General features: G+C 32.1%; 5 protein-coding genes across 39 annotated transcripts in view; 2 read left to right on the top strand and 3 right to left on the bottom strand.

Annotated features, from left to right (window-relative positions):
- Window positions 1-19,476, bottom strand: part of LOC127730002 (outer dynein arm-docking complex subunit 4-like) — a 22,596-nt gene extending 3,120 nt beyond the window's left edge. Inside the window, exons 1-9 of the mRNA XM_052238008.1 lie at window positions 18,718-19,476; window positions 12,978-13,109; window positions 10,225-10,378; window positions 9,925-9,983; window positions 9,029-9,398; window positions 7,257-8,003; window positions 6,563-6,770; window positions 5,051-5,137; window positions 4,104-4,300 (exon numbers count right to left, since the gene is read on the bottom strand). Coding sequence (XP_052093968.1) covers window positions 4,104-4,300; window positions 5,051-5,137; window positions 6,563-6,770; window positions 7,257-8,003; window positions 9,029-9,398; window positions 9,925-9,983; window positions 10,225-10,378; window positions 12,978-13,109; window positions 18,718-19,143 — 2,380 coding nt within the window. The 5' untranslated portion in view covers window positions 19,144-19,476. The remainder of the gene's footprint in view (window positions 1-4,103; window positions 4,301-5,050; window positions 5,138-6,562; window positions 6,771-7,256; window positions 8,004-9,028; window positions 9,399-9,924; window positions 9,984-10,224; window positions 10,379-12,977; window positions 13,110-18,717) is intronic.
- A 4,452-nt stretch (window positions 19,477-23,928) lies between these two features.
- LOC127730008 (uncharacterized) lies at window positions 23,929-73,295 on the bottom strand. 16 transcript variants are annotated; one of them, XM_052238049.1, is made up of 7 exons: window positions 73,241-73,295; window positions 70,407-70,569; window positions 68,078-69,205; window positions 66,370-66,524; window positions 64,115-64,340; window positions 33,638-33,808; window positions 28,128-28,218 (listed from the first exon to the last, which is right to left on the bottom strand). In XM_052238049.1, the coding sequence occupies exons 2-6, from the start codon at window positions 70,540-70,542 to the stop codon at window positions 33,681-33,683; spliced, it is 1,773 nt and encodes a 590-aa protein (XP_052094009.1). In that variant the 5' UTR covers window positions 70,543-70,569; window positions 73,241-73,295; the 3' UTR covers window positions 28,128-28,218; window positions 33,638-33,680. The 16 variants fall into 16 exon arrangements, with proteins under 16 accessions (XP_052093995.1, XP_052094004.1, XP_052094009.1 ...); XM_052238048.1 differs by lacking the exon at window positions 28,128-28,218 and adding an exon at window positions 33,364-33,418; XM_052238041.1 differs by lacking the exons at window positions 28,128-28,218; window positions 33,638-33,808 and adding exons at window positions 38,212-39,868; window positions 42,144-42,312.
- A 4,555-nt stretch (window positions 73,296-77,850) lies between these two features.
- On the top strand, window positions 77,851-116,412 carry LOC127730005 (uncharacterized). 19 transcript variants are annotated; one of them, XM_052238023.1, is made up of 6 exons: window positions 77,851-77,946; window positions 81,549-81,711; window positions 82,938-84,056; window positions 106,742-107,064; window positions 110,588-110,687; window positions 113,965-116,412. In XM_052238023.1, exons 2-5 carry the CDS (start codon window positions 81,576-81,578, stop codon window positions 110,681-110,683), a joined length of 1,674 nt encoding a protein of 557 aa, XP_052093983.1. In that variant the 5' UTR covers window positions 77,851-77,946; window positions 81,549-81,575; the 3' UTR covers window positions 110,684-110,687; window positions 113,965-116,412. The 19 variants fall into 19 exon arrangements, with proteins under 19 accessions (XP_052093983.1, XP_052093984.1, XP_052093986.1 ...); XM_052238024.1 differs by having other exon boundaries at window positions 114,166-116,412; XM_052238026.1 differs by having other exon boundaries at window positions 114,383-116,412.
- Window positions 116,413-122,846: 6,434 nt separating this feature from the next.
- On the bottom strand, window positions 122,847-134,483 carry LOC127730014 (putative malate dehydrogenase 1B). 2 transcript variants are annotated; one of them, XM_052238060.1, is made up of 7 exons: window positions 134,424-134,483; window positions 131,589-131,701; window positions 128,825-129,920; window positions 127,795-127,925; window positions 127,082-127,229; window positions 123,832-123,856; window positions 122,847-123,133 (listed from the first exon to the last, which is right to left on the bottom strand). In XM_052238060.1, exons 1-7 carry the CDS (start codon window positions 134,443-134,445, stop codon window positions 123,121-123,123), a joined length of 1,548 nt encoding a protein of 515 aa, XP_052094020.1. In that variant the 5' UTR covers window positions 134,446-134,483; the 3' UTR covers window positions 122,847-123,120. The 2 variants fall into 2 exon arrangements, with proteins under 2 accessions (XP_052094020.1, XP_052094019.1); XM_052238059.1 differs by lacking the exon at window positions 123,832-123,856.
- Window positions 134,484-134,557: 74 nt separating this feature from the next.
- On the top strand, window positions 134,558-140,389 carry LOC127730020 (MKI67 FHA domain-interacting nucleolar phosphoprotein-like). Its single transcript, XM_052238069.1, has 5 exons — window positions 134,558-134,723; window positions 136,028-136,159; window positions 137,333-137,441; window positions 138,103-138,320; window positions 140,061-140,389. The coding sequence occupies exons 1-5, from the start codon at window positions 134,598-134,600 to the stop codon at window positions 140,364-140,366; spliced, it is 891 nt and encodes a 296-aa protein (XP_052094029.1). The 5' UTR covers window positions 134,558-134,597; the 3' UTR covers window positions 140,367-140,389.
- Window positions 140,390-144,179: the final 3,790 nt, after the last annotated feature.

A 144,179-nucleotide genomic window follows, 5' to 3' on the forward strand; every position in this document is an offset into this window, starting at 1 on the left:
AGAGAATTATGAATTTGACGTTTCAATTATCTTTCAAACTAGATCGGATGCTTTCTCTATAATTTTCACAGTTTGCCGTCAGAATTTTGAAATCCCTGATCATTGCAACATGCTATATAAAATCAGTAAAACTAAAACGAGATTCTAAATACGATTGACAAAATAAAACTATGTGTATAACGCATTAACGCATAACTACACACTAACATTTTACCACACGCGACAGAATAATAATCCACAGACAATATAATACAATACTATAGCGTCTATATCTTAATACAAAATACTAGACTATATGTGCCATTGCTAACACCATTCAAAACTATAACACATGACCCCTTTCTTATAATATCTTTTTATCAGCAGCAAATCTATCACTTAAACGACCTTTAAAAAAACACACAAACAAACAAAAAAACAAAAAGTGGTTTGACGCAAGTTTACAACAAGCTCGAACTAACTTGCTTAATTATGGAAAAATTTATTCAAGATTTCCATATGATCCAATTATCAAAAATCACTTTTATAAACTGAATCGTGAATACTCCAAACTAAGGAAATATAAATACAAACAATACAAACAATCATTGATTAGTCAGCTGGACTCCTTGCACGAAGAGAATCCAAAACTGTATTGGAACTTAATTAATGAACTACAGGAAAAAAATGAAACACAAAAAAAATGTGGAGTACAACCATCAACTTTGATATCACATTTCCAAAAGTTGTCACAACTGAAAGGTGAATTTCAAAGTAGATATACAGAGCTATGTGAAAAACTGAAACAGTTAGAAAACTCAAAATGTTTCAACGAGTTGGACTCCGTTATCACTGAGTCTGAAATATCCAAAGCCATTTCACACTTAAAATGCAATAAATCATCAGGCTTGGACAACATTAGTAATAATATGATAAAGAATGGACAGACTTTCCTTTTAAAAAGTTTTCAACAGATGTTTAATACTTGTCTGTCTTCAGGTATATACCCAACATCTTGGGCTGAAGGTTATATTACACCAATTTTTAAAAGCAACGATACAAGTGACCCTAACAATTATAGAGGAATAACAATAACAAGTGCAATTGGAAAGCTTTTTAATAGAATATTAAGTCTAAGACTGGACAAATTTCTTCAAGAACATAATATTATACATGATAGTCAAATTGGATTCACAAGGAAAGCCAGAACTGCAGATCATATGTTTATTTTAAACTGTCTTATTAACAAATACTGTAATTCAAAAGAAGGTAGACTGTTTGCCTGTTTTGTTGATTTTCAGAAGGCTTTTGATACTGTTATACATACAGGGATCAAGATTAAACTACTAGATATTGGGGCTGGGTCTTATTTTTATACAATTATTAAAAGTATGTATGAAATTAGCAAATCATGTGTCAAAATTCAAAATCAAGTAAGTGATTTTTTCCCATTAGATATTGGAGTCAAACAAGGTGACAACCTCAGTCCGGATTTATTCAAGATATTCATAAATGATTTGCCCAGATATTTGTCAGATACTAGAGACCCAGTTAATGTCAATGACAAAGATCTACATTGTTTAATGTATGCTGATGATATTGTTTTATTATCTACATCAGCTGAAGGACTACGAGAAAAGCTGGGAATGCTTGATAAATTTTGCAAAGATTGGTGTCTCAATGTGAATACTAATAAGACAAAGGTGCTGATTTTCAAAAAGGCAGGCAGACATGTAAAACAGATATTCACATTTCAGAATATAAATCTGGAATGTGTTTCAAAATACAAATACCTAGGTTTATATTTAAGCTCATCTGGTTCATTCAGTTATGCTCAAAATGAACTATACAAAAAATCCCTGAAAGCTCATTTCAAATTAAGGAAAGATCTTTTATCACTTAATCCTGATGTAAAAACAAGTATTCATGTTTTTGACCACACTGTAAAACCTATTTTATTATATGGTAGCGAAATATGGGGGATGTTTAATTCTCTTTCCTCTAAATGTAAGAAGGAAGATATATCTTTTGAAAAATTATATTCAGGTTTACCCTGTGAGAAACTTCATATAAAATTTTGTAAATTTATACTTAGGGTACACAAGAAAACAACAAATGCTGCAGTGTTATCTGAACTTGGAAGATTTCCAATATATTTTAATATTATAAAAGGAATGTTATTGTACTGGTATAGATTAGAGAATTTAGGTAATAATTTTCCTCTATTAAAAGAGGCATATACACAATCAAAGACACTACATCACATGAATATAACATCATGGTATGGTTCAATAAATGTTGTTTTTAAAATACTTGGTATTGACTATACAAATGCCATAAATGCTCCATTTTGTGAATCCTTATACAAATTTAAGAAATATATACAAACCAAGCTATCAATATTGTTTATTAGCTGTTGGAAAAAACAAATAGATAAATTTTCAGACAGTAAACTGAAAACCTACCTTTTATATAAAACAAATTTTGGTTTTGAAAAATATCTACCATTGATCAAGAATTTTGAACTTAGAAGAAGTTTTACTAAATTACGTGTATCTTCTCATAGATTACAAATAGAATTAGGTAGATATCAGGGTATTCCCCGAATTAACAGAATATGTAATAAATGTTCTTCCAATACTGTCGAAGATGAGGCTCATTTTCTATTTGATTGTAACAAATTTGAGGATGATAGAAATTGTATGTTAGCTAGTATTGCAAAATATAATTCTTATTTTAATCATATGAGCAGTCAAAGCAAAATTATCTGGTTATTTAATGTAGAAAATGTTGAGTTACTTAAAATAATATGTAATTTTATATACAAACATCTTCCTTAGTGAAGATTAGTTAAAGGAAATCTATGTGTGTATATACATTTGATTGGACATAGAAAATTATATTCATCTGAATATCACAAACATACTAGCCGATTAAAAAAAAAAATAATAATTGTTAAGATATATTATTTATTCAAATGTTCTCTTATATCCTTGAGGCATCGTCCCCTGGTATCAACTGCATTCAAGTTACCTATGATGCTTCCTTGTTTGTTTTTGATACAGGTAGGAAAGAGACATTTACACACATTTTACATGCCTATGGCCCATAAGGTATCGCCCCCTGGTGTCAGCTGCCTTTAGGAAACCATAATGCTTTCCTATTTGCTGCTGACACAGGATGAGTCATGGACATGCTTAATTTCTACTTTCTTTTTGGCTAATTATTATATATTTAATTGATCCAACTTTTTGTGTACTATACATATGTGGATATCTATTTTTCTTTTTTTCTTTTTGGGCTGCTTGTTTGTTATCTATATCAACCACACTTGCAATAAAATGCATTAGTATTAAAAAAAAAAAACATACTATAGATTCTTTATCTACGTATTCTTTAAGAACTTAAATAGTTCTCGTTTAACTTCTTTTTTTTTTTATCTCATTGTTTGTACTGTATTATGAAAAATTATTGATGTTGTAATGTTTATGCCCTTTGGGGCCCATAATTGGAAATAAAAATATCTTATCTTATCTTATCTTATAATATTCTATAAAACTCATAAGAAAACCCGGGGGCCTCGGTGGCCGAGTGGTCTAAGTAGTCGAACTACTGTATCATTAGCCTGTCAACACTGAGGTTGTGTGTTCGACTCCCTAACGTGGAAGTTACGCTCGACTACCATCTTAATAGACTAGGATTGTCAGTTTTCCGACCGAAGATCTATGGTTCTCTCCGGGCACTCCGACTTCCTCCACCAATAAAAACTGACCACCACGAAATAGCATAGTAGTGCTGTCAACATTGGCGTAGCTTACGTTGAGGCAGCAGTTGCCTCGGTTGCCTCGTTAAAAAAATAATTTAGAAAAATAAAAAAAACTGTTTTTGTCACAAAATGCAGCAGACTCGCTACTAAACCAACTTGTATGTCGTCTTGTTGCCGTTATTGATTCATACCCTTTGGGAATTGTGCAAGAATTATGGAAACATTTCCCTCCGGAAATCCTGACCCCTTTGCAGTAGTTTTCTAAATATGTCGGAGTCAACAGAAATCGACACAACTGAAGCTGAAAAATTTTAATTTAACACCCCACTTGAACTCTGGAACTGACAGTTTTTCTTACCTTCTGCAACTCCCAACAGAACACTAGACTGTAACTGGTAACTCCATTCTACAGCTTCCTCTGCTGCCTCTAAGGAACGCCGTGCCGCTTCACGTGCAAATTCAAACTGTTGAAGGATCAAGAAACAGTTGCCAATCTCATGATATAACCAGGCTGTTTCCAATCGTGTAGCACAATATGGAACTTTTCGGGAAAATCTAAAAATGTATTATTTTTCAAAATAGAATATTGTTCTTGATTATGTTCTATAAATATACATGTATTTCTAATTATTAAAACACAGCCAATAAGGTATTGTTCATTTGGTTCAGTAAACGAAATCTTAAAAAAATAATAATAATATATTTCTAGTATATCTTTAAAAGGACATATATGTATACTAAGCATGTATCGTTGTATTCTTTTTTTTAATGTCCCTTATCAAGAATTGACAACATTGACAAAGAACAAAATTTAAACGAAAAGGATTATGCACAAACTTAAATAGAACTTAGAACATAAACAAAAATATAAAAAATTGATCCAGAAAATAAAGAAAGACATTATGCACTTCAGTTTGAAACTTTACTAAGAGGTTTTCATCAAATATATGTACTTTTAGAATTTTATATGTGGTGATGTTACATCTTACAAAGTCTATCCGAATTATTTTGCAGAGAATTCCTCTCAAACCGGTTCTAGCGGCCGTCCTAAACTTGCAGTGAGGTGATAGATTTGTTGCTCCGTGTTGAAGGCATCACTGTGACTTTGAGATGAAGAACAGCAATACAAACGCTGTTCCTTTGCTTTTTGTGTGTGTTTTTGCTGTGTATGTACTGATGTTGTGTCATGGATGAAAACCCCATATCCTTTGTGTTTCTATTATATGACATTTTATCTGAAATAATCTTTTAAATATTGAGATCAACAGTGGATTGTTATAATTTTATATCGGCGCTAAAGCTTACAGCTCTAAAGCATTTTGATGTTTTCCTTGCGAAACATAAACTCTTCCTAGGTTTCCAAGGGCTCTTGAAACCATTTCTGTGTCGTCACTGGAACAGAAAGACATTACATTATTATTTCAAACTCATTTCTGAATTAGTTTTACTACATATGATGAGATTGGTTTAATTGCCATTGCTGGACTCTTAGTCAATGAAAGTATCACACACACACACACACACACACAGTTCTGAGTACTTCAGTACTTGAATGATCCTTAACGTATATGACATTTTTATATTTTCAACTTTTGATACGTTTGAGCATGAAACATGTTTATGGGATAGACTTCATCATGTAACTTCGAAGATAATAGTATAGGGTTTCAAAATCGTAATTCTGAGTTGAAAAAAAGTTGTGTTATTTTTGCACAATAAAGGTTCTTACTCCTTCTGTTTATGCTGTCTTTACGAATTTGGCTAATTTCTCATGTTACTTTTTGTTGTGAGGCTGCTATTTGTAAGGGTATTACTTAACACATACATACATTTTGTTAAATATGTAGTTGTTATTTAATGCAGATTGAAACTCCTAGGAAAGCTTGACATTGGAGGTAGTGACTTCAGTTTATACGTCATTGAAATTTTCAATCTTATATCTGGGAGTTGTGGATGAAATGGGTTTAAAAAAATATTACTTCTAGTTTTAAATGGGAGAGGAATTTCATATCGTCCGTCTCAAAGTTGTTCGCTTTTTAATCTTGTAACTCTGTTTCGATACGGCTTTAATTTGTCTCGTCCATATCTATCAGGTAGGAAATGTAATCAAAAGCAAAGCTATTTAATTCAAATGAGAATTTCTGATGCAGAAAACTGATATGTACGATTTTCGTGTACGTAAAATAGTATAGAATACAATCAGTTTTGACTAGTGATACTTTCCATTTTGATGAAGAAAGCGAAAGATTATAAAGGGATATTCAAACTCATAAGTCGAAAACAAAAACTGATAATGCCATGGCAAAAAATGAAAAACGACAAACAGACAAACAACAGTACACAAAACACAACATGGAAAACTAAAGACTGAGCAACACAAACACCACCAAAACCCCGCAGTGATATCATGTGCTCCGGAAGGGTAAGCAGACACTGCTGACATGCACATGGTGTAAAATTCGCGATTTGTTGAAAACGATTGCTCATGATTAGCCGGTAAAATGTCTAGCTCCTCTGTCATTAAATGTTTTCGAGAGTCATATAATTTTAAAATGTAAATTCAATCTGATTCATGTGGCCAATTGAAAGAATAGTGAAACCTTTGCTTATTCAATACACGAAGGCAGACACTTTAATGCACTAAGGTATGCGACATGTTGCAAATACATATCAAATACACTGGGTGCTTAACATGTCTGGATATTACACTATTTGTAAGTAAATATTGCTCTATTTATAAGTAAATAGTGTAAGATTTATAAGTAAATATTGTACAAACATATATCAGATGAGACTTAATCTGCAGAAAATACACACCTTTCTTCACCTAGTTGTAGATCTCGTTCGTGATGACGTAAGGCCATTTCAAACTCTTTGTTTTCGATAGCAGAGTTTCCGATGTAGCTATGGAGTTTACCAACCATTGACATAACGTTCGGAAGAGGTTCACCATCAAAGGTTGTAATGGTCTGTAAACATGCTTCAGCTCTCTGGGAACAGTCTATGTATCTGGCATCTACATATGCTACAAAACATATTTTTTTGTAGTTTTCAGTTTTAAATAATATTTGATTTATAACACATTTTTTTTATTTTTACTTACTACAGACTGATACAATTTTCAAATCCGTAAATAAACATTGATATGTCTTCATATCCATCTTTCTTCTAATAGGCTTTCTCTTACTATTTTAATGTTCTGTTCATACAAAAACTAATTATAAGGATGTTCTACCCCAGGTGTAAATGGCTTTAGCCGTATTTGGCACATTTTTTACGTATTTTCTATGCTCTTCAACTTCGTAGTTGATTTGGCCTTCCAATTGTTTTGCTTCGAGTGCCACTGCTGAATGTTTTGTGGACAAAACGCGGGTCGGACTGCGTAACAAATTATATCTTAGTCTGATATTGTTTATGAGTTTTACTATTTTTAACTCCATTCTTTGTATTGAAAAGTAGTCATTATTATAACAATTAAAACAAATCATTTATATTTTATTTTTAAACTTACCAATTTCAATGTCTTCAATTTCCTTATTCACGAAATGTATCATCTGTTGTCGACGTTGTGCCTGCTTTTCTTTCTTGTCTTTTTTCATGTATTTCACGAGCCTTTTGGATGACATTTTCCTTGGAGATGGCGATTCCTCTTTTATTGGTTCAATTTCTTCAAACGACATGTGATTTTCACCATAGTCACTGTTTCCTCTGTATGTTGTAAAACTTATATTTAATCCTGAATCCGTATCGGAATTCTCTTTATCACTTGACCGTGCACCTTTACGTTTTCTTGCTCGTCTCACAGACGGCTTTTCGGTTTTTGGTGGCGTAGGCCGTAATGGACTGAGAGATTTCTTGTTCTCATTGTTTTCTATTAATTCCATTTTCTGTCCTTCTAACACTGTTAGAAACCTACCCTGGTTATTTGTCTTTCTATTTGAGACTTTAGCAACTTTCTTTTGTTCCAAGTATCTGAACCACGAAGCAGGTTGTTTAACACCAATTTCAGACCTTTTTGTGTCCGACTTTGATGATTTTGCATCAACACTAGGTCTAGAACCACTGCTTGTATCTGATCGTGGTGATGTCCTTTTATCCAGTAGTTTGGAAGGTTTTGGTTGAGGTGGTGGTGGTAAAATTGGGGCTTCTGGTGGTAATATACGGCCTTGACGTACCCAATAAAGCACACGGTCATAGAGGAAATTTAAACCATTTTCTGCCATGTTTGACAAACTGATTGATCCAGAAGGGAGTTCTCCTAAAACAAAATACGAAGATTATGAATGAAAAGCATATAATTAAATTCTGTAATTATTACATATAAATAAGAAAATGTGGTATGAGTGCCAATGAGACAACTCTCCATCCAAGTCACAATGTATAAAAGTTAACAATAATAGGTCAACGTACGGTCTTCAACACGGAGCCTTGGCTCACACCGAACGGCAAGCTATACAGGGCCCCAAAATGATTAGTGTAAAACAATTCAAATAGGACAACCAACGGTCTAATCTATATGAAAAAACGAGAAACGAGAAACACTTATGAATCACACCAACAAACGTCTATATGTATTTAATATGTTAAACTTGATGTTATTTTGGTAAACAATAATCAGTCAACAACAAGATAGTGTCTTTCATGAGTTGTATCAAGATGCTACATGGAATAAGATGCTACATGGAATAAGACATTTGCTTAGAATTAAAGCCGTGAATATATTACCTTATTCTGATGTTGATGCAAATAACGCCATGTGTTAGTATGGAAAGTCACAAACGACTGTTGAAATGATTTACAACAAAAGTAAAAGCACTTCTATTTTGTTAGAACGAGACAGTAAGCATGACCATGCACAGTCCATCAAAATTAATCCAACGCTATAAAACACATGTACATGTATGTTTCATAAGAATTCAGACTTTTGACTGGCTGACAACAATAGGAAGGCATTCTAAAATCAGATTTCATTTTCAATAAAATGCAGCATTCATGACAACGTCACAACAATACATAGGAAAATAAATGAAAAAATTGATATAACTCATAATTTCACGGTTGTTGCATTAACATGTAATTATAAAAATTGAATGCTTCTTTTTGTAATTTCATAGGGTTGTAAAAGCGTTGATGATGCGCACATTTTTAGTATGAAGCTCTTCTTACAAAATGTGCTTCTGTCAACGTTTTTCCACACCAATAAATTTAAAAAAGAAGCATTCAATTCTTAAATATAAATATATTTACACATGGGCTACAATTCGTATTTTCATTATTACTTACCAGCCTGTTCAACAAGTCTTTCTAAATATTGTTTGTCATTATACATTCTACCCAACAGTTGTTTCATTCTTCTTTCTGTAATCTCTCCGTCATTCGTTTCCTTTTCGGAACCGGAAGCTACAGAAGGTTTCGACAGCGATTCCATAGATCCTTTGAGGTGTTCCATCCTTAGCAATGGGTTAGCCTGACGATGTCGAAAGCTAGGAGTTGGAACATTTCTAGGAGTTGATGTTTTGCTCTCTGGTGTATTACTTGTATAAGTATTGTTCCTGACGTTACGAGTAGTTGGTGTTCCCATATTCCTGGGAGGAGCTGTACTCTCTTTCGATGTATTTAACTTCTTCTTCAACTGAGGTTGGACGTCTCTTTTCTATAAGCAAAAAAAAAACCACACTGCCATCAAATTATCAACTTTGTTTAAACTATGTATGTCGATCGACGTAAGTATTTTTATATAAAAAAAGAGTTCAAAATGAGTAAGTTATGGTTCTCCATATAGATAATGAAGAGATCTTCAATAATTTATGTTACTAAATATTTGCAGCTTAGGTGTATAAACAATTGTATAGAACATACTGCTACGTATATCATTGGCAATAAGGACTTTATCTTATAGAAAAAAAAGAAATTTAAGTAGCCTCTCGGAAAAGTTCCACAACAGCTGAAAGATTCAAAGGCCTCTATAATGGGAAGTTGGTTGAATATCCCTCATTAAAATTTAACATATTTGCAATAATAAAAAAATGAACGTCTTCAGGATAGATTAAAGTTACCATGTATTAATGAAATATTTAAAATGAACAACCATTGGTTTATTACGCTTAAAATACCTGATGTATTTTCTGGTTAAAAAAAGTGTTTTTACTGTTTATGTTGTCTAATGCTAAAAGATTTACCCTTTTTGTTGGATTTCCATGACTTTCTGTTGGCACATTCGATTTCTTCTTTGTTTTTGCTGTAAATGAAGATATATATCATGATATAAACAATCACACTAAACTACGCTTTTGAGTGAAAGTTCCATTACTTACATGAACAAAATTGTGTAACAATGTGTTTTTGCCCTTCTGAATTTACGTTTTTTTTTAACTATTTAAATGATACCATGGAATTTCATATCTTATGAAAATTTATCATATAGCAATTCAATAAAAAACAACACGATGGTCAATATGAATATGGTCAATTAAACGTACCTGAACCATGCTTGTTTAATGCATCTTGACTTTTAAAGATACCATCTTGGAATGCTTGGATATCTGGTCTTTGTTTATTTCCTTTATTATAATAGACCAATGCCGTATCATACTCTCCGTCAATGAAAAGTAATTCAGCTTTCTGGAAAAGTGCCTGTAATTAAAAAAAATTTGGCATCTAGTTATTGTTATTAAATAGATTACCGCCTATCCACTATTTTCTCTTTTTCCAGTTGCAGTCTTTGGCAGTTTTTAGATACCATTGAACATTGTAAGAAACAGTCATCTTACTATTGTTTAAATCTATAATATTCACATCTTGTGAGGACACTAGATATCAGAGTCAGATCAAATATCTCGACAAGTTTTCTGGTCAAACAGCTGTAGCTACCTTCGCTATCTTCCTATAGTAGCAATCACATTTTGACCCTGCTTTCTAACCACAATCCCGTCCTCTTTTCCCAGAATGTGACCTACGGGACTTATTACCGGATTTGTTCTTTAGTTACATGAGCAACACGTAGGTGCCACATGTGGAGTAGGATCTGCTTACCCTTCCGGAGCACCTGAGATCATCCCCGGTTTTTGGTGAGGTTCGTGTTGCTCAGTCTTTAGTTTTCTATGTTGTGTTTTGTATACTGTTGTTTGTATTTTGGTCCTTTTCTCCTTTCGCCATGGAGTTGTCAGTTTATTTTCGACTTTTGAGTTTGAATATCACTTTGGTATCTTTCGCCTCTCTTTCAAATTAGGTGCCGTTTTTTTTATGTTCTTGTTTGAATTTGTCGTCATTCTGTTGTTAGCGGCATTGTGAGAGGTTCTTTTATTGCGTGTTTTATTTTAAGGACATATGGTATGTACGTAAAAAGGGTTTTAAAACCCCACCACATGTTGTGCCTATACCAAAGAGAGGCGAAAGATACCAAAGGGACAAGTCAGGTTATCTGAACCATGTGTTTTTCGTTGTTGTTTGTCTTTGTTCGTATGTCCAGGTTTTAAGGGGGGGAGGGGGGGGGGGGGGGTCGGGTGTTGGTTCTTGATGTAGTCTGTGTTCTGCTATTGCTAATTTTATGCTATTCCTGCTATCCACTTTTTATGTTTTATTCCAAATATCAATACTATTATCTGACATACTGATATTTGTTTATATTTTGGGAATGTTGATAGATTTGTAATACTTTTTAATTTTCGAATTTAAAAGGCCAACTTTATCATCAGTTTTACCCAGGTGACGCGTCGCGCATGGCCTTTAACGTATTAAGTATGAGTATTGGTGTCGCGCAGAATCCTTTTTCTATAATAAGAATGTCTTTTATCAAGCTTTGTTTGTAGTTTTACATGTGACTGTTTCCTTTATCCGTTTCTATTTATATCGATTTGATTCAGTTGCATTAAAGTGTAAATTTGGTTGTTATGAGCTTATGAATCACATGCACTGATTACCTAAAGTATGCATTTGTTTTGCAGAGACTATTTCCGCCAAAGGGTTCGTTATCAAGCAACAATTTTGATTTATTTTCACAACGAAACATGGCTTATATTTATTAATAATCCAAAGCCGTTATAATCCAACATATATAACATGCCAATGTTTATTTTATTTCTGGGGCATAAACAAAAAAGACACTAGGGTACTGAACTTGCTTAATTGTTACAGAGTAGTTCCGCAAAGCTATATGCAATGTTGTTTTTTTAATCTCATTAGGATTAGCATATATAACACTTTCGTGTAATTAAACAAACAATAAAATAACATTACAATGAAATATACAACAAAATAATCCAATCATTTAACAGTTTATCCCTTTAAAATCAACAAAAGACGTTACTGTTTACCGCATGACTAATGACTAAGTCATAATGGCAATACAACAAAACATTATATATATTAAGAGCCAAAAATATAGCTTATATGAATATGAAATATTAACAATAGAGATCACGGTAATGCGTGTATCAAGTTGCAACTGCAGCTTACATGTATGCCAATTTCAAAACATTTCAGATACATGTATATCATTACATATAAGCACATTATACTTTTATAAATAAATTGATGCATAATTGGAGACTTAAAAGGACTGTGATGTCGCTAGAAAAACACATATGTATAAAATCAATACGACAATACAGGACTAAATTAACCCCATAAAGAACAAAGATGAGCTCAGTCACAACTTATCGCAGATAAACAAAAATTACATGTAACTAAAACTTGCAAAGTGCAAACTAATAATATCCTCATCCGCATTTGGTATCTGTCAGATTGCACTATAGTCCAAGCCAAACCAGTAATTCTTAAGACCGGATACTACGAAGATTCAAATTAAGTGTCATAATGGGGTGCATCGTTTTTGTGTGCTATGCTATCATTGTGGATATAGCGTAATGACCAAGAAATCAAGTTTTAAGATTATAAACTTAAGAGACTCTGTCACTTTTGTTATTCAGATTCCAAGATGGTGTGTAGCTGTAACCCATAAATTCATCGCTATAATTATTATATAAAAAGGACTATCACTAACACAAACTGACAATGCCATGGCAAAAAATCAAAAACGACGAAAAGTCAAACAACAGTTCACAAAACACAACATAAAAAAACTAAAGACTGAGCAACACGAATCCCAACGAAACCCGAGGCCGATCTCAGGTGCTTCGGAAGGGTAAGCAGATCCTGCTCCACATATGGCCAAAATGTGCCAAAACCGCAGAAATTTCCTAAAACATAATCATTATGAGCAATGTATACATACCTCGTGAAACAGGGGCCCTAAGCTTAGTGCCGTTTCTACATCTTGCATCGCTTTCTTTCGTTTTCCCATTAGTTGATGACATCTGGATTTAGCTACTAGCGTTGACATTTCATCAGGAACTAACTTTAAAGCCTGGAATAAATATCAATTAATGAATGATCCTCGTTATTTACATAAAACATCTATGGAGTTTGTTTATACTGTCAATGCAACTCTACTCGTATCTCAAATGAAGGATTGAGGACATCATGGGTGAGTTGACATGAAATAAATGTGCGAGATTTATGAATCAATGTTTCCTCAAAGTAGCTGTATCGCGAATCTTTAATGCTGTGACCTATAGTTGTTAACTTAAATGTCATTTGGTTTCTGGTGGAGAGTTATCTCATTGTCAATCATACCACATTCTTATTTTCATGTTAACATATTTTCAGTCATTATAAGAATAAGGAGGTGTGATATGATTGCTTATGAGAAAACTATCCACCAGAGTTCAAATGAAGTGGATATATATCAATTATAAGTAACCATAATATACGGCCTTCAACAATGAGAAAACCCCATACCGTGTAGTCAGCTATAAAAAACTGTATGTTTTGCAATTTTTGTAATAAACATCTGTTCTTTGAAGCTGTAAACGGTTGTACAAAGGACTGATAATCTTGGTAGCAAGTTCCATTGCGCTATAGTTTGTAGTTAAATAGAAATTTACATTGTATATTAGTTCTTATTGGTTTTAAGTTGTTTTTAATGGTAGGTATATATATGTGTATTTCTCCTTCTTCTGTCTGAAGTTATAAGAAGATCTAATGGGTAATTTGGTAATTGTTGGTGTATAATATTTTATAGAAAACCACTAGTTTAGTGTGTACGCGTCACATTTGAAATAAAAACTATCGTAGATGTTGAATTATATCTGAGACAGTGCTGGTCACTGATTGTGGAATAAATTACATGTGTAGCGAGAAGTACTGCGTTGTACCATTTCAATTTGGTTAATTGTTTAATTAGTCCATTAAAGAAAATTTAGTTTGCCACAAGAGATCCTCAATTTGCTATATCAATATAGATGTTGCTCCTAAAAAGTTGTGTATTTGTTTCTACCATTTCCTGTTAAATTTCATTTTACGAATTCGCTGCGATATTCATAAACCCAATTAATATATTATAATTGTATGTGTAGTGCTAGAATTTCATTCTATTGTTTTAATAAAGCGGTGACGTTTTTTTTTATTGACGAATTCTAATGAATTTTTTGCATGTATGCACATCTATTGAAAAACGATTAAAGCTTTGTCAAATTTGCAAAGCTGTCATTTTTATCTGATTTGGGTTGTTTTCGTGAATGTATAAATTGCGTACCTCGGCGAAACGACAAAATTTGGAACAGGTCGTATTTTTATATTTTCACCTCTTATGATAAGTCGTTGTACCGTTAATGAAATTCTTAAAATGCATTATTGTGTGCAATAAGATCGCTCGCAGACTTGTATTATATATCATCTGTACACAACATACCGTCAATCATAAAATATTGATATCAAAATTAATTTATCTACCGAATGAGAATCATTGAGTAGAAATTTGTTTTTCAGCTCGACTCAACTCAAATACGAACTTATTATTATTATTATTATAACTCTTAACTGTTATTTTCGACCCCTGAACTTTCAGCACTAGGTCATTCAAAACGAAACTATGCTTAAACTGACGTAGCCCTTAACAGACAGTAATAAAAGCAGCTCAATTCATAGTCTTTGGCCATCGGCAAACCTCAAACTTTACGGCCATCGATGAACGCGTTCAATTTTCATGAAAATAGTGTCACGTCGGCGTGTTTTCCCCCAAAAAAGTCGGTCAACCAGACAATCTGAACATTGGATCTGTTACTCATCATAATGCATTAAAAAAAATCAAAATTTGCAAACACTATGTCTCGACGAAAATTGACTCAGCAACCGTTTTTTTTTATCCTTGTTATTATTAAAGGACTTCTAGGGCATCTACTTGGAACTTAACCGACTGTACTTATTACGAATATGCACGTCGGTGCGAACAATTGAGCGGCTGTCTGTGTACCGATTTTTGGTCGAGGAGAGCTACTAATTCAAAAAGTTAATTTGATGGTCTCATTTTTAATATTTTATCTATGACACCTTTGATTATATAATATATGATATTAGGTTTCAATTTATCTTGCATTAGGCATCCAGACTAAATACAAGACAGAAACGTTAAAATAGATGTATTATCGTGACCTGACTTAAAAATAATACTGTAAATGTATGGTATATAAAGACCAAAAGTTTACTTACAGTGACCAATATTTCAGGCCTATTTAAGACGATCAACTTAGCAAAAATATTCACTGTTAAATGTCCAAGCGACCCAATTCAGTTGGCATTACTAAAAAAACGGAACACAAAATCATGTCAACTCAAATTTCTGGACAGATGGTAGCAAAATAATGAACAAAAATGATTTGAGCAATCATATCCTTCGATGAATTGGAATTACCGGAGAAAAAAAAACCTTTTTAAAACGAATGGATTAGTTGAAATCAACAATGTGACTTCTGCTAAATTAATGTTTTCTGGTGAGCAGAGGGCGCTGCGATAAACAACTTTCAATGTCAAGGACGTGGTAAAATCTCTTTTATTCATTAACAGATTTGAATGAATGTTTTTTGGCAATATTCAAAATTTCATAAAACAAAGAATAATCCATCTCTACATGAACATGAATGAGAAGTATGTCCGACATACGTGTTATCAATAATTTAATTTTAGATTTAAAATATTCGTGTCCAGTAAATTAAACAAACAATTGGTTATTCTGATAAATAGCTAGATAAATAAGTACAAATAAACTCTTCGAGTAATGAAATTGCACTCGATACATTTTCACTATTAATCTGAAAACATCGAATATTTGAGTTTTCAATTTGTAGACAAACTCTAGTATAGTTTTGCCTTGTCAATGCTTATCATCTTTATATTGAAGATGATGATGATGGATGGATGTATAACGTCAAGCGGGGAATTAATTGCATATTTAGGACGAGAACATGTTAATGTAATATGAATATTAACCTTGTTTTGTACTAGACCGACACGCAGAGTCGAATTTTGAACGAAATAGTTCACAAGGTTGCAGTCCGCAGGAGATATGTCACCCTGCACGGACACATTAATCCGAGCCGACCAGTCTTTGCGCTTACTCCTTTAAGACGCATGCTTAGCGGAGAAGCAGCAAACACATATTTTAAAGCCTTTGGTTGGCACGGATCCACGCCCTCCAGCACTCGAGGCGAACACGCTACCAAAAGACCACCGAGGCCGTCATGTTGATGAATGTAGTGAGCAACATAGAAAACTAAAATGAATCAAATTCACCTTCGAATTGTCTAGAATTAACGTATTTTGTAAATATTGTCTTTCAATATATATCTTACAAAGTTATGTTTAGATAAGGAATATAATGTCTTTGAATTACTTACAGAAATACGAAGCCTTACGCAACAAAGTAATGCGTTGATAAACAATATACACGTAATCTATAAACTGTTAATTATTTTTCACAACTTTTAATTATTCTATACAATAATTATTTAAACAAGTGATAAAATTAAATCGATGAACAAGAACTATAATTGTTTTGACAAACAATATAATAATGTGTGTAGGCACTTCATCAAGTAGGAATTCCTATTAGTTTTAGAAATAGAGGTTTAAAAACGTATCAGAATGTTTGCATTAAAAGTGTCAATAGAATCAATTGTATTTACATTAAATTTTTGTCGATTTGAGATTAAATAAATCTCAGTTGAAAAACAAACAAGCGTCAGCGTTTTCATGAATTTTTCTATTGGCGTACATAGACGACTCAATGATTTTGAATACACATGCGGTTATAGTTATTTTGCTTGTTATCGACACTGATGAGTATTGTGGTTGCACAAAACGCCTTGTTCAATTTGGAAATTAGCAAGCTCTCCGGATAAGCATATGAAATAATAAAAAACAAACAAACTAATATGACGTCCATTTTCACGGAACTAGTACACATTTTTGTTTCGGGGCCAGCCGAAGTCCGCCTCCGGGTGCGGGATTTTCTCGCTGTGTTGAAGACCCATTGGTGGCCTTCGGCTGTGTTTTTTACTCTTTGGTCGGGTTGTTGTCTCTTTGACACATTCCCCATTTCCATTCTCTATTTTAATATAACTAATTGAGGCTAAGACAACAAAACTAATTTATCCTTTGGCCTATTAATAGTGAAATAAAAAGAAGACTTTTAATTTAATTCTCTGATTTAAAGTTGATTTCCTATCATTGAAAAATACAGTTTAGTGAATATATGTTGATGGCATCTATTCGTAAAATAGGATATTAGAATTACAGCTACGTCTGCTTTATACGTTGACTCACGCCTAGAAATCGAAAGTAAAGGTTGGCAGCGAACAAGCGCGGATCTAGGTTTTTGAAAGGGGACTGAAAGACAACGTTTGGAGTGGAACTTGTATAAAGTCTATGCAATAACCATATATGTAGCTCCTTAAGGGGGCCCGGCCCCCTGGCACTCCTAAATCCACATCTGGAGGTCTTAAAATAAACGAGTAATCAAAGAGAGGAATTTACTTTTCTTTGTTTTCAGTTTGTATATAACAATCATTACAGTCAGCAGAACATGTTTATACAATAGAAAATTTACAGTAATATTTTTGATTTACTCAACTGACGCGTTGATGACCCAAAATATTTCCTTTCGCTTTTATTTTCTTCCCATTTACCATTTAATTAACATGATAATTGTTTGTTTATTTTCACATACCCTCGTTGGTAATGAGAAATCAGAGTTTCAAAGTTATATAAGAAGTGAATAGGTGATAAACACTCTTAGTCAGTTTGTTTGTTAAATTAATGTCGTCAATAAAGATACAAGAATCGATTCAAACACAGTCATGATTCAACAGCTTGAACAAACAAAAACGTCATTATGACGTAATTTTATCTCACTTGTAATAAAAGTTTGTTATCTGCATAAATCTGACTTTGAAGAAAGATATCTCTTAGGTTCGATTTTATGGTTTTACTGTATATTATATCTACATTTATGGCATTTTGTGGTAAATACGGAAATGGACACTGACCCACTTTAATTTATAACATTGTGGACTAGCTATTATCTATCCTCTAAAGCAAATACAAGATCTAGGGGCTCTTTTCACAAAAACTCTTATGACAAAAATTGATCGTAAGTTATACTGAAATGTTCATGACTTACGAGTATTTTTTATGATTTTTTTGTGAAATCAGTCTCTAGTTAGTACTTGACTTTTGCATCGATATCTATTCGTACATTTGTAATCTTGATTCTGTAAAAATTGAGGATATAATTTCGTTTTTAAAATTTAATTGCTAAAAATTTATATTCATGATCATCTATCTTTGTTTATTTATTTATTGACAAAAGCTGCTCCAGTCATACTGCAGAAAAAAACCCAAATGAATTATATCTACTTTATTCGGTCTTTACACATACCAAAAAAAGTTTATATATGAAAACAAAAATGTATTTATGTAGTAAGCATACTTTTCCAAAAATAATTATACCAGATTTATTACCTTATTGTATAAAAGACGATGCGTTAAATTTAATGAAGAAAAAAAACATCTTCTTATATCTATCTATTTGAATATTCAGATATGCTGTTAAATTAAGAGTTGTAACTGATACTGACCGATGTGTAAGCATCTAAAGCCTTGTCATATTCCTTCTTCCGTAAATATTCGTCCGCATCACGTTTATATACTGCAAACATATGGCCTCTTCTGTCATGATCTGGTTTTTGGTTAGATTTTACAACAGGTATCTTCGGAAGCTGTCTCGGATGCTTAGGAACAATCGGAATGGCTGGATTTTTATCGAAGTTGTTTGTATCCTGCTGCCCAGTCAATGGAGCCTGTATTGGTCTTGGTACACGAGGTAGAGATCGGATTTTGTTTGTTACATTCGATCCATCTCTTGGAGGCGGAACTGGTGGCAGAATCCGTGATTGTTTTGACAGTGGAGGCTCCTTTACTGAAAATTTTGGCACTTGTGGTAGAAGTCTGGACGTTGGTCCTTTAGGAGTCGATGAACGGGGATTTAGAATCTTTCCCGTCATTGTTTATCGAGAGAGAGAAAAAAACACAAAATAAAAAAATACACTTATCACTAAATGGTAATTATTCACAACTTTATCGATATATCCTTGATAAAAACACAAAACTTGTAATATTACTATGATTAATCGTCATTTTGTTACATTTTATCACACCTGTCTCCGTAAGATTTCTGCGAAAATGTTCCTTTTATAAGAAAAAAACAATATTCCGTTTTATTATTTCACAAAAACTTTAAAAGGAAAATGGTGGTTTATTACTGTATGTCGCCAAGGCACTTTTCTTTGTTTCAAGTGTCTCATTTCCATAATTTTTGGCGTAAAACAAAAGAAAGCGAACAATTCTCCAATTTCAGTATTTAGATACTTCGGGTGGTTTAAACGAAATGTGTCTGGTCAATCGCAACATTAGTTTTATTATGATCAGTAAGAGATTAAACTGTTCTGAACTTTAAATCCGCGAGTTTAACCTGCCAATTAAAAAGACCAACGATCATATAGATTTATAGTTTAAACATTACTAAAACAAAAGTGAGAAATATATTTTTGTGTATTGCTTTTGTATTTGTCACGAGGTGAAGTTAAATGTCGAGACAAACACTATTAAGCCCGTATTACTAATCAATTTCAAAAAGCTTTTAAAATGAATATTTATAAAACATGACATAAAAATTTATATTAAATGATTTTTTTCCCAATTCAATGATGGGTTGGGACCTTTTTTCCTCTGTATACTATAACCAGCAACGTTTTTATATAAACTTTATAATAAAATCTAAGATCGATAACCCAGAGCTTATAAAAGCTCTAGTACACGGGAACTACGGACACTTTTCACGTATGAAGACCATCCTCAAATACTAACACAACACTCATTCGTAGAAAATACAGATATTTTTTTTAGGTACGGATTCGGTTCAGAATACATAAATGTATGCTTGTTTAGCCTAGCTTTCGGTCTTGAATTTCCAGTCCTTCAAAATTTATAAAAGATATTCTTTTGTGCCAGATTCAGTAAAAAATACCTAGCTTTGCGTCTGGAATAGCTGTGCTTGTCTGTAATTGGCAGTTTATACAAATTAACATTAAAATGAAACGATAAAAAGGTTTCACATTCTTAGATTTTAGATTCAGCCAATCTGATGAAAATTCAGATCTATTGTTAACTCATGTACTCGTCTTACGAGTATAACGAAATCAGAGATCTATATTTTAATTAGTTTGAGATTCAGCGTCACCGTTGTCATCATAGAGAGACATATCTGATATTATAAAAAGATTTTTAGATGGAAAATATTAACCAACAACTTCCCGTATTAGGATGATTATATATATAAAGCTGTTTATTTGTTTTAAAGGAAAATTGTGAGAAACCTTTTTCTCAAAGATTCCAAGATAATTTGGAATGGTGCATAAAATTAGGGTTTTTCTTTGGCCAATTTACACATTTGTCTCCAAAGTTAACGGTAACTAAAATATATTTATTCCAAGCATAATACTTTTATACCAAACAGTGAAGAAAGCTACGGTACTTCTAAAATAACAGCATTGAAACAATCAGGAGCTAAACTTAAGAATCAATGATTTAAAGAACATAGTTTAAGATTAAAGTTGTATTGATATATTTTTAAAGTTCAGAGGTTGGATGGTTCTTAGTTTACCTACAACTTATACAACAATACCGTAGAAAAGACCACAAACCCCCTAATATTTACTCTACGAACTCAGACTGCTATACATACAAGGCTTACATAAGGGCAATTAAAACGTAGAATTTTTAAAAATCCTATCTGACTTCTAAATATCCAAGATATGATTGAAAATTAATGTTTTTGACAACATAATATTTTTATTTGAGAATGCTGTGACATATCCTTTCAAATTTCAGAATGTTAGGAGAGGGTATAACATATGCATGTATTTTGCAAAGAACGAAAAGAAGTTAGCATTATCATTTAACTTAACGTTAACCGCTATATACATGTAAATTATGTTTTCTCACTAAATAATTCAAAGTTTTGTGAACATGTTGAACGCATCTATCATATCGAACTTGATAGAACCTACTGTTCTGCGCCATATCCTTATACTTACATCACTGTGGGTCGGTTTACAACTAAACTTTACGACAAAAGAAATGATTTCAGCTTTCCAATCGTAAACATTCCATTTCTGTGTAGTCCTCTTCACCTCGATTGTGACATCACAAAATGCGACTTTTCGATTTGTACTTGTCATGAGCTATACGACAGTGCCACATGTGGAGCAGGATCAGCTAACCCTTTCGGAGCACCTGAGATCACCCACCGGTTTTGTTGGAGTTCGTATTACACTGTCTTTAGATCTACAATTGTATGTAGACTGTTGTTTGTCGTTTCGTCGTTTTTATTTTTAGTCAAGGTGTTGTATGTTTTATTTCCGACTTATTTTTTTATATCATCATGATTTGTATCTTTGTCTCTTTTTTCATAAATCTTCTTCCGATTTTTCCGCTAAAATATTTCAGAAATGGTCCTTAAAGTATAAACGAAATAAACTCTTTTCTTACTTTGATATGTTACTGCAGAACAACTATGAACCCAATAGTCTCCTTATAATCGTCAGCCAAAGTATAGTCGCTACATGAAAATATATCAATTTGCGGTTGTTGCAAAAAGTCAGATTAATTATAGGTCATGATTTTGTATTAAGAAAACTTCAAAAATATAATTAATATATTAATATAGTCTTCCGGGCAATTTCAAAGATATCACTTCCATCGTTTGAATAATTTGAGAAGATTTTTTGTAAGTTGAAAAGTGCCTATCTCTTATTGCAATGCATAATATAATATGTTTTATCTATAATTATAACTTGAGTTTGCAGAGTACATATACAAAAAGGTAAGTATAGTTAACCTCTTTAATTAAATGTTTTCTTGTGGAGTTTTCAGACTATTGAAGAAGAGTCTACAATTACTACTTTTACTCAAGTATGAGTTGCTCAGGGTTAATTTAACATTACGGGTTGTTCCATGTTGTAACCTTTTTCCTAAAAAAAAAACAAACCCGAAGCAAACAAAGAAACAACAAGTGAACTATTTTTCAAGCAAAGCCAATTTTGATAATTTAGGAATTAATGAAGGAAGACACGAAATGTCCCTATTAACTTCTGTTAAAAGTAATCTTGGTTCTTATAATATTTTGCTTGCTAGTTGTCAATAAAATTAATCAACAGATGCTACATGTGACATTATTTTATATTCCTGTACTCTGAGTTTTACTGATACACACTTTTATCGTTGTTAATTAAGTTTCACGTATATTGTAAACGACTAGTGCAAATAAAGTGTCCTATCAAATCAAAAAAATGTAATCTTTCGTTTAATCTTCCACTAATAACATATCTATTGTAATCTTAAAAGCTTGATCCACATGTTCTACAGTAATCTTGAACTTCATCCATGTTTGTTATTAAATCTTAAACATTATCCTTATTCATCAAATAACATAATATTACTGATATAGTTAATATTCGTGTTTGTATATCCTGGTCATCTGACATGACAACTAATCCGCACTATAATGTCACATATGTATATAACTGATAAAACCTGTACTCATCTATTCAGGTTAGCCCTTTTTTGTAGGTATCTCGAATACATAACGTGGGTGTGAGTGAGGAGATTTTGTTGATTGGAAAATCCTGAATGATATGTATTTTTGTTTTTGGGTTACTGCCTCATTGGCGTATACCCCACATCACCTTTAATTCATACTTAAATAATCTATTGTTATGTTCGGTAACATGAAAGACATTTTTACTGTCTCAACGGTTAATGGTCAGTGTGTATTTCGAGTTTTGGTAGTCATTTGATTTTGACCTCGATTTTTGTTTTTGGAGACGTGTGATATATAATTCAAGCTTAAGATATTACTTAATGTATTACTTAAAATATGTATCCCTTTACTAAGTGCATATATCTAGACAAGAAAATAAAACTTAGTTATTATTATTCACTATAATCAATGAAAAAGACAAGTTTAGTGTGGCGTCCATTTCGCTTAACTAGTATACCTGTTGGGTTTATATTGTTAAATCTATAGTTTTTCTGTGATATATTTGTCTTATTATACATAAATAGGATAACATAAATCACATGAAATACTTCAATGAACAACAGACCACATCAACCACCACAACCTACTCCACCCCCCCCCCCCCCCCCTCCCCCCCCAAAAAAAAAAAATTAGCAATTTTTCCATTTGTAAAGGGCATAACTCTAGAACAGTTAAAGTGATGCAACCAAAATTCAAAATTGATCTGTGTTGTGTGGTAATAAGCATTGTGTATAAGTTTCATAACATTTGGTTGAGGCAAACTAAAGTTAGAGAACGGAAACCAATTTTGGGACGTACGTACGGACTTACAGACGGACAAGGGTAAAACTTAATGCCCCCTCCGCTACGGTGGGGGAATAAAAAAAAAACAACAAACACACAACAGCAGAATACTGCATGGTCTAGATAGCATGACTCGGAACAGGTAGAAACCAGTTTTATGCTGCTCCCTCTTTGCCTATCTGGACTATATGTCGTTAAACTAAAACACACAATATAAGAGCTGAACAGTGTAGCTAAAAACGAACAGGAACAGTTGTTCAACAAAAAATATACAGAGTTAAAAATTGTACAATGATCATTTTTCGTTGTACCAACACGTACTGCAAGCATTTATTTAGAAGGTAAACTAAATTATCAAGAAGGATTCAGCATTATAACGTTTAATACTAGTCTATTCAATAAAAAAAAATCGGTAAAAAAATGAATAATAACGTTTGATAAACCTTAAAATATTCATGACGCATGATTAACAATATGATATTTTATTTGAGTAATACACTACAATTGTTACAACTCATTGATTTGTTCAAGAATAATGAACCACAACGGACTAAATGTCTATAGTACAAATATATCAAGTGTCAATATAGGTTAGTTTGCTGTGAAATCAAAATGTTTAGTTCTAACTAAATAAATGGTTAGTTCGATGCGTAGTAACCATATATGCATCTAAATGAAAGGATAATTCGCTGCATAAAATGCATATATATATATATATAAATTATAAAAAAAACAACAACAAAAAAAGAATTCTAACATGATACTCTGCTAAGATACTTAAAGACCTCCCACTTAGACCACAACACACTAGGAGAGATACGAAAGGTCAATTGAAACAAAGTTAAAAGATTTGTAAAGCACATGCGCTGGAACAGTACTTGCAATTGCCAAATATATTTTTTTAAATAATGTCAGAGCTTCGGACATTTATTGAAATTAATAAAGAATTCAATTCATTAATTTAGATTAGTAAAAACTCATCAAAGATACCAGGCTTATTATTTTCGCCAGACTCGCGTCGCACATGTCCATGTGTCTGTCCAAACTAAAGAACCTCATTAGAAATACACGCACTATCAGACTCAACATCATATAGAAGTCACGTCACAGACGAAGAGGAGTTGTACTTTGACTTTCACAGAATCGTATACAAAGAAACAACACATTGATCAGGAAGAAGTGAATCAGGTACGTGGACAGTACAAGCGTCTCCTACTAAATTCCAACATGCATATACGGAACAAATATATAATACTCCTACACTTTACTAGGGGAACAAAAACATGAATATCCTAAACTAATAACGAAAAACTCACTAAGTTTACAAAAACATGATATCTAGCTTTTTACAGAGAACTATATTGATTATTCGGGACAATGTCACTTTTCGTCTTTTTGACACTGAATCTTGGGCATCATTTTATACAGCAAAGGTAATGGTGGGACAAATTTGGTCTTTCTACGAGATATTGCTTGCTTGGCATGACAGGTTGCTGATGAAACACTATTATGTAAAGCTTGTTTTACTCTTGATCTTGTCTGATTGCCATTCTCAGTGCAGAATTCTGAAATAAACATGAAAAATTGAAGCAAATAAAAATATTTACATGGCAGATCATTCAATAATGGAGGCTACCTCAGGGTGATCCCTGGTTATTCCCCCAAAACAACACTTTTTATTTTTTGAGCACCATAAAATCCGGTTTCATAAAATGTTGCAATTGTATTTTCTGGTGAAAAGTACTTTATTTCACCGACTCCTCAAACCAGTCATATTTCCTTTTTAAAATAAGATGGCAGATACATAATCTACTACTCGCTGTGTTACCGTGGCTTCTGTGGATGTTGGTGATTTGTGGTATGTAAAAACTAGAGAGCAAACGATTTCTTTCATAATACTTTTACTCCTTTACCTAGACTATTCAACAATCATTATTAAAAAAAAAATAACAGTTTTTTTTATTACGCGCCTCAGAAGCGCTTTTCTGGATTTACCTTCAACAGGAATGCTCATTTTTTGAAAGCCAGGGAAGTATAAATACGTAGCAACTTTAGAAGCTGAATGACCAAATATTACCTAGTAAAAAGAATATTCAAATTCATCTAAAGTCAACTTTGCCTGAGGAAGTTGGAACCTTAGTTTATTGACTATTAACTGTTATTGTTAAACACTTACATATTTTACAGTTACAATCACATAGTGGGTACTAGTAAATAGAAAACTATCAAAACGTTACATATTCTTTACAAAATTGAAATAAAGCAGGTTACTACGTTTGCCTATAACTGCTTACAGCTTACAGCCACTTCATTTGAACTTTGGTGGATAGTTGTCTCATTGAAAATCATACCATATCTCCTTATTTTTATATAGACCTTGAACTAGTTCCGAAAACACGCAGAATTCATTCAAAGTAAACGAAGAGATAATACCAATACTTAAGCAGGGTACAGACCATAAATATGAACAAAAAGACGTAATATATAAGTTACTGTGAAATGAATCTAACTGTTTCAGCGTTGTCTTTATTGAGTATTATAGCATAGTTGCTATTTGTAACCCATCAAACCAATCTCATAACCAAATATGGAAATGTATCTAACTACTGGACCAAGCCGGTAGCAACTCAGCAGTGATAGAAGTGCATGTGAATATATAAGAATTTTACATGGTGGATATTTAATAATTTCATAGACGAAACGAGCGTCTGCCGTACAAAATTATAAGCCTGGTATCTTTGATCAGTTTTATATAAAGTATATTAAAACAAATTAATATTGACAAAACAAATCATATTTAGTAGTAATAACTACAATGTATTGTGAAATTCATGAACTAGTTGGATACCAAGGGGACATTTAAACTCACATGTCGAAAGAGAAACTGGCGACACCATGGCCAAAAATGAAATACGACGAAAACACAAACATGTTCACAAAATACTACATAGAACACTAAAGAGTGGGTTACACAAAGTGGATTTAAGCATAAGAATTGCTTGTAATAGTAAAATGGACTAATGCTGCAAGAACCTAGATTTTATAGAAAAATCAAAAGATATTTTACAGGTGAGGTTTTCTTCGTGCAGCATCAATAAGTTCTTTGTAAAAACAATAAAATATCAAATATTTAGCTATTTCAGAATATTCTTACTAACGCACAAAACTTGCTTTAATGTGTGATTAACTGACTGCTGCAAGGAAAAAAAATCCCTCTTTAATTATCATTATCCCTTCGTATCAATGGGCAGAAATACCAGATGCAGACCTGAAGAATCCTCCAGTATTGACGTCAACTTATTATCCCGTATCTCTGTTATTTGGATCAAACAAACTGTGCATTCCATCAGGGCAATTTTTTTTAACAAGATACATTAGGTCAGGTTAGAATTTTTACAAAAAGTACAAACATGCAAAGACGAGAGTACGAACATGATTTTCGAAAATTTGAAAGATTATTTCTTTTTTTCAAATTCCATCATTTCTGTCTTCCACAGCTACTGAAATTGTACACATTTTTGTTCTCACCTTTGCCCTTTGATCTTTTTGGATAGCTGTCACAATGGCAATTATGTCACCCCTTTTTATCTTTATATAACTATGATTATATTAGCGTTGTGTTTAAGGTAGATCGGGTGTCTGCTATTATGAAGCTTGCAATGGAACATGAAGAACCTGTTATCTGTTTCTCCTGGAAATGCCTTTAACAAGTCAGAAATATATTTCAATCTAATTACAATATAGATCTCTGATTTCGTTTTGCTCAAATGAGCACGCGAGTACCGAAAGATCTGAATTTCAATCAGATTGGAAATAAATCAACGATGTGTTCAACATGTTCTCAGATAGGAAACACTGATATATTTTTCCTTTTAGCTGTTGCATGGTTGAACAAAGCTGGAAACATATTATTTACACAATTGATAAGTCAAAGCAATACTCTTGACAGCATTATGAAACTTGGTATGGAATATCAAGAAATGTGATTTGTAGGACAGAGAAAATCTCATCTGTGTAAGACGAAATTAAATGTATTGAACAAAAAGCGAGTCAGGTAGCTGCTATAGATTTGCGTTTTATAAAACCTTATCAAATATCCTTTCATCCCCAAAAGCTTATAGAATGAAAATTTAACACACGTCATATCTATCTCATCTTTATAAAGCCTGGTTCTAAAAATATATAATATAAGGATACCGTCTTTTGTTTCTGAGAAACATTTGACGGATGACGCATTTTAACATTTTCACATTTATGAGGCTGTTGACTTGAAGTCCAAGTGTTTGATGTAAAGTTTGAGGTGAGAATAGAACTTACATGACAGTGTTTAATAGTAACAGTGTAGTGAGGTCATCTAACAAATAAAAAAGTAATTGATGTCCTGTTTGTTTTATTTACAAACTATGAAACGTTTATAAAAGGTTAATATTAACGATATATAAATGCAATCCTTTCATTTCAAAAGACTTTGTACAGACAATATTTCCATTGAATTTGTATATTGTTCCAATTTTTTTTTTATTTATAACATTACAAATTCTACAAACAATAATTTCTCTTCATTGTACTTTCATCCAACCCTTTTTGACTCTATTCATCATTCTAGTTTTAGCATGACATGTTGCTGCTGTGACACTGTTTACCAATGCCCGTCTAACAATAGTCCTGCTTTGTGGGCTGACTGCCAGACAAAACTCTGAAACAAATTTACAACACCTATATAAACTGATAAAAAGTATTCATTCACAACATAAAATAGGTTGTCTCCATTCCATCTGGAACCAGTTATTACCATCAAATTATGAATATTATATAGAAGCAACCACACAATATTATATCCTTTAAGAGTTTGGTCGTAATTTTCTACCATGTAATTGTAAATGGTAAAAAGCTGATTGCTCTTTTTATTTCTTTTGCACTCATTTTTATATATTTATCACTTAAGAACAAAACATATCTGAAATGGAATGTTTCATAAATATGAGAATAGTCTAATTTCTGATTGAGAGACTTTCATCATAGCAGACAAACTTAAATAATCATTTTGAATATTAGTAATATATTTTTATTTTTATAAAATATGTCTTTTCTTTGTAACAAAAATGTTCTTTAGAAATTTTTTTAAATGACAAATAATTATATACAATGTAGTTCAAAGCTAAAACTTAACAGTTATGCACATTTGTCCTTTATTCAGAAAAGGAAAATAATACAGTTGAAGAAAACAGACTTGCAATCAATTCTTTAACAAAGTATGATCGGGTTGTGAAATCAGAAATGAAATATCTTCCTGATAGGGCAACCAAGATGTAACTTTGCTATTTGGACAACCAACATTGATATTTCAACAACCAAGAAGTTATGTAGGTTGCAATTCTGTAAATACAGACAATGCAATTTCCCATAGGAACTCCCTTTGCGGCTAAAACTGTGACACTTTTACTATGAAGTTTCGTGAAAAATAATATCCCAGAACGGAAAGTTTATATGCACTACTATTTTATTCAAAGGTCAAAATATAGGGCTGTGCGGCATATTTTCAACATTTATATGCCCTGAACTTCTAAGAGTTTAAACTTATACTAAAATTCTATACTACCCTTACCTCCATTTTTGGACCTCCTAAGAATTAAAATTTAGCCGCTACCATGTTTTTCTATACTGGTTACATTCCAAAGTGATGTCTCTATGAGATGAAACACAGAGATCATCAATGGGAACCAGTACGTTAACAAATTAACATACCTATGAATATTAAATATCTCCCCAAAAGAGGCGTGGTTTGAGAAACAGCTGTATTTACAAAGTGCAACCTATACAAACATTTATTCAAATAGAAAACTCTCTAAAAACACTTTTTCTCACAACAATACTTATTTATCAGAATTATAGCCTTAAAGAAATCACTGCATATACTCTAAGTCTCCTTTTAAAGTACATTTTATACCCCTACCCCTGTTTCAATTTTTTAAAGATTTTGAAAACAAGACTCTAATTATTGCCAGCTTACCCTATGTGCATGTTTTCTGACATGAACTGTCTAAAACCTGTTTGAAACTATTCTGATAACAAATTGAAAGCATTTTAGAATACTATAAATGTATTGTTTATTAGTTAAGCATTCCAACATTCAAGATTATACAAAGTATCCAATCCTGCCTGTGTCTCCAGTCCACATCTTACTGTATGCCTATTTGTCAATGAAAGTTCACAATTTCTGCCTCAAATGGTCAGTTTAGAATTCTTGTCACAACAGTATCATCCCTAACCATATATCTAACATAAGTAAGTTAATATATGTCCTAGAAGTGTTTAAACAAAGCCATATTTGCAAAAGTTGTATTTATGAAGATATCAGTCTGGTGCATAAATTCACTAAAAGTTTGATTGAAATGACTGCTTACATCTGATTTTTGCATAACTTCCTAGCACAGTTATTGTTTACTTTATAAAAGACCTTTAAAATAAAAAAATCATAGCATTTACAAGTTAAATTATCTGTTTTATGACTCAGGGGTAGGCATTTTTCTCTGTTTTTTGCCCCTGGGGCCTCACATTTCCTAATTTTTCCCCTGTTTCTAGCAATGTGGAATATTTACTACATATTTAGGATAGAACACACTATTGTAAGTTTTACTGAGGTCTTTTTGTTATTCTAGCTTGTACTTTTTTATGCCGCAGTCACAAAAAAGCACATTTAGGCGTTATGGCTTACTTTTGGGTTATCGACAGGACAAAAACACCCCACCAGAAATATTTAGGAAGGATCAATGAGTTGCAATTACTGCGAAGAGTAAATATAAGCACTTCTAAACAATTTAAATTACAAATAGGCATATATTATGAATTTATTTTGAATTCAGGGCTTTAAGTAAACCATGCATACTGTAAACTGTGAATTTATGCTGAGTCATCATAGTTAAGGCCCAGGATTTTCTCAATCTTCATGAAATATTTATAAAACTTCATATTTGAGTTAAATTCTTTAAAATCTCTGAGATAAACCAGATTTTGTGAAATTCTGTATGTTCTATTTTTTAACCCTATATAGGTTGTAGTCCGAGATTACTCTGACGTCCAACGGCTGTTTTGCCAGACAAGCTGGGGCCGTGGGACGTCAGAGCTCGTCCCATATCAAAAAGTGGATATTTGCCCGTCCAAAATAGATGCGCTGCTTCGTCGCTTCTGGTACCAACGGACGGCCTTGGAATTATATAAATCGGGTATCAATTTGTTCATTTTTCATTTATCTCTTCATTTATGTAAGTTTCACCTACCTGCCACCCTTTATTTTCTCATATTCAGACAGTTTTCACAGTGACCCATCGATTCAGACATTTTTACTTTTATTTTCAAATGTTACGAGACATTTTGCGACCTCGAGACTCAAATATGCAAATATCTATACTTTTTTCACCTCCTTTATAGGAGATCGATATTTAACATTTAGTAGCCAACCACGATTTTTCACCTCCTTTACAGGAGATCGGTATTAAGCATTTAGTGCCAACCACGATAACATTCGAAAGCTCTCGGATATTTACATTGCTTGCATCATAAATGAGCGAGGTGTTAGATTATATATTCATATTGACCTAGGGTCATATGCATACATCATTTTCCATAGTCCATTGTGCCTTACTTTTTTCTCGTGATCACATGACAATCTTTCAAAATGAAAGTCAAAATGCCAGAATCGGTGGGTCACTGTGAAAACTGTCTAAATATGAGAAAATAAAGGGTGGCAGGTAGGTGAAACTTACATAAATGAAGAGATAAATGAAAAATGAACAAATTGATACCCGATTTATATAATTCCAAGGCCGTCCGTTGGCACCAGAAGCGACGAAGCAGCGCATCTATTTTGGACGGGCAAATATCCACTTTTTGATATGGGACGAGCTCTGACGTCCCACGGCCCCAGCTTGTCTGGCAAAACAGCCGTTGGACGTCAGAGTAATCTCGGACTATATAGGTTGCAATTCTGTAAATACAGACAATGCAATTTCCCATAGGAACTCCCTTTGCGGCTAAAACTGTGACACTTTTACTATGAAGTTTCGTGAAAAATAATATCCCAGAACGGAAAGTTTATATGCACTACTATTTTATTCAAAGGTCAAAATATAGGGCTGTGCGGCATATTTTCAACATTTATATGCCCTGAACTTCTAAGAGTTTAAACTTATACTAAAATTCTATACTACCCTTACCTCCATTTTTGGACCTCCTAAGAATTAAAATTTAGCCGCTACCATGTTTTTCTATACTGGTTACATTCCAAAGTGATGTCTCTATGAGATGAAACACAGAGATCATCAATGGGAACCAGTACGTTAACAAATTAACATACCTATGAATATTAAATATCTCCCCAAAAGAGGCGTGGTTTGAGAAACAGCTGTATTTACAAAGTGCAACCTGTACATTGATATTAAGTGTCCGTTTCTGTCAAATACTATGCCAAAAATTAAAATACATCATTTACTCGTAGTGAGAAACATCTCTTCATATATAAAAGTAAATCTACTCCCCCTCTTTTCAATGCGAAAGAATTATAAAGAGATCCGATTTTAATTCAAATATTTGTCAGAATTTAGCTAACGATTTTACCCCTAAAAATGCTTGCAAATATAGTATTATAATGTAATCTATTTGGTATGGGATTTGCTCATTGTTGAAGGTTGTACGGTGAGTCTGCGACCATAAACCTCTACGTATTTGGTCTCTTTAGCAAACATAATAAATCAGTTTGTTGAAAAACAGTAAGATATTCAAATGTCTGCCCTCAGAAAAGATGACGACAAGGTTTCTCCTGTAATACTTGCCATCAAGTATGAGATGGACTATTCCAGGAATATGTGATTCGTCGATACTTTAGCATATGTTTTTCAATTATAAAAGATAATCCGTATCTTTGCAAAAAAAAAAAAAAAAATGCAAGAAAGACATTTTAATTTGTTTGAATACAATACATGACCAAATAAAAAAGAAACTAGGACTTCAACCTTTATAGAGCTGTGTTTTAAGTGACTGGACGTATAAGAATGATAAGTACATTGTTACTCCCTCTGTCCCCATTGTGATTAGCAACATTGAATATATATGGTTAATAAATCACCTCTTCCCTAAAATTGTTTTGTCTACCTTTATCATTGCTAATGCAACAGAAAATGAAACTGTAACTTGTTTGGGATTTTTTGGGTAAAAGAAAGACAACTCTCACGTCGAATTGCACAATATATGTCATTTATCAGATTATGATAACATAAGTATAGTATACTAATATTTGTGTGAAATGGTGAAATTAATAGTTCATAATATAACGTGATTATACAAGTTATAAAAATATTGAATAATTACATAATCAAACTTTCTAAAGAAGCAAAAATATTCAATAAAATTCTAACATAAAACAAAATATTTATTAAGTTTATGATAGGATTAACTTAACACTATGAACCTTTGCATTTGACAATTATATTTACATAATCTTTTTTTTTGTTATCATGCCATTTATAACCATTAAAACATAATATCTAATGACATTCAAGTTACAATTTTGATAATGCATAATTTCTCTGGTGAACGAAAATACCACAATGATGATTTCCAATCAGTAATACTTCAGATTACTGACTTATGTCCTGGTATTCTTAAAATCAAGATTCACATTCCGTCATGGTCATTAAACATGCAGCATCATTCAGACTGTTACTTTTCTAAACACCTCCAATTCTGTCTTATAAAAATATTGTTTTAGTCCACAGTTCTTCACTTTATATTCAAAAACTTTTTTAACTTTTGTTTTGCTCTCCATGTCGTAGCCACAACACTGTCTGTCAATGCTTTCCTACATTTTGATCGTTGATGTCGTCCTCGAGTCACACAAAATTCTGTAAGAAGATAAAGATTATATTGTCAAATGATTTCGCTGTAACTCTGCGAGTCATGTCACCTGTTTTGTTCCCCCAAGTCTTTTTAAGCAATTCGTACTTGGTCATAAGCAGAATTACTTATGTTTCTTTCATACTTATACTCTGTTACGACGACCATAAAGTGTACAAAGTTCTGTGAAGAGATGAAAAATACCCCGTCTTAAAGGTTTGACTTACACTTTGAAAATTGTATGGTTTTGGACAGACATTTCCTGAAACATCATCCGAAACCTGGCCGAAATTTCTTGGAAATCTTCTGCTTTGCTCGCCATGTAATATTATAGGCACTATTCCTGAACGCCTTTCTTACTTCAGATCTGTTATGTCGGCCATATGTTGTACAAAATTCTGTAATAAAATGAAAAATGTCGATTTAAAATCTCTTTAAATGACTTCCAAACTTCTTCATATTTCGCTGCCTTTCCCTCCAATTTGCAATAGCGACATAATCACTGAGAATTTTCCTCAATCTTGGTCTCGTTTGACGGCCTTTGGAAATACAAAATACTGCAAATACACAATTAAACTGTTTCAGCTGAAAAATTATAGTTTAAGCTAAATTGCGATATAAACATCAATTAAAGAATAAAGCTTGACATCTCTAACTGATATAGCCACCGACTTACAAGTTAGTTTGCCTCATAAGTTTAGTCTCGTCTACATATCAAATTTTCGTACATTAAATTTGTGTGTGTTAAGTTTGTTTCATTGCATATGGTTCCCAAGAGTTATCTTGTTGTTTTTCCCCAAAAAATTATTTAGACAACTATGAAGTTACTATGTTAATAATCGGTTTGGACTACGACAAAAGTCCACTTGTAATGAAACTGTGACTAAATTTAAGGGGAAAATCCGTAAGTAATATGAATATCAAGTTGAATATTTGCTGTCAGTTGAATCCCTTGTTCTGCTGTGGGGACGTTTATATATCTTCCATTATAAATACAAAGGTAATTAAGCACTCAAAGCATCGAATGATCTACACATTTTTGTATGGCTCTCGTACAGTTAAGCGAACGCACATTACTATATTATAATTTTTATAATATTGTAATATATCTCTCAACATATTTCACTCAAGATTCATTGTAAATACTCCTCAAAGATACAGGCTTGCAATTTAATACGCGGACGCGCGTTTCGTCTTCATACGACTCGCAATACGATAAATATACTGTAAACCAACTTATTTTCGCGGATACTTTATTTCGCGTTTTACCCTTTCTATATAGATATAAGAAGATGTGGTATGAGTGCCAATGAGACAACTCTCCATCCAAGTCAAAATTTATAAAAGTAAACCATTATAGGTCACAGTACGGTCTTCAACACGGAGCCTTGGCTCACACCGAACAGTAAGCTTTAAAGGGCCCCAAAAAATAACTAGTGTAAAACCATTCAAACGGGAAAACCAACGGTCTAATTTATATAAAAAACGAGAAACGAGAAACACTGATGAACCACATCAACAAACGACAACTACTGAACATCAGATTCCTGACTTAGGACTAATCCACTTCGCGGCTATTTAATTTCGCGATTTTCTAATTCACTTGATGTAGTTTAATAAGGAAAGATCCAAGTTTTACATATTCGCGGCGATTTATATTCGGGTTATTTTTCTACTCGCGAATGTCGCGAAAATAAGTTGGTTTACAGTATCTATTTGATAGCATATGCATCATTCATTAGAAAGGTTGAGAGTCATGTTGTTTTTAAGGCTATAAGGTGTCCTTTTTTAAGATAAGATTTTACATATTCAAATATGAAAGTAGTATACCAACAGGGCAGTCTAAGTACAAATTAGAAGGTGCATGAGACATCGGAATTGAATGAACTCTAAACGTGAGACACTTCCTCTGGTATTCAAAAGTCAAGAAATCATCAACCGTCTTACCATTCAAAAGTCAAAATAAACACCTGTCAAACCATTCCAAAGTAAATAAGTTTAGAAATCTTCACCCGTTATAGCATTCCGAAATCAAGACTCATCATCCGCCATACCATTCTTAAGTCCAGAAATCATCATCAGACATACCATTCCAAAGTAACAAATCATCCTCCGTCATATCATTCCAAAGTCAAGAAATCTACACCCATCATATCATTCCAAAGTCAAGAAGTCATCGCCCGTCAAACCATTCCAAAGTCAAGAAATCATCAATCGTCAATTCATTCATAAGTCAAGAAATCATCAATCGTCAATTCATTCCAAAGTCAAGAAATCTTCACCCGTCATATCATTCCAAAGTAAAGAAGTCATCACACGTCAAACCATTCCAATGTCGAGAAATCATCAATCGTCAATTCATTCATAAGTCAAGAAATCATCAATCGTCAATTCATTCCAAAGTTAAGAAATCTTCACCCGTCATATGACATATCATTCCAAAGTAAAGAAGTCATCACACGTCAAACCATTACAAAGTCGAGAAATCAGCAATCGTCCATTCATTCACAAGTCAAGAAATCCTCAATCGTCAATTCATTGCAAAGTCAAGAAATCTTCACCCGTCATATCATTCCAAAGAAAAGAAGTCATCACACGTCAAACCATTCCCAAGTCGAGAAATCCTCAATCGTAAATTCATTCATAAGTCAAGAAATCATCAATCGTCAATTCATTCCAAAGTCAAGAAATCTTCACCCGTCATATCATTCCAAAGTAAAGAAGTCATCACACGTCAAACCATTCCAAAGTCAAGAAATCCTCAATCGTCAATTCATTCATAAGTCAAGAAATCATCAATCGTCAAACCATTCCAAAGTCAAGAAATCTTCACCCGTCATTTCATTCCAAAGTAAAGAAGTCATCACACGTCAAACCATTCCCAAGTCGAGAAATCCTCAATCGTAAATTCATTCATAAGTCAAGAAATCATCAATCGTCAATTCATTCCAAATTCAAGAAATCTTCACCCGTCATATCATTCCAAAGTAAAGAAGTCAACACACGTCAAACCATTCCCAAGTCAAGAAATCATCAGTCGTCAATTCATTCCAAAGTCAAGAAATCTTCACCCGTCATATCATTCCAAAGTAAAGAAGTCATCACACGTCAAACCATTCCAAAGTCAAGAAATTATCACCCGTTGGACAATTCTAAAGTTAAGAAAGTATCACTCATAAGAAAGATAATTACTGAAAATGAAAATGTTCTTATGTTTCTGTTCACTACTTAGACAAGAGATATGCATGAAAAAGGAAGTAAGTGTGATCTGGTAACCAAATTAGATTATTATGATATATTATTGACGCTACCATAAGTGGCATCTCGACGTCGTTTTGCTGATGACAAGTAAAAACTACAGTGATAAGTTGCATTCAGTAATGATCACTATAAAAAAAGAGGGCGGGCCGATTGCGGGAACGATAAGTGGAACATATATCCTTGTTCATCTGTGACACAGATTTTCCATAACGATCTTCCAAATTATGAAGTCATCCGTTTAACTTTCGAAAAGATGACTTGAACCATAGATGGCTAAATACATCTTTGCCTCAACTATACCATAACGAGGCATTGACTCAATGGCTTCCTTGTAAACGAAACACTATATTAAAGAAATATAGTATAGGAAAAATTCAATCCCTTGAATATTGTATTTACTTGGAGAAATATAAATAGTAACAGGAATCTTGGACTAATACATATAATTCATCTATTGGTCCAGTCTGAGACTACTGATAACCATAACTATGTGATATATTAGGCTCAAGTCACCAGCAATGATGATTAAAACGTGTTTCCCCAGTGACAACATGGAGTTGAAACCTTAGTTTTTTAATAATTTATAGATTTATAAACAGACAATTTAAGAAAGGTTGGTTATAAATCATGTCAGTTCCATATACTTCTGATACTAAAGAAACAGAGACATATATCTAAAAAATATGATTTAGGGTTTTATTGGAACATGTGGCATCAAAGTCGCCACGTTTGCCAACCAATCATCATAAAAAGAGGGAACTTTGCAACATTTTCGTTTCTTTTTACTTTCATACAAACTAAATTTAAAGATTGACAAATCATAATAGTATAAAATATTATCTCACTTCCAAAACCCCAAAAAGAATGCTTATAAAGTAACTTTCATAAATTATTCCTGACATGTTTGCTTTAATTTTGTAGATGATGAAAATGTGAAACCCAAAACATAGAATGCAATTGCTCCCTAGGAGGCGTAAGTTGTGGTAAAATGTTAACAGACTGATTGTGTGGCAGTGGTGGTGTGATGTATGTATGGATTCATAGAAGGTTTTTATTCACTCCAATGTGTGATGCTGCTTGTGACATGTAGAACATTAAAAGAGGAAGCTCTATCTAAGTGATTCATCTGACAAAGGTGGAATGTATAAACTTGGTAACAGGAAACAGGAGGCAACAGCTCACACTAGTCCATAAGGCCAGCTAAGCTAAGCTAATTAATTTTTATTGTGGAGGAGCATGTTCTTCTACCAACACTAAAGGCAATTTAAACATTTTCATTTCAACATGAAATATAGGTCATTCCATATAAATATATATATACTGTGAACAGTTTACATCTTGTTGCTCTTTATATAGTAAGACATAAAGGCATACATATGAGCAAGGGGCAATCAAAATCATAAGTTAGCAAAGGACAAAAAAAAAGGATGAAAAAAACAACAACAAAAAACCAATTAAGAGTCCACAAAACAGCACATTGAAATAAAAAGTGTGCATGTAAAATCCTATATATTTATGAATCTTTGAGACATGTTAAATCAGTTCTATATGCCTTTTATTTACTGAATTGATAATCCACAATTTACAATATGTTAGAAATGTTGTCATATGTACATACAGCTTTGATTCATTATAATTGATACATAAATCTCTCATAAACTACAATTATGACAATATGAAAAAGTTTAAAAGTAATTATAGATATATTAAGTGTATAACATTAAAAAACACCAATCATATATCATATTCGATGAATCTGAAAATGAGCGAAAAATTGAAATGGCAAAACAAATCTGCTAAAACAAAATAAAAGAACAACATTCTAAAATTTTATAATTTACTTGTCCCAATTTCACAAGTAGAACTGTTAGCTATTGCTAACTAATGACGATTTAACCCTGGTATCTATGATGAGTTTATGATACCCCAACATTAAGTGTTAGATAAGCAAGAAAATTAAGAGCAATGGATTTGAAAATACATTACACGGTACAGCCTGTTCAAATTAAGCTGGATAACAAATTGTAGTAAGCACTTGTTTGTACTTTCTTAGAAAAATGCAACAGAAATTTCATACATGGCCATTTAGTGTTAGAAACTATAAAGTAGTGCAGTATTTTTAGGCTATTGATGGTCACCAATGCAGTTTTACTAAAAGAGTCGAGCAAATCAAGTACAGTCGATTCTGAAAACCCCATCATTAAGCATATGGTAATGTGCTCGCCTCCAGAGCAGCAGGTAGTGGGATCTATTCCTGGCTGTGTCAAACCAAAGACTTGAAAATTGGTATTTCGTATTTGTCCACTAAGCAAGCAACATTTATGAGTAAGAGAAATGACTTGAGTCAGAATCATGTGTCCAGGTAGTGTGGCAAGTCTTTCTGTGGACTGTTACATAATGAACGAACACATTAAAATCCAGTTCCAAATGTCTTTTACAAAGCAGAATTCTTATTCATCTCAAATCAACATACTCTCTTTCTGAACATACATTTGAATTACCATTGATGTTAAACGTTATCTGAAAGTTGATCAGACTGACAAAATAAAATTGAGATATTTTTGTCAGTCCAATCAAATTTCAGAAAAATTTGCATGAATTTGAGATATCAGGATTAAATCTAATGCAAATATATATTAACTGGGACAAATATATTACTTTCAGATAATAAGAATTTTGACATAAAAGAGTTAAACATTACGAGAGTCAATTGTACATTTAAAAGCAATATCTGTGCTCCTTTACAGACAACATAGCTTTTCAAATACAATCAAGTTCATTATAAATGAAATTTCAATTATAAAAATGTTTCATTGCATTTGCAGTTTCCTGTTCAATTTTTTTCTGTTTTTCTCTTGAATCAATTGCAGACATCTTGCGGTGTAGCACTGTTTTAATGGCTGATCTTGAATGACTACTGTTTCCATTACAAAAATCTAAAACGACACAAATTATCAAATCATCTTCTGTGTCTTTTAGTTTGTTTTTGTTTTTCTATCCAACCAAAAGCAGCAGCTAATATCATGTAAAACACTAGTCTTCATCTGAATCTGATACAGCTGATTGCTCCTGTATTTTTTTATTGTACATCTTAATAATATTTCTATGTTTTTCATAAGAATTTGAAGCAGAGATCTTGTGGTGTAAAACAGTTTTGATAGCTGGTAAGCGATGACGACTGTTGCTTTGACAAAAATCTGCAAGAATACAAAATTTACCTTTATCATTTTTTTAACCAAGGAAATGCTGTTAGTACCTGGTTTGCTTTTATGATGATGATGATGATGGATGGCGGCAAATTAAAATTTATATTCTCGACTAGAACAGGAATTTGAATATTAACTCTGCTTTGTATTAGACCACACGCTGAGCTGGATTTTTAACATGCTTGTTCAAAAAGGTAACAGTTTGCAGTAAGACATGTCATCCTACCCTGACACTGAGCCAACCAGTCTTTGCTGTTTCTCATTAATGCTACGTGCTTAGCAAGGAAGCAGCAAATATTAATTCTAATGTATTTATCTCGACCTGGCGGGTTTGAACCAGCAACCTCCCGAACTCAAGAACACTTTACCATGAGACCACCAAAGCTTTTATGAAACAAGTCTTTACTTTAAACAGGTCAAAAAAGGGAAAATTGGCATTGGACATTGGATGGTGATAGGGCTTCCATTGTTTCTCAAACTCAGCTTTAAAAAATCATTTTTTAGCTAAACTGTTTGGAAATTAAAGTTGATGTAAATGTGGAAATGACTTATATGCAAGTCAAAATGATAACATTACAAAAAAAAATTTCATAACAATTTTAATACTAAAACAAAAACATATCTTTATAACCATGATGCACTATAAAATCACTATATCTGTGAGAAACATTTAACAGAGGCTTATACAGAATCTTAAAATTCAATCTTTTAGATACATTCAGATAATATAAAATAATACAAAATCTGTCTGATATCAGTGTTCATACATATCAATTTTTTTTAATATTGTTAAAATATTGTCTTTATATTTTCATTAAAAGCTTCAAAACTGCAAAAACTGACAAAATAGCCTCAATTTGAGATCTTATCATTAGTATTAAGATATGAGCAATAGTCTTACCAAACAAATAATATACATAGTCATAAACAAATTGTTGAGTGTGCTTAATTAACTCTCAAAGAAAATTGGTACATCTAATGTATAATAAATAGTGATCATCTATACATGACGGTAATGTCTGCAATAACATACTGAAGTTTCCAAAAGCATACCATTGTTTGCAAAAACATAATTATGTCTGCAAAAACCTACTAATTAATGTTTGCAAAAACATACTATGTAATTTAGTCTCTGGTGGAGAGTTGTCTCATTGGCAATTATACCACATCTTCTTATTTTTATATTTGCTTTTAAACCTCACAAACATTTAAAATGTGGGAGGCTTCAATCCCTCCAAAAATAAACATGATGTCAACATACAGCATTTGACAATATACAAGCGTTTAAATCAAACTTTAAATAACATTACCTTTTTTTCTCTTCAAATTATGAATTAAAGCAGACGGAAACTTCTAACAAAATATAAAAAATAAACACCAAATTTTACAAAGGACAAAAAACATGGTCTATTTTTTGAATGATTAAAACTACTTTCAGACATCACATAACAAAGTCTATAAAAAAGTTATCCATACAAGGAAAAAATCATAGCAAAATTATAACTGAAGCAATCTAGTACAGAACAAATCATGATATTCATCTTTTAATTTGGGTGCAAAATACAAGCATGTATGTGAACAGCTCTGGTCTACCTGATCTCACTTTATTTTTGTAGGATTTAAAGTATTACCACCAAGGATTTGTATAGCGAGACTTTCACTATACAAATCCTTGTTACCACTTAATTTTTTTCCAAATTCTTGTATTTTCCTTATCATATTCCATAACTTATCATTGAAAAATCGATACACATTATCAAAATTTATGCATTCAAATTGTCATAGCTTTGTAGTTACTGAGGAGAGGATTGATGTAGAACAATAGAACTTACATCACTACATACAATAATCATGAGAAATTACTTCGACTCATCAGAGTTTTTGACACAACCGAGTTCGACATAACGAGTTTGACTGTATAACACAACCAAAAACAGGTAGTTTAGGATCAATGACATCACAACAAATATAGCCCAGTTGTCAAAGAAAAGTCAATTTAAAGATTTAAAGCATTTTCTTGACAATACATGGAATTTGGTCATTTAAAAAAAAAAAAAAACAACAAAAGCAGAATGCATGCAAGACCTGATTAAAATAGTTTGTCTATATACATGGAAAATTTCTAATACACAAATATGTGTCAAAACTATGTAATTTTTCCTTCTTTTTTTTTTCTTTAAATATAATTCATAATATTTTACAAGACCCTATAGTTAACACTATGCCTTCCTATAGTATCCATTATGATTATTTTGAAAAAACTCACATGAATTTTAGAAAAATTAGACTTCACAACTCCTCCTGTAGAGAACTTTTAATTTTTCTTAACAAAACAATATTTTTTTGTTTTTCACGAAAGTTTGTTGCAGAAATCTTGTGATGAAGAACAGCTTTGACAGCTGGTTTGGCATGACGACTGTTTCTTTGACAAAAATCTGCAAAAATATAAAAAATTTAGGTGTAATTTTGTAAACTGTATACAGTTTATACCCATCTATTACAGTTTTTGAAACAAAAAATGTCCTTTAATGGTAATAAATCCTATAACTTAGTGTGATAATTTTGCCAACTTTCTTGTATATCTTATATTTCTGATCGTTGTTCCTTTTTAAAGTTTCTCTATAACTCCCATAGATTTAGACCAAAAAAAATCTTCATTCAGGGGAAATAACTTCTATAAGGAGTCTGTTAACAATTTCAGACATGATGACTGATTTGTAGATCTTATTGTGCAGAACATTTCTGCTATATATTGTTGCTGTCTACCTTTCTGAATGTCTGCAACAAATCAACAAAAGGGGTAAAAATGGTCATTAAGGGGCAATAACTGCTTAAAGAAGTTATTTGACATTTTTGGCCATGTTGACTTATTTGTAGATCTGATTGTGCTTAACATCTTTCTATTTATAATTTCTCTTTATCTATAAAAGTTTCTACAAAAAAGGGGGAAAAAATGGATAAAAATCATCTGTCAATGGCAGTAACTCCTATAAGCAGTTAATTGACAATTTTGAACAAGTTAACTTATTTTGTTAAAATGAGTATATTTAGTCTTTCAAGGGCAATAACTCATAATAAGGAGTCCATTTAATTGATGATTCATCCATGTTTACTAATTTGTAGATCAAATTTATTAAACATATTAACCATCAAAAGATTCTCTCTCTCAACTACAGTCTCCTAAAATATTACAAAAAGGGTGAAAATCATCATTAAAGGCAATAACTATTATACAGGGTCATTTGATGATTAACTCCAAGTTGACTTTTGTAGATCTTATTGTTCTAGTCTATTTACTGTTAAAAATTTCTCTCTATTATAATTTAAAGATAATTACCAAAAACTGCATCATTTGCAAAAATTCTACATTTCCGGGACAATAATTCCAAAATGGGTTGTCAGATTTTTCTGAAAATTCTCCAGTAATTAAATAGACCTTGACCTACTGATCATTTTTACCCTGTCAAATTTGCTCTAGCTGCTTTAGTTTTGAGATATAAGCCAAAAACTGCATTTCACACCTATGTTCTTTTTTCAGCAACAACAGTCATGTTTGTTGATGGATCAAATTCCCGGATAAATTTTTTGAACAAGATACCCTAAGGAACATGCAGGTAAAATTTGGTAACATATGGCCCAGTAGTTTCAGAGGAGAATATTTAAAAAATAGTTTATGACAACTGATGGACAGACAATGACAACGGAGGCCAGGTGAGCTAAAATACATAGTCCAGATTCTGATGACATTTTTTTCTTCCATAAAAAGAAAGAGTAGACATAATGCAATAAATCATAAAAAAATAAACATACAAAGGTTGTACGCGTTTTAATATAAAGGCATAATCAGCATTTGTACAATGAAAATATATTTGCAATCTTAATATGAAAATGTTGATGACACTTTTTTTGTGATTTTTGTATTATTAATTCATTGTATACCGTTAAGACAGATTTTGGTATTATAAATTCATTGTATAAGACAGATTTTGGTATTATTAATTCATTGTATAAGACATATTAAAGCTAATCTTGACCATGCAAACATGGGGCTTGTATTTTCATATAAAGTTTTAAAAAGCAGAGTAATATGGCCAAAAAATGTAAAAACTGATGTCCAAGAATGTAGAACTACATTCTGTGGATTCACTATTATTTTTTGGATACCAATTTTGTAGAATTCATCAGTACAGGTGAACCAGAATTTAAATATTCAATGAATTACAAATTTTCTATAGTCTTGAATGCAGACTTTGTTAAAGAGAGGAGAAAGATACTAAAGAGATATTCAAAACCATGAAAACAAATACCCACAAAAATGCAATAAGTTCTGGTTTGAACGAGACAAAATATCACCAAAGTTAACAATATTTAAAAACCAATTTTTGAAGAATTCATCTTCACAGGTGAATCAGAATTTAAGTTTTCCAGGAATTACAAATTTTCTATAGGCTTGAATGCAGACTTTGTCAAAGAGAGGAGAAAGATATCAAATATACCAATATCAAATTAGGAAAGGAGAATTACAAATTGGGGTCAAACCTATCCCCAATTTGCAAAATCAAATTTTGAGTTTATGTATATTAATAAAAAATTGCAGTTTTTACTTAAAATATACCCTTTTCATGGGTTATAATATACAAACATAAAATGACCATGATGACAGGTTCAATAAAATAGTGAAATTCAACCAAAATTTCTACTACATGTATTTGACTCATCAATGTCACCAAATCTGTATAAGGGAGGAAAATTTAAAGAGGGTTACATAACAGTTATTTTGAAAAACTTGGCCTTGTAGTTTTAAAAAGTAAAATAACTAAAATACTGAACTCCAAAGAAAATTCAAAACGGAAAGTCCCTTATCAAATGGCAAAATCAAAAGCTCAAACACATCAAACAAATAGAAAACAACTGTCATATTCCTGACTTGGTATAGACATTTCCTTATGTAGAAAATAGTGGATTAAACCTGGTTTTATAGCTAGCTAAACCTCTCACTTGTGTGACTAAAGGAGATTTATTTCCTGACAAATCAGAATCACATACTGCCTCTAGCAGTCCATGCTGTATGAAATGGCAAATTTTTATAAAAGATCATCCCAAAGCAATATATCTGTTTTTTCATTAAAGGTTTTTCATCTATAAATGTAAGAGGAGATAATAAAATGAAAATATGGACAAGAAAGTACCAAATAAGGATGGAAGATGGACATTAAGTGATGGTATTAGCTAGCAATATCTCCTTTTGATCAATTGATCTAAATGGCAATAAATATATTACAAATTCACAAAGCTGTTCAAACAGAAAAACATTCATAAGGAAAAATAACTCTTACAAAATTCTTAAGGAAAGATAACTCTTGCAAAATTTTACAAAACTCAACAAATGCCCATCCATAGTTGTGTACTTTTCCATAATATTATCTTTTCAAGGAAAAATATATAGAAAAAAGAAAATGTAGTAAGCGACAAATATAATATAAAATAATATAATGAACATGATGAAAATGTGTCACAATTAAAGTATATAATTCTGGATCAAATATTTATTTAATACTACTCTTGTCTTATGTTGGTGACCATCTACAGCTTCAAGGTTTAAGTAACTGTACATGCACACAAAATACATGACATATACACAGAGTAATTCTTCATTTCTCTTAAATAATATTTTTTTAAAGTCATGTGAATTCCTTGCATTTTTTTACATAATTTTCGTTGACAACACAGAAACAATATCACTAATGTATTTCCTATAGAAGATTTCTTTTTTTCATTTTCCACCAAAATCCTCATGAATTGCATTTATTTTCTTCATTCGCTGTTTTGCACGACATGTAATGGATGTTATCTTCTGTGCAAGTGCAGCACGAACTAAAGGTCTTCCATGGCGACCTGTGACACAACAAAAATCTACAATGACACAGTAAACAAGGAATTGTACTTTCACTAAAAAATAGATGTCCAGTGGCAAATATTTCATGCATGTTCACTATTAATGGAAATAACTACATTATAGTTAGATTATGTTCCTGTTTTGTATTTTCTTATTATGTCCACCATTGCACTTTGGTGTTCAATCTTTCGCTTTTCATGTGTGGTTCTAGCTGATACACCACGATGGAGAGCACATTTCACTTGAGACTTGCTGTGTTTACTATTTGAAGTACAAAATTCTGCAAGAACATAATTACATGCATATGTATGAATTTATAAATAAAGCAAACACCTTGCTGTTATATAAAAAAAAGTAAGAAGCACATAATGTACAAACTGAAACTTACAATTTCATGTAAAAGAGGGTAACATTACAAATGGTGGCTTACTTATGAATTTTCTCTATAAAAACAAGAAGATGTGGTATGATTGCTAATTAATGAGACAACTCTCCACCAGAGACCAAATGACGTAGAAGTGATCAACTATAGGTCACTGTATGCCCTTCAACAATGAGCAAAACCAATACTGTACAGCAAGTCATAAAAGGCCCCAAAATGACAAATGTAAAACAATAACGAGATAACAAACGGCCTGTTTTATGTACAAAGCAATAAACAAAAAACAAATATGATATACAGCAACAAATGTCAACCACTGAATTACAGGCTCCTGAATTGGGACAGGCACATACAGGAAGATCTGACTTCATTCATCTGGTTAACTCTTCTGTATGAATATCTACTTTCATTTGTAAAGATATGATAAACTAAACTTAACTGATTCAATTTCACGAAAAACTACCTTTATTGTACATGGCCATTTATAAGTTCTAAAGAAGTATTTTCTATTTATTTCATTCTTTACATTTCAGATTGGATCAAACAATACACCCCAAAGGCTTAAAAATTGGAATTTGCTGCTTCTCAGCTAAGCATGCAGACCTTAGGAGTAAGAGCATAAACAAAACAAAAATACAAAAGAAGAGGTAGTGCATATCATTAACACATTCTCCTCATATAAATAAGAGGATCCAAGGAGCATGTATCACTCACCTGGCTTTTAAGCATAATACTTATTAATGTTCATATAGGATTTTTATAAAGAATGTGTTCCTTTACTGGCTGACTGGGCCTTAAAAATGCAGAAAATTCCTAATGAAACTCAAGACAAATAAGCTTAAGCAGGGGTTCCCCTATCCAGTTTAACTTAGTCTTTTTTGGGAATTTCATCAAAAATAAAACTTATATATATATATATATATATATGCATGTGTCATGTGCCCAAATATCAACATAATATCTTCTTTGCTTGTTAGAGTGTACAGACTCAAAGGGAAAGGTTGCACACAATGGTCTATGTTGAACAATTTTAAAATTATGCAGAAATATAAAACGTTAAAAATGGGGGGAAATCTTTAAAAAAAGACCATATTTTCCAAATCTGGAAAAAATGGACAGAAAATCCTCAAACAATTACATCTAATAGCAGGTGCATAATTTTAATATAATCTGTGCAATATTTCCATGAATTTTTCAAAATACGAGTTGAAAATTGTAGGATGAGATGATTACAAAATTAGTACCATCTTTGGTAACTTTGCTGAAAATATCAAAGTTCAAAGGTCTGGAGAAATGGGAAAATTATAAATCATGATAGCAGGTGTCCAACTTCAAAATGTGTGAATTCAGCAAGCAATCAATCAAATGTGTGCAATCAAGTCACTGCAATCTTGTGAAATTTCAGGGATCTAGATTGAAAAATTGCAGGAAGAATTGATTACATATTAATATGTATCCACTTGCCATCATAACCATACAACCCGACACTACATCACTTTGTGCATTACCCCCAAAAATGTACTACCATTTAATTGACATTGTGTTCATGTAAGCAGAAAGTAAATATAATTTTTCACATTTTAAAATGGAGTACAAAGTTTAAAGTCAATAATTATGCTGAACAAACTATGACAAAATACTTTCTCAATATCAGAATATCAGCTAACATGAAAAAAATTCTATTACAGCCACATCCAACTAATTTAATCAGATTCAGATTGACACATCCGACTTATTCATTGAATCAGATTCAGATTGACACATCCAATAATCTAATCAGATTCAGATTGACACATCCAACTAATTTAATCAGATTCAGATTGACACATCCAACTAATTTAATCAGATTCAGATTGACACATCCAACTAATTTAATCAGATTCCACCATTGACGACAAAATGATCTAACTTTCTAATTATTGTTCCATTGAATAAGTACTGAATACAATTTAGATAAATAATCCATGCAGTCCATCTTTAGTAGGTTTTTCCCCATAAAGGTTATTTCCCTTTACTACACGACACACAGAAAAAATGGAATTTCCCTCTTCAATAAAGCTGTAAGCGTGAATAAGTTCTTCCTATAATTTCTATGAATAGCAATTACTGCTTAATATCAATCTTCGCTAGCCAAGGGTTATGATCCAGTCCCCTCCTCTTTGCCAGCGAAGATGCTTAATATCCACTTTGATGCTGTAGTTTTTTCCAGCAGTTTTTTTTATTCTCCTGAGACGTCCTTGCTGTTATTCCATTATGAAGGGCTTGTCGAACCTCGGGCATGCGATGTCGACTATTTTTTGTACAAAAATCTGTAATGAAATACAGATAAATCTAACAAACATAAATAATCTGAAGAATGTAACTTCATTAAAATAAAGATTTGATCATTTTACACTACTGGCATATTCTTTTATATTTCAATAAAGAGCAAAGTTGAGTCACAAATCTAGGTAATCCACAACTGCCTACGTGTACTGTGTATACACATATATATGTGTACATTAATCAGAAGAGGTGACTATTGTGTAATGAAAAACAATTACAAACAAACGCATCACTAACTCTGCATGATATCCATCCATCAACCTGCTAGTTTAGTTCCAGTTTGTAACTTTCCTAATTTTACTTTGAATCTTTAATCTTTCCGCTGAAGTTCTTGCAGACACACCACGGGCTAAAGCTGTCCTAATTTTAGATTTATTGTGACGGCTATTTGTAGAACAGAATTCTGCAAAGACATAAAAATCCAACCTACTTTGTGAAAATTGCAAATGTTCACTTGAACTGTATTTAATATATACTTTGGCAATCATACCACATCTTCTTATTTTTGTATAAGTCATTGGAGACGTTTAAAGAAAAGAGCTTCAGTGATGAGTTTCATGCTATGAACATCATTCAACTGCATTATCTACAAATCTGTTACACCTATTATTTAACAACACTAAAAAAAATAACCACTATTCTGCTCACTGGAAAGTTGGTAATATTTAAAAAATAAATGAGGTATGTGTATTTGAAATAACTTTAAGAGAGAAACTGGATAATACATAAATGTGATTTAAACATTTCAGTTTTTTCTTCATACATTTACAGCCAACTGTGGACATATATGTTTTAGAGATGTTTTATTAATACTATATATCTATATATCAAAATGTGATACAAATAAAAGAAGATATTGGACATCATGTCAATGTGATATCAATCCAACAAACCATGACAATGACAGAATACACCATAAAAGAGGGGCAAAAGATACCAAGGGGAGATTTAAAACTCATTATTTGAAGAAAAAAACTGACGACTCCATAGCCAAAAAAAATTATGAATAGACGAACAAGTCCACATAAGTTAACATAAGACAACATGTGCTTTTGAATTAAGTTATAACCCAAAGCATCACATTTGCGTTTTCCTTCATACTGTGGATTCATTTATTTTTGTGGGTATCAATATTTCGTGGATTGAAATCCATCCATCAACCTGCTAGTTTAGTTCCAGTTTGTAACTTTCCTAATTTTACTTTGAATCTTTAATCTTTCATTTTTGTGGACATTTGATTTTATGGTTTTGTAAAAGTCTGCTACATTCCTATAGAAAATTTTTAATTCCTGGAACATTTAAATTTGTGGTTCCCCTGTACACTTTGAAATTCATTATACCCAGTATACCTTGGTATCCAACAAATTATAATGAATCTACAGTTATCAAGAGGCCTAGCTTAATTAGTGGGTTAAGTCCCCATACAAATCATAGAATGATAAAACATCCAGGTATGTGAGATGGTCTGGATTTGGGGTACTTCATTTCTGAATTCATTAATTTTTTAGGTACCGGTAGTTTTTCTCTATTCTTTATATTTTTGCTCATTATTCTCTATTCTTTATATTTTAGCACTCCATTATTCTCTATTCTTTATATTTTAGCACTCCATTATTCTCTATTCTTTATATTTTAGCACTCCATTATCTCTATCCTTCATTTTTTTACCCCATTTTTCTGAAGATTTGGCCCATTATTCTCTATTCTGTAAACCCCATCCAGACCCTCATGCAATAGAAGAGTTTACACTCTTCTGCCACTGTTGTAGTATTCTTATCAAAAAAGAATGAAAAAGTAAGGAATATATTTTTTCTCGATAAAATAATACACTAAATAGAAAATGATTGCACACAAACATCCGTAATTTTTCTAAACTTTTATTACTCATAATCTGAACATTTAAATCAGTTACAGAAATGCATATATACATGTATATAGTTTATCATATATTCAATAATTCTACAGACAATCAATTATGATACACATTATAAACATTCAAGATTAGCAGTATGTTATTTGCACATAACCAAATTTTGTTTTCCTTATTCAAATTTGTAAAAAAGTATACATAATGATAAATCTGTAGCTTGTCATTATATTCATGAGATATACTTTATAATTATAGAATAACTAACCAAACTATGGAAATATCAAAAAAGTATTTAAAGAGTGACCAAACAAAACAAAAATTTTTGCAGATTGCTAAAATCAACATGAAAATAGAGAAATTGAACATTTGAATGCATTTTTATAGATTGATTGGTGATTGCTTAAATTTACACCCCATCAGCACAAAAAAGGCTTGTATTTTTATACTTTTCATTGTTTTCAATTTCTTTTGAATTCAGTCATATGTAAATTTTATATTTTCTAAGCTTCTACATGCATGTTTGTTAAATATCAAAGGTTTTTAAATGTCCATGGTGTGAAAATGGCATTTTTCAAAGCATACTTAAAGGAATATATAATATTGCTTGCATTTTTATTACAAATGGAATAATCATAAGATTTTGTATCAAGCATTAAATAACATGTGGAATGGATTATTCAATCACAAACTTTACATAATATTACATATTTAACATGTAAGCAAGTCAAGAGTTTATACATTCCACATGCCTACACAAATTATATTTATTCTTGTGATACCTTTGTTTGAATTACTTTTAATTTAAAAGAAAAATGATTGCATTGTTATACAATTGATGGAACTACATATGAATAACTCTTTCTTTATTTGGTCTTTTTAACTTTTTTGATTCGAGCTTCACTGAAGAGTCTTTTGTGGAAGAAATGAGTGTCCAGTGTACAAAACTTAAATCTTGGTATCGATGATGAGTTTATTTACAACTACTGGGTCGATGCCATAGCTGGTGGAGGTTTACTCCCCTGGGGTATCACCAGCCCAGTAGTCGGCTAGCTTCTTAAAGCTAACCTGAAATGGGTTGGACAAACAGATGGATGGAGGCACACATATACATATAAAAAAACATAAATGCCCCTTTTATTGTAGGCGTGGTATGATAAAAATGCAATAAAAACCACTTTACTACCTATGTTTTAAAACTTGCTTATACAGAAAACCTTTAATAACATAAATATCACTTGTATTTTCATTGAGTCATATTTCCACTTAATTTTTTCCTTGCAGTTTCTTATTAAAAACTACATGACGCACCACTGTTGATGTATTTCATTTTTTAAATCCTCCTCTTAAAAGGTCACTTATGCCATATCCAAACTGAGTTTTAAGTTTCATTAATTTTTGTCTTTCTTGATGTGTTCTAGATGTTATACTGCACACGATAACCTTCCTGCACTGATAACGTGTATGCCGTCCATGACAAATACAAAAATCTGAAAAATAGGAAAATTGACAATTCAATTGTCCCTATTCCACTATAAATATCACTGTTTATGTGTCATTAGGATCTTTAAATTGTGAGATACTTTGTCCAATTAGAATTCTGTGTCTTAAAATCTTCTTTTTTTCTTTACATGTCGTGGAGGTGACAACATTACGTGACGCTTCCCGACACTGAGAACGTGAATGTCTTCCATATTTCTCACAAAAATCTGTAAAATAGCACAATAACTATATGCTCCAGCTTAATTATTTACTATCAGGTTATAAGACCGAAACTTATTATTACCTGGTAAATCTTATATACCTGACATGGTCTTATTTTTTTACTTTGTGAAGATCGTACTGCTGAATGAAAAAAAAAAGACTGCTTTACTTTATTCAAAACTTAATTTCACAAAATAATACTCAAAATTGACAACAACACTTCAAATGGTCTGCACTTTTATTTGCTATGGTCTACATGTTTCGCCTGCAAGGCAGGCATCATCAGGACAATTTTCATACAGAATTTAATTACTGAAGTACTCAAAGTGGTACATTGAATATGACGTTGTCAAGGTGAGAGAAACAATGAAAAGTGAAAGTAGCAATAAAGAGTTATAAATAGATAAGATAAATATAGAAAAATAAAGTTTGTTTACAATGTAACTTGAGTTCGATTTACTTTTATATGATACATGACATTGTTCTAAAGGCTTGGTATCTAAATGAACAACCCTGCATACCAAGGTATCCACTTCAGGGACTCTATCGAAATGATTCACACAGGCGTTGATTCATCAAACAGAGTTTAATTTCACAAAGTACAATACCAAATTTAAATGTTTAAAACAACAAATGTATTATTTACAAGTCCCCCTCCCAAAAAATTTTCCCATATTCTGATTTTTATAAATATCTATTCTAATTGATTTAAGGTTTTGATCAGTTGATGATTGATTGATTGATTTTTGATGTATCTACACCACTTTCAGCACTATTGGCTATTTCTTGACAGAAAGTTTTTATTGGTGGAGGGAGCTGGAGTGCCAGGAGAGAATCACCGACCTTTGGCAGGAAAACTCGCAATCCTTGTCAATTAAGATTGGAGTCGAACGCACCTGCCATGTGTGGGATTCAAACTCACAACCTCAAGTGTTGACAGGCTAGTGATATAGAAGTAGAATAACTTAGACCACTTGGCGATGGAGGTCCTTGATGAGTTGAAACCTTTATACAAATTAGAAGATCTGATAAGAAATGAAGACCCTATCCCTACGAGAAGAGTTAATATTGAATGTTATATAAAGTCCCCCTCCCAAAAAAGGCTCCCCATTTAAAAAATTTCTGATTATCAAGCTAACTTATTTGAGCAGAATCAAACAAAAAGTGAATGCACTTTCCCAGCAACATTAATTTATATAGGATATTTTTACAATTCCACCTGTTAACATCTATGAAAAAACCTCAAAAAAACATTGAAAGTTACAATTTTAATTTCAATATGCAAATAATATCATAGTACACAGAACCGACAATATATTTTTTGTGACATTTTTTCAACATCATGGTATACAGTTAGAAATACAATAAACTAACTCATCAATTCATAATCTTACATTAAAATCTTAGAAAGCATCATAGTAATTAATGTGCTTGAGGCTGGTGAAGAGTACAACAAGCTGTACAAATCATATCATTGATACAGTAAATATGTACATTTATTACAATACCATTTAAGATGTGTTCTACCATGTCAACCATCAAAGATTTAGAATATGCATCAAAAATGTCAATTGTAAGACAGGATAGTTATTGTTTTGTCACCTATCTTTTCACACTCTAATAATTGTTTGGTATTAATACTATCAGGGGTAAAAAATTTAGGAAAGTTAACAAAGTTGAAGAAAGAGTTAGGAAGATCCATTGAAACCTCAAGCATATGATGGCAAGAACTCAAAATGGGCCATTGGAAAATTTGGACCAGGTGATCTGAAAATTCAAAGGCCAAAACAGAATTTGCAGAAAGAAATCTATGAAATAATATTTTTCTTATTCTAATATGACTTTCAATTATGTTTCCTTCAAAATCAAAAAGTATCGTTCAAATTTGTGGAATTTAAAATGACCAAAACATTTTGGTCCATGAAACAAAGGTATTTCCAAAGTCTGGGTTCATGTTGCCTTTTCCGCAGTAAAGATTCCTTTGGTGTTCAAAAAACAAGATTGAGAATATTTCACAGATACAATACTACACAGAAAAATCACAACAATCTATTTGTATAAAGTGTCTAAACATCATTTCGTTGAGAAAACATTATGATCCAAAAATCTTTGCTTCAACAGAGTTCTTTCCCTTTTTAATTTTTCTCTCTCTTTAAATGTTTTAGATGTAACTGCATTGTACAAAACTTTTCTGCACTGTGGCCTTTTGTGTCTTCCATTGGTCACACAAAAATCTGTAAAAGAGTGGAAACTTTCTCAATAACATTAACGGTACCAATTTTTCTGCAACAGATGCGCATTTCAACAATAAATGTCTCTTCAGTGACGTTCAAGCCAAAACATAGGAAAATCCAAAACTTATTAAAATAAATGTGCTTTGCCGAGCGCAACTGGATACGACCGCAGAGGTCCAGTTAGGTTCAGTTATTGTCTGAAAACTAGAAAAATGCTTGTTTTGGCCCCTTTCTGACCCCTAATTCCTGAATGGTTTGGGCAATTACCCCCAAAATTAATCCCAACCTTCTACTTAATTTATTGTCTGGAAACCAAATGTCCTCGGACACGACATGATAGCAATATATGAACGCAAATTTTTTGCGGTCAAATAAAAAATGATGAGCTTATAAACCAAAAAGGACAAAAAGTAGAGCAAAGTTTTATAACACAATATCAGTATTTTCATGCCAGCACAGAAATACTGTTCCAACTATTCCAAAACCTAATGAAAGACGCAGAATAAATATATAGTGTGATGGAATTCAAATTTTAATTAGCACAATAGCCTAATTACAACAATATTTTACTACTACAACTACTGAAAATTCAGAAATTATTGTGAGGTTTTTTATTATTGCCAATAATGCGACTGGATGAGTATCACAATAATATGAACTAACATTCTAAGATCTGACACATATATTTGTATGCAGTTTTTCCTGTATTCCCAATAATTATTCTTACATTTTAGTCTGACATGCCGAAATTGCAATAATAAATGCACGTAAATTTCTGTATTTACAGCGTTTGATTTTTGTCAAATCAATTAAATTTATATCAAAGGTTCCTTATATACATGTATTTTACAATTTCTAAATAATTACCATAACAAAAAATTACAATTTAGTATTATGATTATGTGATCACCAAATCATATTTAAAGTACTCAACAACTAAACTGTTCAGCATTGAATTTTTCTTACATCTTTGTAAGTCTTGTTTTTTTATGATCTATTTCATCATTACATTGTACAAAGACAACTGATTATCAATTAGAAACATAGGAAAATTGTGAGCTTCTAATGATATTAATGATCATACTTCACGACAGAAAATTACCTTCTAATCTAAAAGGAAAATCCTGCAATATTTATTATTTATTTTCTAAAATTTCCAATTAAACTAAATAAACTGTTTACACAGAGATATGTCTCGCCTTTTTGTACTTTTGATAATGCAAATGTTGAAATTAAAAAAGCAATACTTTAACATGTAAGTTATGCAAATATTCAAAGTCAATGAACCATGACTGAAGGTACATGGCAAAACAATCTCCATGGATATGAGATGTGCCAATGCTAATACAACTGCATACCAAATACCATAGACTTATCATAAGTCGTTCCCTTTCAACAAATCTAAACACAAACATTGACTTGTAAACTATGTAAAAGCTTCAAAGTCAACAAACTATGATGAGGGGGTGGGGCTATATAATCTCCATGGAAACGAGACTTGCAAATGCCAATAAATTTGCATACCAAATATCATTGACTTAACATTAGCGGTTCATCTTAAACTGATCTAATCACAAACTAATACATGTAAACTAAGCAAAAGTTTCAAAGTCATTAGACCATGACTGAGGGGGCGGGACCAAATATTCTCCATGGAAATGAGATATGCCAATGCTTATACAACTGCATACCAAATATCATTGACTTACCACTAGTGGTTCCTCTTGAACTGACCTAATCACAAACTAATACATGTAAACTAAGCAAAAGTTTTAAAGTCAATAGACCATGACTGAGGGGGCGGAGTCAAATAATCTCCATGGAAATGAGATATGCCAATGCTTATACAACTGCATACCGAATATCATTGACTTATCACTAGTGGTTCCCCTTTAACTGACCTAATCACAAACTAATACATGTAAACTAAGCAAAAGTTTTAAAGTCAATAGACCATGACTGAGGGGGCGGAGTAAAAAAATCTCCATGGAAATGAGATATGCCAATGCTTATACAACTGCATACCAAACATCATTAACCAACCACTAGTGGTTCACCTTAAACTAGACCTAATCACAAACTAATACATTGTTGACGCCGCCACTGCCGCCCTTAAACTAGACTTAATCAACAAACTAATACATTGTTTACGATGCCGCAGGAAACAGCATACCTATGTCTCGCATTTTTACTCCGTCAAGGCGAGACAAAAAATGCCAATATGCTTTCTACACATGTGTTTGTCTAATCTGTTGTGATCTCAGCTGAACATACAATACATGTACAAAATCATTTGTGGTGTTACAATATACAAAATTAAATTCAAAAGATTTTTCTGAATATTTAAACACTGCAAATATGAAATTACAAACCTTGAAAATACAAGTACCTTAAGTTAAAACATTTCACTAAGATAAAAAAATCTATAAACACAAAATTTTATATATTAAGTCTACAGTTTATGTTGACAACCAGAATTATGAAATTTTAGAAGCTACTTTAATATCTAACTCCCATGATATTCTAACACTTTAACATTTAAGCACAAATAAAAGTTTAGAGCTAATTTCCTAAAGCTTGTAGATTAAGACTTTGGTTGGCTTGCTTGCTTTGTTTGTGTAAATGTTTGCTCCAGCATTGTAATTAAGATTGACATCTGCAAACAATATAAATAGGCGGAGACCTGCATACATTATAGTTAAATTTGATCATTTGATAAACAGGGATAACTCTGTCAATTTACATTGTTTGCAGATGTCAATCTTAATTACAATGCTTGAGCAAACATTTATACAAACAAAGCAAGCAAGCCAACCAAAGTTGTAATCTACAAGCATTAGGAAATTAGCTCTAACTAGTCATGCAATTTGAACATGAAGTCTGATTTACAGATCAGACTGATCTTATGATTCATTATGATGGATAAATGTACAATTTCAAAACAGACATACAGGTAAATGTATGATGTACACAATACTCATCTGTTATAATTTTATACATATACATACAGTATTTAACGAATCCGAAGTCTTATATTTCTGATATCTTATTTCCCACAAAACAATTATCATGACAATACTAGACTTAAAAGTTGTAATACGTTTAGTAAGTCAGAACATAATGTGACTTGTTTGAGTCAGTTTGCACAACAGTATTTACCTCAATGAAATATTAAAATAATAAATGTTTTGCTCTTAATACATTTAGCTTAAAGTGGATGAGAATATATCTTTTATTAACATAGTCTTATCATGAATAAGTGTCTTGTTTTTCCTTGGAAGATTTGAAGTATTGTCATGTAATGTATCCAATATTGTATTTTGTAAATCTTTTGATATTCAGAAAATTGTATGATCCATTTTTTCTCACCTGGTTTTTCTTTGTATTTTGAAATAATTGAAAGTGATGAGATAAATATATTATGTTTAGATTCTGGAAAGGAGAAGGTATGATGTCAGATGAGCCCCACTTTTTAAAACTCTTTAATTCGAAACTAGTAATCACCATATTTTTATGGAGATTGATAACAAAGTGGTAGTAATGACTGCTTCAAATCAGAACAAAAATGACCTCTCGAAGTCAAAATGCATTAAAAAGGGGCATAAATCTTATTAGAATATGAAGATATTAAGTCACAATATTTTGTGCAAAATCTGACCTGTGGAAGTCATTTTATGATAAATTAAAGTCTGACATAAACTGACCTGTACAAGTCATATTCTGTTGAGTGCAAGAAGGGAGACAACACTTACATCAAATTATATCTGACCTATGGAAGTCATTTTATTCTGACTTGTTTATGTCAGAGCTCTGACTGATTATATCTAATCTTGTATTTTTCAAAAACCTAATACAAAGTGTGAAAATGAAAGGAATTGTAAATTGCTAACGGACCTTTCTAGTGTAACAATTTCATGGAATAGACCCAACTTATTAACTCACATACTAAATAGATAGTAAAACGTTTATATCTGTCTCAAATAATACTATATGTCTCACAAAAACATTTCACAAATATACAGATGCATAAATGTTCTATACAGTGTACACCACAAAAGTATGTAATATGTATACTATGGATATTTTTATGAGTGTTTTAAGGTATTCCTCAGTTAAAGGGATGTCAAAAAGTTTCTGCCAAATAAAAAACCAACAATTTATCGATTTTTTTTACTTTTATTGATAATGGGTTATTGAAAATTATGATCAAGATTAACTTTTTTTTAAATTTCATAATTGATAATGGATAATCACTTATATAGGTAATGTATGACTATCTGATTTTCCAATTAAGGTCTTTAACTACAGTAAATAGACGCTGTCTATCAGATGCCATGAAATGTTACTTAGTTTTGTACGAGTTACATTCCTTTGATCACATTTTTAATGTTGCAACCAGAGATTTTTCGACAGGAAAATGATAAATTTGGTTAGAAGTATTTATTTTCTCAGAATTATAACCTCTCAGCTGAAACTATTGAAGAAATATTAGATGGTTTTAAAAAATGATTATGAAAATAATCATGTAACTGATCTTCAAAAAGAAAATCATGTCAGAGTCGGTGGGTGGTAGAGCTTGGCTTTTTAGCCAATCAGTTGAAAAACTGTAAGAATTGTATCTCCATATCATTTCTACACAATTGTGAACATGAAAAAAAGTGTGGTCTCTGCAGTATACTACAATATGAATCATACCAAAACTGTCCCTACAGAAACCCTGTTTTCAATGGGAAAAGACCTGCAGAAATTAAGAAGAAAGAGATGCAAGTTTGGCATATAATTACTATTTAATTTGTTTGATCAATAGCATACTGTATTACTATAAGGTAAACAAATTATTTTTATTTAAAGATAAATTATTGAATTTAAATGTTTAAAAGCTTATAACTTTGGTCCTGACCAAAAACCTCAAATCAATATAAACATGATAAATGTGGAGATGATTTACCTTATAAAGCAACAGGCTTCTTTTGACTGGCCTTTAGTCTAAGCAATCGTTTTCTTCCCCAACTATTGGTTGCCGTTACGTAACTTCCCATTGCTTGATATATTTTTGCACGAGAGTGATGACTATATTTCAAACAGAAAACTGCAAAAAATATCCGTATATTGGTGGTCTGTTATCTCCAGGTCACAGTCGTCTTCACATCACATATGCAGTGTACATGTTATAAAACATGTACATTATTTTACAACACCATTACACATTACGTGTTAGATATACAATGTATATGCCTTTCATGTCATAGGAGAATCCATATTTTAGATGTGAAGAAATGTATTCATATTAAAAAGCCTACCTCAGATCTTAACAAATAGAATTTATGTTTCTTTCAAACAGGCATATCATAATAATTCACACACCTACACTCCATATAAGCATTTCAAACATGTCAAAAAGAACACATATCATATTAGGGAATAGCTTTATGCCACCTTCATCACAAACATGTACATGTACTTGAAAACATGCATGTAGATCTTTATAAAATATACACATGATTTGCAGTTTAATCTAAACAATCATGCATGCATATATATTGTCATACGTACAAAGTCTAAACCTTAACTTTTAATTAAATTAGCATGATAATAAAAATGCTAAATGAAAATTTTCAGAGTTTGTAATTTTTTCTAAAAATTACTGTAAATTCAGAAATTATTGCAAGGTTTTTGTTAATGAGAATAATGCGACTGGACGTCTGCAATAATAAGAGCTCACATTCTGAATTCGATATATATATCTGTATGCAGATTTGCCTGAAATCGCAATAATTATAAATCTTACATTTTTGTCCATTCTTCAAAAATTGCAACAATAAAAATATACACAGTAATTTCTGAATGAACAGTATACAATTATACCATGTATACAAATCAGTTATAAACATGATATAAATGTAGAATAACAACATGAGTGCTTGGAAGATCATATAAATAATTGTGTGTTTAATCTGATTGGTAGATTTACAATACTTTAAAAATAATTAATGACATACATGTATGTATGTTACTTTCATGTTTTAGAAGTTTGTGAAATTCAAAGATGACACAGACGCAGAAACACACAATTTTTTATTTGACCTTACATATGCATGTGTTGGCTGTGGCTTGTTGCTTCAAAATCCCCAGATATACAGGACAGCTACTAAACTATTAAGGGTGTGATTACAATTTAACCTGTACAAGCAGTCCAAAGGACAAATTATAGAAGAGAATGTGTTATATAAAATTAAAAAAAAAAATCACCTACCTATTCAATTTACTCTTCAATTTTCAATCTTTTGTTCCCATCTTCATTTGAAAAAGTCACGCCCTTAAAACAGCGGAGGGTTTTCACATATCTTGTTTCTTCTTTTTATTTTATATTGAAGTATTGTTTCATATGCTATTGATTTATTGCAAACTTATAAATGAAACATCTATGACTGCAAGTGCTCTTCATACAACGTTAACACAATGCATAGAAAACTAGCATTAACCTTGATTTCACTTGTAATTGCATGGATATTATAGCATTAACATGTATTTTTATAGGGTTTAAAAGCGTTGATCATTTGCAAATTTGTGGTATGAAGCACCTTCCCTCTCTTCCATATGTCTTCATACAAAATGTGTTTTTGTCAATGTTTTGACTAGGCCAACAAAACAAGTGAAACTGCGAGCTACTGCTCACTGATGATACCCCCGCCCAAATATTTGGGTAAACAGGAAGTTGTTGAGTGATGAATCTGAAAACGCATCACACGCTATAGCTGACTTATATATAAACCCTGAAACCAATTTCAGAAATCCTTATGATGCAGTTCCTGAGAAAGCTGCAACGAAAAATATTTATGGGACGGATGGACGGACTGACGGATGGACTGGCGGATGGATGGACGGACAGACAGAGGTAAAACAGTATACCCCCACTTTTTTAAAGCGGGGGTATAATTACAAAAAGAAGCATTCTATTCGGTAATAAATTAAAAGGTAAACAGGTAAAATGTTAAACAGTTTAAACCTAAACACCCTTAGACTGACTGGGGTCAAAATAGGTTCAAATGAGTCCAGTGGTGTCAGAGAAGAAAATATAATTGATGACTGCCAAGTGATGTCTTAAGGTTATGTTAAATAATAAACAATCAGAGCTCTGACATAAACATGTCAGTATCTACAAAGACTCATGCAAGTCAGATTATGCATTTTTTACAAAGGAGTGATGGCATTTTAAGACTTGATAAAGTCAGAATGTGCCAGACTTATTTAGGTCAGACACTGTTCAGTGGATTGTGAAATTATCAGTATTTTAAGATTTATAGCAAACCTACTCAATAAATAACAATGAACATGTGTATGATGCTTACAATATCAAAATCTATCTTTACATGCTGGTTTTCAAGTAACTCTACTAATGGTACATAACATTTTCCCCCAATTTATCACAAATACATACTTAAATAAAATGGTTAATTACACATGATTTAGTTTTTTAAGGGTCTAATTCATATTTTTTGTTGATAAAAAGTGTTTTTAAAATGGTTATGTAGATGCTTAACTTTTAAAATGGGTTCATGGCCCAAAAAGATAGACATTTTAGGTTATATTTTGACTTGTAAAATTTTAAATATCTTTGTTGAGACGGAAAAAAATGGCATGATATCTCATCTGAATTGTAGAAATTGGTTTTTGTTTAAAAAATAATGGGAGGTAACTAATGACACCAAACATTCTGACTACTATTAGTCAGAAAATTCAGGCTTCAGTTTATGTCAGAGCTCTGACTGATTAAAAATAGTTTCAATCATTTGAACTCAATCCAGCTGCTAATTTAAGAATATGTTGTGCTTCTCCAAAAAAAACAAATACTTTGACCATCAATCCAAAATTTGAAAATGAAGTTCTTAAACCAGGTATGCAGTTTTCCCTGAAGGGCCCCTTTAATTTAAATTTATTATGGTCATATAGCTCAATAGTACTTGTCATTTCAAGTCTTGTCACAAAATACAACCCTAAATTTGTATTAAGTTTTATTTTCAGTGGTGGCCATCTTGGTTGGCAGACAGGGTCATGAGGCAAGTCAAAGTGAAGATAATTAAATGATTTTTTGCAATATTTTTCTATTTTTAGTAAAGGTTTCCAATCATCACCAAAATTACAAATTTGGTAGAGGACCATCTAAGTAACATTCCTATCAGTAGACATTCATATTGTCTTGTGGTTATGACAAGAAGATTTTTGAAATTTCAACCAATCAGAACACACTATCGGCACAACAGCCATGTAAAATTAGATCAGAACCAAAACAATAAATTCTGAACCAGATCTTCCCAGGAACATTGCTAGCAAGTTTGGTGCTATGTGTTATGTGGTTTCAGAGAAAATAAAATGCTCTGCTGGGCGCAGCTTGATATGACCGCAGAGGTCGAACCCTGAACAGTTGGGCAAGTATGGACACAACATTCAAGCTTGATGCAGCACTAAATTTGGATTGTAATTAAATATTTGAGACAGCATAGGTTTCTGTCACAGAATGAATGTGGTCTAAGAACTTAAAAAATTTTAATTTACCTATTCAAACCATATCATTATTATTTGCTTTTATATATATATCAGAAATAACCAATTTAAAAAGGAAAATTTTAAAGAAAAAAAAGGAAAAAAAAAAAATCCCCCCCCCCCAAATTTTTTGAACCCCCTTATGATTCATCACCCCCAAACTCAATCCCAGCCTTCCCTTGGTGGTATGGTACCTTGCAGTACAATTTCAGAGAGATCGATACACTTGAACACAAGTCATTGTCTGAAAAATGCTTGTTTTTTGGCCCCTTTTTGGCCCCTAATTCCTTAACGTTTAGGGCAATTACCCCCAAACTCAAACCCAGCTTTCCCTTTGTGATATGGAACCTTGTAGTACAATTTCATAAAGATCCATACACTTATACACAAGTTATTGTCCGGAAACTAGAAAAATGTTTGTTTTTTTGCCCCTAATTCCTAAAATTGTGAGGCAATTACCCCCAAAATCAATCCCAGCCTTCCCTTTCTGGTATGGTACCTTGCACTTCAATTTCAGAGAGATCCATACACTTGAACACAAGTTATAGTCTGGAAACTAGAAAAATGCTTATTTTTGGCCCCTTTTTGGCCCCTTATTCCTAAACGTTTTGGGCAATTACCCCCAAACTCAATTCCAGCTTTCCCTTTGAGATATGGAACCTTTTAGTACAATTTCATAAAGATTCATACACTTACACACAAGTTATTGTCATGAAACTAGAAAAATGCTTGTTTTTTGCCCCTTTTTTGGCCCCTAATTCCTAAAATTATGAGGCAATAACCCCCAAAATCAATCCCAGCATTCCCTTTGTGAAATGGAACCTTGTGGTACAATGTCAGAGAGATCCATACACTAACACACAAGTTATGTCTGGAAGTTACAAAAATGCTTATTTTTGGCCCCTTTTTGGCCCCTAATTCCTTAACTGTTGGTACCATAACCCCCAAAATCAATCCCAACCTTTCTTTTGTGGTATTGAACCTTATGGTAAAATTTCATAGAGATCCATTCACGTAAACTAAAGTTAGAGTGCGAAAACCAATGTGTCTTCGGACGATGACGACGATGACGCCAATTTTATACCAATATACGACCACCAAAATTTTTTTGCGGTCGTATGAAAATTAAAATGTAAAAAGTTAACAGACAGACAGACGACAGACACAAAGTGATGGCAAAAGCTAACCCTGGCTTATAGCCATGGTGAAAAGAGAGTTCCTTTCATGAAGTCAGGTCCCATGTATTTTCCAACAAACCAAGCCAACAATAAAGAAAATGGATAATTACCTAGAATGGCCTCTATTATTTGTTGGTTTAAAATTTTCTTCCCTCGTCCAGCTTTAGACAATGTAGCACCAACCAATTCTTTCCTTGACCAGAATACATTTAGAAGATATCGAGCCATTTTTTCTCCACTGTATGTTCCAGTTTGACTCTCTGCTCCTACTTTAAATGCTTGCTGAATGTTTTTATCAAATACATAAACACCACTGCCATTGACCAATTCAACCATCTGAAAATACATTTACATAAACATATTCTATAAAAATATATTTATTTTACTGTGGATTCATTATTATTCGTTGGATACCAATTTTCATGGATTTCGTGGGTACAGGTGAACCACGAAATTAAATGTTCAACGAATAACAAATGTTTTATAGGCTTGTATGCAGACTTCAGCATAACCACGAAATTAAATATCCACGTACATGTAAGTTTTCCTTAATCCACGAAAATTGGTACCCACGAAAATAAGTGAATCCACAGTAACAAAAACAAAAGATTTTCTGGAACATAAGAATATCAAGAATAGCAGGAGAAAATTTTTAAATGCAGAAGAAAAGGAAATAGACATAAGTATAAAGGACAAAAATGTAATAACGCGTTGTTTATGAAATAATTGTTATAAGATGTCATGTACTGGTAACAACCTTGGTGTCAGCAGGCTCATGGTTGCATGTTTACTTAGTGTTGAGGAGTTCATGGGTTTGCTCACCAGACAGGTCATACCAAAGATTTGAAAATGGGTATTTGCTGCTTCTTTGCTAATTCAATTTCAAGGCATTTAGGAGTAAGAGTAGTATATTGTGACATATGTTCCTGCAGACTGTTACCTTGTGAACAAGCATGTTAAAAATCTGTCTCAGGTTGTCTGTCTATTACAAACAGTCAGGGGTACTACTTGTACAAGTAATCTTTATTTACTTGAAGAAGTAAAAAAAAATATACTTATATAAGTTAATTATAATGTTTGAATAATCTCCCCTTAATTTTCTCAAAAACTAATTGTATAAGTAAATTTTTTTTACAATCCCACAAAAATTCTCAAGTTTTGAGATGTAAAAACCATGCCTTTAATGGTTTTTTCCGTTTGAATGGTTTTACAATAGTAATTTTTTGGGGCCCTTTATAGCTTGCTGTTCGGTGTGAGCCAACACTCCGTGTTGAAGGCCATACCTTGACCTATAATGGTTTACTTTTATAAATTGTAACTTGGATGGAGAGTTGTCTCATTGGCACTCATACCACATCTTCCTATATCTCTTTAATGATTTTCCCAGGTTAGCTCATAATTTTTTATTAGAGTTCAATGTTTCATCTCATTAATTCAACAAAGAAACTGATTGCGCAAAGATCTTAAGTATTTGCGCAAGGCCTTCAAAATTGCTCCTTGGGGGCTTGTAAATGAGCAGTGTTCTGAAGATATCAGACAAATGAGATTTTCATTGTCCATGAAATTACACTTAAATAATTAGTTAAGACATCTGCAAAGGACAGACAATTTAAAATTCTATTAGAGCAAAGAAGTCCTAAGAATTCAAGAAAAGAAGATAGGATGACTTTTTCACTTATATAAGTAAAAAAATCTGAATGTCTAAGGGACATAACTAAGCCAATTTTTCTTTTACCTATACAAGTAAATAAAATACACTTGTATAAGTATCCTACAAATTTACTTATATAAGTATATTAATATTACTTCTTCAAGTAAATAAAAATTACTTGTACAAGTAGTACCCCTGACTGACAAAGCAAGACTTATATTCATATCAAATTTACATGTTCTTGCTCACTTGCCGAAAAGGTTCATATTGCGGCTTGAGGCTGATATTTTACAATATCTATTCACAGAAAACCGGATAATCTGTTTATTGGGCTATTTCTGGTCATTTCTCCTTCCCTTAGACCGTTACAAAAATAAACTTGATAGCATCTATTTAAACATTGTGACGTCACTGATTACTTTTCTTCACACTCTTCATACATTGTGACGTCGTTGATAAGTTCTGTTCACTTCTCAGAGCCATGAAATGATGATACGAGAATAATGTAGCGACTGAGATAAAGTGAAGCATGATAAACAAGTAATATTTGCCACTGCATATTAAACATCAATTCAACCATCTAAGATTGATGATTGATTGTTGGTTGCTTTACGCCACTTCAGCAAAAAAAGGATATATCGCGGCAATATATCTTTAAGATGAATTGTTGTAAGATTAATTATCAGATATAAACAGAGCAAGGGTCAAAAGTACCTGATATGCTTTGGCCGTTTCTGGGTCCACTAAACCTTGTTTAGGGAGGCCTCCAGGCTCTTCAGCAAAGGACTGTGATTGACTTTGTAAAGGCTGCTGTGAGTCTGGTAGTGTGTCCATTAATGATGGTTGTGATATACTTGCAAGGCTTGCATCTGCAAAAAGAAAATTATTTTCTTATCCCATTTCAAAATGTTCAAAGAAAAATTTGAATGAGTTTTAAATGACCACTTCTTCATATTCAAACTTGTATACAATATCATTCAAACTATTTGACATTATTTTTATCAGCAATTTGTATTAACAGTATGTTGATCAAAATATTAAATAAAATGAAATAGTAAGAAAAACTATTTATGTGTACATAGCATTGTGAAGTTATTCGGTTGTATGAATGAAGCCGCATGCATTTCATTGATCAATTGACGCGGATGGACATGAGCGTGTGACGTTGCTGCATTGATACATGATGTCATTGCCTAATATTTTAGTGTATCAAGTCCTGTCCATGATCAAGAAAAATAATAGGCAGTAAGATCTAAGGGAAAATAACCCACATAGTACATGTATCGTGTTTGGTTTTTTTTTAGAAAGTGTATATATATGAATCCAGCTTTATTCATGTTATTCATAAACACATAGATAACTTTTCCTAAATTGATCTAAGGGAGGCTTGTTAAGGTGACATATATGTTCAACAGCCATCATTTGCCAGGGAAAATACAAATGAGAAAGAACAAGAATGTGTCCATAGTACACTATCATTTTCTATGTTCAGTGGACCGTGAAATTGGGGTCAAAACTCTAATTTGGCATTAAAATTAGAAAGATCATATCATAGGGAACATGTGTACTAATTCAAGTTGATTGGACTTCTACTTCATCAAAAACTACCTTGACCAAAAACTTAAACCTGAAAAACTTTAACCTGAAGAGGGACAGACAGACGAACGAACAAATGAACGGACGAACAGACCGAAAAACATAATGCCCCTAGGTGGGTCATAAAAATCCCTAAATAGCTACTTTACATCATTATTACAACAATTCATAAACCATAAATAACCTGAGGAGCACTGTAGAAAAGATCAGGAATAGTCTAATTAGTATGATGCATTTGAAACTATTTGACCAACTGCCATTGACCAGAGTCATTCTCTATATCATGTATATATACTGCCAAAAACTGTTTGGGATTGAAATAACTGTGGACACTGTAGCCAGTTGAACTTTGCCAACCCTGGCCCAGTTCATGTAACACAAAAGTAATCTCCTAATGGAAGCTATAGATAGAGTCAATTATGTAATTTCCAATTAAAAACATGGCTAGAAATGTATATTAACATGATTAAGGAGGTTAACCAAAGAGCATGTCCCCCTCCCCACACAAATCAACAGGACTCAACATCTTTATCTTCTTCCTCTTGCTCTTGAATTTGTCTTTGAATTTTAAGTATCTCAGGTGAAGTGGTGAACAGACCTGTCAACGTATATTTGTTCCGCCTAACAGAAGTTCCTATGGAAACTTTGTTATAAACAATGTCACAATATCTGTTCCTGTTGGTACATACATTCTATACCATTTATTCCGTTAGGAACATTTACTGTAACATGTGTAATATTTATTCCAGTGGAAATAATATTCCAGAATATTGTTTCCATTTGGAACTTATATTATGAAGGAACTTCTATTCTGTGACAGACCTACCTGTTAAAACTGAATCGTTCACATTGTCCTCTGAATCTGATTCAATTTTGATTTCAGTAATATCTGACGTAGATGGTACCGATCCAACAGAATTTTCTCTATTGATAACATGGAGAGCCACTGGAACGGCTTCACTTTGGGGATTATATAAGTTCTGTTCTTGGTTAGTAGTAATAGTAAACTGTGAATGGGACTGATCTGCGACAGTATCACTAAAGCTAGTTGGTTGTATGTTAATATCACTAAAAGTAGACTGTCCAAAACTGTTTTGAGGCTCCGCTACACTAACTTGTGATGGTTGTCGGTGCCCCAGAGAATTACCAAATCCTTTAGGTTGTTCTAAAACACCAGACGGCAGAATATTATGGGATGTAAGTGATTCATTGTATTGGCTAGTCTGTGCAATTAATTTTTCCAGATTCTGAAAGTCTGATAAGTTTGTTGACGTTGAGAAAGCATTAGATGTAACGGGTGGTGCTCCAAGAGCATAGTTCCTGTTAGACTGAGCACTTCTTTGTGTAGACATTGAATAACTAGTTGAGAAAGTAGGTGTGGTTGTTGATGATGTAGATGTATATATAGCTGTTCCCATTGATAATGATTGTCTATTTTTAGGTTTGTGTAAGACACGAGGACTTGTTACTGGTGTGCTGGTCTTTTGAAATGATTTAGATCCTGAAATGAAACGTTTCTCTTGTGGCGACGGAGCGTCTATTTCTATGACTTCTGGCCGTGGCCGTTTTTCACTTTTTTGAAAATTTGATTCTTTTTCTCCCATGTGATAATCATGTGAAGAAAGTTGTCTATAACTTTGAACTTGAATATTTTCAGTTCTTCCTGATGTTTGATTATTATTTTTTCTCTGTGCTATTCCATCTGATAAATCAATAATTCCAACTTCTCCTCGAATACTTGTGTCATCTTGTAACTGTTGCTGAGAATTGTCAGAAGCATTTTTTGTAACAGTCCTATACTGTAGCTCAGATGGAGATGCATGAATATCAGAATAAAATTGTCTTTCCTCACGTCTTGGTTTATTACAATTTTGACATGGTGCTGGACTTGGGGTTATATCACCAGAAATATTGTCTTCTATCAACCACTTTGGTTTAGTCTTGATATTATGATCTGTAAAAACAAAACTAATTTCAAATATATTATCACACAGATACTTTATATATATATATGTTAATTCAAATATAAATCTTTCCTAATTGCATTTTTGTATAATATTGTCTCAATCAGGAAAATAATGCTGGTATCATATGAATACTGAAAGATAAATATTCACTTCTTTACAATGTGTGATACTTTTAATAGCCTATAGATGTAAAGTTAAGCATTCAAATAAATTATCTATCAAATATAAAATTCATAAAATATCAATGTCAATTGCAACATTAAAACTTACAAATAATAAACTTTTATTTTGATGACTAAATTGGCATGGGGTGCACATTATTATAAAGAGGAGATGAATTCTTAAGATGAGAACAATTAATACACTTGTACAATGTACAAATCCATCATACTTTGGTTACACTTTTCTATGGCATCGTTTGTTATTGCAATTTTAGTTGCATTGTGCCATGTCAGCCTTTGTTAGCATACTTTTGGTAGCATTGTGCCATGTCAGCCTTTGTTAGTGTACTTTTGGTTGCATTATGCCATGTCAGCCTTTGTTAGCATACTTTTGGTTGCATTGTGCCATGGCCGTCTTTGTTTATGTAATTTTGTATTACTGTCGATAAGAGCCTTTACTACATGTATTGTTATTTGTGGTGCACTGTGCCACGGCATCCTTTGTTATTGTTATTTTGGTTGCATTGTGTTATTGCAGCCTTTATTACTGTAATTTCTCTACCACTTTGCCACACCAACCATTATGAGTGTAATTTTGGTTGTTAATGTAATTTTAAGTGCACTGTGCCATGGCAGCCTTTGTTAGTGTAATTTTGGTTGTACTGTGCAACAGCATTCTTTGCTAGTGTAATTTTGGTTGCACTGTGCCATGCATGTCAGCCTTTGTTAGTGTAATTTTGGTTGCACTGTGCCATGGCATCCTTTGCTAATGTAATTTTGGCTGCACTGTGCCACAGCATTCTTAGCTAGTGTAATTTTGGTTGCACTGTGTGCCACATAATAAAGGTTATTTTGAATGTAATTTTACTGATGCAATGTAAGAAAGACAACTAAGGTAAACTTTCTTTGAAGTTTTTAAATCATTAACAATAAAACGCTTCAAAAATTTAACACCAACTGTAAGAGAATTGCAAAAGTGGCTGCAAAAATTCGTGATAATTTCACCTTAGATAAATCTAAAATGTACCTAAGACCATGTATCCTTTAATCTTGAACTCTGACAATTTGAGGTCCAGCCACATGACAAACTGAGTAAGGGTCCATGGTTGAGCCTCCTTTACCAGTACAGAAAAATCTTCCTTTATTTTACTTAGATCAATCATGATGGATACTGTTTACATATCAAACTGCTGAAAATAAATGTTACAACGAAAAATGTTAATTTCATCAAAAGTAACAACTCAAGTTATCATGATGTCTACTGCGCAATACTCAAGTGTTTGTATTCGTTCAATTCTTTGTTTGATGTTGCCTACCCATGCCTTCTAGGGTTGGATAGATAGGTAGAAATTTTTTTTTTTTTTGGTCAACAACATAAGTTTCATGTTTTGGACAAAAAAAAACAACGTTAGAACAAGAAAAAAACTTTTTTAAAAATTTGAAACGATTTGTGTCATTAAACATGTAAAAAATTTCCGGTAGGATGCATTTTACCGGTAGGTGGGTAGGTAGGCAACATCAAACAATTTTCATTTTATTTTTGGCCCTGTGCAATACTCAAGTGTTTGTAGTGTAACATACAGTTAATACAGGTAAGTTCTATCAATATGATTAATATTTATATAAAAATTTCAACAAGAATTGTGTCTTGTAGAGGCCTTAATTATGTATTGACATAAAATCTGAATTTGGTGAAAATCAATCATTATGAATGGAACTTTCTATATTACTGGGTTTTTCATAATTATAATGCCCAAATATCTATCACATCCAAAGAAGCTAGCAAATTAGTTAGAATGGACATGACGGATATATATTGTCTCATTGGCAGTCATACCACATCTTTTTTCTTTCTATTACATGATGGATATTAGTACATTTCACCTGGGTAACAAATTAGGCTGTGAAAAACAAAATAATTTACAGTCAGGTTGACCTACTTGGAAGGCCTGCTACGAATGATTCTGAGAACAGAAATAAGCATATCATACATCACTTTGTAGATAATTTAATGTGGATCAATTACGACATAACAAATTTCAGCAGGATAGACAAGGGCAGAATCCAAATATAACAAAAAGTTCACGACCACTGTCATTTTTCAAAAATGTGAGTTGGTACCTTCTGATATTTCTTATACAGTGGGAAATCCAGTAACAAAATATTACCTCCCCTGTAAGCACTGAAAACTTGATCTTTTCAATGTTTGTACTGTTTTAGCAAGGTTGCTATTAATTATAAATTGATGAGAAAACTTTCTGGTAAATAGTAAAAATAGTTTTTATAAAAACAAAATCTCCATTTAATAGAAAAACAAAGGATATGGGGTATCCATCCATGACACAAAATCAGTATATATATGCACAGCAAAAAAAAAAACACACAAAAAGCAAAGGAACAGTGCTTTTATTGCAGTTCTTCATCTCAAATCACAGTGAGGCCCTCAACATGCAGCACAAAAACTCTCACCTCACTGCAAGTTTAAGACAGCCCCTAGCACTGGCTTGAGCGGAATTCTTTGCAAAAAAAAAGGAAAATTTTAAATAGACTTTGTTTAATATCATTTCCCTCTTCAAATAGCAAACAATGAGCACAGCAGGCTATAGGAGCTTGGTAACATCATGTATCACAGTGCATGTATATCTCAAATACATTTTGTAACACAGTTTAACAAACAATTTCTTTAAAATGTACTATTGTTTTTTAGAAATACTTTTGATTAGTATCATTACCGCCATTGCTTTATTATTGATTTTCTTGACTTTTTCATAAGAAGAGTGAATTTTATATAGTTCTCAGTCACTAGATTTCCCACTGTATATTGGTATATCCTCGATGATTGGAAGTTCGTTACCCTAACTCGAAACGGAAGAAAAAAATCACAACCTTGGAGCAACTATTATCCACTGTGAATGTAAATATTCTTTATTTATTTGCAAACAGTCTGATACACTTTATTTATGAATAGCTTCAGAAACATGGTCAATCTGTCTATGTTTCGTATTGTGACCCGATTCCGATTCAATTTGCACTCAATACCATATGATTAAATTTATTTTACGAGGCAATATTCCATAGGTTTTTTTTTATCAAAATAAATCAAATCATTTTCTGATCTTAAAAAATCCGCTCACATACAAACTTTGAAAAATAATACCCTTGGCCTTAAAAAAAGAAAAAGAGCGCCACATAACCTAAAAATAGATGATGACTCATTGTTGAGATGTCCAAAACATTGCTGAAAGGATTTTCCCAAGAATTTAACGAAATTCTAGGATAGGAGCAAAACAGTCATAGTGGAAATAGACGTTTAAACAAATAATATGCAAGAACATACACAACTTCTCTTTTTCAAGCCGATATTAGTAAAAATGCAATGCAAAATATACGGTTAATTTTTTTTGAAGTAGCACGTTGCCGATGATAAATACTTATGCATGACGTCACAAATAAAGTGGAAATCCCCAAATGTCACGAACTTGCAAGCATAGCGAACTTGCAATCATCGACAATATAGGTATTTTTTCAGAGGCAGGTTCCTGTGACTATGTGTGCACTGTGTGTAGATTTATAAAGGGGAGCTAATCAACCAAATTAAGTTACAAGTTACAATAAGAAAACATTGTGAAATGCAGTCCCGCAATAGCTTGGAGATCGCGAAGATTCCCGGTTAACAAAATAACCTTTGTTTTTTTCAACTTTACTTATCTCCCCTTGAGAAATCTGGCAGAATGAAATTATTTGCCATGTTGTCAGTGCCTTCAAATATTTTGCTTTATATATAATCATGGATAGCAATTTAACTGAAATGAGGTCATGGTGTTAATGTTGTCGTTATTGTCTTTATACGTGAATACATACTTCGTTCATAGATGAAGGGTTTAACGCCTTATTAGGTATGCATAACTGGTTCCCTATTAGTTTGGGGCGGTAACGGGTTGTTTCGCCCCCTATCGTTCGCTCTATGTAAAATTCGCCCCAAAAGTGAATCGTTTCGCCCAGCTTGTATCAAATAAAGGTGAATTAGATTTTTTACAATAGCTTCAAAATTGCTTAAATTTAAGGGTTTTTGTTTGGAGCCATGTCTGGGTTAACTTGCCAGGGGCAAGACGTTTCTGCAACATAACTGGCCATCATGCAGTATAGTGGTTTAATTCGTTCGGCGCAATCGTTTAGACCATACTACCAGACTGAGTTCGGCCTTCATTGGTAAAGTCGTTTCGGTTGTGTGTTTTTTTTTTTAAATTCTATAGATATATGTGTTACTATTTCGAAGGTTTATATAAGTATGTTCGTAAAAAGGGGGTTAATTATTTTCAAAAATTAATTACCACTGAAAAAGGATAATATTTTACAGTGTCTGACCAAGCAACCTGAGATGACTGCAACAGTGCTATACCACAGGAATAGATTACCTTACTTGGCCAAATCTTTTAGAATTTTGGGTCCTCAATCCTCTTCAACTTCGTACTTCATTTGGCTCATTTGAACTGTTTTGATTCGAGCGTCACTGATGATCGAATCTTTTGTAGACGAAACTCGCATCTGTTAAACTTAAAGTAAAATCAAAATTACGTCGAGATGCAGGAAAGGATGAGAAAATTTAAAGAACAGAAAGCGATGTCAGTTTTCCCTTGCACGGAACTTAATAAAGTTAAACTCATTGACTTTTTTCCGAGCTTAAACTATTATAAGGAATTCCTAGATAACTAGAGACTCAGGCATGACCGAGTGCATTCAGAAAGAGTTTAAAATCAAAAGCGTTTATTACGAAAAAAAGTTTAACGAACTGTCTCAAAATCATACCAGTGTAATTATAGAGCATGACGAGTTAAAGAAACAACGTCCAAAAGAGACAACAGATACCAAGGCACTTCCACAGCGCGTGTCTGACCTGGAAGTAGTACAGTTCTAAGATGTATGACCAGAGATGTGACGTAATTTACCAGCAATTCATCATGTTGTTCATATTGGAAGGCGAAAAGGCACATATGGAAAATAAAATCAATAAGCTACGAGACTTCGGGAAAAAATAAAAGAACATTATTATTCCAACATGCAGTAACTATCGTTACAGGGGACACAACAATTACCACAAAAACTTTCGGAACAATTTTAGATAAAAAAAGTAAGACACGGCAGGTGTCTTCGTGAGCCTCGGGAATATATGACAGAACTATGCACTGACTGTGCAATGTGAAATTTGTTTTTAAACAGCATTTTATCAATTCTATTGGTTTACTGTGTTTTAATATTTTACAGATATTTCATATCATATTTTATCATTCTGGACTTTGTCGTAAATCAGTTTAGACATAAGCGTTTTACACAAATTCATAATCTTTGACAAAGGATTGCATTTCATTTAGTCTATTCATTTAATTATATAGCGATCGTACGCGTATGATTGTTTTATTGGCGCAAATGAAACCTATAGTTTTTAAAATGAAGTGGCGCAGAATCAGCATTGGAGCAAATGAAACCTATAGTTTTTAGAATGAAGCGGCGCAGAATTAACATTAGCGCAAATGGATTCATTTTTGGCTAAAATAGATGTCGGCCAATTTATCTTCTAAATCCATTAATTGCTTGTGCTTATTTGTATTGTTATTGTTGATATGTTACATTACATCACTTTTTTGGTCTTTTGGAAAATGTTGTTTGTGCTGTATTTAGACCCCTCTAACAAGAAATTTGTTTTGCATGCACACGTATAAAAATTGCGGTTTTTATCCAACACAATCATAGGTTTGAATGTTGTTTTCAATTTAGACTTGTTTATATTTTTTCGTTTGGGCTTGTATTATATTTGCCTTCGGGTTTATATGATCCGTTCATCCTAGTTTGACTCCTCAAAATTCAAGAGTCTATCCTAAATTGAGATAAATTGTATGGCTTTCCAAATACCGTTTCGATTCCTAACATCACTGAAGAGGCATTAATTGTCGAAATCCGGATATGGTGTACAAAAACCTTTGCACCTTTTGTTTGCGGTATACCATCTTTTCCGCAAGTTTATTGTTTCTGTTTAGAATTAAATTTATAATTAAGATCCATTAATTACATCGGTGATCCGTTTATTTGGCAATTGCCAATGGCAGTCAGCAGGGTTTAAGAACATTTGTTGTTCGACCTGTTAGTCAAATGCGTTTTGTTAAACTATACTTTTTCACTTTTTTGGTCTTTTGGAAAATGTTGTTTTTAATTTTTTCTCAAGCGCTGGTTGAGAAATTCAAAGAAAATAAGATGCAGGTAAATCCTGATAAATTTCAGATTATTGCTTTTGGGAGAAAAAAAAACCATTGCAAAAAATTCAATATGTAAAAAAACCGTCAAGTTACATGGAATTGATATTGATTACCAACTTTAATTTTATGCAAATACAAGTATAACTTCTGTAGACAAGCATCACAACAGCTGAATCTTTTCAAGAGAATCGGATCCTATCTAACCAGATTAAACAAAACTACAATTTTACATACCTTCATAAGTTTTTATTAGAAGTGATTTTTATTTTTTGCCCTTTGGGTGGCTTTTTTTACACAAAAAAAAAAACAGTGAAGAATACAAGAAAGTGCATTTTCGTCCTCATCAGGACAATGGCACTTTTGACTTACAAAATATTGATTAATTTGGTTCCTTTATGTTTACAAAATTTCCTTCATATTAATCACACAAAATATTCTTTTAGATACAGTAACTAGGCATCTTGAAAGAAAATACATGTACCACCGATTAGAACTATCGCATATGGTAAGAATTCTCTTAGCTTTGCTGCTTCTTTAATGGAATAGTTTACAATAAAATTGAGAATGGAAAAGGGGAATGTCTCAGCCCAAGTCCACCAATGGGTCTTCAACACAGCAAGAAAATCCCGCACCCGGAGGCGGGCTTCAGCTGGCCCCTAAACAAAAATGTGTACTAGTCAGTCAGCGCAGCGAAAATGGACGTCACACTAAACTCCGAAACATACAAATGAACCAAAATTTAAAAAAACACACAAGACTACCCCCCCCCCCCCCCCCCCTTATACCTCTAGCCAATGTAGAATAAACAAACACAGCAATACGCACAGTAAAACTCAGTTTAAAAAGAAGTCCGAGTTCGATGTCAGAATAGGTAACAGAAGAAACTAAGCAAAATGACAATGATACATAAATCAACAAAGGACTACTAGCAGTTACTGACATGCCAGCTCCAGACCTCGATTAAACTGATTGAAAGATTATGTCTTCATCTTAACCACTTTACAAGACCACTTTATTTATTTTTATTTTAAAAGTCTGATTCAGTCCTGGGGTGGTTCTGACTGCTTTTGCTCTGCCTGCAGGTAATTTTGATACATGTTCATGCATTTCATGCATGCTTCATATAAAGTTTGCATGTAATTTTTTTTTCTTATTTTTTAGTAATTACAAAAAAATACTGTTCAAGTTACTTTATATCATCTACTGGCCAGATTTTAGTTGTAAATTTTTATAAATATCTATCTTAGTGCCTCATGTATGCTTTCAGTGTTAAAAGTTGCCGTGGTTCTGTTTTTATAACTATTCATTTACATGCTGCATGCTTTGTTTTATTTGTTATTGTATATGTTTTATATTCGATGAAAAGCTCATGAGAGCTTATGTTTCAATTATTTGTCAATATGTCGAATCAAGATAATGTTTTATTTACTTACTTACCTACTTCAAGTATAATGAAATTTATCGACCTGAAATTATTCTTACTAAATCATGAGACACCTATATATAATAGTAATCTCAGCAACATCGACGTAATTTTTTAGACCTTGATATATATTAGAATCACTGTTCCCCTGACAATCATCATACTAATGAATTTGATAAACAGGCGTGACGATTTTTCAACTTTGATAGTCCATTTTTTATATTCAATATATACTTTCCTGGAGTAGGGGCAATTATAATTTGACACATACTAAAGACACCTATCAATTGATGAAGCCGGACCGTGTGTTCACCTCTACGTGTCGTTTGCCCTTGGTGTGTGTGTTGTTGGGTTGCTGTCAAATTATTCATATCTATTCATAATTTAAATATCTTTATAAAACTGTTCTGTGTCACCAGTAGACTGAAAATTTACCACTGTTCCAGCCGAGGTTCGAAACCGCTTCTTCTGGTACATTAAGTTTCAACTGAGCTACAAGGGGTACTCCCCTAGCACAGCTATTTTGATCTATTTTAACCGTGAAATGAAGCTAGGGCGGTAATACATATATCGTCTAAGTCAAAGGAAGCACCGTTGCAGCTAAATAGCAGAGACTTTTTTTTCTAATGTAAATAACCATATAAATTTATTATCATTATTTACCTACTTTTTAAGATTTCAAATTTAAAGTTATTCTCATTGACTCATTGACTTGTGGCGCAGTATGTTAATGACTTGTCCAGAATTAGGTCGTCTTAGTGGGACGAGTTCACGTAATATCTGACAGGGAAACAGTTCACCCCTGATTGTAGCGACATCTAGAAAAAGGAAGCTGTACAAGTGTTTATCGCGTTCTTACAGACTGATAACAAGTCTGAATTACGTTATTATTTTAGGTAATGTCTTATTCTATCCATGCAATAATTGAATAGTCAAAGAATATGCTGGACAGGAAATTGCATACATTTATGCACAAGGAGACAAAGGCTTTTCACTCATGCGTTACGTTATCGTGTAGTTGTCTCCCTTCCCCTGACAAAACACAGCCGCTTTGTTTTGGATCTTTTATAAGGTTCATCATAAAGTTTTGACAAATATTGATGTGTTTACACCACAAATTCTCTCTGAGTTACATACAAACTTGTGCACCTGGAAAAATTACAAGGCATGACACGACCTAGATTATAGATACATAAATGTTTAAAAAAAAGAAGCTTATAGAGTCTGTAGAAGAGGGTATAATAAATAAACACCTCAACTTTATCATGGTACAGTCGATTCCAGTTATTTGCATAGCCTATTTGTCATACAAAATTATGCAATTAAGCGGAGTATGCTTTACATACATAGTATCCGAAATGCTAAATAACATAGTCAAATAACATCACAGTAAACATGTAAAGGAAAATCCCTGAAGAAAGACGAAGAGACGTGATCCACTTGCAAAGTATTGAATGATGATTTGTTCTAATAAAAGTTGTATGTCTGATGTTAGATATGTTATTGTCTTTTGATTCTTTCATTTTAGTTTATGAACACATTTCATTTTGCATTTTGTTTTAGTTTTTTTGCGTTCCGACGTTTCCTTTATCTGGGATACAAAATATAATAATCAGAAGAAAATGCTCTTTTCAACAATTATAGAAGATAAATGTTTGACATATATAAATCTTCAACCATATATTAATTCCCTGTAATGTTTAACCGGAAAACAATTCACCCCAAACTGAAATACGAGTGTGCACATACACATGATACATTTGTAGAATGGTCATTGATAGCTAATTGGCAGGAGTCATTGTTTTTATTTTAATTCATTCGGAATGTATTGTACGGATAATGTTTGAAGTCCAATCCATAATTAACACCTTTTGAGAGAGAATGGTCGTGTTTTTACAACAATTATCTGTTTGACATTTTTAAGACCTTGAGGCTTAAAATAGAACAAGGGAAACAAATTTACCTGTACACAGTGAGAGTTATTAATCAATAATCACAAAAGAAACTGTTTTAAAACTTTATTTAAACAACATAAAAGTGAATATGAAATAATAACGAAAAATAAAAATGCATTCAAGAAAAATATACTTATTAAATTGCCTTTTCCGGTTAAAAATCTTGTCAGTTTTAACTAAGCATATCTAGCTGTCGATTATTTTCTATGCAATTAACCGAAAGGCCACTTGTTAGGCTATACAGATAACCGAATAATTTAACATTAGATGAATGGAAAATGATTTTTTGCAGGAGAAAATTATGCAATGAACTGAATTATGCAATTAATTACTGTAATCACTGGCCAGTCAACACTGAGGTTGTGAGTTTGAAACCCACTCGTGTAGGTGCACTTGGCTCCAATCTTAATTAAATAGGATTGTTAGAGAAATCCACAACCTTCGGTAGGAAAACTAAGGCACCCCAGCTTCCTCCACCAATAAAAAACTGACCGCCACCAAATAGCACAATAGTGTTGAAAGTGGCATTAAACACCAATCAATCAATCAATATTTTACTTTCAATGTTTGAATAATCTCCCCTTAATCTTCTCCAAAAATTTACTTATACAAGTAATTTTTTTTTACAACCCCTTAAATTCTCTAGTTTTGGGAGGTCAAATCTTGCCTTAACAAAATTTTTATTGTTTGCTAATTATTTATTAACTAGAGTTAAACCTTTAATCTCAAAAACTAAACAAAGATATCTATTGCACAAAGATGTTTTAACGCAACTGCACAAGGCCTTCAAAAATTGCTCCCTGGCGAGCTTGTGAATGAGCAGTATTTTGAAGATAACAGACAAATGAGATTTTTGTTGTCCATGAAATTCTACTTTTATGAATAGTAATTATATATATAAGAACAGCTGTTAATGACAGAAAATTAAACACTCTATAAGATCACTGTCGTCAAGAGAAATTCAAGAAAAGAAGAAAATATAAGACTTTTTTACTTATATAAGCAAAAAAATCTTATAAGATCATTGTTTCAAGAAAAGAAGAAAATAAAACACTGTTTTACTTATATAAGTAAAAAGATTTGAATGTCTTAGGGATAAAACTCTACTGTTTTACCTCTGTCTGTCCGTCCGTCCATCTGTCCTTCCGTCTGTCCCATGAATATTTTTCATCGCATCTTTCTCAGGAACTACATAATAAGGATTTCTGAAATTTGGTTTCAGGGTTTATATAAGTCAGCTATACCGTGTGATGCCTTTTCAGATTCATCACTCAACAACTTCCTGTTTACTGAACACTTACATATTTTTACACTATTAAAATTATCCAGTTGCAGCGGGGGTATCATCAGTGAGCAGTAGCTCGCAGATTCACTTGTTTTGGCTGTAATACAAATATTTTCATTAAAATTTCTTGATCATCATGATCATATGATCTTGTGTTACCTGTTACATACCTACCCAATCTTACAATGGTCTCTGTTAGAAGTCGCTATCACATGAACTTGCTTCCTGACATCAAGGGGTTTTCTGTTGTTGAAAATTTGTACATCACCATATTTCAATTGTTTAAATTGAAAGACTCTATGTTTGGATGAAATAGATTAATTTCAAAAACAAGTCTAAACAGTAACTGAAACAAGTTTTAAGAAAAATTGCAGTTTTCAATTGCATCCATGTCTTATAATATATAACAATAGAATTAATGTAAATATAAAAATAAGGAGATGTGGTACAATTGCCAATGAGACAACTATCCACCAATGTTCAAATAAAGTGGATGTAAGCAATTGTAAGCAACCGTATGGCCTTCAACAATGAGAAAACCCATACCGTATAGTCGGCTATTAAAGGCCCTGACATGAAAAATATGAAACAATTTAATTAATAACAAAACAATTTATGAAAATCAAATATGACAAACATGAACCAACGACAATCACTGAACTACAGGCTCCTGACTTGGGACAGGCACATACAGAATGTGGCGGGGTTAAACATGTTTGTGAGCACTCAACCCTCGCCCTAACCTGGGACAGTGGTGTTACAACACAACATACATGACATAAGGACAAACTATAAAAATCAGTTGAAAATGACTTAACTCATCAGATCAATACAAAGCAGAAAGGTATTTATACATCTCTAACAACAAGAAAGACACAAAAGTACAGATCTGTGAGTACTCACAGTTACTGACAGCTAGTTCAAAGCAAATAACTAATAAAAAAAATCATGTATCTAAGATTAAAATACCAATCAGTACACATCCAACGTCCAATGGATTAAGTGTAAAGATGTCATTAACAGGCAGAGAAAAACATGACCTTGTGCAATGCCAAAATATATAGGTATCGACAGATTGTAGTACCGTGAAAGTGCATATGTGTATAACATTATTTTTTTTAGATACTACATTTACTACTTTTCAAAAACAAGTCTTAAACTTTAGTTGAAAAAAGTTGTTTAAAAATCCCTGTTTTCAGTTGCATCCTTGTCTTATAATATAACAATAGTATTAATATAAGATCATTTTTTTTTATAGATACAAGTACAGACATAAATAACAGAAATGATTGATTTATGTAAGATTAAGGAGGATTTTTCTGGACTAGTGAAGGAGGCTCAACCATGGACCCTTACTCAGTTTGTCATGTGGCTGGATCTCAAATTGTCAGAGTTTAAGATTAAAGGATACATGGTCTTAGGTATGTTGTTTGCTCTGAAGGAAGGACATGAAGGAGGAAGTTGGTAAATTCTTTTCTGTTAAATATTTTTCATGACCTTCACTGGTGTGCTAGTGAGACCCTAAGAATGGATTACAGGTATTTAGAAATATAATACCATAGCTTTTTAAAGGAATTTCAGGTTATTATATTTAAGTTCTGTTAGATGACTGAAAAACTTACATAAATGTCAACCATGTCAACCCTTTTAGTTAAATGTAAAGTCTAATGAGACATTTCCTCATGTTCATTAAGATAAATGGTTGATTAAGCAGGAGCAGAAGATCAGTTGAAAGCATCGTCACTTTTCACTGGGAAATGATTCAGATCTGGGTTCTGGGAAGGAAACTATCAGGAGCCCAGTAGCTCATGGCTCCAAAAATTTGAGCTTGGCTACTAATTTTTGGTACATTTTTACTTGATCATTTAACACTGGGCCACCGAAAATATTGCTTGGGCCACAATTTTGAGAGTTTTCATTCCTGTCATGCCTGTGCATTATGAAATAGCAAGTTAAAAAAGGTAAGATCTTCTCCTTTTACATGGTAGTTTTATGATTTTAAAATCACAGGTTACTGATATAGTGTTATCTCCAAAAAATCTCAATTGCATCCTGGTATTATATAAAACAGGGAATTTTGAAATACAAATACACCATCTTGATACTAGAAATTATAGCATCACATGTACATCTATTGCACAATTTACAAGCTTACTGGAGAATCTTTTCTGAGACTATGAGATATCTAAGCATCACATTTAAAAATATAACACCAAAAAGCCTTTATCCAGTAAGGTTATTTTATTTTTACAGAAAAATCTTGAAATGTAAAACTCAAAAGTACCATGAAGATATAGATGTGATCAAATTGGCTTTTGCATCACAACTACCTGACTACAAATGTGGTGGTAAAATCAACAATGAAAAATGTACGGGTAAAAATTATGCAATCAGAAAATGTTGTGCTAAATATTGACAAGATTATGCTTGAAATACACAAAAATATGCACTGCATTTAATAAGCCAAAATATGGAGTTAAAATTTAACTCCCAGTAAAACACAGAAAAGTTATGTTCCTAGTAAGGAAATTAAGAAACTAATGAACAAGTAAATATATCATATATATATACATGTATCACCATGTCAGGTATTGATTACAATTGAGTAAATTGTATTGTATTATTCTTGATTTAATTTTGTACATAGATCATCATACAAAGACTAAACCTAAGTGGATAGAAGAAGAAGACTCAACGAGTGATGTAGCACCTATCCCAGCACCTTGTAGAACGTGTAATAAGCATTCTAATGATGGACATTTTTATTCCGACATCCACGCTTCTCCAACAGGCCACAGAAATGTCACAAGGGAAATGAAAAATGTACAGCCAATGGAAGAATCAGAAAGCGTGAGAGGTGAAGTTGGCATCATTGATTTGTCACATGCGGAAATAAATAGAAAGCAAAACTCAGCAAGGATGTTACGACCACCGGATGTTGATATGTCACATAAAAAAAGTTATCAAAACACCTCTTATCACGAAAAATCGCCAAATATTCTGGTCGAGAGAGACAAAAATAGACAAGATGATGTTATAGAAATAGATGTGCCATCACCTACTGAAAAAATGTTTATTACATCAAATATCAATAAAACAAGTACTCCCGTTGTACATGCAAACATTCGTCCAGTTCAAAAACCTAAAAATAGACCATCATTATCGATGGGTACAGCAATATATACAACCACCTCATCTGTCACTACTCCAACATTCTCATCAAGTTATATGTCATCACCATCAAGAAATATTCCACCGACTTTCACCAACAGAAAATTTGCTTTAGGTGCACCACCGCCACCATTAGTTGCACCCTCAAACCTGGCAAATTTGGATGAAATGATTGCACAAGCAGTACAGTTCAATGAAATACGGACAGATATCTCTGGGTCTCAGTCTCAGACAAGGCAATCATCAGGTCAGTCGGATGTTCGTCCTCCTCCGATGCAGCAGCAGCAGCCTCCTAAAATCCAAGAAAGTGATCATTCTAGTAGTTTTAGTGAGCAACATTCACGTCAGACTATGAGTGAGCAACATTCACGTCAGACTATTAGTGAGCAACATTCACGTCAGTCAAACATAAGTGAACAAAAATTACCTTATTCACAACAAACTTCTACTTCAAGTTCAGCCGTACCGATAGCATTACATGCAAACATTGACAATATAAACATATCTCAGAACTCAGCACATTCATCATCAGATACTATGGAAATCAAAATAGAAACAGAAGTGGATGATAGTGTTGCAGACTCTTTCTTCGTAGGTAAGATCAAAGTCTATCTCAATCAAAAATTAATCTGTCCTAAACCAAGACAGTATTAAAGAGTATCTGTAAGATATAAAATGTATGTTGTATTTGAAGTTGGATAAGTCTAGCCAATGTACCGTAGTTCAAGGCAATTTTCATGATAGCTAAATGTCTGCCATTACCATGATTACTGGATATCACAATTATTTACATAAAATTTTGATGTTACACTAAAGAATTTCAAGTGCTTTAGATATGATTAAGCAAAAACGATTGTTGCTTTTTATTAAATAGAATAGTTCAATCTGCAAATTTGCATTGGAATATTTAAGATAAAACCCTTGAACTTCACTTTAGAGATTGTCAGTGAAAATTAAACACATCAGGAAATATGTATATTTTCTGAAAATTTTCTGTACATGCTGAAAGCTAATAAAAAATGAAGGCTGTATTTTAACACTGTCAGCAATGAATAGAATTTCACATGCTTTAGACTAGTATTGCACATGGATTCCATTAACTTTATTCTTGTTAAGGAAGTCAAAAATTTAATGCAAATGTGTACTTTAGGAAAAATCTATGTCTCAAAACTATAATAACAAGGACCTTATCAAACACATGGAAGGAGTACCCAAATTATCCACTGTACCCAAATCGTTCAGTCAACTATAAGAGCAAAATAACTTATAAAAGCTGATATATATAAGTTTGCATATCAATCATATATAATATCTTTTAGCGTTCTACTGAAATTTTAAGCAATGTACATTTTTGTTTTCAAAAAGAAAAGTATACACTTTATTCAGTAAAATTTAGTAAAATTTGTATGTTTAAGTACATGTCATATTCATATTTTATTTATGATTCATTACCATGTGCATGATGTACATAAAAAAAAGGATGATTTGGGTACTTCTTAAGTTTAAAGTAAATACTATCTATCATGTCTATCATGAAAAAAAAAAAGAAAATACAATTTTAAATCACCAATGTTATTTCGATATTAAAAGAAGGAATCGTGTCGTGGCTGATTTGGGTACTCGGCTGTCCAACATTCCCACTGGAGAATTTATCTTATAAAGAACGTTGAAGAACCTGGTGGTCAACCACACAGATAGTGAAAAGTTAGGTATATACTTATTTAAGTTTAGTAAGTTTTTAACTATGGAACAGTCAAGCTGATTCCCTGTGAACTTGAGAATGGGCTAACAATAAAGTTACTTACATTATTGACCGACTTGGCAATTGTACAACATGTATAATATAAGTTTACACATGTTACAGGGTAATCAGCTTGGCAGTTCCATATTTGGGGTGGGTTTTCAGCATGATGTGAAAGGAGCACTTAATTTTGGAAAACTTCCAGCTACTGTAGTTTCTCCATTAATGGTATTAAATGCATTTCATGTTGTTCCTTTTGTTTTATCTTGTTTATTGTTTAAAAAATCTGCAGTACGAAACATAAATATTTAAAAGATATGATAAACATTTCAAAGATGTTAATTTGACATTAATACAAGTTTATTAACTCGTTATACACATCTCAAGTCTCGCTACATTGACAACAACACTTAAGTAAACTACATCTTTTATTGTCGACATGTTTCGCCTGATGACGCCGATCTAATCGGCAAAACATGTCGACAATAAAAGATGTAGTTTACTTAAGTGTTGTTGTCAATGTAGCGGTATTTGAATTTTAAACTGACAACCCTGCATACCATCTGGTATCCACTTAAGGGAACTCTACCAGCACAAAACATAGGAGGCGTTGGTTCAGCAGCTCTTTATTTCTTTATTTACATCTCAAGTCTGTAATCCATGTACATAGCTATAGGTAACAGATCTAAATCAACAATTTTCCCTCTGTTCAAGCTTTCGGGTGTCAAATTTAAAATGCAATTTAACGTACAGAATAATTGTAGTGTAGTGGTTATTGAATTAAATTGAATTGTTAACATTTATCTTGTGTAGGGGATAATTCACGAGATACAAGACCTTTAGGGATGGACACAGTTTCTGACATATCGATACAATCTCATGATTCTAGTCTACAAAGATCACATGATACAGTGCAACAACAAAGATCACATGACTTGCCAGTAACATCAGGTGACCTTCCTAGGCAAGGACTGGTTGACCCAGAAACAGCAAAAGCATTCCAGGTAATTGTAAAATACAGCTGCATACGGCAGTTGGTAGAAAAATTTTATTCAGAGGTAAAGATGTAGAAAAAAAGTTTTCCATGTTGATAAAAAAAGGCAGCAAAACAGAAGGAAGGATTACCAAGTCAAAATTTGGGAGACTACTTTGGTTTAAATTGATATAAATAGTTCAGGAGAAAAAGATTTTGACACCAGACAAATTAAATGATGAACAATATAAGCCTAGCGATTACTTAAGCTTGCTTTGTCATGTTCATGATGTTGGTCAGCTAAATAAGACAACTGGATATGAAATTGACTTAAACAGAAAGACAATCTCACTGAAATATTAGTACTCAATATAGTGAACGTACTACAATTTGAATCATAGAACATTTTTGCATGAGTCTTTGTTATAAATTCTGAATTGTTTACCTTTAATGAACTACTTATCAGTGAAAATTGAAATAGTGCATTATCATGTTTTTTTCTCTGGCATACAATCTGGAGTAAAATTCAGATATTGATTATAAGCACAAATCTTAATATCAACCAAACTTCAAACAAGCCAGGTATTACCTGTACATTAAAATACAAAAAAGCTAGATATTACATTAAAACACAAAAATCTAGGTATTACATTAAAAGACAAAAGCAAGTTTTACATTAAAGATCGAAAAGCTAGTTTACATTAAAGCACAAAAACCTAGATGTTACATTAATACACAAAAAGCTAGGTTTTACATTAAAACACAAACAAGCTAGGTATTACATTACAACACAAAAAGCTAGGTATTACATTACAACACAAAAAGCTAGGTACAATGTATTAAATGTATTGCATAAAAACACAAAAAAACTAGGTTTTACATTAAAACACAAACACATGACAAAAGTGTGTGTACATTGCAGATGGTTGAACTTGTAAATGGGAGTGGTGTTTATGTTTATGAAAGAACAATACAACAAGCATTTAAAATTGGAACTGAGAGTCAGACAGGGACATACAATGGAGAAAAAATGGCTCGATATCTTTTAAATGTGTTCTGGTCAAGGAAAGAATTGGTTGGTGCTACATTGTCTAAAGCTGGACGAGGGAAGAAAATTTTAAACCAACAGATTATAGAGGCCATTTTAGGTAATAACATAGAGATTAGGATGTATGTATAATAGTGCATGTTGGGTAAACATTGTTGAGACAACAATCAAACAGCATAAATAAACAAGATATGTTATCAACAAGAATACAGCCTTAGGTCAAAAGTGTTTCACCACTCAGAAATTTGCCGATATATTTCATATAAAAGCACATTTTTTAAAACATTGTCAAAAATTATTTGAGATCCAATTTTGATGAAATTTTTACTGTTAAAATCCTTTTGCTCATGGACTATTCACTACTGACCAGAGCTAGAATTCAATTTTCAGTACAGATTGTTGGAAACAAGGCTTTTAAATTAAGCCTTATCAGATAGAAAATCTTAGCAATGAGTCCTTCCAATTCTAAGCATAAAAATTCTGTCCAAATTGATGGACCAGGAGGTATAGCCACACAATCACAGTAATTGGCTTTCACTCTAGAAACTACAAACATTATGCTAATATAAAAATATAAAGTTGAATATAACCCAAGGAGAAAAATCATGCTTGATATTAAAAAGACAAGTGGAAAACATGATTCTGCATTGGAGCACAGTTCATTGTTCGTTCGGATGGTCTGATATCTTGAAGATCAAGATTATGGACTGTCAGTGCATCATCTGTAAGAATTATCAAGTGCTGAAAAGGTTAAAATCTGAAGACCTTCAAAAAATATTAATGTCTGAATATAGTTGAAATTACATAAAATAACTGTCTTGTTTGTTTGTTTGTGTGTTTGTTTCAGGAAGCATATTTGAGACCAAGCAGTTGTCATTTAATATGTTCTTTAGAATAATACTTTTTTTCAGATGCCAACCAGATTAGTAAATCAAGAGCTATTTATAAATACAGAATATAATTTTTTACTTTATCTAATCAATTGCAGATTTTTGTGAATTAAAAAGCAGGCATAGGAGATCTGTCTGTAAAACTGCTATTGATCGAAGTTTGTCATCCAGACTTTGTAAAGAAAAGAAGAAAATAGAAATGTTATACATGAAATATACATCTGGTTCTACTCAAGACAACAAGAAATTTTAAGGTGCTCTATCAAAGCCAATTTTTCATATTTTATATTGAAGTCATATTTAAACAGGGGTTTATATAATTGGCAGAGGCATGTACCATAAACTTTTTCAAAAACTGCAGTCTTTAATATCTCTGGTGATAACAATTCTCTTATAAAATTGATTTTTATGACAATTTTTATTCAGGATAAAATTCCTTTTTTATACACAAATTATGAAATCTCTTTTACACCATTTTAAGCTCACTTTGTCCAAAGAGCCATTTGAACTATATCCAGCACTGGCGATCCAGGCTCACAAAGGAAAACTTGAATTGTTTCTGTGTCAAAAGTCAAGGTCACAGCAGTTATAATTTTTGGCAAAATATTGGTTTTCAGATGTTATCTTTTGAACCACATGTTTAACTTTTACCAAATTTAGTATGCTAATGCCCTATAGCTACGGGATGAGGAAAATTCCTAAAAAATTTGGGTTGAAGGTCAAAGTTACAATTGAGATTTTGGTTTTCAGATGATATCTTTTGAACCATATGTCCAACTTTTACCAAACTTGTTTCCATAATGCCCTGATTAGTGAGAAAGACTCTTAAGATAATGTTGGGCTTGACTTTAGACAAATTATCTTTTTACCATTGCTCCAAATTTATCCAACATAGTTAATCAATGCCTCTTGGGATAGAGAAGATCCCATTTGATTTTGGGATCAATAGTTCAAAGGTCAAGGTTACAACTGCTTGTTTTTGTTTCCACTTTTTGTCCTCTGATCTATCTGTCCACCTTTTTCCAAACTTGAATTGGTAATGCCTACTAACATGAAAAAAAAACTTTTTTGATTTCGATTTTAAAGTTCCTAGGTCAAAGGTCTAGTTTACAGCAAGTACAGCTGATGTTAGGATATTCTTTTTGAGCCATAAATCACATCTTTACTATCTTTGGTGGTTAACAAACCTTAATGAAAAAGACCCATCAGGATTTTAAAGTCAAATGTCAAGGTTACAGTAGCAATTAAAAGACTGAAATTTAGGTTTCTCCCAATTTGACTTAATTTTGCGGCAGACAGTTATTATAGGTTGCATTGATTGAGATAAAAAAGATTACAATCAGTTTAATTAAATGCAAATAATTGTTTTAGGAGTTAGTTTTAGAAACTGAAACTTCAATTAAGGTTTTCAATGTCTTTATTTAGAATATTGTTCATGTTGTTTAGAACATAAAACTTTTTTCTTCAGGAAATTTTTTTTACAGTGCCATGTTTTGTGTATTTTTGAAGCAGCCTAAATGTTATAATATATTCGGTTATTTCAGAATTTTCAGAGACATTTCTGGTATGGCAAACAAATATTTGATGGCAAATGTTACCTATTCTAAATATTTGTTTTAGTCTACAGTACACCTGCTTTTCTTTGTTTTAGATTTTTGTGTTATACATAGTCGTCACCCTAGAGCTAAAGTACGACAGGTGTTGGGAAGTTGTGTTTCTAAGGCAACATGGATTGAAAGACAAAGAATAATGTCCAGTGTGGTAAAATTTAGGAAAGCAGCTAATTCTGGTCGTCAGATAATACCAGAAACTTGTTAACTGATGAATAGAGATTTTTATGTCTGACTAGTTTTTGGATCTGAAAATTAAGAATAATCCAGAGCATTGCAGTTATTTCTTGAAATTAGATGGACTGAACATGCTGAACAAGCTGGTGGATCATTGTAACCCAATGCATTTCTTTACTGAACACTTTTTGTTCTACTTTTAGATTTTTGTACAACGCATAGTCAACATTCAAGAGCTAAAGTGCGACAAGTAATGGGAAGTACAGTGTCCAAAGCTACATCTTTGGAGAGACAGCGAATTTTGGCTAAAATGAGGAGACTAAAATCATGAAACATTTTTTTATTTTAGAGTTTTGTGTTAGAAATGGTCGTCATGTAAGATCACAAGTTCGCCAAACATTGGGAAGTAGCATAACAAATAGAACAACACGAGAAAGAAGAAAATTTATGTGTAAATTCCAAATCATTTAGGATGTATACTGACGAGACAGATTTTTTAAGTGGATCTGGACTTATCGTACTTTAAATAATGATTTGCTTAATTTAATGGAAGTGAAGTACACAACAAATATAAATAAAATGGCTGTTACTCAAGAATTTCCATCTTTTTTAGAGTTTGCTGTTATGCAAGGTCACCACTCCAAGGTTAAAGTGAGGAAAGCAATGAGTGATAGTTTATCTATGCGAACATGGCGTTTCAGAAGAAATGTTAAGATGGCCTATCAAAATCAGACTTGGAATAACTAGCAGCTTCATTCTTGTAGATTATGTGAATAAAGTCAGTGACTGTTTTCTAAAGTTGTAGATTATTAAAAGAAACTGTCGTCTGCATTCATAAATGATTATAACAAGGATGTCCCATCTTCTTGTAGATTTCTGTGTTTCCTATGGAAGACAGCGACGAGGAATTGTTCAGAGAGCAATGAGTGTCAGTTTGTCCATGAGGGCATGGCGTCAGAGAAGAAAACAGCATTATGGGAAATTTTCTACATAATTACAGAATATATGTTTACCGATTTTTCAGCAGATGAATCTTTTACAGTCGAAATAAAAATTGGAGACAGAACAAAAATATCTTAAAACACGTTTTACATCTCGTTTTAGATTTCTGTACAAACAATGGTCGTCACACAAGGTCAAAAGTGTATAAGGCTATAAGCGATAATTTGTGTACCAGATCATGGCGAGCCAAGAAAGTTTTACAAGCCAAATACCAAATGCTTGAGAGGTCAGCAAGTCAACAAGATACATGGAACAGCAGCCAGTGAAATGGACAGTTCATCAGAAAAATTGTTTTGTGATTATTTAAGACATTGTTGTTCTTTCATATCAGAAGATTCCATTTTTTTTTAACAATTTTTTTTATTTTCATGTATGAATTATATTATGTTCTAGTAACATTTTGTCAATCTTAATGGAAAACAGATCCTGTGGCTATTCATCATGTTCATTACACTTATTGCAAATTTGCCATTTTGCCAAGATGTTTTGCGATTTCTCTTCTTTTTCATTGGTTTTAAAAAGTACTCTTAAGGATAGGGGTTTTTGTAAGTTTATGATGGCAGTTCTTGCATTTTATCTTATTAGTTTTAGTTTGATAAAACCAAGTTTTTTAAATGATGTACAGCAAGTTTTTTTACTCATGTAAACCAAGTTTTTAAAATCATGTACACCAAGTTTATAAAATGATGTACATCAGTTTTTAACCAAGTACTTTTTTACTTCAGAACTTTTTTCAGCATTTTTTTAAATGATTTTATGTTTATGGACCTAAACATCTTGTAAATATTCTCTAATGGACAGCAAAATGAACAGTTGATATTGTTTACAGGCCAGGGCTGTTGAGACTGTGGTTAACTATAAAAATAAATACATTGTAATTTGTAATAACAATCATGTGATTAAAATGAATTGAAGACCAATCTGTGATAAAAACAAGATAATAAATATTATCTAACATTATGTTTTAACTTAATGATTTATGAAATGAGAAAACCAAAAATTTATTAATTGCACAACATATTTGAAAACTTGATATTGTACCATTTGAAATTTTCTTAGAAGTTAGATTTGAATTTACTGCCCTCTATATGCATTTATTAATGCTGCACACTAACTGTGTAATAGTTTAGTACTCCTGTACTTAATGACCTATAATCAAATAACTTGGTTGTAAGAATCCATCTAGAAAAACATCCTTCTACCTAAAATGGGTCACTTCAACCTACATTCACTACTTAAGCAACTCCAGTACAGTTTATCATATTGGCAAGATGAAGTGGAGGAGACATCAGAGGTGTTAACAATTGTTAAATTTTGTGATTTGGTCAATTAATGGAAACCACTAATATTAAGTCTGGGATATTTGGTAGGTAGCTGTATATATCCATTTCCATGGAGATTATCTAGCCCCTCTCCATCAACCATGGTCAATTGACTGAAACTTTTTCGTAGTTTACTTGTTACACAGAATAAACATATTTCTGTGTCAACATTTTTAATTTATCCTAATTCAGTGCTAGGATACTAATAAGTGACATACAGTCTAACTTGATGTGAACTAAAGTGGCTTCTAGTGGATTATAAAATAAAAGTTTCCCACCAAAATTATACATGTACCTGTATTTTGAAGATGTGTTTTTAAGTTACAGGTTTGTTTATAGCCTTTTTGAAAAGGTCACAAAAAATTGTAATTGTACCTATATATCATTTGTTCATGTTAGTTACAATTTGTTATTGAATGTGCACCAAAGTCAAAATGCAGTGTTATATATTAATAATCTTATTTATTTTTGCCAGTTTTAAAAATGATTTGTTGTGTTTTAATGTAAAGTGTAGATTAGGTGTTACAATACAGTTTTATTGGTAACAATGTTAAATATGTGCATTCATTTAAATGAATTAAAATAGATTGACATTACAATTTATTTGCATTATTAATGTTTGGAAAATGTAAAATGATTGACTAAAGTGTGGTGATAATACTTTATTTAATTCAGCAATTACCTTATTTGTGCCTGTCCATACAGTACGGGTAGAGACTTATTATTATGAATGTCTTAATCCGTCTAGATGTCAGACTGGCCGGACAGTTGTCTCAGTGTAATTAACACCTGCTGTGATATTAACCTGTACAATATCCGAGTGGAAGGTTGTAAATCAATCTGTACCAGGTTGATTAGAATTAAATTTTACCTGTAAAGATATTTTAGTATTTATGGAGGATAGATAATAAATGTAAAATATTGTTTTGTATTCAAAGAAAAAATTACAATAAAAATAAAAATGTAATATCATGAATATGGGATCAACTTTTTATACGACCGCAAAAAAATTTTGTGGTCGTATATTGGTATGACGTTGGCGTCGTCGTCGTCGTCGTCGTCGTCGTCGTCCAGCGTCGTCGTCGTCCGGCGTCGTCGTCCGAATACATATTGGTTTTCGCACTCTAACTTTAGTTTAAGTGAATGGATCTTTTTGAAATTTTACCATAAGGTTAAATACCACAAAAGGAAGGTTGGGATTGATTTTGGGGGTTATGGTACCAACAGTTAAGGAATTAGGGGCCAAAAAGGGGCCAAAAATGAGCATTTTCTAGTTTCCAGACAATAACTGTGGAACGGTGTATGGATCTCTCTGAAATTATACTACAAGTTTCCATACCACAAAGGGATGGTTAGGATTTGCTTTGGGGGGTTATGGCTCAAACCGTTTAGGAATTAGGGGCAAAAAAGGGGGAAAAACAAGGTTGTCCTGGTTAATGGACAAATACTTTAGTACAAAACATAATTTAAAGCAGTGTAAGGGAGATAAATCAAATACATCATTGAAATTATCTCCCTTACACTGCTTTTAAATTATGTATAAAGTAATGGTTAATGAACAATAAAGATAATCTAAAACAGTGTAAGGGAGGTAATCCAAATACAACGTTTTGGTTACTTCCCTTACACTGCTTTTAAATTATGTTTAAAGAAATGCATATTTATAAAGGAAGACCAGTAAAAATATCTGCAAATGTTTTCATCTTTTTTTTTTACAAAAAAATCCATATGAAAGATTTGACACTATATTTTTATTAATTCTATTATAAAATAGATTAAGTTAGCACTATGGTAAATTTAAATGGGTAATTATGGTTGCCAACTCCATTGGAAATTTGAATTGAGATTATGACCATATCTTGAGGGAAAGAATTTTTTTGGGGGAAAAAGGGGGGGGGGGATAAAAAGAAATTGTGGGGGGCCAATTTTTTCTCATTTCAGATTTCAGAAATTAAAAAGAATTATTCTTCAAATATTATTTTTTTTCAAATTTCAAATATTGAAAAATTTCAAGAAGTAATCTTTAATTGCACAGTATGGCACATTAGATTTGTAAAATCTTTGATCACATTTATTTGTTATGCCGAATCTAACAGTGTATTTAGATTTTTAATTTTGGGTCCAGTTTTCAAATTGATCTACATTAATGTCCAAAGGGTCCAAAATTAAACTTTGTTTGATTTTAGCAAAAATTGAATATATGAGGTTCTTTGATATGCTGAATCTAAACATGTATTTAGATTTTTGATTTTTGGCCCAGTTTTCAAGTTGGTCCAAATTGGGGTCCAAAATTAAACTTTGTTTGATTTCAACAAAAATTGAATATATGGGGTTCTTTGATATGCTGAATCTAACCATGTATTTAGATTTTTTATTTGTGGACCCCGTTATCTAATTGGTTCATATTGAGGTCAAAGGGTCCAAAATTAAACTTTGTTTGATTTCATCTAAAATTGAATTATTGGGGTTCTTTGATATTCCAAATCTAACCGTGTATTTAGGTTTTTAATTTTGGGTCCTGTTTTTTAAATTGGTCTACATTGAGGTCCAAAGGGTTCAAAATTAAACTTAGTTTGATTTTAACAAAAATTGAATTCTTGGGGTTCTTTGATATGCTGAATCTAAACATGTGTTTAGATTTTTGATTATGGGCCCAGTTTTCAAGTTGGTCCAAGTTGGGGTCCAAAATTAAACTTTTTTTGATTTCAACAAAAATTGAATATATGGGGTTCTTTGATATGCTGAATCTAACCATGTATTTAGATTTTTTATTTGTAGGCCCCGCTATCAAATTGGTTCATATTGAGGTCAAAAGGGTCCAAAATTAAACTTTGTTTGATTTCATCGAAAATTGAATTATTGGGGTTCTTTGATATGCCAAATCTAACCGTGTTTTTAGATTTTTAATTTGGGTCCCGTTTTTTAAATTGGTCTTCATTGAGGTCCAAAGGGTCCAAAATTAAACTTAGTTTGATTTTAACAAAAATTGAATTCTTGGGGTTCTTTGATATGCTGAATCTAAACATGTGTTTAGATTTTTGATTATGGGCCCAGTTTTCAAGTTGGTCCAAGTTGGGGTCCAAAATTAAACTTTGTTTGATTTCAACAAAAATTGAATATATGGGGTTCTTTGATATGCTGAATCTAACCATGAATTTAGAATTTTTATTTGTGGGCCCCGCTATCAAATTGGTTCATATTGAGGTCAAAAGGGTCCAAAATTAAACTTTGTTTGATTTCATCAAAAATTGAATTATTGGGGTTCTTTGATATTCCAAATCTAACCGTGTATTTAGATTTTTAATTTTAAGTCCCGTTTTTTAAATTGGTCTACATTAAGGTCCAAAGGGTCCAAAATTAAACTTAGTTTGATTTTAGCAAAAATTGAATTCTTGGGGTTCTTTGATATGCTGAATCTAAACATGTGTTTAGATTTTTGATTATGGGCCCAGTTTTCAAGTTTGTCCAAGTTGGGGTCCAAAATTAAACTTTGTTTGATTTTAACAAAAATTGAATATATGGGGTTCTTTGATATGCTGAATCTAACCATGTATTTTGATTTTGGACATTGGACCATAATAGGTAAATTAAAAAAATTCAAGTTCTTAGACCACATTCTTTCTGTGTCAGAAACCTATGCTGTGTCAAATATTTAATAACAATCCAAATTCAGAGCTGTATCAAGCTTGAATGTTGTGTCCATACTTGCCCCAACTGTTCAGGGTTCGACCTCTGCGGTCGTATCAAGCTGCGCCCCAGCGAAGCATTTTATTTTAACTTGAAAATGAAAGAAAGACGATTTTTAACAATGTACGTACTGTAAAAATGTGTTGCCAATTATAATAATTGTGTTTGTGCCAATAAACTATTTGTATTTGTATTTGTAAACCGTAAATATTTCATTTTATTCAAAATTATAACAACCAGGACTGTTTTCAATCGAAGTTTTAATCAAAATGTTGAGACATCAATCCCGTAAATTATACGAGTTTTCGTTGATGGTTACAATATTTCCCCCTTTTAACGTCCTGTTCCTTAAAGTTATTAATAGAAACACAATTTTAAGTATAAGGCCAACATATCATATTTATAAAGTATATAAACAAATTGAATATAGGCATTGTGAATAAACTGTTCTTTTCCTTACGATACCACGTTCCCCGTCGGAGCCTCTACGTCTATTCATACCAGTCAATCATTTCTTGCAAGTAAAACAATTTAATCAGCCAGATCATCCGTGCTTTCTATTTTGACATATATTTCCCGTTAATCTCTTTGAAACAATTGTTTTTTTACAATATTTATAAAGCAGTGATCATCTTTCGATTCCTAGTTTTTATATAAAAAAAACTTTTCATATGCACGTCAATATTCTATGATCCAGCATTATTTTAAATTTTGTTTGTTAATAAATTTACATATAATGATAATAACAGATTTGTTGACACTCGTTGTATTATAACAAAGATATTGCCTTTCTATTTCCATGTTTGAAATTTTAATGAAAATCGTGTTTTTTATAAACATATTTTATGAATTGTGTCAATCAATACATGAAGATCAAAGTTTTACACTATTCACGATCAGCCGTCTTTACTTTTGCGTCGTATTTCTAGCCATTCTCTAAAGCTCGTGCAGTCAGTAAGATTTTGTAAATCGATGTCGGCAGTTTAAATTGTATAATTCCCGAACTTTAAAGGAGGTGTCCGGAAATTATTTAAATAGGAATCTGGGTGTTGACTAATAAATATAATAAATAAAATAGTTAAAGAAGACTAAAGCTTGTTTTGTTTATAATTACAAGGATTAAATTTTCTATTCTGGTAAATCAATTATTAATGGATCTCGATCATGAGCCTCAAAACTAACGCACAATACTGCCAATCATTACGTATCAAATTAAATCATGAATGGATTTTCCCACGGTCGGTCAGTAAGGTCACCTGTGTTAACTGTTATGATATTTCCCGCCATCATATGAAAATCACGTGCATTTGACAATATTAATCCCAGCTATTTTTAGCATTCAACATTGTATTGTGAGTGAAGTCAAGTTCAAAGTTCAACCACATGCTGTTGATCACTGATAAGTGTATCATGGAATTGTCTTTTCACGGCAAATATTTTTTTTAGATTGGTGTCAAAAATACAACATACAAGTTAACATGCATTGTGCGTAAATTAATATTATGCAATTAAGAGTCAATGCAGCACCATAAAATTATTTAAATAGGAGAAATTGCATTTCTTTAAGACTACAAATCATAGTAAATATTTAATTAACTGGTCATCAAACAATTGAATGCTTCTAGTTTTAATGTCCATTCATGTCAGTGGCAATTATTTCATGCATATTTAACAAACACAGAAATATCAAAATAAACCTAATCCCCGAGAAATATCGTTATCTTCTTCTAGTGTTATTATTTGCGTACTACTTTAGTTATATATCACCAACTTTCGGACAATATTTGTTTACAGTAAAAAGTAAATTCACAATTATAAAGAATCACCTAACTTCTAGTATACAATTATTGCTCACTGTAATTATTTTTATTTCAGAACTGACCCAACGCAGACTGAATATTAAATACAAATGTAGTGCTGTCAAACTAAAACGTATGCAGCAGCACTTTGCACATCATTCTGCTAATCAATGGGTTTACGTGGAAAATAAATCAGTAAAACAAAAATAACCTTCCAGAAATTAAAGAGAAAATATTTTAAAAACTGTATGCCAACAAATACGAAAAACATACATAACAAAAAAAAAACAGGGAACATAGAAAATAATATTTTGAGGAATATAAACAGCATTTGAAATACAATAAAATGCTTCGCTGGGCGCAGCTTGATACGACCGCAGAGGTCGAACCCTGAACAGTTGGGGCAAGTATGGACACAACATTCAAGCTTGATACAGCTCTGAATTTGGATTGTGATTAAATATTTGACACAGCATAGGTTTCTGACACAGAAAGAATGTGGTCTAAGAACTTCAATTTTTTTAATTTACCTATTATGGTCCAATGTCCAAAATCAAAATACATGGTTAGATTCAGCATATCAAAGAACCCCATATATTCAATTTTTGTTGAAATCAAACAAAGTTTAATTTTGGACCCCAACTTGGACAAACTTGAAAACTGGTCCCATAATCAAAAATCTAAACACATGTTTAGATTCAGCATATCAAAGTACCCGAAGAATTCAATTTTTGTTAAAATCAAACTAAGTTTAATTTTGGACCCTTTGGACCTTAATGTAGACAAATTTAAAAAACGGGACCCAAAATTAAAAATCTAAAAACACGGTTAGATTTGGCATATCAAAGAACCCCAATAATTAAATTTTTGATGAAATCAAACAAAGTTTAATTTTGGACCCTTTTGACCTCAATATGAACCAATTTGATAGCGGGCCCACAAATAAAAAATCTAAATACATGGTAAGATTCAGCATATCAAAGAACCCCATATATTCAATTTTTGTTGAAATCAAACAAAGTTTAATTTTGGACCCCAATTTGGACCAACTTGAAAACTGGGCCAAAAATCTAAAATCTAAATACATGTTTAGATTCAGCATATCAAAGAACCCCATATATTCAATTTTTGTTGAAATCAAACAAAGTTTAATTTTGGACCCAACTTGGACCAACTTGAAAACTGGGCCCATAATCAAAAATCTAAACACATGTTTAGATTCAGCATATCAAAGAACCCCAAGAATTCAATTTTTGTTAAAATCAAACTAAGTTTAATTTTGGACCCTTTGGACCTTAATGTCGACCAATTTAAAAAACGGGACCCAAAATTAAAAATCTAAATACACGGTTAGATTCGGCATATCAAAGAACCCCAATAATTCAATTTTTGATGAAATCAAACAAAGTTAAATTTTGGACCCTTTGGACCTCAATGTGGACCAATTTAAAAACAGGGCCCAAAATCCAAAAACTTAATACACGGTTAGATTCAGCATATTAAAGAACCCCAAGAATTCAAGAATAAAACCCCATTGAAATTGATCAAGAAATAAGCAATTTATACGAAGTATCTTCTTTTGCACAATACTGTGCAATTGAATATTTCTTGCTATTGCGCAATACTGTACAATTGACAATTTCTTGCTATTGCGCAATATTGTGCTTTTGGATATTTCTTGCTATTGCGCAATACTGTGCAATTGAAGATTTCTTGCTATTGCGCAATACTGTGCAATTGAAGATTTCTTGCTATTGTGCAATACTGTGCAATTGAAAATTTCTTGCTATTGCACAATACTTATTATATAATAATTTACATATCCTGTTTGGTGTGTATCTCCTACCATATCATTATTATTTGCTTTTAAATATAAATCAGAAATAACCAACTTAAAATGGAAAATTTTAAAAGAAAAAAAAAGGAAAAAAAGAAAAAAAAAAAAAAAAAAAATCCCCCCCCCCCAAATTTTATGAACCCCCTTATGATTCATCACCCCCAAACTCAATCCCAGCCTTCCCTTTGTGGTATGGTACCTTGCAGTACAATTTCAGAGAGATCCATACACTTGAACACAAGTTATTGTCTGGAAACTAGAAAAATGCTTATTTTTGGCCCCTTTTTGGCCCCCAATTCCTAAACGTTTCGGGCAATTACCCCCAAACTCAATTCCAGCTTTCCCTTTGTGATATGGAACCTTGTAGTACAATTTCAGAAATATCCAAACACTAACACACAAGTTATTGTCATGAAACTAGAAAAATGCTTGTTTTTTGCCCCTTTTTTGGCCCCTAATTCCTAAAATTTTGAGGCAATTACCCCCAAAATCAATTACAGCCTTCCCTTTGTGATATGGAACCTTGTGGTACAATGTCAGAGAGATCCATACACTTACACACAAGTTATTGTCTGAAAGTTACAAAAATGCTTATTTTTGGCCCCTTTTTGGCCCCTAATTCCTTAACTGTTGGTACCATAACCCCCAAAATCAATCCCAACCTTCCTTTCGTGGTATTGAACCTTATGGTGAAATTTCATGGAGATCCATTCACTTAAACTAAAGTTAGAGTGCGAAAACCAATGTGTCTTCGGACGACGCCGGACGACGACGACAACGACGACGACGACGACGCCAACGTCATACCAATATACGACCAAAAAATTTTTAATTTTTGCGGTCGTATAAAAAGCCATTATTAAAAAAATAGGCTATTTTTATTAAAACAAAGTTGTTTCCAGTACTTCACCTGTAAAAATATTTTATGTCAAATACGATGTAGAACTAATCAATAAAGTGACTGAGAGGTTTAAATCACAGGTAACCTGATTCTGAAATCAGTGAAGCGTAATAATCTTGTAGCACGGATTGAGATGAAAGGACAATTATATTACGGTTCACACTTGGATCTGTTGATTAATGACCATACTACCTACCATAAAAATGTCGGATTATTCATTTCCGACATGTCCCAGTCTGTTATTTATAGTAATAAGTCTCTACCCGTACTGTATATAGATTTTCCATTTTTAGTCTGTCTGTGTGTCCTGATTTGAATGACTTCAGTCTGTCTGTGTGACCTGATTTGGTCGAGTTTTGCATTTAAAAATCTATTTGTCAGAAACCTCTGTTTATATTTCATTGATATGTTTTACCGCTACAATAAGCTAATTCAGATCAGCAATATTACATTGATTTATCTTTCATGTTTGTGAGACGTTGGTTGTAAAGTTTTCTGTTTGGTCTATTTCTCATCAACAATGTTATTTAAATTTATCTATTTGACTTCAGAAATGTTAGATCTGCTTCTAAACTTATATATAAAAATAAGATGTGTATGATTGCTAATGAGACAACCCTCCAACAGACACCAAATGACGTAGAAATTAGCAACTATAGGTCACTGTAGTGCCTTCATACTGCAAAAGTCATACTGCATAGCAAGTTATTAAAGGTCAATGTTTTTATACGCCCGTTTACGGGATGTATTATGGTATACCGTTGTCCGTCTGTCCGTCCGTCTGTCTATCCGTCGTCAACATGTCGGACATAAACTCAAAAACGCTTTAATAACCAATTTGCATAAAACTTTGGTGAATTGTTTATATCTATTAACGTGAGCTCCCTTTCGTATTTTATAAATTTTAGATTTTACGTTTCCGAGTTATGGGGTTTTATTCATTAAAAAAAGGGGGATTTTCCAGTTTTCGGACAATAACTCAAGAATGCTTTCACCAACTTGCAAGAAATTGAGGTGAATTATTTATATCTATTGACATGAGCTCCTTTTTGATTTTTATGTATATTAGATTTTACGTTTCCGAGTTCATAAAAAAAGGGGGATTTTCCAGTTTTCGGACAAAAAATCGAAAATGCTTTCAGCAGTTCTTATGAAACTTTGGTGAATTGTTTATATCTATTGATGTAAGCTCTGTTTAGAATTTTATAAATTTTACATTTTACATTTCTGAGTTATGGGGTTTTATTCATTAAAAAAGGGGGATTTTCCAGTTTTCAGACAATAACTCAAAAATGCTGTCTGCAATTCTCATGAAAGTTTGGTGAATTGTTTATATCTATTGATGTAAGCTCCCTTTACATTTTCATAAATTTCTAATATGACATTGAGAATTAATTGAACTTTAATTGTTTATAGTCTGACAACAGATTTACTAAGTATTGTGCAACAGCACAGTGTATTGCACAACAGCAAGAAATCTTTAATTGAATATAAATTCAATTCATATAACCAATTTCAAGTTCTTTGACTACATTTATTCAGAAACCTATAATATGTCAAATATTTAATACAATCTAAAATCAGACCTGTATCAAGCTTGAATATTGTGTCCATTTTTGCCCCAACTGTTCAGGGTTGGACCTCGACGGGCGTATCCAAAAAAAAGGGGGGGTTTTCGCATGTCGCGCCGTATGTCAGAAACTATTTATGATTATTGCATAAAAATTCACACACAAGACGACGGGCGTATCATGCGCTCATGGCGCAGCTGTTTATTACCATGATGCATTAACCTTTTGTGTTATCTAAGAAATCAAATGTCTTCTCCCATTCAAATAAATTTAAAAATTATACTTTTAGCTCACCTTGGCCATAAAGTCCCATGTGAGCTTTTGCAATGGCAATCATCCATCATTAAACTCTTAAACTAATGAACCAATTTTAACGCAAATCGGGGTGAATTATACTTCGGGCATCTAGTATCATCTTTAGGGTATCTAGTATCAAGTTTGTAATTCTTTTTTCCCCAGTCAGTCAACAAACATGTCCTCCATGACCAAAAATAAAACATTAGGGTAAAAGGCATTAGTTGTCTTATATCTTGAAAACCATAATAGATAGAGAAAATCAGACATCACCAAAAAGCTCCTGTTATCAAGATCTTCCTACTTCTAATTTGCACCAAAATTGTCAGATGACTGCATAAGGCTGTACCAGAATTAAACGGATTGGGGGCATAGGAGGCTCTTTTTTATGCCCCCACCGTAGCGGAGGGGGCATTAAGTTTTACCCTTGTCCGTCTCCGTCTGTACGTCCGTCTGTCCGTCCGTCTGTCCCAAAGTTGGTTTCTGTTCTCTTACTTTAGTTTGCTTCAACCAAATGTTATGACACTTATACAAAATGCTTATTACCACAAAACACAGATCAAGTTTGAATTTTGGTGGCGTCACTTTAACCGTTCTTTAGTTATGCCCTTTACAAATGGAAAAATTGCTGTTTTTTTTGTATCCGTTCTCTTACTTTAGTTTGCCTCAACCAAATGTTATGAAACTTATACACAATGCTTATTACTACAAAAAACAGATCAAGTTTGAATTTTGGTGGTGTCACCTTAACCTTTCTAGAGTTATGCCCCTTTACAAATGGAAAAATTGCTGAATTTTTCGTTTCTGTTCTCTTTCTTTAGTTTGCCTCAACCAAATATTAGGAAACTTATACACAATGCTTATTACCACAAAATACAGATAAGTTTGAATTTTGGTGGTGTCACTTTAACCGTTCTAGTGTTATGCCCTATTACAAATGGAAAAATTGCTGAATTTTTCGTTTTTGTTCTCTAACTTAAGTTAGCCTCAACCAAATGTTATGAAACTTATACACAATGCTTATTACCACAAAATATAGATCAAGATGGAATTTTGGTGGTATCGTTTTTTTCTTTTCTAGAGTTATGCCCCTTTACTAATGGAAAAATTGCAAAATTATATAAATTTATAAATAGAAAGATTGCAAAATTTTTAGTTTCCATTCTGTAACTTAAGTTTGCCCCAACCAAACATTATGAAACCTTTACACAATATTCACTACCACAAAACTAAGATCAAGTACAAATTATTGGTTTCTGTTCTCTAACTTAAGTTTGCCTCAACCAAATGTTATGAAACTTTTACACAATACTTATTACCACAAAACTCAGATCAAGTACAAATTTGGGTAGCTTCACTTAACATTCTTCAGTTATGCTCCTTTATAACTTTATTTAGTTTGTCTCAACCAAATGTTATAAAACTTATACACAACCAGTATAGAGTTATGTGTGTTTACAAATAGAAAAATTGCTGAATTTTTAGTTTCTGTTCTCTACTTAAGTTAGCCTCAACCAAATGTTATGAGACTTACACACAATGCTTATTACCACAAAACTCAGATCAAGATCAAATTTGGGTAGCGTAACTTTTACTGTTCTTCAGTTATGTCCCTTTATAACTATATGATATGCAAGCGGGGGCATCATCTGTGTCCACATTTGGACACTATCCACATTTTTAATACCCAACTTACCCATAAAAAAATATTTTCATTTCACTTTGATATAATAACTTACAAATTTGTAGGAATTATGTAACCACCCATTTTTTAATTGCCATTAAATGACGATTTTTGGCTAATTTTGATGTTTTTGCCTATTAAAAACTATGAGATATGTAGAAGTACATGATTTACTAAACTCCCATATGCCCTTGAATGATGATTTTTGACAAAATTTAGTGTTTTTGTCTGCTGTAAATTCAGAAATTATTGCGTGCATTTATTTAAATATTGCGATTTTTGAAGAATGGACAAAAATGTGAAATTAATTATTGCGATTTCAGAAAAAAAATCTGCATACATATCGATGTATCAAATATCAGAGTGGGAGTTTTTATTATTGCTAAACTCATCCAGTCGCAATACTCTCAATAATTTCTGAATTTTACAGTATTTTCTCAAAAACTATTATCGATTATACATCATGTAAATAGGTAAAAACTGTAAACAGCAAATCTACAAAAATGCCAGCACTATAGAAACTATAAGATGACACCTTAAGGAGTACTAGCCTTAAACAACAACTTTTATCTAATTTTCGTTTCCATTCACTAAAGGAGTATTACAATATGATCATAATACAAGATATGCACAGGCAATTCTCACCAATAATACAACTTCAAGAACATCCGTAGATGCTTTTTTTTGGCGCACACTACAATCTGCCACATGTATATATTCTGATCAAGGTGTAAATTTTGAAAGACATCTTATTAGGAGCTCTACAATCTCTGGATAAGAAAATCAAGGACAACACCTTATTATGCACAAAGCATTGGCCGGTGTGAATTATAAATAGAACACTAATAAACATGCTGGGAAGACTTTATGTGTCCATCTGTTTGTCTGTCTGTCCGTCCGTGGGTTTTGTCCATCTGGTCTTGTTAGCGCTTTCATATATACAATTGGACAAGTTAAAAAATCAGTGCCCATCAAATATTATTAAAAGAGTTATGGCCCTTGGAAATATAATGAAAATTGCATTGTAAGCTTTCTCACATGTACGATTCTTCCTAGATTTTCATCAAATTTATATAGAAGGTTTATGTCATCAATATCTGGGACAAGTTTGAAAATCAGTGCCCATCAACTGATTTTAAATGAGTTATGTCCCTTGCAAGTATTAGTTAAATTGAAAATTGCATTGTAAGCTTTGTCAAGCCTTCATTTCTATAAGATATTTATAAAAAGTTTTGAAGAACCCCCCAAAAAAAGTTTTTTTAGTTATTGCTCTCAGATAGATAAAATATGTTCAACGCAGGGGACTTTGGAAATCTGTTTGTTTATTAACCATTTGTTAAATATGTGTTGAAAAGATCATAACTTTTGACCTCATGGTCAAATAAAGGATTTTAGAAATGTTTTTGTTTCCATTTTAAAACCATGCATTTTCTTGTCTGCCATTGCTAGACATTATCAGTGCACTTAAACGTTTGGCCCTGGGAGAGGGGAGGTCATGTCCCACCTTACTCGTATAGTAAATTGTTAAATATCTTAAATATGGTTTTGGTCTTCTTAACCATATACTAGTATATTCTAACTTACCTTGATCTATCAGTTTTAGACTATCATGGGTTTTGTCCAAGGGGGACATGACCCACCCCTTCAAAAAGTTCTACCTAGTTGAAGAAATTTTAAGAAATAGGGTTCTGAGGTTATTATGGCTACTCTCAGGCCATATACATGTTAAATAGTAACACAATTTTATCACTCTTTTTTCTTGACACCATGCATTTTTATATGCCCGTTTACGTATGGTATACCGTTGTCCGTCCATCCGTCGCCAACATGTCAGACAACAACTAAAAAAAGCTTTAACCAATTTGCATGAAACTTTGTTGAATTGTTTATATCTATTGACGTGAGCTCCCTTTATATTTTTATAAATTTTAGATATTACGTTTCCGAGTTATTGGGTTTTATTCATTAAAAAAGGGGGATTTTCCAGTTTTAGAAAATAACTCTAAAACATTTTCACCAATTTGCAAGAAACTTTGGTGAATTGTTTATATCTATTGATGTGAGCTCCCTTTCAATTTTTATGAATTTTAGAATTTACGTTTCCAAGTTATGGGGTTTTATTCATTAAAAAAGGGGGATTTTCCAGTTTTCAAACTATAAATCAAAAATGCTTTGAGCAGTTTTCATGAAACTTTGGTGAATTGTTTATATCTGTTGACGTAAGCTCCCATTCGATTTTTTTAAATTTTAGATTCCAGTTTCCGAGTTATGGGATTTTATTCATAAAAAAGGGTTGATTTTCCAGTTTTCGGACAATAACTCAAAAGTGCTTTGAGCAGTTTTCATGAAACTTTGGTGACTAGTTTATATCTATTAAAGTAACCTCCCTTTAGATTTTTATAAATTTCTGATATGACATTGAGGAGTTATGGAACTTTATTCTTTGAAAAAGCGACAGGCGTATCATGCGCTCATGGCGCAGCTCCTTATTTAAGTAATACTGTGGATTCATAATTATTCGCAGGATACCAATTTTCAAGGATTTCTTGGACATGTTGGATATAGGTTAACCACGGATTGATATGTTGAACAAAGTTCACTTTTCTATAGGTCTGTATGGAGACATTGGTTCAACCACAAAATCATACACAAAAATACTATTTTTCCTCGATCAACTAAAATAAATAAATCCACAGTGTAAAGAAAAAAGATAGACATTTGACTTGTATTTATCATTTGTTCAGGAGGTATGGATGATACTGACAGTGCAGACTATGGAAATGATCTCCATTCAGAAAGAGATGATCCAACCTACAATATGTCCGCTTCAGCAATGGGACAGTACAGGAAAGATGTTGAATTGCCTACGTTTGAAGATCCTATAGTAAGGAGAGCTTTGGAGGACAACAAACCACCATCACGTCATATGTGGTCAAAGATAATCACCAGATGTGCCTATCATTTATTGTCCAAAGGCGTACCTAGAAAACATGACTATCAAGCATTTGCTGAAAGTTTCTTCAGAAGGTACCCATGTGTGGGAACCTCAAGAGGACCAAATCCTTGGGTAGGTACTCGTTTGTTATTGAAAATTAACTATGATTTAAAGAAAAGATGTTGACAGTACTATTGCATGAGGGTTTAAAGTCATGAAATGAGTTTCAAAAAATTTTAATGTTCAGGAAATTATTGAACCGCTTCATGCATATATATACTAAACTAAGTCCTATATGCACGTTTTTTACATTTATTACGAATCTATAACTTATAATCGACACATAATATTTTATTCTGTGATTGTTGATTGCAAGCTCATTAACTTTTGAGTTTGTTGCTGAAGTTTACCGGATCATGATGTTGATAAACAATCAACACAGAAGCACGTGGAGCATGTAAAAAATAAGTGAATTGAAAGAGCAATGTTAATTTTTATACGACCGCAATAATATATACGTAATTCGTATAATGCTATGATGTTGTCGTCGACATTGTCCGAAGACACATTTGGTTTCCAGACAATAACTTTTGTTTAAGTGAATAGATCTGTATGAAATTTCTTCAAAATTTTTGAAATTTCAAATTTTTTGAAAATTTTCAAGAAGAAATCTTCAATTGCACAGTATTTTGTAATAGATTTTTGTCTCGCCTTTATGGAGTCAAAAAGCGAGACATAGGTATGCTGTTTCCGGCGTCAACAATGTATTAGTTTGTGGTTAGGTCTAGTTCATGGTGAACCACTAGTGGTAGGTCAATGATATTTGGTATGCATTTGTATTAACATTGGCACATCTCATTTCCATGGAGATTATTTAGCCCTGTCCCCTCAGTCAAGGTCTATTGACTTTGAAACTTTGCTTAGTTTACATGTATTTGTTTGTGATTAGTTCAGTTTAAGGGTAACTGTTAGTGGTAGGTCAATGATAATTGGTATGCAGTTGTATAAGCATTAGCACATCTCATTTCCATGGAGAATATTTGGTCCTTACCCCTCAGTCATGGTCTATTGACTTTGAAACTTTTGCTTAGTTTACATGTATTGGTTTGTGATTAGGTCAGTTTAAAATGAACCACTAATGTTAAGTAAATATTGGCATTTGCAAGTTTCATTTCCATGGAGATTATATAACCCGACCCCCTAATTATTGTTCATTGACTTTGAAACTTTTACATAGTTTACAAGTTAATGTTTGTGTTTAGGTTTGTTTAAAAGGAACGGCTTATGAAAAGTCAATGGTATTTGGTTTGCAGTTGTATTAGCATTGGCACATCTCATTTCCATGTAGATTGTTTAGCCCTGTACCTTCAGTCATGGTTCATTGACTTTTATTTGCATAACTTACATGTTCAAGTATTGCTATTTTAATTTCAACATTTGCATTATCAAAATAACAAATAGGCGAGACATATCTCTGTGTTAACAGTTTATTAAGATCTTTGACCACATTTATTTTGTGTCAGAAACCTATATTATTTCAAAAATTTGATCACAATCCAAATTCAGACAGTATCAAGCTTGAATATTGTGTCCAAATTTGCCCCAACTGTTCAGGGTTCAACCTCTGCGGTCGTATCAGGCTGCGCTCAGCGAAGCATTTTATTTAAATATTTTTCTATGTGTTCCCATGTGTTTAATAAACTTTTCAATAACTGTTGTTAAATGGTTTTGTGTATTTAATTTGTTCTTTAAGAATCAATTATCATTATTTACCTTCCATTGCACGTTTGATTACATTCTGTCATCGCGGTTTTCCCTCGCATTTGCACTGTGTGTAGGCCGAAGTTTAAACGAGAAGTCTAATAGTTAAGGTAACTGCATACGGAAAAATGTCGACAAATTAGTATACGGGAAGAAGATAATTCAATAATTCAACATTCCTGAAGATTTTGATAAGATAATGGATTTTTTTTCACAAGAAAGATCGTGTACACTTGTTTTATAATACAACTTAGCCATTGAAGTATATAGAACATATTCAACTTATTTTTTAAAGGAGTAGGCCCAGTAAGACCCCTTTTTGGCCCCAAAATATAGCAGTTTTACAAAATTGTTAAAATGTAAATTTTAAGCTATTTATCGGAATGAAGAATACTTCTGTTACATAAATATGGGCTGTTTTTTACAATACAATGCACATGTATTGGGTACTAGCATCATTAAGTCATGCTAAATAACTGAAATCTTCGAAATTTTAGCATTTTGGTTAATTTTTAGACGGTTTCCGTCTGAAATGGAAGTGGCCGCATTTGTGTTCATTCTTAATATTTAAATGTAAGTTGTATTTGATGATAATACATAACATATATAAAGGTTGAGAATGAACACGGATGCGGCCACTTTCATTTTTGACAAAAACCACCTTAAAAGTGACATATTATGGCATATTTGATAGATTTTTCATATTTAAGCTTGAATATGAACGTCTTTAATGACTAAATCAGTTCAAATCTTTCACACAAACTAATCAAATCGACTGAAGTAGACACCTTAGTGTTTAAAAAGTGTCCAAAATCTTTCATCAGATGAACCTGAATTTTGAGGCCAAAATCGGCCCATACCGGACTTCTCCTTTGAAGTTTCATATGACTTTCAGGTAGTCTCTGTGTTTGTTTGTTTTTTTGTGATGTTTGCTTAATACCACCCCACTGTAAAAGGCTTTATCGGGAAGATTTTTGTTGAATGTAGCAGGATGTTAAAATTTTTAAAGCGGTGATTTAATAGCCATTATTTGATCCCTGAAATGGCAGAATATTTTTGAATTTTGATTTATTTTCCATATGTTTTTTTGAAGAACTGCAGAAATGAAACACCTTCTGTGAAAGATACCAAAAATTAACAGTAATACATGTACTATTCAAATTTAAATTAAAAAAAAAATATAAATGTTTATAGGATTTTTTTAAAGCTTTTAAAATTTTGTTTCTTTTTTCTGAATACCAAGTTGAATTTAATGCAATAAATTATGATGACAGTTTAACTGAAAAGTGTGTTGTATGTTGCACTTACGAAGTTACGAGCGACGCTAAAAAAAAACTTTCCTGATTTTTATGCCCAGCTGTCTTCAATAGCAGGGGATTATGTTTTCTGGTCAGCATGGTCAGTGCGTATGTCTGTTAGACAGTCCAGATTGGTTAAACTTTTGTGTTAATTAATTTTTCCTGAAGTTGTGGTCACATCAACTCGAAAGTTATTACACACAAACTATTTCAAAATAATGCCAACTTAGGGTTTTGATCTAGATTTTACGGTTGACTGAACATGAGAATGTTACTGTACTAGCTGGGAATGGTGTCCTATAGACACATATTCTTGTAAGATATTGATATAAACCAAAAAACGGGAAAATATTACGTACAAACTTTTTTTTTTAAATCTACAAAAAACTTACCCTCATTTTCACATTGATCAGACCTGTACATTTTTGAAACCATTGAATCTAGTAGTCCTTTGACTGCAGGTCATCATTTTTATGTTAAAAAAACAGACAAATAAAATTGGTTATATATTCAATTTGATCATGAAAAAAATTACTTAAAATTTACTGTCAACAATTCTTAAAAATTGACCAAAGTTTTATTTGTCTGTTTTTCAGACCTCTTTTACCAAATCAGTTTCCCAGAAAGTGAGGACATTGAGATACATATCGAAACGTCGTTATAGTCATCAGAAGTTAAAGATCAAATCCTAATCAAGTTGGTAGCTGTTGTAAAATTTATAATATTTGTAGCACAATCAGAAAATTTTTGAATTCATATGAACATGATGAATTACTTCCCATTTTACACCTAAGGGTCTGGATGGGTTTACAGAATAGAGAATAATGTGTCAAATGTACAGGAAAATGGGCCAAAAAATAAAGAATAGAAAAAAATAGGATAGAGAATAATGGGATGCTTAAATATATAGAATAGAAAATAATGGACAAAAAATATAAAGAATAGAGAATAATTGACAAAAAGTATAAATAACAGAGAAAAATTACATAAGTTAAAAAGTACAGAAATGAAGTACCCCCATTCAGACCCTCATACATGTACACTGATACACAATGAACTCTCTGAGAATTCTAAACAAGATTTGGGTAGAGTACAATATGCTGTTATTGTCCAGTTAAAGAGACTTGATATAAAAAGTCAGTTCCCTTTTATGCTTACTATTTTCCAGAGTGCTATGGCCAAAAGACTTTCTCAGAGGGTTCGTTGGTGTCGATGGTATGATAGGAAGAAACCTTTGTCATGGTAATAATGTCTCCCTTTAAATTTTTGATAGGATTAAAATTGATATATAGAATTTCCTAAATGATGACCTACATAGAAAAAAAATTCCTATTAAAACAAATATTGTCTTTTGAAGTAATAATTATTATTTCAGTTTTAATTGTCTGTATACTGTAAACCAACTAATTTTCGTGAGAGATTTATTTTCATGACTTTCAGTAGTTGAAAATAATGTGTCTGAAGATATATCAGCGCAAAAATGTAAATTTTGGATCTTTCTTGATTTAACTACATCAAGTAAATTTGAAAATCGGGAAATAAAATTGCTGCAAAGTGGGATAGAAAGGGTTAAGCATTTAATAAAGTTCTGCAAAAACAAGTTGGTTTACAGTAACTATATTTTAGTAATTGTTTGTATATTCACTCTTTGCACTTAGGTATTCTATTTGGAGTAATGTTTCACACATTTTAGAGCCAGCGTTTTGAACTTTGAATATTGTTGCAAATATTGTATGCATCATTTGTTTGTTAAAATATAGATTCGGTGTTTCTCAAACGATAAATAATCACCATGAACACCAACTAAGCAAACTTAGACATTTTTCCTGGTAATTGCAACAACAAAAAAACAACCAATATTTCATTCTGTTTGTTGTCAAAAGGAATTGTCTTTATTCATGTTGTCAAGAAATAAAATTTAACAGTATAGATAAAATTTCATTTAATGTAGAACTAAAACATGTAAAACTAGCCAACCTTACTTTGATTATTGTAATATAAACAAATGGTCAGTAATGGCTTGAACTTGCTAGAAGTAGAGAAAATGCATTGACCAGACTACATTTTGGTATATACTATTGCTCATGCAAAGTGTGCCTGGATGGGGTCATTTTTATGTCACACCTATGAAAGTAGGAGGTGGGGTTTCCAGTCTGTGTGTCTCTCTGTCCCTTGTCTGTCCATCTGTATCAGGTTAAAATTAGTTTACTGTGAAGTCGTTGTTGCCTTTACTTGATACTTAGTACTTATATATGTTCTTTATAGGATAATCTATTAAAAATATATACCAAATTAGGGTTTTTACCCTGATTTCACTGATCAGGTGATCATTTTGTTTTCAGAAATTATTGCGGTGATTTATTATTGCGATTTTTGAAGAATGGATAAAGTGTGATATTAATTATTGCGATTTCAGAAAAAGCTGCATACAGATAAATGTATCAGATTTAAGAATTCTAGTTCTTATTTATATCGTGACACTTACCCAGTCACATTAATAAAACCATCTCAATAATTTCTGAATTGTAGTAGGTAAAAGTTTTGGTTTAAGGAAACTAACATGAAGTTGTTGACAAACAAGTTTGAAACACTATATAGTAAAGTAATGCATGTACTTTACAATGAGAACTTATTAAAATGCATGTTAAAATAGGGCTTTGACTAAGATTAGGCATTTAAATGAAAATGGAAAAGGTGTAGTGTGGGCCAGTCATCCTAATGGTGTGCTATGGTTATAAACACATGTGGATTCATTTATTTTCGTGTGTACCAATTTCATGGATTGAGGAAAAATTATATTTTCATGGATTTTGAATTGTGTGGTTTTGGCAAAATCTGCATACAGATTTAATTTTGTGGTTCACCTGTAACTAGGAAATCCGTGAAAATTGTTACTGTGGATTCATTGGATACCAATTTTCGTGGGTTTTGTGGGTACAAGTGAACCACGAATTCAAATGTTCAACGAAATGCAAATTTTCATAGGCTTTGTATGCAGAGATTGATTAAACCACGAAATCAAATATCCATGAAAATGAAAGTTTTCCTGAATCCACGAAAATTGATACCCACGAAAATAAATGAATCCACAGTACACACCAACATTTTACAAAACATTTTAGATAACTGAAAATTTTTGGGGGGAATGACAAATTTTATTTTGTTTTCTCTTTTCAGACACTTTTGGCCTTAAGATTATCATCAAAAATTCGTAAAATTAGATGGAAAGCAAAACAAGACTTGAACAAAAGACATTGGCCCACTTCATAGGATATAGTACCGTTCATTATAATGTCCATCTAAGCTGATTCTCATTCTTCACCATCATGACTCTTTAGGATGACTAGTTGAAGAAAAAGATGTTAACTATTTTATAACCAAGGAGCATGCAATTTGCATCTGTTTAATTGTTTGATAATTATTATAATGTTTTTCACAAGTTAAATATTTTCATTGAATCATTTATTTTTGTGGTTACCAATTTTCGTGGATTACTGTAAATTCAGAAATTATTGCGGGTAGTTATTATTGTGATTTTGTCATTTTAGACTAAAATGCGATTCTAATTTTTGCGATATTGAGAAAAATCCTGTTTAATTCATATAAAATATTTCAAAATGCGAGTTTATATTATTACAATAATAAAAACATTGCAATAATTTCTGAATTTACAGTATAAAGGAAAAATTATATTTTCGTGGATATTTGAGTTCTTGGTTTTGCCAAAGTCTGAATACAAGCCTATAGAAAATTTGTACTTTGTTGGAACATTTAAATTTATGGTTCACCTGTATCCAACAAACACCCAAAAATTGGTATCCCATGAATAATAATAAATCCAAAGTTTTATAAAAGAGAAAAACAATGCATTTTTGGGAACTCATGTGATCATTGTTTATAAAATGGTTGGCATCTGTATCAACTATGTTTTGTATATATAATACAGTGAAGAAGGGTCTACTGTTTGTTTCAGAGTGGACTTGCACATTCTATATCTGCCAGTATACGTAATTTAAGATGGAGTGCCAGGAAAAAAGCCAAGGCCCACCAAGCACAGATATTCAAAATGTGAACTATCAAAAAAAACATGTACATTAAATTTGTTTTTATTTCATTGTGTTATTCACTTTTATGCAGATAATTTTCTGAACCTGTACTAATATTGTACTTTCAGACAGAATATTCTTACCATGTGTCGCAAAAAGTTCGTAATTTACGGAAGAAATTTCGTCGCATAACTGAACATGGAACAGAATTTTAATTTGTAAAAATTGTTACAATTCTTATTACGTTTTGTATATATAATCCAATTTATGGAAGACTTTAGGACAGGTGAATGATAAGAAGAATGGTGATAGGTGACATTACAAGAAATTATCATCTACTTTCAGACAAGTTTTTCAAAGGCGGTATCCCACAGTGTGAGAAATATTCGTTGGAGGATTAAAAAACAGCAACAACAATTTGCATACAATTGAGAGAAGAATTAAATGTCATGCATCTATATTTTAAGTTTTATGTAAAGATATTATGTATTGTATTTCATGTTTAAATACTATTGGTTCAAGACAAGTTATTGGCTATCTATCAAAGTACCTCTAATTGTGTTTGTCATACACTGCTTATTTATCTCAAGGTATCTCTATACACTGGATATTGTTATAAACACTCACACAGTGGCTAATTCATTGAACAGTAAAATTATGCAGCAGGTAAAGATTAAACTACTCATCAATATACAGTAGGGTCAATTTTGATCCCTGTTGTAATATTTAGATTTTGTAATGAAATATCCATTAGATGAAAGTTGTCAAAATTAGGTGCTAGTTATTAGCAATTTAAGAAAGGTAGTGAAAAGGGAGACACATTTTTGGGGAAAACATTGCATTCATACAAACAAAGCCCTTATGCCATGGGGCTGGCTTAATAGCTAATAATTTTCCAAACTTTATCACTACCTTTGAGATAAAAATAAAAATAATAGTGCATTCATCACAACATTCTGTATGTCTTATCCATAAACATTTTAAGAAATTTATCAATGAAAAATATACTCAGATATTTAAGTTACAAAATAATGTGTATAATCATAATGTTGTCTGATCTATGGTCGGGTTGTTGTCTCTTTGACACATTCCCCATTTCCATTCTCAATTTTATTTTATTGTCAAGAAAAGAACATAAATTGTGCATAGCGTATGAATCTGGTATATGTTAATGATGTCATTGTTTTATAAGTAATATTTAAAATTGGAGTCAGTTACCTTTATTCATAATTTGTAGTTAAACCTTCCAATGCTTAATACAACACAATGTTTAATTTTTAGTTCCCACTGCAAAATGAATGCTTCAACCCTTCAGTGCTCATATGCACTTTGATTTATTCAATTGATAAGGTTACACAAGTAGCATGAAACCAACTGTAAACACAACCGTACAAAGATGTGATCAAAGTTCAGGTGACCGTAGGACCTTCAACAGCTAGCAAAATGCATACTGCATAGTAAGCTATAGAATAAGAATTAGAGATGATTTCAAAACAAGCACCTTTGAACGCAAATATTCTTGTGAAAAATCACAAATAAATTTCTATGTTCTTTTGTACAAAAAACAATATACTGTAAATTCAGAAATTATTGCGTGCATTTATTATTGCGATTTTGTCATTTTATACTAAAATGCAATTTTAATTTTTGAGATATTCAGAAAAATCCTGTTCGATTCATATAAAAAATGTCAAAATGCGAGTTTTAATTATTGCGATGATAACCCTGTCGCATTCTTCGCAATAATAAAAACATTGCAATAATTTCTGAATTTACAGTATGTAAAAACAGCTTAAGTCTTTCTGAACATATATTCCATGATTAATTGCACTTTAAAATAATAAATCCAAAAATCTGAAACCATTGGGCATACATGCTAAATGAATCAATAGGTACCTTTTTTCAGGTATAGGTAGTAATAATGACTAAGTCCATATTCTTAACTTACATACCTGGTATGTACAATGACAAATTTCAAAGCTTAGATTTTAATGTTTGGGGTATAAAGAATTATTTTTTTTTTGTTGTGTAGTAAACATAATACTAGTATATGGTTTCTTCAAATAACAAAACACACATTTTCAAACTATGAAAGTTGATTTTTGCAGACAAGTTTTGACATATTTATGTTTTTTTTTAAAAATGATATTTTAGTTTTTATTCATAATTGTGTTCATCACTTTGAGACCAGACACATGCTTCTTGGTGCTTCTAGTTTTCGGATTGATTTATATTTGAATGCAAAATAATGCATTGGTTATTGTTTTCATTGCATTAAGAATTGTAAATTTTATGACTTAATGTTACTATCATACAAACATGGTTAATTAAATGATGATTGTTTTTACTGCATTAAATTTATCTGAAACTTATAATTTGTTTTTATTTGATGATGGCTATGGTACATTACAAATTTTTGATTCAGCCATGCTGGATCTATGCGATCACTCTGGTTTTGGAGATGGTGCAGAATACTAAGTTGAAGACATATCATGAAACTAATTATATGTTTTTATGACTTACAGAAACTTTCTACACCATTTTAATCATCAACTGCAAACTTTTGACATGTTATTTGCCCTTAAATTAAGAAAAGATTGGTCGAATAGTGACTTTATTTTAGATATACACTTGAATATAGTTCCTTTCTAAATCAAAATTTATGATGATTTACTATTTATGAATTAATTTGAAAAAGTATTTGTACATCAATTGAATCAGTTGATAAGAATTTTGAAAGTATTAAATTATTATCTTGTGCTTGTGTAAATTATTGTTCAATGAAATGTAGGTCAACATGTCAACATGTGTATTAATATATCTAAGTTGATTCCCACACTTTTTTGAAATGGTATTACTCCAATTCTTTCCATAGGCAAGTAAGAGTCAGAATGATTATTAACTGTCATGATTTTCAAATAAGTATTAATTAGTAACAACCCCAGGCTTAATTCAAAACAGTTAATATCTCATGACCTGTTACATAATTAAATAAACACAATTTATTACACACCTAACTGAATGCACACATTCTTGACCTCAATAGTAAACCTACAAATGTATTATTTATTTTGATCTACACTACATTAAAATATTCTGTTAATTTTGCTAGCTAGCTGAATGATTAATCTGATGTGTTTTTTTTCAAAGAAAATACTTAAAATGAAAAAAAATATGTATAAAAAATGCAAGCAAATTTTATTTTACTTGTAAAATCAGTGCCTTTATCATCTGACATAAGTCAACAATCAAGTTCTAATTAATTAGTTACAATTATCAGAAATTTGGTTGAAATATTAAACAAAATGGCATAACTCTTACCTGAGCATTTTCTGCAATAAAATTGATTTGTTTGTTTTACATTTATATCCCATTATATTGCTATTCTGGAAATATCTCAGCATTAGGTACTTGTACATTCAGATTTGAATACAGGAAATGTATTTTTTCTTAATAAAGAATGAACACCAATTTAGATAAAAAATAGTTATTATTTTTTTTAATTTTTGTTGTTGAGAAAGTGCATTTATAAGGCCTCTTTCTGGAAATTATTAAACCTGTCATTATTAATAGCATAAAAAAAAAATATATTACTTGTTTGACGATTTTCCTTTCCATTCTTGTCAAAAATAAAATCTGACAGAGTCTAAAATTGAAAGATCAGTATATATATTTATATTTGCATCAATATTGCGAAATTCCCTACCTTTGGACAATAACATAGAAATTTTACAGTAAGATTGGAAATGAAGAGAGAAAAAATTTAGAAAAAAGTATGGTCAGAAAGAATATCAGACTAGCTATGAATATGGCTGGATCACAACATCAACGATGCTTTGATTTGTTTAGGCACCAATCATTCATCATTTTTAGGGGGGACATGGGATTTTTGTTAAATAAATTGTTTGATTCTAAATTTCTTGAGAAAAAAATAATTTGTTTCAAAAGGGAAGTGAAATAAAGTGATTGTTTCCATTGGAAATTAGTGGGAAAACATTGAGTTTCAAAATTATTTTCTTGTTCCTGCATGTTACATGAAAATAGTTGTTTGTAAATATGTATAAAAAGTGTTTATCTAGAGAAATAAACCGATGCATCCCCTATAAAAGATGATTGAGCTGTGCCTTATAATAACTTTGTTACAGCTACAAGTATTATTATCACTTAAAAGGAGATGTGGATGAGTGCCAATAAGACATCCAACAGAGTTTAAATGACATGGATATAAGTTTTCATGTGCATGCATTAAGAATGCGGCTCTGATAAGCTATCTTCATGTAGTGGCAAGCACATTTTGACTCTGCTTTCCAAATTATGTGCTTTTATTTCCTTGTTCAACTTAGTGGTCATCCTAATAATAGCTGTACTGTGCAGGTTTTTTGTTAAGCCTGCAACAAATGTCATTGAAGCTACAATGGGAACAGATTGCAAAACATAGGGATGCTTAACCAGCTGGGGAGAGGTGGGCAATGTTACTATTTGTATACAGCTTTATATTTCAGAAGATAGAAGCACATGGACACTTTATGTGTATACAGTGCCTTATGTTCTTAAGTTTATGTCTGGCATATGTCCATTATATTTGACCTCATTTTAATGGTTCAACAACTGCTTAAAAAATGTTGTTTTTTTCAGTCATCATGGGTTATAGGACAACTATATTTGGTGTATACCGTGAAATCATTGAAGATTAATTTATTCTTAATGATCATAAATGGTTCTTTTGACCTTCACCTAATTTCATGGTTCAGTGATCAATATTAAGTTTTCATGTTTAGGTATGTTTCTTAAATACTATAAGCAATAGCTATATTATACTCCCACTTAAAAGTGGAGGCTATATTAGATGTACCTTGTCTCTGCCCGTCTGTTCATGCAACAAATACTTCTGTCTGTCAGGTACTTCTGAACAGAATGACTTTATATTTGGTTGTCAGCTTTTCATTGATGAGTTGTAACATGTATAATCTGTCAGACACCTACTTCCTGTTGCCAATACTTAGAATTGTTTGATATGTGAAATCAACTTAAACTTTTTTGTCATACTTTTCTCTAAAAATGCTGAAAAGAAATTCTTCTTACTTGGTAATCAGCTTGACAGTGATGAGTTGTAAAGTGTTAGCACTTTTTGGATCTGTCAGACACCTACTTTCTGTTTGCTGATATTTTGAATTTTTCAATATGAGGAATGAACTTAAAGGAGTAGGCCCAGTAAGACCCATTTTTGGTCCCAAAATATAGCATTTCAGTTAGATAAATACGGGTTGTTTTTGAAAATACAATGCACATGCATCAAGTACCAGCATCATTAATTCATGCAAAATTACTGAAATCTTCACAATTTTAGCATTTGTGCTCATTTTTGGATGTTTTTTGTCTAAAATGGAAGTGGCCATACTTGTGTTCAGTCTTAATATTTAAATATATGACTTGTATTTAATGATGATACATAACACATATAAAGGTTGAGACTGAACCATGAATGTTCACTTCCATTTTAAACAAAAACCATCAGAAAAATGACGTTTTGTGGCATATTTGACAGATTTTTCACATTTAAGCTTGAATGTAGACCTCTTTAATGACCAAATCAGTTCAAATCTTTAACATAAACTAATTGAATCGACTGAAGAAGACACTTAAGTGTTTAAAACTAGTCAAAAATCTTTCATCCGATGTACTTCAAGTTTTAGGCCAAAATAAGCCCTTACCTGACCTCCTTTTTCATAATTTTTTCTCAAGTACTATTAAACAGACAAACTACATACTTGGTGAGACAGTAGCTTGGCAGTGATGAATTATTTAGTTGAAACATGTTAGCACTTTTCAGATCTGTCGATTACATGTTTCCAGTTGCTGATACTTTGAATTTTTCAATATGTTGAGTGATCTTAACTGTTTTCGTCACACTTTTCTCAAATTACTACTGAACAGAATTACTTCATACATGGTCAGAAGCTTATCAGTGATGAATTGTAGCATGTGAGCATTTTTGGATCTGTAAGACATCTACTTTCTGGTATCTGATACTTTGAGCTACAAATGGAGGTAGATGTTTAGCATGTCACGACATCTAGTTCATTGAAATGATTTTAAGATATACATGTCTGTCTGTCTGTCTGAGTTCATCCGACCTTTTAACCTCGTTTTCATAGTTCATTGTTCCATGTTAAATTTTCATAATTGGGTCTAGATTTGTTTCTAAGATACTACGTGCATTTGCAATAGGTCAACTATGTTTGGGATATGGAATGATTGAAAGGTGTACATGTCAATCTGTTGAGGGGTTTATCCCCTTGACCTTATTTTCATGGTTTATTGGTCGATGTTTAGTTTAAGTGATTTGGTAATATCTCAGATAGCAACTATATTATGGATATGGAATGTTTGTAAGGTGTACAAACCATACCCTACGCCATAAAGCAGGTGAGATAATTCAGTCTGTGCACTTGTTTGAGATTTCACTTCCTTGTATTGTATAATACAACAGTATTGTCATCTCTCATCATATGCCATTTGAATATGAAAAAAAAATAGGGAAGTAGGAATGCAACCTTGAAATGTGCATCATTTTCCCAATTATCATTAAATATATAACAATGTAGACATTGTATGGTTGACATGGTTTTTGTCTCGCTGGAGAGTGAGTAGATGCAGAATTTAAGACACAGGGATGCTATACCAGCAATGATGGTGTAAACTACTTGAATAAAGATGAATATTTCAGAAAGAACTGGATATTTCTTATCTTGTATACATATGCCTTATGTTCTGAAGTTTGGCATATATAAAGATATGGAGATATTATATATGTTTGCCAATTAGACAATAATCCTCTAGATACCAAAAGAACATTCATGTAAACAACTATTGGTCACTGTACAGCCTACAACAATGAGCAAAACCCATAATACGAAGTTTAAACTATAAAAGGCAGGAAAAATATGCAAAACAATTCAAGAGAAAAGTTGATGTATGATAAAAACAACAAACGAAAAACAAATAAGGCAGACAGCAACCAAAAACAACTGAGTTACAGTCTCCTGACTTATATGTCCTTGTCCTTGACCTCATATTCATTGTTCAGTTACCGCTGTTTTTTTATTTCATGATTTTTCCAGTTGTAATCATTGGCAGTCATACCACATTTCATTTTTTTTTTCATTTTAAAGCAGAATATGATATGTCATGGGCCATAAAATATACAGGTCAAGTTTGTTTTTTCATGGCTTTGACATTTGCAAAAGTGATCACCAAGATTAGATCTACAAACAAGGCTAATTGTCAAAATTGTCAGTTGACTCCCTGTTGGAGTTTTTGCTCTTTAATGAGGATTTTTACCAATTTTTGCCTATAATCTTGAAAACAATAAAGATAGATTGACACTTTAAACAGCGATCTTTATAGGAGTGATTGCCCTTACATGGCAAATATTTTTTACCAGTCTTTGGGTTTGGGCAAAAACTAAAGAAGATAGAGAGAAACTGTAAAAAGAACAAGACCAATATCCGGTCTGGAACTGTGTCACTGCATGCAATTAATTGAGGTAACATGTATACTGGAGCATAGCTGATTACTCCCTTTCACTGTAGCCAAAAAAGCTTTCACAAACATTTTCCTTGTTCAAAGAGTGTTGTAAAATTTCAAACTATTGGCAAACAGGAAGTGGATACATCACAGATGTAAAAATTTCTAAATCGTTACAACATTATCAAGATGCAGACCAAATATTAAATCATTCCCTTCAATTAAGGAGCCGAGAAAACTTCAACTAAAATTTTCTTTGTACAATGTGTGTGGTAAAATTTCAAACTATCGCCAAACAGGAAGCAGATACATCACAGATGTAAAAATTGCTTATCGCTACAACTATTATCAAGGCGTAGACCAAACACAAACATGTACAAATTACTTACTCGCTACAAACATTATCAAGCTGTAGACCAAACACAAACATGTACAAATTACTTATTCGCTACAACTATTATCAAGCTGTAGACCAAACACAAACATGTACAAATTACTTACTGGCTACAAACATTATCAAGCTGTAGACCAAACACAAACATGTACAAATTACTTACTCGCTACAAACATTATCAAGCTGTAGACCAAACACAAACATGTACAAATTACTTACTCGCTACAAACATTATCAAGCTGTAGACCAAACACAAACATGTACAAATTACTTACTCGCTACAAACATTATCAAGCTGCAGACCAAACATTAAATCATTCCCTTGCACAGAAGCGTTGAAAACTATGAAAAAATATTTCTTTCTGACGGAGTTGATTGGTTACTAAAAATGCTTTTGCCTTCGACGACACAGGTAAAAATTAATCAGCAATATACAAGATCACAAAAAAAGAGAATTTTGTTATGAATTCTATTTGGTCCATAATGTTCAAGTGTGTCCATTGTTGAAGATGCACACAGACCTAGGTTAGGGACACAGGTTCTTTAGAGCTTAGTTATATAACACACCTGACTTCACCAGACATTTCAGTCTCTGTAGCTTTGAATAGTTTAGCTTTGATTGAGTTTGATAAATAATTCTGAAGTGTAGTGACCCCTGGGTTTTACATAAAGAGATATATGCAGCCTTTTTCAGAAGTCAGCAATATTTTTGAGAAGAAAAAAAAAAAAGACTAGCTTCTTTATAACCATTGTGGCTAACAATGTCTACATTTCATTTAATGTTCTATCAGGTGTGTGTAGTATAAATTGTTGTTTTCTTGCCAACCAGCTAGGTTCTCAAATAAGTCAGTCAAAACGGTCATAACATATTCAACAAAATCATAAATGTCTTCATGGTTTATATTTTATTGTTTGTACATTTCAATAGATAAAACATCATTATTTTAGTGAAATGAGAAATAAATATATATCACAGTGTAAATGTTTTCATGTCTCCGATTAAGAAAATACATTTCTTGATACCATAACGTTGTTTGATTGTGATAAATAAAATCACTGAGACAACCAATATAATCTTTTGTATGAATATTTATCATGACAAATTTAAGTTGATTCTGTTGTTGATCCTGTCTTTTCTTCTTCAATAGTGTCTAGCTTTGGGTCAGTTTTCTCTCCTAGAAATATAGATATAACATAAATATTAATGGTACCAATTTTACTGCACCAGATGCACATTTCAACAATAAATGTCTCATCAGTGATGCTCAAAGCCAAAATATTTGAAAATCTAAAACTTATTAAAAAAATGAAGAGCTTATATACCAAATAGGATAAATATACATAGCCAAAGCACGACAAGAAATTAGAGCTTTGCATGAAGAAGATATATTCCTTAATTCCAAATAATTTCCAAAATTTTGTAATTGCAAATTTATAACTCCAATCAATTTACTCTAGTTAGTTTCATGTATTTTTCCAAATAAAATAATATCAAACAGAAGAAAACATTGTTTTCTCTCTTTACAAAAGTTTATTATTAAAAAAGACATATTTTAAACATTATATCTTTAGATTTTTAATAATAGGTAACAAATAAAAACAAGTTTATGTGTTTCAACACTTGTTAACAAAGTTCTCTAATGCAAAGCCATCCTATAAATAGGTTTTCCACCACATATTTATAATCTTTTTTTGTCACACTGAATTATTTTTTAGGTAAACATCATTAGCATTTATTTTCTAGGCAACACATATTGAATATTAACTTGTCAAAATATGATTAAATCATAGTATAAAGAACACTTGGTCAGTTGTGGTTATTCACATCATGAAACATGCAATTACGATAACTACAACACCTTCTATAACCTACAGCATGGATTTAGCAGAGGTTGGTCCTGTGAAACAAAATTATTTACAATTTATAGATGATGTGTCACTTAACATGGAAAATGGGAAAAAAAACAACAACAATAAACTGATACAAATATTTTGGTCATGGATTTTTCCAAAGAGTCTGATAAAGTTTCCTATTCACATTTCAAACTTAACTATAACTGGATACAAGGGGGATTTAATTTCTGGATACAATATTTCTTAATTAATCGCAAGCAAGCAGTTGTTTTGGAGGGGGGAAAATCTGAGTATGTAACAGTTGAGTCAGGGGTTCCACTGTGGTCAGTTCTTGGACCAAGTCTTTTCATAAACTACAAAAACGATATTCCAACCAGTCTTACATCTACTACAATGTACTACATGTGTTTATTTGCAGATGACAACATAGTTTATTCGGCAATTAAATCAAATTCTGAATTTCTGATACATCTACTGGTACATTACCAAATGATCTTGACAAATTGCATCATGGGAACATAGTTATGTGTAAAATGGCATTACATTGACACAGATGTAAATGAGTTATTTAGGTCACCAGAAATAAAAATAAAAACATTCACATTTAACTACACATTACACAATCACTTTTTAAAACCAGTTACAACAGCAAAATATCTGGGGGTAACAGTCAGCTATATCCATAACATGAATAAATGGGTTGTACATATAAATAACATATGGAACAAAGCTAATAGCTCTCTAGGATTTCTATGGAGGAACCTGAATATTAGCCCATCATCCATTAAAGAGCAGGCATACAACATGTACATGTACAAGTCCCTAGTAAGACCATCACTAGAGTATGTATTAGATAGCATTGAAAAAATTTAAAGGATGTTTGCCCATTCAGTAACCAACAAAAAACAGAAACACCTCAAGCTTTGGTGACATGTTAAATCACCTTGAATGGCTCAGCCTCTCTGACAGAAGAAAAGATTCATGAGTGGTAATGCTATACAAATTAGAACATGAACAAGTTGCAATAGCTAAGAACAACAAACTATTTCCACAAAAAAGACAAACAAAAATTAAGACATTTAAATTTGAACAGTATCCTAATTCCATCCTGCAAAACATACCGTATAGCGGCTTATTTTCGCAGGGTGTGCAAATTTTCGCTTATTTTCGCGGATAGAACAAAATCGCCAAAATAAATTCCGCCAATTTAAAACGGCACATGCAAAGGTATTGATAAAAGTTTTGAATCCGCCAAAATAATAACCGCCAAAATATTTCGTATACCTTATTCAATGAAAATCGCGAAATTTTACACCCGCGAAAATAACCCGCTATACGGTAATACAGAAAAGATTTTTTCCCCCAAGATTAGAACAATAACAAAGAGACTGAAACAAACTACCCAATAACACCATAAATTGCACATCAGTAGGCTCTTTCAAATCTTTAATCTCAAAACATCAATATTACACTCATCTATTCACATTAAACTTATTGTATATTTGTAATATGCATTTTCCTCTATTCTTATTTTGTAAAAAATTAATCTATGTCTTGTTGTAAGTTATCCTATTGTGACATAATCTTCAATTTGTTGAAGGTGGTCACTATATGAAAAAGTTTGTAAGGGTTCCGTGGAACGCAGTGTCTCGCCTACTTTTTCTGTTAATCGCAGGCTCAACAAAAATGAGGAAGTAAATCAATAAAAATATTCCTCTTGATACTATCTTTTGATTGAAAGAAGCTTCTGTCCAAGTTTGGTAAAAATCCAGGATAATTTATGAATCTAATAAATGTTTAAAAACTTTAACTGCAGACTGAATGTAATGTTAACTGGAAGAAAACAAAATTTCCTTCTAGATACTAGCATTTGATCATAAACAAGCTTCTGTCCAAGTTTGGTACAAATCCAAAATAGTAAAAGAAAGTTATTAAAATTTAAAAAACTTTAACCACAGAGTGAATATGTTGTTTCCTGGCAGAAAATCTAAGTCCATTTAAAAGTAAGCTACGGAAAAATGGATTTATTTTTTTACAAAATTTCCTTCTAGGTACTAGCTTTTGATCATAAACAAGCTTCTGTCCAAGTTTGGTACAAATCCAAAATAGTATAAGAAAGCTATTAAAATTTTAAAAACTTTAACCACAGAGTGAATGTGTTGTTTCCTGGCAGAAAATCTAAGTCCATTTAAAAAGTAAAATAAGGAAAAAATGGATTTATTTTTTTCCAAATTTCCTTCTAGATACTATCTTATGATCATAAACAAGCTTCTTTCCAAGTTTGGTACAAACCCAGGATAGTTTAAGAAAGTTATTAAAATTTTAAAAACTTTAACCACAGAGTGAATGTAATATTTCCCAGCAGAAAAACTAAGTCTATTTATAAGTAAAATACGGAAAAAATGGAATTTTATTTTTACAAAATTTACTGCTGGATACTATCTTATGATCATAAACAAGCTTCTGTCCAAGTTTGGTAGTAATCCAGGATAGTTTAAGAAAGTTATTAAAATTTCAAAAACTTTAACCACAGAGTGAATATTTGTGGACGCCGACGACGGAATGTAGGATCACTATGTCTCGCTTTTTCTACTAAAGTTGAAGGCTCGACAAAAAGTAGAAGAGACATTTCATAAGGTGATGAATTATGACTGGTTTTTTATAAGTGGGACACTGTTGTATGTTTGAGAAGTGGTCATGAATTGATACTTAAAAAAATAATAATAATCTTGAGGTACAGTGTAATGGATTGAATATAAAATTGACCTTTAAAAAAAAAAAAATTTGCTGCAAAGCCATATTTCCATTAAATTTATTTTACATTTATTTGGAATTCATTGCTTGAGTCGTGAATATAACTTGCTTCTGTGACATTAACAAGGTTTTACTTAACAGAATTTGAGGAAATAAGTCAGCATGATGCATGAATTATTGGAGGAATAGAACAACACTAACACTGTAATGTTTTGCTACTTTGCTGGTATAGGGTTGACATCATTTTTTAAAATTTACAAAATCTTGAAGCTTTTAACGAAAATCTATTAATTCAGGGGTAACATGTTATGGTAACAAAATTCCCCCTCCCCAGTTCAGGGCCGGGTAACATGTAATGTTAAATTCATTAAATCTAATTTTTCTTGTTATCTTATCATTATCTAGTGTACCAATTGTCAAATTCTCAATCTTAACTTGTGTACATGTTATATGAAACTCAGGTGGGTCCTTTAAGCCGAAACATTAAATGCCATGTAATATTCTATAAATAATACCTTCAGAATCATCCTGTTTTTCTCCTTCACTGTTTTCTGTCTTTTCCTGTTGTTGTTCTGTATCTTTAGGATCTATAATTGTCACTTTAGATTCTGTGGGAGGTGGAGTGGGTGGAGGAAATAAGACATCCTTCTCAGACTGAATATCCTATAAAACAGGGGAGATAATCATGTCAATTCAAACATATTAGAGGGCCAGTGCACATACATTGTACATGAATGTTCTTCTTATTTACCAAGGTTTTTTAAATACATATGTTTTTATTTTTAAAGACCTTAATGAGAAGTAATTAATATGCCAAGAATAATCAAGTGAAAAACAGTCACCATCATGTACCAAGGGTAATAGGAATTGAATTATACTAAAGTTAGTCTGTTTTTTACCAATTTTTGTAATAACATACATTATTGTTCACAACTTGTATAGAGTCTAGACAGATGATAGATATTTATAGACACTTCTGTAATGTTTATGACTTCATGTTGACCTCTAGGTGTGTTTTATTTGTGTTGTTTGGTCACTGTCTCAAAATGCATGTATTTGAATCATTAAACACAGTGTTTTAGATGTATAAAAATCTTTTCTTTTTCTTTTTAGTTATAAATCAGTGAAAAATAAGTTCTGGATTGGTAAATATGTATCATTTTTGAAAGACTGCGGTAACAAACCAAAATAAAAAGATCAAAGAACTATTTTACAATGGTTCCAATACCTGCAACGTAGCACTTATTGCTATCTTCATTTCTTCACTAAGCTCAATATCTTGCACAACATTCCAATATCCTTTAGAAACCATTGTCACAGGGAAGGAGAATACAATGCCATCAGGAATATTATACCAACCTAAATGCAGACATGAAAAAGTTAATTATGCAACAAATATCACACAATGTATAGTACATTTTTTTGTATATGTCTACCCTAGACTTCTTTAAAAAATATTCCTACATTAATTGCATTTTAATCTTATGGACCAAATTATTAATCTAATTAATATTCTTCACATATTTTTCATAAGTATAATAATTTTATGTTTATTCGAATGAAACTTTAAACAAAAAATGTTATATTTGGAGTCCAGTATAAAAATTGTTTGTGTAAAAATTTTTAAGAGACACAAAAGGGAAGATGAAAAAGCAGTATGTGTGAAGGTTTATTAATCCAAAGCAAACTTTTAATAGTAATCAAATTAGCAGCATTTGTCTTGAAGGCAGTATTTATTATAAAAAAAAAAGATAGAAGTTTTTTCAACCTTGCGTACTATTATATAGTTTATAAATGCCATTCTTTTTTAAAAAATGTAATAAAAAGTATACACGTAGGTTACTATGGTAAATGCATTAAGAAAATAAGAAGGAAAACTTAAATCACTATCTTGCTCTTGCTTCTTTGTAAACTAGATAAATTTACAGTTCATTCATTTATATTTTATGAGTTACTTCCCCGTTATATACCAAAGTTTAAAATTTTTTTGAATCAAACAACATCTTTGTATTTGTTAAAAAGTTAAAACAACAAGATAAAATTATATAAATTCCTTGTTTCATCAAATAAATTGCATTTCTGCATCAAAATTTTATAATTTCAGTAAAAATCTTGAAGGATCATACATGTTGCAAACTGTGTAAATGTACATGTATGAGTTCATTATTATGGCCACTGATGAATATTTGTTTCATTGACAGTCATACTACATTTCCTTATTTTTATATTGATCATATGCAGGAGTTTGAATAACAAACCTTCAGAACAAACAGCAAGAGAGAACATCTGTCCAGAAGGAGATCCATTCCACCAGTGTTCCAGCATACTAGTGATTGCACCTCCTGCTGACATAGATGGTGCATGTTTAAGATTTTCTGTCATTTTTTCATGTCTTGTTTTAACCAGCTCAATGTAATCTTTTTCCATCCAAGGTTTGTCCCATACCATTTCTGGAGCAGGGAGAGAAAAGCTGGGTGGTCCCCAGATAGCGCCATCATATCCATGGACACGACTTCTTGCTAGATCTACAAAATGTTCCCCATTCACATTCCCCCAAATTATCAAGTCAACAACACCACTCGTGTTGACCTTTAACCTTTCTGCAACAACGGCCTTTGCATTGTTTTCAATTCTTCTAGACAGGCCAACAAAATTTTGCCTTGGAATATTTGGAGCATTTTGAATCATCATGTAAGTGTTCATATTTACGGGTCCATTCCCTGTGAGAATAACTTTAACATTCTTTAAAGCGACATCATTGATAACTTTGGCATAAGCACTAAAATGAGAAGAATTCCTTTTGATCCACGCCGACTTGTCCTCTTCAGGATTCTGTGTGAGGTCATCTAACAATACAATTGCACTGCAATTTTTAAAAGCATCCTTAGTGTCTGAAGTAATAGAAACTTCTCTGAGTAATTCATGTGCAAGATCCTCTGCTTCCATTTTTAAACCTTCTAATTCTTCCAGTTTATCATTTGTATCCAGTAAATGAAGAGCTATTTCTGTATGTTTGCCAAATACATCTCCCTGACCAATTGAATTTATAATTGCATAACATACTGGACTTGTTGCACATGTGATACACACATGTATGGGATTGCTTCTGGCTTTAAACTCTGCTTCCTCTTTGACAATATCAATTTTATATTGTTTATTTTCTTTCGAAATCAAATTCATATCATTACTAACTTGATCTGATTGGATTCCATAGTAACCAAATGCATATTCCTGAAATTCATTGGCTCCACCAATCAAAACACCTTTGCCACCTCGATCAACCAATTCCCTCCATACTATTGGTGACTTCATATGTTGCCATCCTCTTTCATTACATGTATTTTTTAACCATTTCTACAAACAATATTTAAAAATAATACAGAAAATCAAAGGCATTAATAATAATGACCTTACATATGTGTATACATGTATGTAGTGCTATTTCAATCAATTCAGATGTCTAAATTCGTCTGGAGTGAATATTGAATGTGTAAGTTGACAATGTTGTGATTATGGAGTTCTTCCCAATTTATATAAAAAAATTTTCACATTTAATACAAAATCATTTGCAAGAATTACTAAAGCTGTTTATACATGTATATGGGGATTTGATCAAAGTTCGTTACTTGGATTGGTGGAATGTGTAGATAAATAATATTGAATAATCTCCAAAACATCCAAATATGACATTGTACCACGTTTTTTCTTTCTCTTTCAAAGGAGAAGGTCCGGTAAGGGCTAATTTTGGCCTAAAATTCGAAGTTCATCTGATTAAAGATTTTTGACATCATTTAAACACTTAAGTGTCTACTTCAGTCAATTCAATTAGTTTATGTAAAAGATTTGAACTGATTTGGTCATTAAAGATGCTCAAATTCAAGCTTAAATATGAAAAATCTATCAAATATGCCAAAAAACGTCACTTTTCAGATGGTTTTTGTTTAAAATGGAAGTGGCCACATTTGTGTTCAGTCTCAATATATATGTTATATAAATGTATTATCATCAAATACAACATATATATAAATATTAAGACTAAACACAAGTGCGGCCACTTCCATTTTAGACAAAAAACGTCTAAAAATTAACACAAATACTAAAATTATGAAGACTTCAGTAATTTTGCATGAATTAATGATGCTTATAAGTCAGGCTCAGCTGATGCTGTAACTGATGCATGTGCATTGTATTGTCAAAAACAGCCCTTACTTATGTAACAGAAGTATTCTTTTTTCCAATAAATAGCTGAAAGTTAACATTTTTAACAAATTTTAAAATTCTATATTTTGGGGCCAAAAAGGAGTCTTACTCACTCAGGGCCAATATGCTTATACATGTAGTTATAGTGAATATCTGACATGAAGATTCCTTCAATTTTGTCTCAATGCCATCATTTATGGAGCCAATGAGCCTTTAATTTACATAGTTTTGTGGCATTTGTCATGCACCTGAAGTGTCATTTGATTTCTCTCAAAGCTCAGTAATGAATGATATCATTTGTTTGCAACTGATCTGCTATGGTGTTATCAACACACGTTAAACTAAATATTTTTGGCATGACTTACTATTTTTTTACATAAATTAATTGTTGTTTTTTGGCATATCATTAACATTTAAGGAAATTTGTTGAAATTTGTCAGTCATATCAAGATTCTTATAAAACAATCATCCTAAATATTCATGAAATAATTGCCACTCAGGACATTATTGCTGAAGCAATCAACCTTACCAGGAAAATATTAAAGCTTGAAGCTTTTAGAATTATACAGTAACCCTCACATTACCTTTTTATTCTAGTAATTTGTACCAGATACATGTAGATTACAATAATGAAATATATGCTGGTCTTTATATTTATCTTAAAAAAAACCTTTCATTAGCAATAGTTACATGAGTAAACATCATGTGAATGTTTCAGGGATAATGTGTTGATGCAATAAATCAAGATATCGTGGAAAACAATTATATCTCTGTTGTACTGTTCATGTACCTACATTGTATACTTAAATTCTAAATATTTACCTCCCAGTCATCTGGCTGTTGAACAATCTTGTGGAGTTGGAAATTTGGAAGATTCCTAGCAAGTTTATCTCCTAATAATTCTGCCCTTGCATAATAGGGACACTCAGATTTTCCTACAAATAAAACAATATTCTAAAAATGACATTGACCGTATAAAAATAAGGAGATGTGGTATGTGTGACAATTTGTACTGACTGAATCAATTTTTTTTTGCCAAGTGTACTTTTTGTCAAAATACCACTATCTAAACTTTCTTCTTTGGAAAACTAAGACTAAAATCAAATAGTTTGAATGTACCTTTAGTTGGTTGTGTAAAATGCATGCATGCACATGTTTAAGAATAAAGAAGGAATTTACTTTTTTTTTCACAAAAATACTTGGCTCAAAATAAAACTGATAAATAGCATAGATTGTACAGATTGTTCTTGCATCAGGAGTTTCCTCTTACTGACATAAATTTTCTCTTTGTTCATTTGCAATTTATGCATTTTGTATGCACTTTTGAATGCAAAATTCTTCCTGCAACAGCAGAATATTCTGGAATTCTGTGACATCACATAAATATCATACTATACATGTAATTATGTAACAGCCACTATGTTCCGCCAGTTACTTTGTTCCGGCGGAACTTTTCAACTAGTTATTTCGTTCCGATGGAACTTTCCAACTAGTTGTTTTATTCCGAGTGCAGTCGCAAAGTTCCGGAAAAAAGTAGCTAGTTGAAAAGTCCCAGAACAATGTAGCTAGTTGAATAGTTCTGGCGGAACAGAACAACTAGTTACATCGTTCAAAAAATATACCATATTTCGTCCTTTTAGTAGAAAGAGGGGAAAGAATGAGTATCAGTATATATAAGAGCAAATCATTAATTTACAAGAATACCCAACGCACTGAAAGGGGTTTCTTTGGGGACAAATATCCAAAATTTAAGTTGTATTTCATGGCTCACATAAAACGGAATAAGTTGCATTATCATGCAAATTTAGTATTCATGGTACCCTCAAGAGAGGGAAGAATACCCCCTCCTCATGTGGTTCTTTGCATCAATTCTCCAAATGGAACTTCCTGCCTGGTTGATAAGTTCCGTTGGAACTTTTGGGCTAGTTTGTTAGTTCCGGTTTTGACTAATTTGGCAAAAAGGAACTTTCTAACTAGTTGATATGTTCCGTTGGAACTTTTCAGCTAGTCACTTTGTTCCGGTGGAACTTTTAAACCAGAGGAAGAACAAAGTAACTAGTTAATAAGTTCCTCCGGAACTTTTCGGCTAGTTAGTTCTTTCCGCCCGGAACTTTCCAATGTCGGAACAAAAAAGCATTTACATATATACTTTAACCCACTTACTGCAGCCTGCCGCTAATTTTATATGGTTGCATTTTGTGTGCAAGAAAATACGACAGCTGGACATCTGTGATATCACATGCCCAATAATGATGTCATTCGATATATATGACATCACGTCCTAAAGACGTTACATTGGGGTCCCATTGACGAAAATTTTAACACTGTTTAATCTTTGGTATTTTATTTGAAAGAAATACAGCAATGATTAGAAGCTTGCCCAACTCCAAAGCCATTTCCGAACTCATTTGGTATACAAGATCTTGCAGCTGCTACTCACTTTATAAAACATCACCAGTGTCTGAGTTGAAAGTTGTAAAACCAGGGATATGTCAAAGAATGTCTTGTCCTTTTTCCAAAAAAAGTTTATCGGAAGATACATGTACCAAGACCTTGTTGATAAATATTCTGTATCAACTTCACAAATAATACATGATGGTCCTTGAAGTATAGATTCTAGGTACTGATGTTGTTTATCTTCTTAATTTAATACGTGTTATAGTGTTCTTTTATTTGTCTTTGTAAATTATTAACCTTTAGGCTTTACTGTTTAGGGAGCTACCATTTGATTTTTATGGGGGGGCTAGGATGAAATTTGAAAAAAATAGACAGGACAGGAGTTTTAATCCACCATTTTCTACATATGGAAATGCCTGTACCATTAGTCAGGAATATGACAGTTGTTTTCCATTCATTTTTTTTTTTATTTGTTTTCCATTCATTTAATGTGTTTAAGCTTTTGATTTTTGACATTTGATAAGGGACTTTCCGTTTTGAATTTTCCTTGGAGTTCGGTATTTTTGTTATTTTACTTTTTGCATATGATAATTAAACATATGGACATATGTGTCCCTGCGGCAGCAAGACTAGAGAGGGTTAATAGGCCAAAGACTCATCCAATTGTGTCATGTGTAAATGAAATTGCAGTGAGAAAGAAAATACATAACTTGATTATGATATAGTTAACATTGTTTTCAGCAAGAAACTATTGGTTCTGCTTTGATGAAATAGAAACTAAACATGCAAATTCTCCTAAATAGATGCATTGTCATGTGTTCTGAGAATTGAGTTGATTTTCCCCAAAAACAGTTTGCAGCCAGGGTCATTTCATCAGCCACATTTCCTGCGACTCTTTTCAAAAAAAAATCTTACGGTCAAAATTGATCGTAATTTATACTGCCGAAATGTGTATGAATTATGAGGATTTTTACTCCTAAGATTTTTTGTGAAAAGATATGATGTTCTCCATGGGTTATTTAGGGTAATCATACGTGTATGTACTGGTACTTTCTGATGTCCACTGAGAATACACCTGAAGTGGTCCCTGTACTTTAGAGTTAGTTTATTTTACATTTCAGATCATGACAGATGTATGTCCACCTTATTGTCAAATCTTAAGCGTATTGATTGATCGTTTCATTTCAATCTTTGAAATATTATCATACTGAATTAACAAGCTACCTAACAAATACAAATTATACAAAATAACATTTATACCTGCAATTACGATCTTCGCCATCTTGTTTATGGTTGCCAGGTGATTCTTCGGAATCTAGATTTTTCTTCAATCTCTACGAAAAGAACCTACTTTCGGATTCCTTTGGTTGTTTCGGACTTGTACATACAGTGATAAAGTAAACCACAAATTTCGATTTTGTACGAACAGCAAATATGGCATCTCCCAGGCAGAAACGTGTGACTAGAAAAAGTAAAGAAACCTCACTACCCGAGACTGTTGCTTTAGATGAAGATAAACAAAAATCGTTTGAGACGAAATTAAAGACGATAAAGAAAAATGTTAGTTGTAAAAAGACTTCTTTACTTCGTATAAGCTTTAAGTTTAGATACTGCCTTTAGTCTTTACTGCCTAATACTGGCTTATTTTGATTGATTACTTAGATTTTTTTTCTTTTTAAACATGAAACGCATTTCAAATAAAAGTCAATTTTTCTAGCTTTAACTATTTTTGAGCCACAACAGGCCCTGTTTTCTCTAGCAGTTAAAATGTAAAATAAGATGGTTTATGTTTTAATTTAAATTATCTGTAAATTAGTGTAAAACATATGTTTAAGAAAATCCACTTTTAAGGGAAATAACTCTGTTCAAAATAATAAAAACACATTTTTTTTCTAGATTTGTCCCTGTTTCACCACCTCTTCAAAAGCAATATTTTACGTTATTCGTATGCAATAGCCTCTAATTGCTTAAATGATTTGTAAAACAAAAGTTTTTAAGAAAATATCTTGATCAGTGGGCCAAAACTGTATGATGGCTTGGTCTTACAATGTGGTCAATGAGCTTGTAAGGATTTCCCCATTCATATCGATCCTACCCCAAGTCTTTCCGGTCCAAAACAATTCAGCCAATATTTTATGTCCATCCAGCCCCAATTTAAAAAAAAATTTACAAGAATAAAATTATATATATTTAACTAGTAGCTTTATATATTTTAATGGATTTTTTTTAATAACAGCAAAGGTGGACGATAAAAAATTGTAACTTTGATGCATATTTAAAAATATATATTATTTTCATTTATTCCAATAATTGTTTTAAATTAGAAGTTACATGTATCAAGAATACTGGATATGCATAATTATACTCAAATCATACATTGCAGAAGTTAATACAATCATTCGTTAGTCCACATTAATAAGCATTTTTCATATGAACTTATGAATTAACTTTTCAGCAACTGTTGTAATTAACACATTGGTTACACTCAGGTTGATCACCAAGCTAATGCACCCAAACTTTTTTCTTTTAAAATGTTAAAAGTTTTAAAAACTACTGAAATTGAGCAGTATTGTTTGATTTACCGAATCCCTTCTATAAAAATTTACTTACCTTTTGTATTGATCATCCTAAAATGTTTCCTCTGATCAGTGAAATTTACACAACTTTTTCATGTGCAAATTGCCACTTACCCTGAGTCATATACGTGTACTTCACAAAACTATTGGAATTTTATAATAACTTATCATTATTTTATTATGGGGCCGGATCGATTTTGTGGGTAGCAATGACTTGGGCCGGATCGACTTGTACAAAACTGACTTGGGGCTGGAACGACCTGATACCATGTATTATTTATTTTTCAGAGCAAAGAGTTGACATCACCAGGTGTTGTATATCTTGGTAATATACCTCATGGATTCTTTGAACCTCAAATGAAGGATTTCTTTCGCCAGTTTGGGAAAGTAACAAGATTAAGATTATCTCGTAGTAAAAAGGTTTGCTTCTATTTGTATAAATTACTTATATATATGTGGATTCAATGGTCCCTGCTGCAAAACTCATTTTCTTTGCTTTGATGTTTGTATAACTGACACTAGTATTTTAAACACAGTAGAAGTTGGAAAGCTAGTATTTAAGGGGAATCTTTTGTTATCATGGTTCTCAAATGACAGCAAATGATCTACCCAGATTTTTAATAAAATGAGCAAATTTTTATGCAGAAATGCGATTTATTTGTGATGCTTTTCATTTCAGGCAGATTGTGTATCTAAATTAAAAACCAAAGATTTTTTTTATAATTATCCAAAATGTAATTTAAATCATGCTATTTTCAAAAATATTATGAAAAGTATGGGTGACCCAGACTTCTAGAAAACGGTCCAATTGTTCAGCTGTTCTGTACAGACAAAGGGGTCACAATTGTGGTTAAAAATCATAACTTTAGAACCAGTGAATAAATTTCAATGGTGGAATGGCAGGTAACGTTCCCATATGCACATAATAAAGAAACTGCCGCAATGTGTTGAAGGCCTTGAATTTTTATTAGCCACATAATAACATCATTTGCTCATGGCGTGTGTGGAGACCTTTACCGCTAACACAGGTTATGTTTGGTTCCGTTCCGCTGTTTTTTGCTGAAATTAACAGTTATACCTACTTTTTTTCTTAACACCTTCACATATTGAGCTGATTTTTAGTATGTGAGTCTTCTGTAAAGAGTTACAGATCCAGTTTGTGTTGGTTCGGCTCTGCTGATTTGAGCAAATATTACAGGCTTTGGACTGAAAATTTCATGAAAATAACAGTTACACAGACCTTTTTTTTCTATAGGCCTTCACATATTGAGCTGATTTTTAGTACATGTATGTGAGTCTGCTGTGATGAGTTACAGATCCAATTTACCTTTGGTTTGGTTCTGCTGATTTGTGCAAATATTAGGGGCTTTGGACTTTGAAAACTTCATGAAAAAACCGTTATGCAAACTTTCATTCTCAAATTTCATCTCCTAAAAATGGCTTCAAGATTTTTTTGCCTTTTTACAATTTTCATTCATTTATTCATTCTTAAATTCTAGCTTTGACCTTCTTATTATTAAAACATTTGATATTTTGATACATCCTACATGTGTACTGTACATACATCAAATAATTTTTATTTACATTTTTCAGAGTGGTAAAGGCAAAGGCTATGCTTTTATAGAGTTCCATTGTGATGAGGTTGCCAAGATAGTTGCTGAAACAATGAATAACTATTTGATGTTTGAAAGATTGCTTAAATGTAAGTTCATTCAGAAATGAAGATCAGGTATAAATATGAATGTATTGGATAAAAAAAACTTTGTTTTTGTAAAAAAAAAAATCAAAATTTTGCGAAACGTCTATTTGTGCTAGGATTTATACAAGAATTGATAAATATGTTTATTATGCTATTTCAGTGTCATATTCAGGTAAAAAAATCACAAATTTTTAGAAACATCTTATTTTCTAAGCATATCATCAAAAAATTGACTCTGGGCACTCCGGCTTCCTCCACCAATAAAAACTGGCCGCCACGAAATAGCCCAAAAGCGGTGCTTAAAAGTGGCGTTAAAACACCAAAAAATAAAAAATTAAATCAAAAAATTGATTTTGAGGTATAAGTTGCTATTCAAAATAAATTACAAAAATTGATACCCCATGAACATGTACTACAATCATTCTGTGTCAGAAACCTATGCCGTGTCAAATATTTAGTCACAATCCAAATTCAGAGCTGTATCAAGATTGAATGTTGTGTCCATACTTGCCCCAACTGTTCAGGATACCACCTCTGCTGTCGTATAAAGCTGCGCCCTGCACATTTTATTGTATCTGAAGGACACCTGCTTCTTGTTTGTGGATATTTTGGTTTTCTGATTACATTATTTAAGTTTATAAATAATTTAAGATTTATATTTCAGGTAAATATGTACCCAAAGAAGAACAGCATCCTACGTTGTTTAAAGGTGCACAAAGACAATTTTCAAAACCCAAATCTCATTTGCTAGCCATAAAACGTCACAACACAAAAAATCAGGACAATAAACAAACGTCTACAGCTAAACGATTTCTGAAAGGTCATCAGAAAAGAATAGCTGCTTTGGCTAAAGTTGGAGTGAAATTGAAGATAAAAAATGTTGTAAGTATACCATAATTTTTAATGTCTGTTAAATTCATATTGGTTAATGCCAGTCTGTTATACTGAACCAGAAAAGAAGCACCTTCTGAAATTTTTAAATTTTGATTGTAGTTCAAGGAGAGGATATACTGATTAACCTCTGTCTGTCTCTCTGTCAACTACTATTCAGAGCTTCCTGTTTACAGAATACTTAAAATATTTTAAACATAAAGAACATGTACAAATTTTCGTTTGATTTTTATAGGGAACTAAAGATTTCCTGGAATTTTTTTATCAGGTGTAAAATTTCAGATTCATCGTTCTTCATCAGCTTCCTGTTGACAATATACCAGTGTCCCAATTTGCGATTTTTTATTTCATCTGGCGAAAAAATACGGCTGCTGGCCATATTTCTGGCGCCAACATTTTCCTGTCAAAATTTTCATTTCTTGACTGTAAAAAAAAGTAACGGTAACAATATCGATCTTCATTTAAATTGGTAAAAGTAAAATTGTACGAAATTTTACCTGGCGACAAGTTTATGACTTTGTTTACGACCCCAAGCTAATCAACGGTTACAACAGGTGTCATAATTGTTGTTACAGGTAATCTGTTTATTGGATGGGTCCTTAATGATCATCAACATTAATTCATTCAAATAGAATTGGTCAGGTGGCATTTGTCTTTTCATTTGAAGAAATGTTCATACGACAACACCATTTGTAATGTTTACCGTAGTTTCATGAAAACGTAATTGACAGAAAGCAGCTGGCGATTTTTAAAGAATTTTTAAAGCGAGGTATCACTAGTGAGCAATAGCTAACAGTTCTTGTTTTGTTTGCCAAATTGAATTGGTGACTGCGATTTAACCGTCACTTCCATTGCATGTTAATTGGTTTTCAACAGAAAAATTAATACTGCAGACTCCACAAAAAAGGATAACACCTAAAGGAATATATCTGCTATTGTTTAATTAATACACCAAACCCTTTCCTATATGTTTACAGTAAGTTTTATCGTGTCTAATTTTGGTTTGCAATCTTTTCCAGGAACTCCATTTCTTAAGAAAACAAGTCATAAATGATTATGAAATCAAAGAAAGTTTTTAACTTAAAGTTGGGTTTTTTTTTTGGCATATTATATTTATAAGCACTCTGTTTGCGAATTCATCTTTATACCAATAACTCACAAGATTTTGTTTTTACATTGTAAACTTTATATCTCCTTTGTAATATATGACTGAACTATCGCTTTTATCGTTGTTCCTAGACTATTTGAAAGAAAAAAAACAATTTCTTTTTTTAACAGTTCTTTGACATAAAAGTTTGTGATATCAACTAAAATTTGGAATTTGGAAACTCGGTTATCCTTGTATGTATAATGACTATCCAGGTTGGGTTTGTTTTTAAAAAATGTTCAGTGCTTATCATTTAAAGTTTGCATATACCAAATTTTTGTTAAAAACACTTTTACAATTTCTACACCATTTGAAAGTTCTTTTGAATTAAAGAAGATATGGGTCGCACATTGATGAGACAGTAACCTTTGCAAACAGTTAAACATTGTAACAATTTCTTCTGTTCGGGATTTGTTTTAGAATTTTATAATCACACCACAACTCTTAAGTCATGGATATAGTTCAATTACAACCTTGAGGTCAAGTGAAGGATACAGGCTTATATGAACCTCTGGAGATTGTTTTTTTTTAGCAATGAGGCATTTATTTTAAAGATAAACATTTTCATTTTTTATCTTTTGTAGGAATTAGCTGTGGCAGAAGCAAAAAAAACTAAAGAGGGTAAACCAAGTAAGGAAACAGAATCCAGTAATAAAGAAGGCCAAGTGAATCAGAAGGCAGTTGACACAGATAAAGAAACAGAAATTCCAAATGTTGTAGATACGCCACCAAATAAAAGAAGAAGGAAAATAAATGAAGTCAAAAGTGAACCAACTAAAACATTGAAAAGAAAACGCTTAGAAAAGTCTGGACAATCAACAAGCAAGAAAATAAAAAGTTTGAAATCACTTAAGAAAACTCCTGTTAAAAAGTTAAAATTGTCTATATAAATAAAATTTCTTTTACCTTGCAATGCACATGTTATACTTGCAGAATTGTTTTTACCATTCACAGAGTAATGTATAATTAATTCACGAAATAATTGGAATTAATTATACCCCATGATCTGAATGGAGGGGAATTTACTCCTTTCTGTCTGTCCTATAAAATTTTGGTAGAAATTTTGTCAGGAACTACAAGCTTCCTGAAACTTAGTATCAAGCTTCTTGTGAGCATGATATCCTGTGTGATGCATTTTCAGATTCATAGCTCATCGACCTTCTGTTTACCAAATACTTGTATATTCTTCCACATAATGGTCTTATAAAAAAAAATTGGATGCAAGTTTTCTGAGGAACTACAAATCAAGGGGTTCTGAAATTTGGAATCAATCATCATGTGAGCATGCTATAGCCCGCCTATGGGTGAGGGTTTTTCCTCGCTGTGTTGAAGACCCATTGGTGGCCTTGGGCTGTTTTCTGCTCTTTGGTCGGGTTGTTGTCTCTATGACGCATTCCCCGTTTCCATTCTCAATTTTATACTGTGTGATTCACGTTATTCATCCATTACTCATCAACTTCTTGTTTACAGAATACTTATTGAATCAATTAAAATTAGGGAGCAATAGCTATTATTAGTGAGCAATACCTATAAATATTGAGCAATACCTCACAGTTCAATTTGCTCTTTATCTTTTTCAGAATACTTGAAAACTAATTGTAGATTCTTTGTATTGACCGATCTTCTTCGTATCTTGAATGTGAATGAAAAAAAGGTGTTAAAAATAACTAAATTAACAATTAACATGACTATATGATATAGCTTACATGGCAGACTAAGGCTGTGAAAACTATCCTTAACAGAATAAACTGTTGACAGAGATATGTCTCATCTTTTTGTTATTTTTATATTGCCTTGACGGAGTCAAAAAGCGAGACATAGGTATGCTGTTTCCGTCGTCGGCAGTGGCGTCAACAATGTATTAGTTTGTGATTAGGTCTAGTTCATGGTGAACCACTAGTGGTAGGTCAATGATATTTGGTATGCAGTTGTATTAGCATTGGCACATCTCATTACCATGGAGATTTTTTGGCCCTGCCCCCTCAGTCAAGGTCTATTGACTTTGAAACTTTGCTTAGTTGACATGTATTAGTTTGTGATTAGGTCAGTTTATGGGGAACCACTAGTGGTAGGTCAATGATATTTGGTATGCAGTTGTATAAGCATTGGCATATCTCATTTCCATTGAGATTATTTGGCCCCGCCCCCTCATTCATGGTCTATTGACTTTGAAACTTTTGCTTAGTTTACATATATAAGTTTGTGATTAGGTCAGTTAAAGATGAACAACTAATGTTAAGTCAATGATATTCAGTATGCAAATGTATTGGCATTTTCAAGTTTCATTTCCATGGAGATTATATAACCTCACCCCCTAATTATGGTTCATTGACTTTGAAACTTTTACATAGTTTACAAGTTATTAAATGTTTGTGTTTAGGTTTGTTTAAAGGGAAGGACTAAAGTCAATGCTATTTGGTGTGCAGTTGTATTAGCATTGGCACATCTCATTTCCATGGAGATTGTTTAGCCCTGTACCTTCAGTCATGGTTCATTGACTTTGAATATTTGCATAACTTACATGTTAAAGTATTGCTATTTTAATTTCAACATTTGCATGATCAAAATAACAAATAGGCGAGACATATCTCTGTGTTAACAGTTTATGATAGTATAATGCAAATGTTAAATTTAAATAGCAATATTCAAACATTTAAACTATGTAATACATCAAAAGTCAATGAACCATGACTGAAGGTGCAGGGCCAAATAACCTCCATTTATATAAAAATAATATATATATGTCAATGCTTATTAAACTGCATACAAGATACCATTGATTTATCGTGAATGAATCCCTATTAACTAACCTAAACACAAACTTTAACTTGCAAACTATTAAAAGTTACAATGATAGTGGGCTGGGCCATGTTATCTCCATGGAAATGAGATGTGTCGATGCTTATACATCTGCATACCAAATATCATTGACTTAACATTAGCGGTTCATCTTAAACTGATCTAATCACAAACTTTAAAATGTAAACTACAATGTATGCAAAACATTTAAGTCAATAAACTATGACTGAGGAGTTGGAGCCAAATAATCTTCATGGAAATGAGATGTGCCAATGCTAATACATCTGCATACCAAATATCATTGACCTATCACCAATGGTTCCCCTTAAAAGAGGTGCAAAAGATACCAGAGGGACAGTCAAACTCATAGATTGAAAACAAACTGACAACGCCATGGCCAAAAATAAAAAGACAAACAGACAAATAATAGTACAGATGACACAACATAGAAAACTAAAGACTAAGCAACACGAACCCCATCAAAAACTGGGGTTGATCTCAGGTGCTCCGGAAGGGTAAACAGATCCTGCTCCACATGTGGCACCCGTCGTGTTGCTTATGTTATTACAAATCCGGTAAATAGTCTAATTCGGTAGGTCACATTTGTGAAAAGGGAGGGTATTGTTGTAACGACATAAGGAACATATCCCATATCATCTGTGAAACGGTTATTCTATAACGGTTTACCAACTCGTGATGGCGTCGGTAAAATTTACGAAGGGATGATTTCAACTTCACCATTTGGAACGCTTGGTTTAATAGCTTCCTTGTGAGCAGCAATCCTCTATCAAGGAAATCATGATAGGAAATACAAGCCCGGGAATATCGTATCAATTGGGAGATATATACTCCGTATGCAGGCACTGCTGGAATGTTGCTACATAGAAATAGAAAGTTCACAATTGGGAAGCTGAAATCATCTCTTTTGTCGTAAAGTTTTGTTTTCAACCGACCCTCATTGTCAATTTCTAGATGTAAGTCAAGATATGAGGCAGACTTAACTGTATCTGTAGTATCCTTTATCTCTAGTTCGATGGGATAGATTCGTTCAACATAGTCACCAAATTTTGTATTATTTAGTGAGAGAACATCATCTATATAGCGGAACGTAAAAATAAAGGATATTGCTAACTTCTTATCTTTCTTCCTAAGAAGTTCCTGTATGAAGTCAGCCTCATAATAATAAAGAAACAAGTCGGCAAGAAGAGGGGCACAATTGGTTCCCATTGGAATTCCGACAGTCTGTTGAAAAACACGTCCTCCAAACATAACAAATATGTTGTCAATCAAGAAATCAAGCATCTTGATAATGTCAGTTTCAGAGATTTTTTTGTTTGAATCGGAGTGATTTTTTACAAAGTAGTTTTTATCCCTCCCCAAGACAAGATACTTGTATCTACGTTCGTCATTCTTTTTAATGAAACAAAGTAATACCAACTCTTTCAATTTGTCTTTTAGTTTGGAATGGGGAATACTTGTGTAAAGTGTAGAAAAGTCAAATGTTTTAATACTATTACAAGATGAGAGAGTCTTAGATTGTATGTACTCTAAAAGATCTTTGGAATTTTTTAGTATCCACATCTGATTCACGCCACCTCTAGAATAGGCAGTTTCACAATAACTTTGGAGCCCAGCTTTGATTGCTGATAAAATAGATGTTAATAATTTAGAGAGAGGTTTCGTGGAGCACTTGGAAGACCCAGCAATATACCGTTGTTTGTAAGGACACTTATGTAGTTTAGGTATCAAATACAGTGATGGTAGATCCAGTTCTTCATCTTTGGTTGAAATTCCAAAGGAACATAGAACAGACCTATGATTATCCAGGATTTCCTCTTTGGTAAGTGTTGTGTGGGTATATGTCGAGTTTCCAAGTGAATTGTCAATACCTATTTCATTTATCA

This window comes from Mytilus californianus, unplaced genomic scaffold (assembly GCF_021869535.1).
Source record: "Mytilus californianus isolate M0D057914Y unplaced genomic scaffold, xbMytCali1.0.p SCAF_2, whole genome shotgun sequence".
Classification (NCBI taxonomy): Eukaryota; Metazoa; Mollusca; class Bivalvia; order Mytilida; family Mytilidae; genus Mytilus; species Mytilus californianus.

Coding starts and splice junctions, on each gene's coding strand:
- LOC127730014 (XM_052238059.1), bottom strand. CDS start 134,445: ATGGCGAAGATCGTAATTGCAG. Junction 127,230..127,794: donor CAATAAGTGCTACGTTGCAG/GTATTGGAACCA, acceptor CCTGTTTTATAG/GATATTCAGTCTGAGAAGGA. Junction 123,134..127,081: donor AAAACAGGATGATTCTGAAG/GTATTATTTATA, acceptor CTATATTTCTAG/GAGAGAAAACTGACCCAAAG.
- LOC127730005 (XM_052238014.1), top strand. CDS start 81,576: ATGATTGATTTATGTAAGATTAAGGAGGATTTTTCTGGACTAGTGAAG. Junction 81,712..82,937: donor TAAAGGATACATGGTCTTAG/GTATGTTGTTTG, acceptor TTTTGTACATAG/ATCATCATACAAAGACTAAA. Junction 84,057..86,015: donor TGCAGACTCTTTCTTCGTAG/GTAAGATCAAAG, acceptor TATCTTGTGTAG/GGGATAATTCACGAGATACA.
- LOC127730020 (XM_052238069.1), top strand. CDS start 134,598: ATGGCATCTCCCAGGCAGAAACGTGTGACTAGAAAAAGTAAAGAAACC. Junction 137,442..138,102: donor GTTTGAAAGATTGCTTAAAT/GTAAGTTCATTC, acceptor TTTATATTTCAG/GTAAATATGTACCCAAAGAA. Junction 138,321..140,060: donor AATTGAAGATAAAAAATGTT/GTAAGTATACCA, acceptor TATCTTTTGTAG/GAATTAGCTGTGGCAGAAGC.
- LOC127730008 (XM_052238035.1), bottom strand. CDS start 70,542: ATGATTGATCTAAGTAAAATAAAGGAAGATTTTTCTGTACTGGTAAAG. Junction 69,206..70,406: donor TAAAGGATACATGGTCTTAG/GTACATTTTAGA, acceptor TTGTTTTTACAG/ATCATAATATCAAGACTAAA. Junction 25,088..64,114: donor AATAATAGAGGCCATTCTAG/GTAATTATCCAT, acceptor TGTTTATTTCAG/AATTCTGCACTGAGAATGGC.